The following is a 144,179-nucleotide window of genomic DNA, read 5'->3' as shown; positions in this document are numbered from 1 at the left end:
AATGACTCACTGACCCCAATAACCACTTAGTTTTCTTAATTAAAAAATAATCTTCAAAATGCCATGAATCTAAATTTGCTTTACTTTTTTGAAACCCCATAATCACTGTTACATACAGGTCGCCAAAAAGTATGGAAGCAGTTGAATATCGCGAGAGCAAGAAAGTATTTGTACTCTATCCTCTGAAATATTATTCAAATATCCATTGACATTTGTTTTGGAGACAAAAAGCCAACTTAATTTTTATTAAATAACACGTCTTTTTTTATTTGCAATTGAAGGCAAAAAAAGTTAAAATATGTAGTACAATTTGGATTTTTTTTTTGTTTTATTTCAATTAAATGTGTCATTTTTACAACTATTATTAACTTTTATTTGATTTTTTTATCAACGCACAAATGGTAAATAACTTAAGATAGATAAAGACAACACTTCCTGCGTCAAATAAATTTCACTTTGTCCAAATTGTATTATTTTAATGTTTTTTTTTTTTTCAATTTTTAGTGCAAATAAAGAAAGGCATGTATTACATTACTGAATGTAGAAAAAAATGTTTTTTTCCAAAAATACTAAATTTAGCTCATCATGCCATTAAAAAAAATCGAGTTGCCCTTGTATCTCCAAAACAAATCTTGATGCAAATTTGAATATTTCAGGGAATAGAGTTTAAATACTTTTACAAATTGCAATGAGTTCTGATAAACCGCGCTCGCAATATTGAACTGCTTCCACACTTTTTAGCAACCCTGTATATGAACACAAGACATTTTAAACTAATGGTTATTATTTAAAGAACAAACAAGATATTATGAACACCATTCTCTCGACTCACAAGCTTCAATTCTGTTCATCAAAAAACATCTCACGCTTCTAACCTTTCGGGATCAATGGACTGACGTATTTATCCAATTCGTTTTGTAACTCGACCATATTTTGAAAAGTTGCGGATACTCTTTCTTTTACGTATCCCCATAAAAAATAGTCCAGTGACTATTGGGACTTGGCAGTTTGTACACTTTTATGTTTATCTACAGGCCAATTTGCTCTCAAGCACTTTTCAACTCGTTTATGACTTATAAGTACGATGTCTTCGTCTTGGATATTGCTGTGCGAATAAGTTTACAACTAATCTAGTGTTTTTACCTGACACTCCGTAGGTTTATATCGTTATGAAGGAACACCTCGGTGTTTTTGAAAGTTGAATAAAATGCTAATCAAACTGACAGTAACTTGATTCATGATATTATTGAAATTTAATTTTGAATAAAGAAATAAACGTATAATCTATGTTGAATTGCCTCTTAGAAAAAGACAATTGGGTCATTTAAGCTGAATCAGTCGGTATATCTAGTAGATTTACGATTTAAGCAATATCTTGTCGTCATATCCAGTTTTTTTTATTGTTTTAACGTTTTTCAACTGTTAAATAAAGTAGTTCTCGTTGATCCAAGCTCAAAACAACAAAACAGTCGTTTTCGAAACTTTTGATGGTTGCCTACGAACATTTTGGTTTTGTGCAAGGAAGCGAAGACCATGAAAATGGTTTATTCTGTTGAACAAGACACTTTTATTGTTATGTTTTGTTATCGCAATGGGACTTCGTAACGGAAGAGTGGTCTACTCTGTAACCGCTTGTAAGCAAGAATAGCATATCGTATACACCAAATCCTTACACTATTTATAAAAATAACGGAGCCAATCAAAAAACTCGACGTTATGTTGTCGCCCATGGAAGCAGGTGTTGACATAACTTTAAATTTCAGTAATCGACCACATAAACTAACTTATTATAACATCTGTCATTTATCACTATATCAACTTAGCACATATGCGCAAAGTAAAATTTGTGTTCTTCCCGTTACAGTAAAATGGGCTGCTTATGTGATTTTTATGGAAATGGCTCAGAATTTTGTTCATATTATCGGATCCGATATGGGGATAGTCATGGAAAAATGATTAAAATTTCAACAAAAACCATTAACGTTATCTTACCCTTTTTACCTTTTGAAAACTACGTTTCGTCTAGCAGAATTTGCTGATTGATTTGCGTTAGTTGTGTAGAAAATTTTAGAGCTATCGCGTAGAAAACAAAGTGTTGGAGGAGGTGCTCTGAGGAAGGAGTGGATGAGCGAATTCGTGGATCTGGTCGTCCTCAAAGAACGTCAGCACGCGCAGATCGTCATCTACGAATTACTTCCCTACGAGACAGACGCCTACAGCTACAGAAAGAAATGCATAAGGTTTTCTTTAACTAGAAACGACATGCCTTATGCTAAAACAAAATGCATAACAGAATCTGAGAATTCAGTTCACATAAAAACATTCCTAATGCTGACTAAGTCATTTTGGAACTACCAACAGAGCCTCTACTTTTTTAAGAACAAAATTATTGTACTGAGTTTACTCAATATAGGAAATAATGGCAAACTGTATAAAAAAGAAAATGGCACTAAGACATCGTGGAGACACCCATATTTTGGGATCATCTCCATTCGATTTCCAAAGCGGAAAGTCTGGACGCCTGGTTAACAAATTTGTTAGTCAGTTATTCCATTATCAATGTGCTGAAAACATTGCAATTGATAAGGCTGCTCTGAGATGTAAATAGTTTCTAGGATCTGACCTTGACTGGTTTAAGTGTAGCATGTTGGCCCTGAACTCTCTAGGCAAAACCCTCCCTTCTTAATGGAATTAAAAGCACTAACCATGGGGTTCTGGCTTCATCAAAGCAGGTAAAACTGTTTTAAGTACTGTGTTAAAAGTGTTAGGATTTTGACTATTTGGTCAGAATGGCTTCTTTCTTTCAAAGTGCTCTCGATACAATGATCCATATTTGATCGCTGAGTAACAGACCCTAAACATGATACATCTTGAAAACTGTTTTATACAAGATTTTATGTGTGTGCAATTTAATAATTGGGAAATTTTAGCAACTCTTATATTCTACATTTTTTTTAGCAGTAGTGAGTCTCGTGTTCACAAACTGTACATTCTTGTGTTTGTTCTGAAAGTTGCTGAGCGTGGCAAAAAGTTTTTACAATGGAATTTAGACAATGTGATGGTTTATGGTTTACTGCACCTTTGTTCATAATTTCCAATAGCTAACATTTTTGATACATCCTGTCTCTTGAAACAATAACCGCCTTAGCGAGTGAAGTAAAAATCTATGGGGCCGTAAATTAACCCAACGGCGTGCAAAAACTTTAGAATATTGATTTCGATGCAGAACACGTGAAACTTGCGTAACTGTTCATAACGTGGACGAATTGATACATCAAAGCCAAATATGAAGTTCTAAACTTATCTAAATGGCACTACTGTTCATACGCTTTAAGATTTTGAGGCTAGGTTGTTTCAAAATTGTCTTTCGGTTTTGCAGGTTCGCAAAGTGAACCATTTGGCTATAAACTAGAAAAAAAGCAAAAAGAACAAACCATTATCAGGTATATAAAAACTATGGCCGTTTGTCCAAGAAGTATTTTGATATACCTACTCCCTCTTTTTTGGTAAGGGTTCTATTATATATATAAAGACAGATTCAGGGAACTTCTGGTTCATTGTGTGCTACTCCCCATAGTGTCGAATGCTAAAAGAGTCCTGTGCCTTTGACAATACCCATGATACAATTTGTAGGGCCAGCTTGAATATCATGTGACTCCAAAATGTGGAAGATCATGTGCTCTTTTCTGATGTCAACAACTGCCGGGCAAGAATCCAAAATGTGCTCAATGGGTTTGTCTTCCTCTAATATGCTATCGGAAACCTTTTATGATCAGCCCTGATGAAAGGTTCTTGAAAATGGGGCAAATCGTACATTCTTTGAGTGTTTTTTTTTTGGACGATTTTAAGGATGGGTAGAACCGTCTCCACCTATAAAACCCCTCTCAGAGCCCTCTCTTGCTACAGCGTTGGCCCTTTTATTTCCCTTATGGCTCATGTGTCCAGGTATCCATGTGAGCATACACCACTAAACTTTCTATCCGACTGTATCATTCCCAGGCAAGCTTCGATGTGTGTCTACTAGATTGCACAGCCCTTAGTCAAGTCTGGCTGTCTGTGAAATGCAGATTCACCTCCCAGAGAAAAACCTGTGCATACATTCTGGCACACATTTACTCAAAGAAAAAATTTAATTTTTGCTTAAAAGACACTGATGTGTTTATCAAGTGATACCGAAACTTTGAAATTTGCATGGCTTGAGTATACATCGGTGTCTGATCCCTTACTGCAGACCGAACCATCCGCATAGCAGCAGATTTAGGCCCTTAGGTCACGACTTCGGTATGTTTCCTCCATTTTTCTGGTAGAGATATCAGCACTTCGTATGAGTTATCTGTCACTACAACTAGAATTTTGCTATCATCCTTCATCCTGAAGATGTTCTCGAAGTCGCCTTTTTGCACTGACCATCAGACCTGAGTATTCTCAAGAATCCTGACCTAGCAGTCTGCATAATATACTGTTCAATAGTCGACAGTTATACTGGTGTGGCAGGCTATTATCAAAGTACCTTTCCTAGCGGTATTTTATAACCTTTAAGTTCGACAACACAAATTTCTTGTGTTTGCGGAGAATCTATTTCATTATATTGTATATATATGTATTATTGGAAGTATTGTAATAGAGTCCGTCGGGATACAGGTTACTTTCATATTTTTTCAATGGGTCGTGATCTCTAGAGAACGAAAAAATAGGTCTCAGTTTGTCCATCTGACATCTGTATCCATTTTTATTAGACACGTAATCTCCGAAACTATCGGACCGGTTGGTATCAAATTTTTTATGTAGATTAGGAATATAATGTAGATGGTTAAACCCTAAGCAAACTTTGTCTAGCCATCCCCACTAACAGTGTGAAGACGTCATCTCAAAATTATTAATTATTGGCAAACAGGTATTTGGAAAAAAATTCAAATCGTATTGACAACATTTTTTGCAATTTAGTTTTAAATCTTCAGAACCGAATGTTTTGAAGTTTTGCAAACATTTTAAAGTTATCATAAACACTGTCTCTGTTAATCACCTCTAAAAAATTGACGACGTTATCTCAAAATTTTGCCGAATCCTATCGCAAATGTGGAAAATATGAGGTGTGAATACTTTTGATTTATAACTGCCTTCTATTTTTAGAATTGGTTATACAGACGGACTCAAGAAAATTAATGAATAAGTTTTATATATTATTATTTTATTGATTAAATCTGGAACTGCAAAACCAAATCTTCCGAAATTTTCCAGGCACTTTAAAGTTATCGTAAGTACGGTACACTTTTACTCAAAATATTTCTTTATCTCCCCCCAAAAAATTTATGACGTCATCTCAAAATTTCATCCAATAAATCCTATTGAAAATGAGCAAAATATGATCAGTCTATACTTGTGCGATAGATCATTGTCTTCATATTTTTAAAATTGCTTGCACAGGGTTATTAAAAAAATTAATGAATTACACCCCCCCCTCCAAATATTGTTGTTGACGAATAAATCCCATTGAAAAAATACAAAACATGATGATGAAAGTGACTTAAAAACTTAATGAGTGAGTTAATTTACTTTATGAATTACATCAGGAACTGCAAAACGGAATGTTGAAATCTTGCAGACGTTTCAAGGTTATCGAAAGCATGTAAGTATTTGTCCGACCACCCTACCCCCTTTTTTTCATAAGACAAAATAAATTTAATAAAATTAACCACTCTAATTTTTTTTTTCAAAAAATTAAGAACGAGTCATCCGACTTTCTCGAAAATGTGAGAATACGTACGATCAACATTTTGACTAAATTGACAAAGGACCTTTACTTGCTGTAGAATATAACCTCTAAATTAAGCAACACAATATTCTTTGTTTGCTAAGAATTCATTTCATTTTATTTGAGTAATTTGGCAAAATACCTTTATAAGCGGTATTTTATAAATTTCATCTTACAGTAGTAGGTTTTGGGGTAGTATGCAACTGTTTTACGAGACAAAAATTCAACATTATTAACAAGTGAAGTAAAGTGCTCACAAGTGGTATAATGTATAGTTTAGAAAATATCGTTGTACAGTAAAACCTGTCTATGCCGGAATCGCGCGGGTCCAAAATTTTTATCCGTCTTAAACAGGGTTCCGGCTTTTACAGGAAACCCGGCTATGACGGAAAGTCAACCTCTGTAAAACGGAAATCAATTTTTATTAAATTGAATACATAGGTACATATAAAAGAATTATGAGAAATAGTTGTTTTTGTTATTTGATTTTTCGGCCATTGAGATATATTTTCCATGCTTGTTCTCAACTGCAAAAGGTTGGCTAGACGCTCACCGCTTTGCCATTATTCTCTAATTTATTTTAGGAATATGTTTTATAATTTGATACACTTACGTTTTTTGCAACCGAACTTTTGCAATTTCTTTAACACTCAAATTTTGTTGCAATTGTACATTAATTAAATCGATTTTGCTGTTATTGTTATTCGTTTTTTGGGCCATTGCGAACACACATATAACCACGAGAGACGCCAGTTAAATGAGAATTGAGAACAGTGATTTCCTGTTGACAAAAAATGCACCTGGAAGTCCACGAATTGAATTGCATATTTTTCGTAGAAATCATCAATTTTTTTCTCGCTTCCGTTTTATACAGAGTTGGCTGCATGTATTTTGACACGTTGGGACTTACAAATATTTTCCGTTTCCGCGTTATGCAGTTTCCGGCTTATACGGACCAAAATACATTAAATTAGGTATTTGAAAAAACGGGACTGCGGAAAATTTCCGCGATGAGCAGTTTTCCGCCTTCTACAGAGTCCGGCATAGACAGGTTTCACTGTACCCTATAAAATTTTATTGACAATAATGAGACGGACAGTCCTAGTATGTACAACAGCAAGAGATATTTACAAGTTGTCGCGTGGCGGTAATCCCCAGATATTAGAAAGCAGAATAATGCAGGTCCGGACAGTAACGTATAACGTATACAGTGAAATCCTACGGTTACCTGATTTGTAATATTGGATAAGAGATAGGCATTTTCCTGAGAAGATGACCACCGGCTCTGCACCATAAGAGCGTGCCGCTTAAGTTGGCACCTGCGAATGCTGATATTGAGCCTTCAACATCGCTTTTACTTCGGTAACGACCGTGGTACAATATGCTGCTTTGAGTTATAGGGGGGTTGTAAAGTGATGTTGAGATTGCCCAAGGGCTTACTTGCCCCCATTTCGAGTAATACCTGAGGCTCGAATCCCAACAACGACAATTCCGGCAAAACCTCTATCGGAGGGGTATTTCGTTTTTTCCTCAAAAAATGACAATGTCACCGAATTTGCCCATTTTGATGTTTGGCAGCAAATGCTCGGCACTGTTCAGACGTACTGTAAGGGGTAGGGTAACCCTGAACACATCTGGTGGAATGACGGTCGATGATCCTAATCAACTCTTTTAACTGTTAATCGGTTCAACAGCAGTCTAATAATCCCTCGAGGACGACGAACGAGATGGTTTGAAATCTTTTATTTTACACATTTGCTAAAGAAATGTGTATAACACCTAAAAAGGAAGTTAGTATATTTACATTTTTTGCGAGGTGTGCTTTCCAGCACAAGGGCAAACGCATATATGTATATAACAATTGACAGATTGGGAACACTTTTGCTGAAGAGGATTTCGACATCGTTGTTCAGGCAATTTTGCGTGGAAACGAGTAAGCTGCACTACTACCTAGTTAAATGAAGAAGATTCTTCGGATGAAAAGACATAACACAGTTATAGTAACATTTTTCATTAATTAACTATGCTTCTCACATAATTCTTATAAAAGACACTAATGTCTCCTTAACGTCTTGATATTAGTGTCTGATATTTTGTTGCAAGTAATTAGAAACTGTTAGTTTCCGAAAACATAGTTAATTTAGATGGTGTCATTCGTTAGATTTTGTTGCACTGGATGTGATAATTAGTTAACGATTGCAGGTATGGAAGAAAAAAAAAACTATTGAAACACTAAAATTTAATCGGATGGAAATTATTAAGCTTTGCCAGAGGCTGGTCACACTGGCTACTATCAACTTTTATGCCTTTTATAACAGAAACTAATTTCAGGATAGTCTTGCTCTATATTTCGTTTACATTGTTTTGTCTCATATCTCGACTCTACATGAGTGATTTAATGGCACGTTATTCGAAAAGTAATTTGAACATAAAATTGAATAGAATCATTTTTAGTGGTTGGAGTATTGAATTTGAAAATTAATAAAATGTTTACATAAATATTTGCAAGAATATAATCTTAGTGCGCGACGTAACAAAATATTTAATAATAACACATTCACCCGCTTTTAGATTTATTTTCTCATCAACTTTACTACGTAATATCAATAACTTTCATTTTTTAATGTGTTATGCATAGTAAAAGTTCTTTGCAGCTACATAAAATACCTTGAACAACTCACAAATAACCATTTTTTTTTTAATAGTTTATCAGAATATTGTAGCGTCTATTTAGTTAAATATCACAAAACACTTTTTTCTTAGAAACTGATATATATTGCATATATTCAACATTGAAAAAAAACACAAATTTATACTTTTACGATGTTCTGTAAATAAATTATATACTTACTTCACTAATTTTAATTATATTTAGAATTCTGAAAAACGAAAAAAGTTATAGCAATTAGATTGAAAAATCCGGTCAGCGTAGGGACGCAATAAAAGAGAGTGTGCAAACAAAGTTTTTGAAAAGTTTATTCCATAGTTTATTGCTCTAACCCAAACTTTAGAAACATATATTTGTTATTTAAAGTTCTATTAGTTATAGACATATCTGTTACATTTCCATTTCCAATAAAATAGCATCAAAAATTGCATTTCTCTTGTGATGGGAAACTGTCTTGATCATATACTGTGCAATATTTCACAAGGTTTTGCGAGGTAAAATGTTGGTTTATATATGTAAGGTTACTAGTAATATTCGAAGAGCTTTCTTTTTTATCCTTTCAGATTTGTTGGGCAGGATATTTATTGAAATGGGCGATTTTGTGGCTGAAGGTGGACCGTAAGTTGCGACTGCGGCATTATATGAAGTTGAGCATGAAATTATCGTAAAATAAATTAGAAAATATGTAAGGGGAGCAAAGTGAGAGTGGCTTAAGAGTTTCGGCTCGTGCCATGCTTTCCTTATCAGTGGCTTTCAGGCCGGTGGTTCTTCCTTAAAAACTGCTTAATTGTCGTGCTCTGCCACCCTATCTTCCTTCAACTTGTGCTTATTAAATTTAGCCGAATATTAATCTTCTTTTCTTTCATTGACATGTAATCTTAATCGGCGATGTAATTGTGCGAGAAATTTTAATGCAAATTTACCCAGGGGTGAAATTTAATTTTCAGATAACGCATACATTTGAATGGATTTTCGTTCCCTTCAAATGAATTCAATATTTATTCATTAAATATTTCACTGTTCATGTAATTTTTCAACCTGTCTCCGTTAACGCCTAAATTATTTTACTAAGCCCGTTACAGCTGGAAAGGCTGAAAATGTGTCGCTTGTGATTTGTAGAGGAAGCATTTTTGCTCATTACGGTTTTTTTCATGGGACATACTAGTGTCCAACTTTTTGCAGCTGAATGCGAAAGTAAATTACGGAATGCTGAGCGATGTCCTGCGAGGACAATAGGATATTCGAAATTCCACTCGTTTGCATGCTACAGTGATGACAGATGGCTGAAGCTGTCTAAACGTCACTATTTAAAAGCTCTCTAAATTACCAGAGGTGGACGCAGTAACCTGAAAAAATTCTAAAACTTAAACATGCATATATTCCGCACCGCGGGCACTCTTCACTCACCGAAACGCGTATTATAAAATAAAAACTTATCGAACGATAGGAGTATTTTATACTATCAAATTCAATGTACTTTCCACAGAAATATTAAAAATTTTAACAATATAAAGAATAGTTCTTATACTCAAAACAAACGTAAAGACACTCGTCCACATCGTGCACGTTTCCTCTGCTTTACTCATTACGAACCGAGTTTTTTCCTGCTGCCCATTAATCACTACGAAACTTTCAGAAATGACATGTGCATGAAAATTTTTTCAGGTCAGCACTTAGCAAACATCAATTTATAATTTTTTAGTCATTCGTGTAGCGGATATTTATTTCGTGCGAGGAAATTAGAATGTTCACAATACATAACATCAAATTAGGAAAAATCTCTACGTTCTAATTCATTTCTGTCAGAACAACTGAGAAAGACTAAAAGAGAACGTGAATGAGAGTTGATGTTATACGTACAATTGTTAACTAAAATTTGCGTCTAGATAGGATTACGAATTTAAGCTATCCTAATTCAATTTTAATCAAGCCGGAAAATGAAAAACACATTTTTAATTACACCCCACTTTCACTCGAGAACAAAATTCACGGTTATTAGACACTCGCTTTGAAAAAGAGAGGTGCTCCCATTCCGTGAAATCCCACTGCGTTTTGTAGCTTAAAATGTGTATAAAAAGTGGATGAGTTGATAATAAGAAGCCACTGTCATGGCTGACGTGTTTATACTGTTACGTACTTGGAGTACTACGTTAATGGTGTGAACATCTCAGTTAACAATAACCACCGTGGATATATTGTTGGCAGCTAACTAGGCACTATAAATGTTAACATTTTTATCCTTTATACCGCGTATGAACAATAACATAGACAAAGGAAGGCTGTGATGAATACACGACAGTAAACATTAGTTCCCTATCGCGCCCTGCGACCGCTGATCATTGCCTCCTTTCAGACTAAAATTTGGTAGTTCATATGTATATACGTGTACATTGTCAAAATTACGTCAAACCTACGTGCAGTAGTTCTCTACTAGATGATTGCAAAAGACTAAGACCAATTTTTAGAAGAATACGATATTGATGGTTTAACGTGATTTAAATTCCATGGTCTCCTCGGTATGGTCACTATTTCAAACCAAAACTTGTACTTCTCCTCATACCACAACAGTCGTTGATCGATTTGGTTTACTCGTTGGTACTAATCATGAAATAAAATAATTGGGCGAAGATTGTTTAGATAGAACTTCCGTTGTCCCTAAAGTCGAGTACAGCTTTTTTTAAAACATTATAAAATTTGTCTTTACAAATGATATTTTTTTTAAGAACGCGTATAAGGTAAAATAAAGATATGTGTTTAGTGTTAAACTAAAGGCAAAGCAACATGAAATGCGTATGTTTCAAGTAAGTTTTCCTATTACAACTTTTTATGACGTCACACGTATATCTATTTCAGTAGGTACAGTGTAATACTGATAATAACACTTTTGTGTTTTCAAGTCTTCCAGCAATGGTCGGTGTTCGTCGTTTATAAAGTACAGCATTCAACATGTGTACAGTGCGGTGTCGGTCGTTTATAAAGTACAGTATTCATTCCCACCGCTAATAAATATTTCAAAAAACTTGATATCTAGGGTTAAAAATAAAGGGGTTTTTTCAAACCACAAGAAAAGAAGTGTGTTATTATTTGAAATTTAAATAAATTTTACTATACAAACCTTTGAGGTGACGGCATCAAATTGTTCATGTGGATCATCTGACAAATTTTGGTTAGTGTTTTGCCCTCAACTCGATCTTGCTAACAGACATATAAAATTTGATATAATAATCGGTCCGGTAGTTTAGCAGATTATTTGTCAAAGACGGCAGACAAGCGAAAATAGAAGCCATTCGGCGGATCGAGGCTATTAAATCACTTCCTTGGTTTACGCTCGGGAAATTAGAAATAATGATTGTATGATTGCCAAAGAACATAGTCACTTGTTGTCGATTTATGGAAACAGAAGAGAATAGATAGGGGACTAAATTATAAGGTAACATAGCCATATCAAATTCACATGGGCAGATGGCAAATGCTACGTTCGAACAAGAGGATTGGTGCTAAGAGCATTAGAAGAGTCGACATAGGCTAAATTACAAAAAAGAAGTAGGAGGTATACCTGAAGACTCGGCGAAGCTAGCTAGAATGACGAAAGTGATACGAATTTTGATTCAATTTTGTCTTATAAATAGGATGCAACAAGCGTAGATTTACGGTGTTTCCCCATTGAAACTGGGGGTCGATTCTCGAACTCGTTCGCAAAGATGCGAGTACGAATAGATGCGCATGCCAAGATGCTATTCGAAACGAAAATCCGTCTTCTTGAACAGCAGGATTCAATGCGAATAGCAACTCGATGCGCATACGAAGGCCTCTGTTCGAGTGGCGATATGGCAACAGCGGCAAAATGCAGAGGAAATTTAAATGCAATGGTTGGCAGAACTCACGCGGTGTCGGTTTGAATCTAAGAAGGACTGTTTTAATCTGTTGCCTCCAAATTTATTAAGCAGCAAAACACGTATTAGCAGGGTCGGCTCGATTTAAATTATTGCTTTAAAGTAATATTGTTTTTTTTTTAGTTTTCTTTACAGTTTGCATTCGCAAACATATTCATGTAGTGTATATTACGGCCCGTTCAATGCAAATTTAAATTAAAATAATTTGAATACTAACTAGAATACAATATTTCCAACAAAATGAAGTAATAATTCTATTAATTTGTATTTTAAGGATTATACGAGTATAAACAAAAATATAATAAACACTATCAATTAATTTTTGGCAATGTAAATAACAATAAATTCTCTTTATTGTTCAAAACTAAGAAATACGACCCAAACATGACATTTAATAATTACTCGCACATACTTGTGAATGTTTTAAAGTACTCTTAATAACTCATGATTTTTTCTTGTTAGTTTTATTAGGATTTTAAGTCCAAATAATTGAAAAACTAAAAAAAATCCAAAAAATCGAGATTTAAAAAAATAAAAAAATACGATATTTTGCAACCCTACGTATTAAATACAAATTCTCGTAATTTTTTACAATGATGTAGATACAAACTAACTGTTTTATTTTTGAGTGTGACCACTGCACCCAGCTGGTATTTGCATATTAATACTTTTATTACTGCGTGTACCACCCTAGTTCATAGAAAATTCTTAGGGTTTGGTTACACAATGTTCATGCAGGTATACTTATGCATACCATTACATTCGTATTGTACAGTAAATGATCTTTCAGAATTCATTTTAGTTTTTATTTTTGAAACAGCTGTACGTATATTTGAAATGTTCACAGAGGGTAACCAGACTCACCTAAAAATTATTGTTACAACCATAATAATAATGTGTTAATGTATCATTAGAAATTACCCAAAATATGGAAATAGTGCGCTGTTTCTTCATATCTAGCTATTAGATGTATTACACAGAAATTTGCTGTATAAATTTAAAATTTTTCAATTTGCATCACAAATCTCAAATTTACAAATGAAATTATAAAATTCCCACAATCAAATTGATGCATTACAATTTGTGTATTTTTGGAATGGCAACCCTTTCTATTAATGTATATTAACAGATACCGCGGATTAAAGATATTATATTGACGTTAACACAGAACGACCAAAACCAAACAGAGTTTTAGGTTAGCTTTCACCACTCGCAAACCAAAATGCGATCGCATCTACCCACTCGTAACTTGACGTTCGTATACGCTCGAACATTTGCGTATACCAACGTGTGCGCGCGGTTCGAGAATACCGAATCTTCAAAACCGTTCGTAAGTTGGCCACTTGCGTATGCGGAACTTATTCGAACGAGTTCGAGAATCGACCCCCTGGAGGCATCTACTACGAATTGCATATAATTGTGTTTTCTGACCTTTAGCTTTCTAATTTTGTATGCGAATTATTTGTGAAAAAACAGGGAAAAAAATGTTAGTAACGGAATACAAGACATTTGCGGTTTAGGACTCCATAGACAATAATTGTTATCCCCCAATAGTTTGAATTAATCACCGTAAATTAGGATTGAGCAATGGGTGAACTTGTACATATTCTTTTCTTTTGCGTTCTTGAAAACAATCGTAACAAGGCTAACCTTCAAGGTGATCTGATACTACAGAATATCAAGTGACAGAATAGTTATTAAAATAAATTACTAGAATCCGCATTTATAATTCAAAATCTATAGTTACATTGTGGACATTTACTAAGGTGAACTGCCAAGTGGTTTTTTGATTGTGAGTCGACTATACAGGGTTGCTAAAAGGTATGGAAGCAGTTGAATATCTCGGGGACGGTTAGTTGGATATTCTTGAAATTTGGGCTATACTTAAAAATACTCAAGCTGTATTTTCTATATTTTTTAAACTTTAAACTTCATTTGTTTTCAAGATGCAAGACTAATTTGATTTTTTTGTAATAGCACCACTAGTCAAATCGTTAATAACATTTAGACTCCTGTTCTGGAAAGAGATAAGAAACTATTGGAATCTACTCAACGCAGAGTAACCAGAATGCCATATGGGATAAATCGTCCGCAATACTTGGATAGACTAGCCACCATGTACCTATCTTCACTCTCTGTAAGAAGAAGAAGAGAAGATATTATTAAAACTTTTCAGGCTTTAAGAACTGCAAATTCTCCTATTAGGCACCTATTTTCACTCAATCCTGATGCATCTGATGCTAGAACTGGAGGACATATTTTCAAGCTTCAAAATGAGAATTTCAAAACCCGGAATAGACACCATTTTTTGTCAAATAGAGTTTTTGATCCTTGGAACTCACTACCGGACTATGTAGTTTTAAGTAATTCTGTACTGTCATTTAAAATTAACTGCGACCATTACTGCACTGAATAACTTTATATTGTTACTTTTATTATAGTTTTGTAAATAATAGGCTGCGCGGGCATAACAGGTTTAACCTCCGCCTGAACGCATTTATTTAATAATAATAATAAATCTTGATGATGGTAAGCTATGGCAACAATCAGCAAGACTGAAGTAGAAGCACTTTTTAATGAAACTTATCTCAATCGAGAAAAAGTCTCTAGGTGGACGGTTTCAAAAACATTGCAGAGATTTAACGAAACTGGTAATGTTAGATTGAAATCATCAAAGAACCGAAAGACCAAAAAATATTACAAATGACGAGAACTCTTTCAATATCATGTTAGATGTAACTGAAAATCCAAAAACTTCAGTACAGCAATCGGCATTAAACCACAACGTGAGAAAGGCTCAGTTCAAAAAATAATCAAATGGGAAAAATATCATCCATACAAAATTCATTTATCTATTACAAGAATTGAGTGAGGATGACTTTGACCGCAGAATCAAATTTTGCGAAATAATAGCAGACAGACTAGATCGGGATGACAACTTCATAAATCAATTATTATTTTCTGATGAGTCTACTTTTTGTTTCAACAGGCATGTTAATCGCCATAAGTCATAACTGTAGATGCTGGCCCAATGCATTTATTTGTCTTCTTTTTTTTTGCCAATTTGTACATCATGCGTCAATAGTGAATGGGTATTTAATAAAATAACGATCACTAGTTAAATTAATAATTTTTTCCGGAAATCGTCATTGAAACAGCATTTCCTTGCGACATTAGGCGCAGGAAAATTGGATTTCCCTGACTAGTACTGTAAAAACTACAAAAATGACGCAAAATAATTAGTTATTTAAACAAGAAAAATTTATTCAAAATTTCGTAAATTACACTATTTACAGATATTAACATTAATTGTAGAATTCGATATATTTGCAATGTTAATTCCAGACAGAGATTTATGATCAAGTTTAACCTTTTTATCAAAAATTTCAGTCGAGATTTCGGTGCAACAGATTTCAGATGAATCACTACTTGTAGAGGGACACGTCTCGATATTAGTGAAGGGTCTTTTTTTCGGACCAGCTTGTATTTTATTAGCTATATCTAATTTATTTTCGATGGACTCTTCTATGTATCCTTCTGCTACTGAACTGCTTTGCCATCCTCCATGCCTTTTTAAGTTGGTAATATCTCCTCCTGCGTCTACTAGTAAAGTCGCGGAACTGCGCCGCATACAATGTCCTGTGTATTCCAGAGGTGTTGGTAGACCAAGGTAGGAAGCAATTTGAGAAGGAAATTTACCAAATGAATGCAAGCCCACTGGTTGGACCGTACATTTCCCTTTCTTGTAATTTAAAAATAAGCGCTTGTGTGGAGTACTAGGCGGACGTAATTCCAAATAACGTCTGTATGTAGCAAGATTTCTTTCATCAACAACTACAAAGCGTCGAGGTTTTTTTGTTTTAGAATCAGGAATGTGTACTATTAGCACGTTATTTTGATCTTCAATGTCGCCAACTAACATCTTTGATAATTCGTCGCATCGACAGGCTCCAGACACCCCAAAAATAAGCGCCACCTGAAATTACCAAATTTAATAAAACTTAAATATGTAATCATTGTAATAACCTACTTTCATTAATAAAAATTCCTTGTCGGGAGCTTCAAGCAGAAATTTATCTATCTGGTCCCGAGACAAACATTTCGATTTTTTTGGTTGGTAACCAGTCGATTTTCGTTTTAGGTAAGCAGTTACCTTACAAAACTTGCTGATATCCAAATTTTCCTTCAACAAAAGCACGGCTTTCAACATAGAGTAAGTGCTCCAGAGGCTTGAAGCCTTATAAGAACTTGATTTTTCCGCAAAATAAGCCAGAAATACGTCTTCCGTTAGCGAAGTAACATTTTTAAGCCTGCGCCAATCTTCAAAGATTTGGAACTGCTTTTCATACCGCTCCTTAGATTTCGACGGTAACAATTCTTCTGTAGCAGCAGCGGCTGCTTTGCTTAGGTCAAAAGGAACATCCTCACCAGTGTTTTCGCTTGTATTCATAATTAATTAATGAAATAAACACACAGCTCTGACGTACGCACAAAATTTTATCATTGTTTTGTTTGTAACCATCGTTTTCAAGAAATTGACAAACTAGATTTTTGCGCAATTAATTAAAAAACTTGTTGGAAAATCTCGATTTTTAGCGATTTATTGCGATTTCCGTAAAAATTTAATACAAAACTCGTCAGTAAAATGTCTTATTTGACTCGGAGCTTTAAAATACTCGGCACAAAGTGCCTCGTATTTCAACATAGCTCCTCTTCAGTAATGAGACATTTTCCTGACTTTTATGTAAATAACTATTTTTGTACGACCATTGCTTTTTCAATCATTTACCGTACAGATTTCCATAGCAGTAAGTTCAGTTTACGGGTTGCTACGACTAACAACCAAGAGGCGAACGGTAAGCAAATTACTTACTGTTCAGCTGAACGGTAAGTAATCACGCATTCAAGATTTTTTTTATTTTAAATTCCATGCTTGTTCGACTTCGATATTTTCGCTTTCAGAATCACTCATGATTGATATTTTAAGCAAATAAATCACTCACTAATAGTCGCGGAAAGAAAATTAACTCGAAATCAAGCCAGATCAAATCTAAATCGACAGCGGTCAAAATGGAAACTGATTTTTAAAATTGTTGTTTATATTAATCGAAACCATAGTAACAAATTTTAAATTAAAAAAAAGACCTTGTTGATGTTTAATATAAATTCTTTCAATTTATGAATTTGATAAAAAGACGCAAATCTTTTGATGGTCGTACAAAAAATTGTATAAGCATCACGAACGTTAAGGGGGTTTACTGGTCTCAGACAAATTGGAGACGTCGCTTCGCTCCGTCTCCAAACTTTTGTCTTCGACCAGTAAACACCCCTTGCCGTTCTTAATACTTAATATACTATAAAGTAGTTTTGCGAAATTTTTCAGGGTGGCCGGTTTTTTTTTGCCGGTCAGTGTATATTAAGTGCATCACAGTATTTTAATTTAATTAATTTTGCGCATCAATAACTCGAATGCTTGTTGCATTGAAACCTGAACAAGTGTTTTATTACGAGTGCAGTTTTCTTAAGCAACAAGCCTGAGACACTATTATTGTTCAAAATTATTGGTTTAATTCTGATGCACGCAATATATTTAGGTTATTGCACGAACAAACATACTGAATAATAATATACGTCATAAGTCCGGTAACTCAAATTTTACAACACAAATAAAATGTTTCGGGACGAGGCGAACAAGGCTTGAATTTCGAAACGAGTACTGTGAAAAGAGTTACCGGACGGATATCGTATGGCGTTTTATTTTATATCATGACCAATTCATTGATTTTTTTCAAATTGTCACTTTAATATTTATCTGACACTTCAAAAAAATTAAATAAATAAATCTAACTACTTGCTGGAAATATTGAATGTGTGGAAAAAAAATTGTTAGCAACGGTTGTTTGACAATGTTTCTTGTTTTATGATAATGAATTTTCACTATAAAAATGCATTTCGAAAACATTCCGAAAGAAATTTTAGAAAAGTCTAAAGAAGCGAGTGCTGTGTTGGAATAGGCGGCGATTGCTGGCGGGAAGAATTGCATAATACGTCATTGGACGATATTCAAGAAACTGAGTCCCAGTTAGTAATCACTGTTTTGCTATAATTAATTACTCCAAAAATATGTTTCACTATGGCCAAAAAATTTAAATAACAGAATGTTGTTTTTGGGGCACAGAAATCGCAAATGTATAGCACAAAGGGTAGGAATTCATTCAATTGGAGCAATGCCAAAGAAAATTGCTGAGTTTCTTGGCCTACCAAATGCTGAAGGATATGTTGACCATTCATTTTGAAGGTCTTCAGCTACTCTCCTCCCCAATGCTGGTGCTGATTTGAGAGAGTAAAAAGGCGTGGAGGGTGGAAAACTTCTTCTGTGGCAGAGAAATTTATACAAGATTCTTTGGAAGGGGAGGAAAAAGTTGCCAGGATGGTCCAGGGAGGGGAATAGTATATTATTTCATAAGCAGCAAAAGTGAAACTTTTTGTGGCGAGTCTGTAGGTTTGATGGCTGACCGAAGGGATGCCGGCAAATACAGCTACAGAAAGCTACAAAAAGTCACTTTTCTCCAAATAAAGTATACTATTTTTCTTCAAACGTCTGCAATTAAATTATAGAAGTACATCGTTCAATTTATTGATTATTTTTCATTTAAAGAGAAATATTTGCGACTGAATGATTTAGTATGAGTGGGTTAGATGTACAGCATATCTCAACCGACGTTGCAAAAGCCGCTGCAGCAGCCACAGAAAATCTTGGGCCCCAAAACCCGGGAAATTATACCAAATTGCTTGTAAACGATTTCACTTCGAGTAGTGCGTACGTCTCTTTTACAGTGATTAACTTCGATGTGCTTTGGATACTGTTGCTATGGTTTCACTTTTTCTGACGCCTGTAGCGGCAGAAAAAGTCTTTGTTTGCCGTTGTTAAGGAGCGGCTGAAATGTCAAACTTTAAGTTCATTTGTTGAGTTACAAAATGTCATGTTTTTTGACGTTTGAAGAAAAAAAATGTGTCTTTTATTCTTCCTTATTGCGTTGTTATAACTAGAAACACTTGACTGGACTTGTCCGGTAATCTGCTTTACCAGTGGCGTAACAATCAAACTGCGGGCCTGTGTTCTACAACACTGTGGGGCCCCTAATGAACAGCCAAATAAAAATATTTAAAACTACGAGTATAATGAGTAAAGTATGAGTAGATTGCAGTTAGGGCTTACGTTTTATTAAAATCATTCTACCTTTAACACTGAATTAAAAAAACAAAATACAATAACTACCTGAATACATATAATTAAATATATACTTATAATCTTATAAATCTTATACAGGGTGCCGCATCCAAGACTGGATATAGGGAATTAACATGGTAATTGGTTTTTATTTTATGATATCTCCCCTTTAAAGCTATTATTGAGTGATGCATTTATGGTGGTCGAAGAGGGCTATTGGCCAGTATTTTTTTCAAATCGTTGCATTGCGCTCGTTCACTGTAAAATGGTTTTAAAAATCGTATTTTGAAATTCGCGCTCGATCCGATTTGTCGCTAAATGTTCCGTCGCACTGTCGAAGTTCGGCGATCGCGTCTTTGGAATAACCATGCAAAATCCAAATGTCAAAATGAAATTAGAAATTATTCTCAGAAATCAACGAACTACTCAAACTGAATTATTTTATCCAGTGTGATGATTATTGCAGGACAAATTAAGCGGAATAAATGCACAATTTGATCCATTCATTCGTCATAGTGCGCGACCCCGTCAAACGAGCCATCTCGAATTACACTCAGACAGTATCCAAAAAGCCCGAGATGAAGACTTCGAGCAGCTGGTCTTCCTCAAAACCCCATCGGCAGGATTGTGGCATGTCCTGGAAGCCCTCAAGCTAGGAATGTACTCGCGCTGCCTCACTCAGTAATCACTGAACGACTCAAATTGAATTATTTTATCCAATATGACGATTATTGTAGGTCAATTTAAACGGAATAAATGCACAAGCTGCACAAAATATTTTATTAGGTTATGTTGCTGGTGCTGGTCGAGTCTTTATTACTAAAATCTCATTAAAATGCCATGTTCTACTGCGATTAGATGAAAAAGCGAGGGCCCGCTTTTCTTATTGTGTGATGATAAGATTTACCATTCAAAACAGCTGGCGCTTTTGAAGAGAACCTTTTAATGAACCATTTAGATAACTACAAATAACAAAACTTTACAATTGTTGATGAATGAAGTAATGAAATCTTGTACAAATCTGGAGAAGTATTACACTATTTTCAAGAATTGCTCAAAAAGACTGCTCTCAGCAGCTGTACAATAAGTAAGCCGACCTTCAAAACGTCTACGCGTGTTGATCAGCATTTGCGTTGCAATTTGAAGACAGTATTTGCTGGACTGCTTGTTTCAGCGCGTCTCTGTTTGTATAGCTGGAATTCTTTGAATACAGATGATCGTGAAAAAATCTCAAAAGAAAAAATTCCCAGCGATTTAGATCCGGCGAATGCACAGACCAAAAAAACTTTCCATTCCAACATTGCGGGAAAATACTGGTTGAAATAAACAACATTTATGCGAGCTATATGGCTGGAGATTTGGTCCTGGATGTAAAAGACCTGCTGCAGATGCCGCACCCTTCGAGTCCCAGGAAGTATTTGCTGAGCTAGCATATTGTCCTACTTCTGAGCATTCAATCTAGATTCGATGAAAAAAGGTGCAATGACATGATGTCCTAGAAGCCCCAGTCATACACTGACAGTTGCACGCCATTGATAACGATAGTCATGGACCACGTGAGGGTTGTGTTATGCTCAAATTTGATCGTTCTGACGATTATAACTTCCGTTAAGACCAAATGAACATTCGTCAGTAAAACAAATGTTCCTCAAAAACTCTCCATCAGCCTGGATTCTCTTAAGCATTCCCTCGTAAAACTCCCTACGTGAGAAGTAGTCCTCAGGCTTCAATTTTTTGTCATGATACTTTTTGAAACTCGCCTATCCCATCTCTTTAAGATCCCTAGAAAACGTTGTGCCCACCTGATTTTATTTACTTTTTATCACCTTTGAAAATAAATGTAACTTTGTTTTGTGGAATATTATTTTTATTTTTGTTGTTGTTAACACAATAAACAAATAAAACAGTAACACAAAAGCTTCTGAACCCAAAACACATTCGTAATAGAGAAAAATACTTTAAAATGTTGATGCGTCAATGTTCTACATTTCTCTCTCAAAAATTTCTTGTAACGAACATGCTTCCATGTGGCAAAAATTCCATCCCTGCTTAACGAATGTAAAACCAATTGACTTCCAATCTTTAGTGATTCGAAAAAAAAAGTGTGAAATTTTTCCATATTACCTACTAATTAAATTAACCGTTGAAGAACAAGCAGGTCCTCGCTTTTTCATCTAATCGCAGTAGAACATAGCATAACCTAACAAAATATTTTGTGCAGTTTCTGCATTTATTCCGTTTAAACTAACCTACAATAATCATCACACTGGATAAAATAATTCAGTTTGAGTTGTTCGTTGATTTCTGAGAATAATTTCTAATTTCACTTTGACATTTGAATTTTGCATGGTTATTCCAAAGACGCGATCGCCGAACTTCGACAGCGCGACGGAACATTTCGTGACAAATCGGATCGGGCGCGAATTTCAAAATACGATTTTTAAAACCTTTTTACAGTAAACGAGCGCGATGTACCGATTTGAAAAAAATACTGGCCGATAGCCCTCTTCGACCTCCACAAAGGCATCACTCAATAATAGCTTTAAAGTGATCTGGGGAGATATTATAAAATAAAAACCAATTCCCATGTTAAATCCCTATATCCAGACTTGGATGCGGCACCCTGTAAATATTATTTAACTAATACAATTTGTCTATTATTTCACCTTATTTTTTTAACAGAGTACGGCCCTTGCCATTGTGCAGGGATTTCAGTCATTATCTGCCATAAAATTTTATGTGGGTGTATCTGGAATGAAATTTGTATACAGTTATACATATTAGAAACTAGCCGACCCGGCAAACGTTGTTTTGGCATTTCTAGTGAATATTTTGGTAGTTAAATAAAAAATTAAATTAAAATAAATATATGTAAATATAATTAAATTAAATTATAAATTATACATAAAAATTTATCGTACGACAATGATTATATTCAATAACCATCTTGCAATCCTATTGCGCATCTGTGGATGAAAGCAAAGATACTCATATCGTTATTAAAAATGGGGGTTGGTGGTGGAAGGGTGAAAATTTAGGGTTATATGTATTTTTTGATGCCAAATCTTAAAAAAATAAAAATAAAAATTTTGTCCAAAAAATTAAAAATAATGGTAGGGGTATAAAAAATAGTTTACGACCTATTCTCAGACCTACCGAAGATACACAAAAAATTTCATAAATATCGGTCAAGCCGTTTCGGAGGAGTTTGGTTACAAACACTGTGACACTAGAATTTTATATTTGATTATTTTAGAACAAATTTCATTACCATAAAAAAGGTTATACTGAGTCGACCTTAAAGGAAAGACATATGCTGTCGCGGATTTTTTTTAGAACTTTTAGAAGGGAACAATTCTATCATACATGATTTTTACGTAACTTTAACCATTTAAGCAACGTGAGCAACGGAAGATATCAAGGGAGGAATAATTTTTCCGTTTTTCCGATATTTTTCATTGCTGCTCCTCTCCTATTGATCGTAGCGTGATGTTATATAGCCTAAAACGTTCCACGATAAATGGACTATCCAATACAAAAAGATTTTTTGAATTCGAACTAGTAGTTTCTGAGATTAGCGCATTCAAACAAACAAACTCTTCAGTTTTATAATATAAGTAAGTGTTGAAGTATAGAAGTCTAAATAAAAATGCCCATTTTTTTTTATCTCAAAATTGTTTTCTTCTTGCTTTCCAATGGGCACAAGTTGATACAAAATTTGACACATCTAAGCTTTTGGCAATTTGATTTCCAATGGAGAGATTCAGTGAAGATAATCTGCATTGGCCCATTGTGTTTCTTAAAAAATTTGTAGCCCTTTTTAATATCGAAAAGATCTTTCCGCTGAAGCCACCGAAAGAGGTATTATAAAAGAAGTGAAACATGCTGTGATAATTGCAGTGAAACTAGTGCAGGTACTAGGTACTCATTCTGTAATAATTTCGCAGTCTAGTTTTCTCTACTAGTTGTAACATACATCAGATATATTTTATTCCTCCAAAAAGTACCACAAGTACAAAATTAAAATAGTTTTGAAAATACGAAAGTTTTCATAAAACAACTGAAACTTAATTTTTTTTCACGTCTTATTACAACATGAAGTTCCACTGTAGATCTGAGGGCAAAATTTAAGTATTTTGTTATCCCGCACCATAAATTAGTCATACTTTTGTCGGATAAACATTGGTAATTTACTACATGGGGTGTTAGATTTGCGACAATGGGATTGCGACACTGCGACAGGTGTATTAGAAACAGATAGATGCTGCTGCATTTTCGACCGCCGGTGCCGGTCGCTAAAACCCGAGTTATTTCGGGATGTAATTTGGGCAATAATATAAAAAAATCTACTAAAAAAAAATGTTCGTGTCACCAGACCGGGCCCCTTGCAGGAGCGCAGTCAAAATCGACACAGTATGAAATGAAATAATTTACTATAGCAAAGCGGCGCAAACAAGGGTAGTGATAATTGCATAGTGTACAATTATCACCTAATTTTATACTTATTGATTGAATTTAGAAATACTGATACGGTCGATTGGTCAGTTGACATCATGTGACATGTGAGTGCAATAATCGTTATAATTATAAATATGACAAGTGTACTGTTTTAATTAATCAATACGTGTGATGCATATGTATCTATAGAATAGATGATCCATTAATTTGTAGTGTACGTTTTTACTTTCAGTTGGATTACTATAATAAATACGACATTGTTAAAAGTTAAGTAAAAAGAACAATTCAGAAAACTCGACAAAACTAAAATCTTCTAAAGCTTTATTAACAAGCGAAAAATAATTTGGCTAGTTACTGCAAGTTCAGGCCGAATTAAAATCTTAGTTAGCATACAAAGTGTGAAATGCCACGATAACAGCTCAAATTCTCCACTGTTAAGATGGAACCGGAAGGAGCTGATAGTTGTGTAACCCGCGGGAGTCCCCTATAATTGTGCAGCTTTCCATCAGATAGCGCTGATTACCCATCTATTTGCTTAACTGTTGATTACGACCTCCTCGAGGTCGGGTTTACTCTCCTAGATACTAAACTCGGCAACAACTTGACGTGTTTATGGTAAACACAGCAGAATCCTCCAAATTTACACTTACTAGCAACAATCTACAACTTGAATACCGAACTATTTAGGGTCATTACGTCATTTTGAAACCCAGATTGGAATTAACGAAGTGCCATCTGCCGGCGATAATCGCATTTAAAAGAGAGGTGAACTGCTATTTGAAATTGACGAACATGATGCGTTAAAAGCCATTTATGCTTTTTTTAAGTTGGGGTTTATCGGAGGCGGCTTTGTACGCAGTCATGTGTCATGTTACCAGGGTAGTGACTCGGCCTCCCTTGATCATAACTACAGTTCGTTGAGTTTCGCCATTTCTCTATACACTGAAAACTACTTAGCGATTTTTAGGACGGTGATACAACGGCTTTAAAATCCACCAATGAAAATTGTTTTATGAGTGCATATAAATTGGAACGGATATTTTGGATTACACGTGGAAGTCATATATTGACGATATAATGCAGCTTTCATACAGGGAAGCTAATAGCATAATTATTCAGTAATCCTAATGGCGAACATTTGGTAAATGAAAATGACTCAAGCACGAATTTAACAAGTGAATAGTCTGTTATTAATCTTTCCAGGTAACCGAATAATGCAATATCAGAGCAATTAATATTTCAACCACAGAGGAGCTTCTACTATTATTCTGCGCAACTGTGCTTACCTATTTATTTTGTTTCACTTCACTTCAGTGGTGAAGGTTAGAATCTATAAATTATTATTAGTCTTTGGTACGGTTGCTTACACTAGATACTTATCTGTTAATAATGACTTCGAAGGTGTTAAGACTTCATGAAAAATAAAAATTCGAAAACAAAAAAAAAGTGGTAGAGAAGAAATACTCATTTGTCATTCTTGACATATTTTTGTAGTACTTTTGAGTAACAACGAAATTTCTAGATTTTTCTGATTTCATGTTTAAATGGCTTTTGATGTTTTTTTGTATAATACTTACAAAAATATTAAATTCATCTTTTCGCCTATCGGGCATCTGGAGTCTTACTGTTGCAGATTTTATTACACAGATAATTTTCGCATCTAATGAATCATTTTCTATTGTGAATATATCCCCCCCCCCCAAAAATATTAGCTTAAAATTTTATTTAAATGAACTTACAAGAAACACTGTGGTTAGTTCAACAAAAAAATCTTGATTTTTTTTATAGTGCAAACAAATGATTTATACGTAAGTACAAAGAAAAATATATCTATTGTCAAATTTACAATTATATAAGACTCTGCATACCACTTTTAAAATACAAAGACAGATATTACCACTGAACTCTTAAATCTAGAAATCTGATGTGCATATGTTACAGCTAATATCCAAAATCTGTTATTATGCATAATAACTAGACATTTTAGGAATTATGCGTAATAACTAAACTTGTCAGTTATTATGCATAATAACCGGAAAGATTAGGAATTATGCGTAATAACTGAAAGCTACCCACCCTGTCTCGCTTTCCCCTACATATCATACATATGTACAGTTAATTTCAAAAAGAAAAAAACGGGACAAATTACAGTAACATAAACATCCCATTGCTTTTGATTGATCTATGACAACCTGATTTGCTCATCTTGTCCGGTTTTTTGTGAAATCAGGTGGACATGTTAGGCAATATGCTTAATGACTAATGTTTCAGGTATTATTCATAATTCCTGTTCCTCTGTTAGTTATTATCAATATTACCTAAACGTTTCCGTTATTATGCATTATAACTGACAAATTTAGTTATTATGCATAATTAGTTATATACAGGGTTTGTATAAATGATTATAGGGTCGAAGTAGGTCATGGATGTGTGTCGCCAATCACCTTTTGCGAATGTAACTAAATGCCCAAGGATTTACGACAGATACCAGACCCATTTGTATAACTGGTTGCCTAAATTGTTCATTACAATAAAAAGAAAGAAATTTATTGTGGTTAAACGTCACAGTAAATGTTGAAAAATGTTCACCATTTTGTTCACTCTCTTTTTAATTTCAAAATCTTCGATAACATCCTTTTGTCAATGCTTTGGACCCATTGTTCAATTTCATGTTGCAACAGGAACTCCTGACTACTGAGACAATCTTGTCAAAGATGACTGTGGATTCTGAGTCATTTCAAATTCACAACGCCTTCCTCAGATACTGAAGGGAGAAGATTTGTTGAGATTGCCAGTTCGAACAGATCTGTTGGTTATATCTCCTCTAATGTAAGCCTCTAACGATGTTTCTTGAATCAGGTATTTGGCCAGATATTCTTGCTTACAAGCTGTTACAGAATGCACCCACTATCCGGTTACGAATGTCCTATTAATAAGAGATAATAATGATGGCATCTTATTCAACAGAATAAACCATTTTCACGCTCTTCGCTTCCTAGCATAAAAACAAAATTTTCGTACGCAGGCACCAAGAGTTTTGAAAACGACTGTTTTGTTGTTTTGAGATTGTATCGACGAGAATTACTGTGTGAAAAACGATGACTTTAACTGACAGGTTAGGTTAGAATCATTTATAAAAGCCCTGTATACAGGGTTAGTCACGAGAGAATTATTTCTGAAAATTATTTTTACGCAACCCAAAATACTAATACCTTGTACCACTAGATACTGTATGAATTTAAAATGAAATGCTCAATCCATGATTGCTTTGACTTTGGCAGTGGTGAGACAATGGTTCTTTTAAATTTAGTAAAATTCCAGAAAATAACTACGTTGTGATTAATAGCGTATTAATTATACAGAATGAGTCACTAAGCACGCGTTCATTAGTATCTCAGTAATTATTATTTATTAGAGATATAAAACAAGTTATACGGTTTCTTGAGTAGTAGATACGCATTGAAATTATTTTCAACTGTATACAGAGTGTTCTATTTCTAACACATGATCTATAACGTAGTTCTTTTAAACAGAATAGAACTTCTTCTTAGATTTCACAACCACTGCTAATTCCTATGCGACGTTGCCACATTATTTCAATTTTCTTGAATTTATCTAAATAAAGCTACGCGATTTGTTGTAGTGCCAATAAAATTGATTCCTAATATACCTACAGAGTCTTCATAAAGAGATATTACAATTTTCAAAATTAAAATAACAAGATTGCAGATTTTTCAAATAGGACTCCCTACTTTTTATTATTACGTCTATCTGCCTCTGTGTTTAGTCTCTTTCGTTAGATATCTTGTTACGTGTCTTAAAAAAGCGAAAAACTCGGAGTCTATCAACTTCAGACGTAGAAAACAACCAATAACAAGTATAGTACGTAAAAACCCCCAACAAAAAAATAACCCTTAAAAAGTCTCAATTTGGTTAAGAGAACTGATTTATCCATCACTGCGTTGAGAGTTAATATAATGAAATCTCTCAGCTGAGATACCTCCAACTTCAGCTAATTCGCACACCTTCATTCATGTATGGGTCAAAACTCTCTTATGAACTTCGTCAATGATTTCTAGCATGGCAGCAGCTTTTGGTGCTCCAGAATGTGATACGTCTTCAGTGGATGTTCTCCCGCGCTTGAATTTATTAACTCAAAGGCGAATAGCTTGGATTTCTTTCGCAGTTTTCCCTTCCAAAATTAAGAACTGAATTACACTACGAATCGCAATTTTCCCCTCTTTTAAATAAAAATCAACAGTATTCAATTAAATACTAAACAAAGAATTACTGTCAGAATGACTTGACATTATAGAAAATGTAATGTATGGGAAGCGCACTTGAAGCCTACATATGCAGTTACTGTTTTTTCTTCTTTCGCTCTCCAAGACGATGCGAACCGATTTATTCATCAAATCACCCTCGTATGAGCCTTCTCGATTGAACCGTCTTTGAAACAAAAGAAACCGTATTGAAATCGGTTCACCCGTTCGGGAGCTACGGTACAACAGAAAAACATACAAACATCAGCTGATGTTCTCGAAATGATTGAAGTGTTTGTCTCAAACATAGCTAAGAACCATACCAATCGAATCAGCTTTTAAACAAAAAAAGCCGCATTGAAATGGGTTGACCCGTGTGGGGGCTACGGTGCCACAGACAGGCACACACACAGACAATGGGGTCAAACTCTTTTTCAGTTCTGGGTTAAAAGAGAAAGAAAATTTGAAAAATAATCTACGGTTGTTAAACTTAAGAACTTAATCGCAACGTCTAAAAATAGATAGTGCATTCTATTTAGAAAGCAGAACACTTTGTAGTTGAAAATACTTATAATGTATGCTACACAAACAACACTATAACTTTAGTTTATAACTTTTTCAGTAGTTCTAATACTTAATGAAATGTCGTAGAACGCGTATTTAGTGACTCGTCCTGTAGATAAGAATTAACGTACAATTTTTCTCCAGTAATAATGTGATCATGGCAAAATTATCCCGCCATTAGGTTCATTCAGAGGCAGAATTCAATTAAATCCAGCTCCCTATCACATTTTTTCAAACTAGGGAAACGATGTTCTTTGGCAATCAAAGTGTTCATTTTCCAGTAATCTTGAGAGAATATTAACAGCATTTACGTGAGGTCTAAAACGTTAATGAAGTAAATCTACGAATATATCAGTATAAAAGTTCAGTATAATTTGACCAAACGTAAATTAAGTAGTTTCTTATAGTCCCAGGCTTATCTAGTGTAATTTAAAATGATGGTAACAGTTATAGTTAATAAATATTGTTTATCTTCGAACTAAATATCTTATACAAATATAACAAAAATTTGAAAGAAATATCATTATACAGTGTTATTTTAAATAGGCTGTAATATGTGATTAATAACCAGTACGTATGTATTATTTGTATTTAAGTATATTTCTAAACGACAATCGGATGACAAATACGAAATGTTTGTGAAGTAAAGATTTTAGCAAATATTTACAGGAGAATTCCTCCAGAGATGAGGTTTTTTTCGGAAGCGAAAAAATGTCTGTAAAAGTATTTTTATTAACTCATACTAAAAATTAGTTCAAGGTTATTTAGGCAACATTTACTGGGCTCCTGAAGTAAGGTACACACAACATACTTAGTTCTTTCGAACAAAAGTTATAAAATATGATTTTGAGAATTTTATTTTTTTACGACTACCCCTATGAGTTAATATAAAGATATGTACAATGTGTTAAAATATAGATAAATCATATTATGCATATGTTTCAGGTACATTTTTCCATTACAAACTTTTGTGATGACGTCATCGATATTTCAGCAAGAACACTTGTATCAATTTAGATAAATGCAGTGTACCTAATACTAATAATATTAACAGTAATGTATTTAAATATTTCAAACAAATAGGGTGAGTGTTTCTTGATTTGATCAATGAAATAGATTGCCTCATGCATTAATATTTTTGCGTCACCTGTATAAGCAATTCTAAAAATATGAATGCATATACCATAAAATACAGATACATTGTATTTTGCACATTTTAGATACAATCTAACCGCCAAAATTTTGAGATGACGATATGATATCAATTTTGAGGAAGTGGGAATAAACGGATATTTTTTCTCAACGTTAAATTGTAAAATGTTTGTTATACAATTTTGATTTTTTCCAAAAATTTGTATATCTCAGGCAAAATATCAAGACGGATTCATAAACCACAAATGGAGTATATTATTTTGTAAAATGTATATAATATTTACTAGCGAAAATTTTGAGGTGACGTCATCACATTATTGGTGGAGATTTTTAGACAAATTTTGATTATTTTTTTACCATTTACACGGTAGTCCTAAAATATATATAAAATTTGATAATAATCAATCCCGTAGTTTCGAAAACCACAGACAGACAACAAGCGAGAGGCAGACAGCCCCGTAGCTAGAAAACTTATTCAGGGGGGGCAAGTTTGTCGACAGAGGGGGCTTCATGTAAATATATATATTTTAATAATACTACTTTATTTTTTCTCAATTTTTACATTTTGAAATAACATTAAAATAATTGTAAACGTCGATTTTTTACGCTATTAAATTTTCGTAAAAACCTGTCGAAGTTCAAAGAATTGGTAAGGTACTTTTCAAAAGCCAGAAAAACCAAGTTTGCCAATCTTTGATGCGTCATTGAACGCGCCGGACGATTTATTCCGGTTAAAACAGAAAATATAGATTCACAAACAGCTGTACTGCATCCAAAAATTTGTGCAGTGGCCAATAACACTAGGTACCAACCAATTTGTTTGAGTTTATTGTTAGATATTAGAAAAGGGCGACCCTGTAGGTTTGCCATGACAACAAACAAGAACACATGAATAATTGTAAAAAAAGTAATGAGCTCTCGTTTTTTTGTATTCTGTATTTTTGCGTTGTATTTCCTAAAGTTCATTAAAGCTTCTACGAGCACGTACCTCTTGACTCCTTTTGAGTTGTGGACGGGCAAGAAGCCCAACGTTAGCTATTTTAAGACTTTTGGTTGTCGTGTTTTATGTCATCAGAAGAAACCAAATCAAGATAAGTTCCGACCAAGATGTAAGGAAGGCGTTTTCGGCGGATATTCAGAAGAAGTCAAGGGATTTAGAGTATGGTTCCCAGAAGAGAGAAGAGTATACATAGCTCGAGACGTAAAATTTATAGAGAAAATAGATTTAAAGTTGAATGATGACTGTGAAGATCTCGTTCTTCAAGATCTGGAAGAAGGAGACATCATACCTCCAACTTTCACGATTGACGTTCCCATAGATCCTATGATCGAAGACAATCGACAAGAAATCCAAGATAGCGACCAGAGATCAACAAGTGAAGAAGAGGGTTCCGAGAATGAACATTTCGATCAAGAAGAGGCGGCATCAACTAGACGTGGTCCAGGCCGTCCGCGAATCGAAAAAATTGGCTTGAAGGTAAGACCTCGAAAACGATACAACCTCAGAACCGAAGAAACCACGTTGGCAAGCGAAGCACCAGTATTTGGTTTTCTTTCTGAAATTCCATTAGATCAAGCGTTGAACGGTGCCGATGCGAACGAATGGTTTGAAGCTATCTGCCAAGAAGTAGAAAGCATTGTTAAAAATGATACTTGGAATATGGTACAGTACCCCAATGGAGAAGAGATCATCGGGAATCGCATAATTTTGAGAAATAAATACAAAGCTAATGGTATGCTAGATAAAAGAAAAGCCAGATTAGTGGCACAAGGTTTCAACTAGAAGCCAGGTGTATATTTTAATGAGACGTTTGCTCCTGTAGCTAGAATGAGCTCTATACGTCTGCTCGTATCCTTGGCAGCAATTCACGACATGAAGATTGAACAGCTCGATGTAGCGAATGCTTACCTGAATGGTACCCTCGAAGAGAAGGTCTTCATGAGACCTCCAACCAATCTAGCTAATATTCTTGAGTCTATCATACAGAAACGAGGCCGATCGAGTGTAGTCGGCGAGAAAGCCGCAAGAATGTTGGAAGACTTTAGGGATGGCAAGCAAATTTGTCACCTAGAAAAGTCCCTGTATAGCCTACGCCAGTCCGGTAGAAGCTAGCATATGATGCTGGACAAGGTATTGCGAAAACTTGGTGCGATTCCAACCAACGCCGATCCGTGCATATATTGTGTTGGACGAGGGGAAGATGCAACGATGGTTGTTATTTATGTCCATGACATACTGATAATGTCAAGAGATTCTAATAGAATCAAGCAATTTCGAGAAAAATTGTGCAAGGAGCTCGAAGTGAAGAAACTCGGTAATGTTGGCTATTGTTTGGGAGTCGAGTTTGAAGTTGAGAAGTAAAAGATAACTATGCACCAGAGGTTACATCTTAGACCCCCTCAAACGTTTCGGCATGGAGAATTGCAAGGCGATATCAACTCCCATGGATCCGCAGACAAAACTCGTCAAACCAACGACCGCTGAAGAAGTGAAGAATTTCCCGTATCGCGAATTGATAGGTGGCTTGACATATTTGGCCATCACGACTAGACCTGACATCAGCCACGCAGTGAGTTCCTTGGGACATTTCAATAACTGTCATGGCAAGGTCCATTGGACAGCAGCGAAGCGAGTGCTTCGATATCTGAGGGGTACTCCGAATATTGTCTTGTGTACACAAACTGCCCCGATCCTGTAAGAGACTACGCAGATGCCGACTGGGCAAACTGTGCTATTGACAGACAATCGTATACTGGATACGTCTTCATGTTAGCAGAGGGACCCATTCCATGGGACTCCAGGAAACAAAAAACTGTGGCATTATCATCTACAGAGGCTGAATACATAGCATTAACAGAAGCAGCCAAGGAAGTCACTTTCATCCAGAAGTTCCTGCTGGAGTTAGGGTTCGCACAGTTGTCACAAATGGTGCTATTCAGTGACAACCAAGGCGCATTGAGACTGGCTCAATATCCGGTCTATCATGCGAGGAGTAAGCACATCGACCTTAGACATCACTACATCAGAGAAGTGGTGAAGAATGACTCATTAACTATGCAACATGTCCCTTCGGAAGATATGATTGGTGACATCTTCATCAAGTATCTAGCAAGTATAAAGCATGGTTCCTTCACGGAGCGGCTAGATCTAGCACAACCCCGGGTCGAGGGATAACAAACAAGAACACATGAATAATTGTAAAAAAAAGTAATGAGCTGTCGTTTTTTTGTATTCTGTATTTTTGCGTTGTATTTCCTAAAGTTCATTAAAGCTTCTACGAGCACGTACCTCTTTATTCGTAATATTTATTTTTTTGCATGTTTAGTAGTAGGCTATGGAATAAAATGTAACATGGCAGTTGTTTTTTTTATACGGTCAACATTAACGTTAGGGTGATATTGCCAAATAATATACCCTGTAAGAAAATAAAGGGCGGGTGGGTGGGGCTAGTAAATATGCTTCAGCAATCGGCATTATATTGAAATTTTATTACTAAATTGAAATTTTTAATGTGTAAGTCTTCCAGGGGGGGCAACCACAACTGCTAGGGGGGGCTCAGCCCCATCTTGCCCCCCCCGTAGCTACGGGGCTGGAGGCAGACAAAAACAGGAGCCCTATTTTGCCATATTCGAGGAGTCGTGAAACATCGAGAAAACATTAAAGTGGCCCATCGGTGTGTCTCGTCTGTCGTCTGTCTTCTGCCGTTATAGTAACATTACAAAATTTTACTGTGGAACTGTAAAACCGAATATTGTGAAAACTTGCAAGCGTTTTAAAGTTATCGTAAGCATGGTAAATCGTTAATCAAAATTTGTCCGTTTATTCTGCCCAAAAAATTGTAATCTGAAAATTTTGTCCAATAAATCTCGCTTAAAATGTGGTTCTTAGAATAGCTTACACAGGATGGTCAAAAAAAATAATAAGTAGAGCAATCTATTTTATTGATCTCAATCAAGAACGGCTCACCTCATTTTTCAGAAAATTTGGGAATATATTACTATTAATTACTATTATCAGACTGTACCTCTGCCAATTGATGTGTGTCCTTATAAAAATTTTAATAACGTCAGCAGAAAATTTTGTAAAGGAAACATGCACTTAAAACATATATGCTTCTTTATTTTTACTTTAACACTACATACATGCCCTGATTTTATCTTATAGGGGTTATCATAAAAAAATAAAATTCGCAAAAGCAAATTTTATAAAAATGAATATGTTGTTCACGCGCGAGAAACCAATTTTATGAAGACATGTCACTACTTTTATGTTTATTAAGAGATAGTTTAATTCCATAATTATTCAAACAATAATCGGTGGGGTAGTTTCGGAGATTATCTGCCTAATAAAAATCGGCAAAGGAAACCGCAGACAGAAGGTAGGTAGACGGACAGGAGCAGGAAACCTATTTTTTCGTACTCTAGGAATCATCAAATATCAGAAAAACATGAAAGTAACCATTCGTCTGATCGACCTTATTTCAATACTTCCTCCGCTTGTATTCGGGAAGTATTCTTGTATTCTTGTATTCAGTTCAAGTACTTCTTCAAAGCCTCCGAGTCTAGCAGAAACACTTTCATGCTGTATTTTTTTTTTCTGAAATTACTTTTTAAAAAATTTAAAGTAGACGTCTTCATAGCACGTTCTGTAAAGGTGCGTCGCTTACGCAACGAATAAACAAAGAATTGTAAATTTTTAGGAATGGTGTTTATGGCAATTTTGTTGTTTTTCTGAAATCGAAATTCTTGCTATTTTTTGTTTCTCTTCTAAGTATGGAAAATAAAACTATATATTATAAAACAACGATTCCCATCATTTATTTATAAAGCAAAAATGCCAAGACACTTCGAACATCAAACTGAGTGTTCACATGAACCACTTTCTAGACGATGTAAGAAATAAAATCTTTGTACGATGTAATAAGGTCAGACAAATGTGTCCCGTGTGCCTTATGGCGATTTTTCAAATATTTTTTTGTCAACTTATAAAAAGTTCCCTACTGATTTTAAAACATGAAAATTTCGTCATATGCAAGTCCGAAGTTGAATCTATCATTTGCATAACCAAAATTTACAGCGCTTTGTCATGCATTTAGAGCTGGTTGTCGATTCAAAAGTTTGTCCCATTTCTAGATCCTTCTTTAACATTTTTGCATCATTTAGGGGTATAGAGTCAAAACTTGTATACGTTGAAATAAGCATGCAGCGTTCTGTAACGATCACTAGACAGAAAAGTATTTTGCTGTCAAGAAATGAACAAAAAAAATAAATTACTCTCTTACGTTTCAAATGCATTTTTATTCTATTAGGAACAGGTTTCAGTCGTTCAGCTTTATTCTTTTAATTATAAAGTAAAACCTGAAAACATTTGTGTTTGTGCATTATTAATTTAAGTAGGAATTAAATCCACGTTATAATTACGGACGTTTACATTAAAGGTGATTTTTAAAGTTTTAACGTATACTTAAATAGAATGCTAGAAATTTAAATTTTCTTTATTAAAGCATTAGTTCAAAACAGTTGGCTACTAACATCATTATTCCGTCCAGCCACCCAGCGATATTTTCTATCACCACTACTTTGCGAATTGATTTCCGTTTTAGAAAATGACTGCTCGTTAAAATGGAAATTCACAGTACATTTATACCTATTGATTACATTCTAGACTGTTATCAGGAGCGCATAAAGGATTGACTTGCATTTTAGTAAGCGATCTGTTGAACACGGTTTCGGTTCCGGTCGAATCCTGAATTCGGAAATAGCAAGATTAATTCTGTTACAAAACGAACACTACATCTTGACAAACCTATAACTCTCTTGTTCGAACGGATTCGGCCATAAATGATATACTTTATTATCAGGAGCTCTTATTAATTTCATTGTAAAATATACACTCGCCACAAAAATTATCGCACCACCAGTTCTAGCGAACCAGACTAGTTACGTCGCTACAATAGTTATACATTATACATATTAGGGACAAATGTATACAAAACAATATTTTATGTGATTTCGACCGATATGTTTCTTGTTGTACATATATTCAAATTAGAAATATACAAAATTTTGAGGGTGGTCCGATAATAATTTTTGTGGAGAATATATTTACCTATATGTTTACGTTTGCTAAAAACTATATCAGTTTTATAGTCAATCTACCCCTTCGTTGAAAACAGTATAGAGATTTTTGTGTAATACGTTTGTTTGTTTATACGAGGGTCAATCTTCATACTTCAATTTTTTATTGCATCTGCAGAATATTCTCCAGTGAGGTTTAAGCACCACTAAGATCTTTTACACCAACTACGAAAGCGTTAATAGTGTCCATTACAATTCTTTCTTAACTTGCGCTCAGAAACTAAAAGATTGGTCTAAGGTTATTTCGACAGAACTTCCCTCACCTCTGAAGTACAGTTCAACATATATAGCTTCTTAGAGATATTATAAAATTTGATTTCGTGAATTTTATTTTTTTATAATAACCCCTATAAATTAAGATAAAGATGTGTATACTGTTACACTATAGGTAAAAAATCCGGACGGACGGCAGACAGACGGACAGACAGACGGACAGATGGACAGGTAGACAAACTGAAACGGGAGACCTGTTTCTTCATACTCTAGGGGTCATGAAAAGTCGAGAAAACGTAAAAATAGAGAGTCGGTCGACGGACTCGATTACAATACTTCCTTCGCTTACGTTGAGAAGTAAAAATCATGCAGTTATTATCCAAATTAAATCTTATAGTTTTTCGAAAAAGCTGACTTACTGTACGTCAGGGAAGTTCTGTCTAAATAACCTTAAACAATTCTTTTTAACTTATAGGGCTATCATGAAAAAAATAAAATTCCTAAATTAGATTCTATAATTTTTCGAAGAATCCGTATTTGTTTGCCTGTACTTCAGGGAGAGAGAGGATCCACAGGTATAAAGGCATATTGTTTTGTAAAATCTAAATACATACATATGATTTACAAAATTTTGAAGTGACGTTATCAAATTATTGAGGGAAAGGACAAACAAATTGTGATTAACGTTCAGCTATCTACAACCGTTTTAAACTCCACCCAAAATTCCAGATCAGTGAATCCAATAGTTTCGGAGATTACGTATCCAATAAAATCGCCAACAGACAGTAAACTCTCAGGCAATAGACAGGCGGCAGTTTTATTTTTAAAATTAGCTAACAGAATGAAATTATCAAAATAGAATTAAATTTTAACAACAAGATCAACTTAAAATCGAGTCTTACAAATTAAAAAGGTCTCTTTTTGATTACCTAAAACATTAAAGAAGAGAATCTTCTCAAAAGCATCAACACATTAAATAAGTTGACAATTGGCTGTCAACTAACAAGTGCTGATTAAACAATACATTTTACAATAATTACATACACACTGCCACTCATAATTCATCAATAGAAATAGCCTGGTGCGGACGTTATTATCTGGGTTAATGTGAAGTCACTTGTGTCAACAGGACTGAAAATGCACCCCGCATTGCGGAGCGGCACGTTTCGTCTGCTAGGTTGTTCTATGTCGAGGTTGTCCATAGATGTGGAGTTGCGGTCAGCATCCGCTGAATGTTGAGTTGCAATCGGCTTCGTCAGCGACTGATCGTTTGGCTGAAAATTGCGGTTCGCGTCACAGCTGCCTGTAATGAGCCTCCAACCATGCGTGAGGATTATTCAAAATTCGTAATTTGTCACATGTGGCGAGCAATTTAACTCAACGTGTAACCACAAAGCAAACACGGTCTGCTTGTTTCAAAGATGCGGAAAATTGCGGATGCACTTTTTACGTGACGTTGCTGCGAAAGACGAAACAGCTTAATTCTTGAACCGCCTGGGGTGTGTGAAGGTGTGCCATGCTTTTAGTTACTAAACTTAATTTTTAGCCGTAAGTAAAAAGTACAGAGGTGGCCACCTATTGATGTAAAAACAGACATGATCCATAACGCATAAATTTGTTTATACACAACTTTATTTCGTCTTTTCTTTCACTGTTTTGTCACAGAAAATAATTTTAGCAAATACCAAGTTATAAGTCTTGGTTATTTAAAAATATAGTCAAGGACATTATGTCTCCAGCTTTTGTTTTTTTTTGCATGTTATTTCAGAAATGAATTTTGATAGCTTGTCACATCAACTGTTGTGAATTAATAACCTTTAAAACTGTGTTAGGTAGGCATCGACATGACGATTGTTCACGGCATACGGACAAAACAATACAACAGAACGCATACCTCTCGACCAGATTTTTAAATTAACACCCGTTAAAACAGAAATATATCAGCTTTGATACAATAAACATAACGCGAATATGTTTTACAATTCCATAAAAAGATATTATGGAGTTTCTGAGAAAAATAATAAATTATAACGAGTAACTCGAAAAAATAAAACGATTTTATAGGTCAGATAGTACTATAGTCTTCACCAGTTCTATTGAAACACCACTTGTTAATCGTAAATTTGGCAACGTCCATATTTAGACAATTTTCTAACTAAAATCCGTTGTCAATCAACCGAAATCTGTTACCAATTGCTAAATTTTAAACAAAATCACCAGGTGGTGTTTTAGTAGAAATGGCAAACACAATATATCTAGTTTATATGAAATGACGTAACCAATTTTCCAAAGGAGACGCTGCATTATTCCAAAATAAATATTATTGGTTTAAAATTTATTATTATTATCTTTAATAGTTTAGTTAATTTGTAAAACATATTGTGAAATTAAGGACAACTTTACAGGCTAATTTCAAGTTGGATCTGCAATATAACAAGTCGTCGTTGCCATAGAAGATGCGATGACAGTTGTTGCGATTCGCTATCGCTACTACTGTCATCGCATCTTCCATGGCAACGGGACTTGCGGTATCGCAAATCCAACTCGAAATTTGCCCGTCCCATAAGTTATTATTAGGAATTTAATAGTTCCCGTGTGACTGACTAACAGAGACACTGCAAAATATGTGTCGACGGGTTTCGCCAACCATGTTGGCATTATCGAGACAAAACTAAACTTTCATCGGTTTGGTCAAAATCTTGTAGCGATACAAGTGCAATAATGAATTATATATATTATATACGAACTATATGCAACTGAAAGAAATTTCTTTGTCAACCTGGCTTGTTAAAAGGTGAATAGCATATTTGGTATGGTATTAAACTCTAAACAAGAACACTTAGGTAGTATTACCATGCAAATAAGATGCATCATTCTTTAAGTTAGCCTTTTATTCTGCGTACCTTCCTGATACAAGAATGACCACCAGGAACGTGGTCGAGGGATATTGTTTAAATCCTAAATTTAAACAACTATTTACAATTTCTATTTCCTGTTTCTGTAACCATGTAACAAGGTCAAAATCGATCGAAGCCAAGAACGTGGAATCATCGTCACTGCAAGCACTAGAACTACGTAACGCTGACCACCGCAGCAGCATTTAATGTAATCACTAGTTTAGAACCACGTATATCTTGTAAATTATATGTAGTCTTGTATAAATTAATTAAGTTGTTTTGAATAAATCAGTATTTTTAAGCTTTATTGGCTTTTTACTCATTCCGCAATTCCACCACAGAATTGTACACGTGTACTTCTGAGTTGCTGGAGCAATAAAAGTTACAGCTGAACACTTCGTCAGTTGTGATCATCCGCCATTTGCGATAAAAAGATTGCAATCTACTCGTGTCAGTGGTACTTATAATTTTCAACTGGCTTTATTTCCTTAAACTTATAGTAATAACAAGCTAGGCAACCCTCAATTCACATGCGTTATGTGCAAGACATAACACCTCTTTCCTCTTACCTTTTACATCACTACAAATCGGCATGCATGTGATCTAATTAATTATTCATTGGAACATGTTAAGTTAGTATAGTATAGTATATCACAGCAGTATACGTGGGGTTTTGAAAAATTAAAAATTCAAATACACAATGAAATACACTTATTAACTTCCGAGATGATCCTCAGTGTACAATAGTTTCTTTTAGCAAAAGGTGAAAGGTTACCATTTCGTTGCAATTATTATTTTAAAATTAATTAAATTAGATTAAAAATATACAGGAGTATTTTTTTTATAAATCAGGCTTGGCTTTTTCATTCACTGCATGTAAGAATTTCAGTTTCTTCGTAGAATCTAATCCGTATAAAAATGTAAACAAAAATTTTGTTCATGCAATTTTTTGTTTTCATAATTTTTACAGAATAATAAGTTACCAAAGTAACGAAATTTTGTATTGCTATAATTACACTCATATAACTCTGACATCATCAAACAAAAAATATTCTATGTTTTTAGAGTGTAATTCCTGTAAAAATTAAATCGACTCTTTCCAGAAATACATATATCAAATTTTAATCTTCACATTCATCACTACTTATTTCATCACTTATTGTATTACACACAACAAATAGACATATTTTCTCATATCGTAGTATTTCTTCTAGGGTCTTCGTCTAAATATTTATATGAAACTACCTTATTTCGTGTTAGGAATTCCGAAAACATTTCAATCATTTCCGAATTTCATTACTTGCAAGTGATGATGGTTGTCACCAACAACTATCTACTACACACGGTAAAAATCATTTCCTTAATGGACAACAAATTTGTCGCACATAAAACTCTCATGTTAGATAACTGATAATGACCCAAATGTAGTCGTATTTTCCAGTTTACACTTTTTTCCTTTCCTTTTTATCGCGGGACATTTCCGTGCCGTTTACTTTGGGAATTATATTGACGTTAATTCCAGTAAATTTATGCTAGCAACTTTGTGAATAATACGAATATATGAGAGCAAACCAACCCCAATCATCACGACAACGTAATTTTACTCACGAGATATTTCCTTAAAAAAATATCTATTAGGGAAAATCGCAACCTTGCAAAGCGGGAAAGGAAAGAACCGCAAAAGCAGACAGGCGATAACAGAGGCTTCCAACGTAGCAGAGGGAGACCTAAAAAAACCTATTATAGGATGATGAGCCTTCTTCATTACCCCTCAATATCGGTACCGAGACTTGATTAAAACTATAAGATAGCAGGTTTGCAGGTCGTAAGGGCACGGAAAAACACCTTTCTATTGTTTGCACTATGTAAAATCTACATGGGACTTAATTAGCTTGGACAAGAAGATCAACAAAGACAACACTTCGCTCTACTTAGTAATAAAAAGTGGAAGACACGTTAATAATATGTGTATCAAATATTTTAAACAGTCGTATTTTGGGTTGCTTAAAAGGTGTTTTACAGGTTGCATATCTTCGCGCTAACTACTAATTAAATGTAATAAGAAGTCCTTCCTTATGGCCACCACAAACTTAAGCTCCTGTTTCCCCAATGAAAGATAACAAACTTTACTACCATAACACCTAAACTGTGAAAATGAAACATCAGCACAACTGTGTAATAAAGCTGAGGAACAAAAACGGCGATAGATTGTGCCTAGTTTGTATTTCCAGCAAATTACAAATCAGTAAATAATACGAATTTACTCTCAGAGTGTGCATTTTGACATGCAAGGTACAAGTGCGTGCTGAATTTATCCGCCAAAATAATGTGGCTGTATCTATACGTTTGTGTTGTTTCGACATCCTACAAGTAGTAAATGACACATTAACCGTTAGTTTCATGAGTTATCCAATGTTATAAAATTAAGAAATATACCGACGTGTGCCTGTAGTAACTAACAATAATAGTCCAGTCAAATTAGCAATCAACCTCGGAATGAGAGATAATAAGCTGAATTTTCGTGTATACCTTCATTTTAGCATTCTAAAAGTTGTCTCAAAAGTTTCATAAAATCTCGTGTCTGCGTCGTAAGTTATTCAAGGTCAAAGGTCAAGAAAAACAGTTTTTTGCGATTATCTCGGTTTTTATTGCTCCAATGATGTTAACATTTATTATCATAATTGTAGAGCACAAAATTTGGGACAAATTTTATTTGAAACATTTTTTCATGCGCTCAATCGTTTTTGAGATAGAGGGCAGTGAGCGCGCAGCGCCCATCCTTCCGTACTGTAATGCAATCAACCGTGAATATCTGTGAATACTACCTTGAATTTTGAAAAATTTGTATTATTTATCAATTAATACATTGCATTTAATAACATTTTACATATTTTCAATACATGCATTTAATGATAATGATACTTACCTACTTTGTGGAATTAAATACTCTTTAAATGAAATACTTATTGTAGGTACATATATCTTAATTTATTGAAAGTAGATTTTAAGTAGAAAAATAAGTAAGTACTTTATCTTTCAAATGTGTAAGTTTTTATATATTAGATAGTATATTATACTTGTTATATTATTATATATCTAAAAGTTATATTCATTTTTTCAAAGTAAATTTTAAGGAAGTAAAACGAGTTAATGTATTTTAATTTTATCTTTGTTCAGTACCTGTACGTTTCTTACGATTGAAATTGAATTGCAGTGAAAATCTACAAATCTTTAATAATTTAAAGAACAAAAGTATTAATTTTCTTCTTCTTCACCGTCATCTTCTGGACGTTCGGGAATTTCTGTTTCATGGTCATCATCTTCGGTGCCCTGAATCGTTGTTTCCAGATCTTCCAGTTATAATCATGATAGAAAAATAAGTATTTAAAACCTTACACATTTCAAAGATATAAATAAATTGAGATATAAAATAAATATTTCATTAAATGCGTTTTTAATTACACAAAGTAGGTAAGTATTATTCAATGAATATGTTGAAAATATGTAAAATGTTTAAATACAATGTATTAATTGATAAATAATACAAATTTTTCAAAATTCAAGGTAGTATTCACAGATATTCACGGTTGATTGCATTACAGTACATATGGATGGGCGCTGCGCGCTCACTGCCCTCTATCTCAAAAACGATTGAGCGCATGAAAAAATGTTTCAAATAAAATTTGTCCCAAATTTTGTGCTCTACAATTATGATGATAGATGTTAACATCATTGGAGCAATAGAAACGGAGATAATTGCAAAAAACTGTTTTTCTTCACCTTTGACCTTGAATAACTTACGACGTAGACACGAGATTTTATGAGACTTTTGAGACAACTTTTAAAACGTCAAAATTAAGGTATATACAAAAATTCAGCTTATTATCTCTCATTCCGAGATTGATCCCTTTTTTATCCTAAAATGACTGGACTATAATGCATATTTTGTCTAAATGCTGACATTGTAGCGATCTTGATATCGTAAAGTATGTATATAATCACTCATCAGTTCATCACAAACGTATCAAAAGGATGCAAATTTGCATGATCTCAAAATGACAACACTCCTTATAGAGATGCGCTGCGTTGGTTGCATATCCGGCATATTCTTACGTTTATGTAAATTGTGAAACTTGAATGATAGCTACCTGAAAAAAACTATTTCAAATAATTAATTAAAACTAACTAATTTTACCTTTTTTACACCAAATTTTTTTGGAGTAAGTCGTTAAATTACATAACACGCTTGTAGTAATATTAAACTAAGTATATTAGAGCAGGTACGAAGCCATTATTTTTCCACGATCAGAAATAACCACTAATCAGTTTCTTTGGGTACAAAATCAATTCAGAAGTGACACATTTGGTCCCTGTAAAAATAATACTTTAAAAAATTCCCTAGGGAGTTTTACTTTTCATACACAAAAAAATTAACAAGCTACGCTTAATTAATTTTTATTTACATTAATATCAACTGTACCATTTTTATAAGCGTTGAATTGAATATTTCAAGGAATTTCACAAGTGTGACATTTTCATTTCATTAGATACATTTACGCTTCGTTCGGAATTGAGTACACCTTGGAACACTATTCGCAATACTTGTTTTGTTTTCAATCGAATTTTCTTCATAGCTTTTGGCCACTGCCGTGTTTGGTCAAGCCCCATGGCGTTTAATAGCAGTAATATTTGCGCCTCAGTCTGCTAATTCTAATAGGGTTGCCGATGATTTCCGTATAGGTAGGTATGAATTGAGTAAATCTACGTGTCCGTTTAGTTTTCTATTAACAAAAATGTTATGGACATCTTCGTTTTTGTATTAGGAATTGTTACTAAGTATTAGAGACAATATCATATACTTACACCCGCGATTATGAAAAATAGAACAATCTATAAAGAAAAATAATGTGTTAAAATTCGTCAGGATTGTGAAATTCAATTTCTTATTAAAAAAATGTCAATGTGGTTACTTGGCGAATTGCTTTAATTTTTGCACTATGTATGCTTTGGATTTTCTCTTCCAAAATGCCAGTAGTTTTAGATATTTAGTTATCCTATGTACCTATATTGTCAGCCACCAGAATGGAGGATTTCACCATTAATGTCCGTAACGCTGAGGGCTTGCAGGTACCTACGCCTTTGATGTCTCAACGAAATAAGTTAGCAATACATGATTCGTGTAGATTTGCGTTTTCTTTTGCTTGCACCACTCTTTGAACCAACTGTAAGCTTTGTCATATAATACTCTGAATTTCGCAGATAGTAAGTTGAGAGTGTTGCACAGTAGGACGAAACCGAAAATACGTGGCAAAAATTATTAACAACATTAATGTCCGTTTCTCTGCATAATATTGTCTGCACTAGACATCCAAATCTCTGAGGGATTGTGGAATCAAATATTGCAGGTTTAATAGCTATTTATACCGGGTGGTGTCTGGAAAATGGCGGATTAACTCTCCACTACACTCTTAACAATCAACTGGTGAGTCTGGGAAAAATAGTAAAAAAAATCCTTCTCACATTTTGGTGGAGTTATAATGATTTTAAAATTGGTTCTTTTGCTACGTTTAACAACTAAACAACTCATTCATTATCACAATAACTAGTAATAAAACTTTTAGTTAATATTTTTCTCGTCCATGACCATGTTTAATTATAATTACCATTTCAGTTAGAATGCACAAAGATATGGCTGTGTTGTTTTTGTACTAATTTGATAAAATTCCATTTGACAACAATGTTTGCCTGATATAAAGCGAAGGTGGATTTCAGTCACCATCGTTATTAAGAAACCAGAGAAAGTAAACCGAAGGTATTCACGCATTAGGTGTGTGCTCTGTTGCCAATTTTATTTTCATAAAATTACGTTTTTTTCGTAGTCTACATCATAAAGAATTTTTTTATTATTTTTTTGGGACTCCTGATTTTTTTGTCAAGTGTAATTAAAGGTCGTCTCTTTAAATTTTATTTGGCACAGATTTCTAATTTATAGACGAAATGTGTTGAAATGTTTTTTTCAAATCTTGAATACACCGATGTCGTTTTAACCTACGGTGAGGCTCAGAGAAACGGCGCTCGCGCCCAAAGAATTTTTTCAGAAAGCCTCCCAAATCATCGTCTGCCAAATGTGCGCACTTTTAAGAACGTTGCAGCTTCTTCGACAGTACGGATCTTTTAAACTTGCAGCTCAGGATCGGGGTAGGTTACGTAGTAATAGAATTGCTAATATTGAAGAGGCTGTTTTGGAGAGTGGCGAAGCTCGACCGGGCACTAGCACGCGTCACTATTCAGTGTGATGTATCGGAGAGTAGCATTTGGAGGATATTCAAGGAACAACTCTATCCCTTTCAGGACCAGAAAATTCAGTTATTAAAACCAACAGACTTACCACCTAGGCAAAACTTTTGTGAGTGGGTTAATAGAAAAATAAACGAACACGCAAATTTTGTATCTCTGTACCGTCAACTGATGACGCCGGATACACGAGGGAAGGTGTAATCAACCCACATTTGGTTCGATGAAATTCCGTAGGCCATTAGGGACCAGCACTTTCAATTTCTCTCTAAATGTTTGTCATGTTGACATTATTAGAAAAATACATATCCTAGTAACTGTTTTTGACCATAAATCATTAATTATAATAATTATTATTAGTGTCCATGGGTGGCTGAGGATCCATGGGCGGGTAACCTTAATTAGGATAAAATTTTAACAATTGTTAACTTAATAATTGAAAAGTTTCTGACAAAACCCTATTAAAAAAAGTTGTTGATTTTGATGAGCTCTATAACTGATTAAAATTAATGTATTTAGTTCTGAGGCACCCTGTATATTTGTAACTTTTGTTACATGCATGTCTTTAAAGTCCTGTTAATAATAGTTTTTATCTAAAGGGATTTGTTTCTTTACTAACAAATTTATGCAAACTACATCCATTTCGTACTAAAAGTTGCTACAAATTGTTAAATTGTATGTGTTTGCCCAACCGCTCAAACCCAATATATTCAGTAGTTTATATCTTCTATATTTAACAATAAAGATCAGAACTGCATTAATGAACACGAGTTTCATATTATTGTATATCAAACCCACAACAGTAACACAATGGACGCTGAAACAAAAAGAAAACAAACTCGTATTCAAGGGGGTTTATTTATTGGAATACAATTCTAAAAATAACCAATTTGTGGAAACCAGTACCAAATAATCCACTACGTTATCTTCCATGTTATAAAGAAAAATTATATTTGTTGTTTTAATAAATATAATAAACTCAGCTGGAACACTCTCATCAATATGTCATAACCGGAATTTAGTTCGAGATGAGTTCCGCCTCCGTCAGCTGAAACGAAAGTAATAAGCAACAAATATTTACAATTCCGGATATCGCCTAGTTGCACCGAATAAGGCGGCGGCAAGAAAAACTGTAAGAAGTTGTTTGAATTGAAGCAGACTGCGATAATCTCGGTGATTCCCGGAGGAATAGCAAGCACTGCAGCATTGCTGGATCCGGGCACTATCACGTATGCAGCATCCGAGTGAAATATACCCCCTTAAATCCCGCATTTACATCGTACTACTAACGTGTCGCTTGTTATGTTCATCCCTCTGTGATCCTGGTAGGCGCAGGTTAGGAAAAATGTCCCCAGATTTGTACCTGCAGAGGGACATTTGATGCGGCTTTTGTCAACGGAGATAAGCTTGTAAATTTTAAGAGCTGATAATCTCGCCGAACGATTTACTGCGTCATTGCAGCCATTAAATAAATGAAAACGAGAGGCGCCGAGGATTTGGAATAAAGGGACGCGTCTAGAGAATAAAAAAAGGATTCGGGACAAAATCGACTGAAATGTTTATGAAATTCTGGAACAATTTAGGAATCAGTAACGCTACACGGTTCGTTCGATTTGCAACGAGCCAAACGGGGTTGTTCACCTTTTCATAGACAGTATTTCTTTCCAACCTGTTGACCTAACCTTTAGCTCACATTTCACGTACCTAGGAGACTAATTATCACCAAATTTCGGAACACAGGATGGCCTCCCTAAACACACATTAGATGTAGCCATTAACATTAACGACGATATTTTAAGCTTTGTGTCATCAAGTTCCACCAAAACCCCGTTAGTGAAGTACGTTAAAAAATATATTTCCGTTACCTTTCAGTCTCGTTGAAGAAACTTCTGTTAGAAAAAAATAATAAAATGAAAAACGTCTGAACAAGCTATATATGTCGCCCCTCCCAAATCTTTATTTAACACTTAAAATTAATTCAGATTTGATTGTAACCTCCATTTCTTAATTTAAAATCTTTCTAAGTAAGTAGATATATTCTAAATAAAAAAATGTGCAGTAGATTACTAGTCAGCATATTTCACGCGGATTTGTGTTTCAAGTACAAATGGTTACTTCCAGAATTGCAGCGACGAAATAAATGTCATAAAATTTCACTTAAATAAGGTAAAAAGTATAAAACAATTAATTTCATTCAACAAGTTTAGTCTATAACACGCTAGTATGGAGTACACAGTTCTAACTCTTATGAGCTTCGCTCATGGCTAGATTCTTTGACTCGTGAAAGATTAATGAAACTCTACGATTATTACGATATCATTTCACAGTTGCAGTTGCAGAAAACTTAATACATAATAAAAAAATCTCACTCTTACCCCCAATGTGTTACAGTGCCAACAGCACACAAGAAAGGGTGTTTTTAATATGATAATCCAACATAAGGGCCAATTCTGAATCTAATATGTTAAAATCTAAAGGCTGTTAAAAAATAAACAGCCAATCAAATTTACGAATTTAACTCATTACTATGGAAGTTTGTAATTTAATAGGTTTGATTTAGAATTGCCCCTATTTACGGATATTTTTTCTTACGGCGCGGCGACTAACAAGAACTCAAAATTTAAGTTCTGAAGAATTGGAAAAAATCTTATTATCATTATCTTATTACTGTATATTAATTAATATTACATACTCTAAAGTTATTTAATACATGAGCTGAACAAAATAGTAGAACCGAAATGATTCATAGACCAGGCAGATTTTTGAAAGAATTTTTTAACTAAAACCTTAGCGTGTATTGTCATATAGAGATTTACCACTATTGGACAGCCGAGACAAATTTCTAGCTGAAAATCTAAAAATGAGTTCCTTGTTACCTAGTTAGAAGAGTCGAACGAGGTCCACGACGTCCTCAGCGAATTTTCAGCACTGAAGAAGAGGTCTTGACCAACGATTTAATGTGTCTCAGTGGACCTTTTGGAGAACACTGCGAGAACAGTTATTTATTTCCATACCACGTTCAGCGTGTACAAACTCTATTTCCCACTAATTATCAACCCCATTTTGCATTTTGTAGTTGGTTTCTACGACAGGTAAATTAGAATCCCAACTTTCCTCGTATTATTTTGGCATCAAACGAGGCAGGATTTACGCGTTGAGGATATTTTAATTATCACAACGTTCACGTTTGGGCAGATTTATAGGAATTTTTGAACTATCGCCGAGGTTAACGGGTGCCGTTTATTGGAGATTTTTAAGAAGAAATTTGCAGGATTTGTTGGAAGAAGTACCGCTTCCTATTCGGGAAAGTATGTGGTTTCGACGTGATGGGGCGCCACCTCATTTTAGCTGTATGGTATGGCAATTTTTAAATGTTCAATTCCCTGAAAGGTGGATCGGATGAGGTGGGGTTCAGCATTGGCCTGGCCGATGTCCCGATTTGAATCCACTTGATTTTTTCTTTTGGCGGCCACATGAAGTCGTTGGTTTATGCCTTAGACAACGAATCCATGAAGTCACCAATATTATTCGTGTGGCTCCAGAAATGCTCCAACGAGTACAGGAGCAATGGAACCATCTTGCCAATGCTTATGTCAGAATGAATTGAATTGAAAGCAAAAATTTCTAGTTTAGAAGGGCAAGTGGTAAATTACAAAAATAAGGACGATGTATAAAACAGAACTATAAAAGGGATTTTCAACGAAAACCAAATTCAAAATTTAAGAGTTAAACCTAAACTGCCCAAACGCTGGAACAATAAAACAATAGAAGAAGACATTAAAACAAAATTTGTCTGTGGAACGTCAGGACACAACTATATCTTCTGAATATAAATTTTCTGTTACCTTCAAGTAGAACCCTATGCCGTAAAATTCAGCACATACCAGGAATTTTACATGAAATTGTTACCTATTTAACAATCAAAATTCAAAATTTTAATGATTAGGAAAGAGATTATTGTTTATTTTTAGGCGAAGTAGCAATCAATCCAGGTAAAGAATACTATCCACGTTCCTCATTACTGTTGGGAAAAACATTAACAAATGTAAATGAAGTCGCTACCCATGTTTTGTTTTTTATATTAGGATGTGTAAGCTTACGATGGAAGCAAATCGTATGTTATCATTTTACTGGGAATTCCACACACGGAGACGCATTATCTAGAATTGCAAAAGAAATTAGAATCTAAAGTACAAAAACGCAGTTCCAAAATTCAATAGTTAACCCAAATGACGAAAGTAGGAATGTTTATTTTGCTGCTGACGCTCCACATGTATATAAAAATGTTCAATGCAACCGGATGTATTTTTCGGCCATTTAATTGTTTGTGGAACATTTCTTAATTATTTCGAGTTACAGAAATTCGATGACCCTGCTTGCTTTTGTAATTTTTTTCATTGTTATTTTAATTAAAAGAAACAACAAATTTTAACTTGTAAGTTTTATTTAACATAGAGGCACATGCATCTATATATTTCTATTGAAATTATTCTATATATCAGAGCAAATATTCATGATGGAAATGTGAGGACGTTGTAAAAACACTGTTTATTATAGAGTAGTAGAGAGAGAAGCTACTAAACATGCTTCAAATTTCTTACCACTGTACGACAGTACTTAGGTACAGAAGGGTGTTCAAAGTTGACTGCAAATTGTGACAATCTCATAAAGTGTAAATCAGTATGATTAGGTATTCCGTATTTTTTTGTTTTACCAGAGATCCCGGTTGCAACTTGTAAGAAGTACTTAACCGCATAACACTTCTTAATAATAATAATAATAATAATATTATTAATAATAATAATAATAATAATAAGCTGTTTTGTTAGGAACATGTCATATTGTTCGTAAGTTTCTTGAACAGTCTGATCATGTCAGTCAGATTAGATTAGCACCAGTAGGTCAGAGTAGTGTAGGTCACTTTTCATGTGATGCGCGGATAAATGGTCGGTAGTTACGCTGGACTTTTGGGGATGGGGTGAGATTAGAGAATAATAGCAGACTAATTTGTATGCTGTAATTCTAGAATCTCTAAAGTTGTTCTGTTAATCTAATCAATGCATATCATTACTTGGTCTTAGTACCCGTAATGATAGAAGTCTTGCCTGAATGCCGGTCATTTCCGGGTCAGTGGTGGGTCTTAAAAATAATAATGTTTATTGCCCAACAGATACAATCCAATTACTGGACAATATTAACTTAACTAGTAGCAAAATAAAATAAAATAAACAACGTAAAATAAAAATGTAAATAAGATTATATTCGTTCCCAAACTAAATTATTATCATACCCACAATTAGAAGCTATCCCTATTATAAACTAAATAAACGAACACATTACAGTTTACTTGGGAGAAAAAAAATATCATCATACAGTTTATCAGCATTACTGCACATATGAACTAACGGTGCCTTTCTTAGCAAATTCGTTCTAGAAATTGGTTGATGAAACGTGGCCATGTAGCGAGACGCAACACGTGGTACATGAAAATTGACTCTTTCCAACAATTCAGGACAATCTATCTTGCCACTTATCAATCTGGATATGAAACGAGCACTATGCTCTTCACGTCGATTCTTTAAACTAACAAATCCATGTTTCTGAAGGAGGTAATTGTAGTCTATGTTTCTTTGAGGATAAAATCCATCAATTTTATACGAAAGATACTTCAAGAAGCGACGCTGTACCTTTTCAACAGCAAGATTATGTATCACATAGCAAGGATACCAGACAACAGAGGCATATTCCATCTTGCTTACCACATACGCAAAATACAGACTTTTTAACAGAAGAGGATCTTGAAAAGTTTTTGATACCCGAAATATAAATCCAAGCATTTTAGATGCTGAGGTGGATATGTTACTGATGTGCTCCACAAATGAAAGGCGCGAATCAAAAAGAACACCAAGATCCTTTACCTCATTCTTCTTGCAAAGAATCCGACCGTTGATGGTATAGTCTGATTTTACCACATTTACTTTCCTACTGAATGTCATTACATAACACTTATCTGCATTTAATAACAACTCGGACTTGTTGCACCAATCTACTAATGTATCAAGGTTCCTTTGGAAGGTTTTAACATCATCACTGTTTGAAATGGGACAGTATAACTTCAAATCGTCACTTCTTCTTAAATATGTACAAGGTACTGTCGAAAATTTCAAAGAAACTATTTGGAACACTACGCTACTGTTTGAAAAAGTAACTTAACCTATAAATTTCTTTTGAAGTTTTTGAAACTAAATCACTAAATTAGATAAAGGCAGCAACCACTATAGTTATTTCATAACTGACCGTCATGTAACAAAGATAGAGACAGAAAATGTCCGTGTCACAACTCTTTTCCAAAATATATCTAGGGACACTACATTTGAGGATTTGATATAGGTATAACTATGGTATAACCGTTGAGTGGCGCCAATGTTGGGAAATCTGGCTTTTTTCCGAAATCAGAAAACAAGGAAATTTAGTAAAAATGAGCGGGCCGGTTAATAACTTAAGGGGGAAATAGCAACATGTATTGTTGTTGCATTGTATTTGCAGTTTCGATAGCGATTTGCAAATTATCGGAGTTTCCAGAATCTCCCCCTAATATAACAGGTCGTGATTAAGGGTACTGTTTTTTTTTTTTCGAAAACCTGTTCTGCATCTTTGAAACAGTTTTTCCGAAAATCATTCAAAGATAAAAAAAATCTTAAAATAACCCAAGGAATAAAACTCCGATTTTTGGCCGCATGTTTAGTAATTTTCTCTATGTATTATATTATTATTTTTATTATTATTATATTATATTTATTGTTACAACCCAAAACGGTAGCTGTATAGCCCCTAGAAAACACAGTATTTATAGAGCTATAGGTAGTTAGTTGCCAGCAGGCTCGTGGAGAAGCAGTGGGTTCTGACTGCGGGGCGTGAGGTGGCTTTAGATTAGGGGAACAACACAAATAAGATTACACAACCGATTTGGTTATAGTGACGTCACACTGGGCGCCACCAGGTTTTTATTAAAATTAAGGAAGATAATTTATAGTAAAAAAAATGGGAAAAAGATAATAGGTTTTTTATAATCCTATTATTAAAGTATTTAAATAAATAAATTAGTGAAATAAAATAAATGAGCAAACTAAGCTAAAAAAAGTAAACTAAGCAAAATAGTCGAATACAAAATAAGCGAAAGCAACGAAAGAAAAGAAATATTTCGGCGTAGAAAATCTACATTTTTATATTTCACAACTTGATGAAAAAAAAATCTTTATGAGACCTCTGTATAAAAATTTGTACTGGTTTAATTGTAAAATAGTTTAAAAAGACGCCTTTAAAATAAAAACATTACTATGCTTAATATGTGAACCTACTTTGTGTATTACCCATTTTCTCCAAAGCGAATCCTTTAATTCTCCTGAAATATCAGTAAGCAAATGGATTTGGAGGCAAATGAAATTATGTACAAATAACTTTACCGCTTCTTTTAACTTTAATACATACGCAGTATATCTGAGCATTCATTTTTAAGGTGACTTCCCTTAATAATGTGTTGTGATTTTTATTCACATTTGAAACCAGTGACGACAATAAGCTAAATGTGGGTGACTGATTCAGTTACAGATTCTTGTAATACTAATTTAAATTACTACAAATTTTCTTATTTGTATATCAAAGAGGAGGCTGCCTGTTTTTACATCGAATTAATCTTTGACCTCGTATATTTGATTAAAGGGACGCTTTATGAATGCTGAATGTGTTCGGGTCCAGACATGATCTTTACCGAACCTACGGCAAACGGTTCAAACCAATCAACAGGGATCTCTAAATTTGGATGCCCTAAGAAACTCGTCCCGGATCTTATTCCGTATTTATTACAAGCAAACAGAATTTTGCTACATCAAGTAAAAACGTTCGGAAATCCGATTACTTCAAAGTGCATTCAAGTGAATACTCGTGTTTGAAAAGTGTACGTAAATGGGATATCGCTCCACTGGAAAATGATTTATTTATGGATATAAATTTACTTAATAATAAAATATAACAGACGATATAATAAAATTTAACGGAAATAGTACAAAATCTTCTTAATGGAATCCTCTTAAGTTTTTTCTTTCCGTTTTCTGTCTTTCTGTTTTCCCCTCTGTGAATTTTTCAGGATCTTGGCCGCAGATTCACCTGTGGCAATTTTAGCTGCGGATGTATCTATGCTATCTCCTGCTTGATCTCCCATCGTTTCAAATGCTGTGTCTGATAAATTGAGGGACAGATGAGATTGTTTTAATGGCACCTCTATCACTTTAATCTCTTCTGGAGGAATCCTATCTTTTACTATTTGCCCCACATTAAGATGTACTGCTTTTTTCTCATTTTCCTCGTCGCATAATTTTTTATCATATTGTCTTTTATGGGCAGCTCTATCTTGCCTCTCTTCTTTATCCTGTGAGATATAAAAGAAATGTAACGAACGGTAAGAGCCTTTTTCATTATCGCATCGTAACGGCCGCGTTAAACTAAATATAAAGATCACAGTTTACGGAATACAAAACAGTTTTTAACATTTAAACGACCTCGGCTAATAAAAACAATAATAACTACCGCATCAATAAAAAGATCGCTCGTACAGCGTATTTTACATAATACTTATATTTGAGAACATCATAATCTTAGTTGTAACACGTTCGATTTCACCAGAAATAAAGGAAACTTTTGTTTTTCATTAGAATTATTCTTACGAAATCCATATCAGTCATATCACATTAGAATCTTTTTGAGAAAATATTGTTTGAAAACTCTATTCCTCTGTACCTCTCTCAATCATTGTTCACAAATAAAAATCGAACTACTTAACAACACAAGGTAAAATAGAAAAGATATTTTATTCTTGTCAAGTTTACATGACAACAGTGAGACTTTCATTGTTGAAGAAAAATTGTAAATTTCATGATACTAAATTTAGAAAGAATTTAAAAACAAATGTTACCTTCAACTTCAGTAAGACTAGAAATGCCACAACCAAGTTTAAATTTTTCCAAATATATCTACTTTTGCAAATTCTCATCGGTTAATTTGTTTAGTACACTGATACTTAGTACTTTTTAAATTATTAATTCCGTCACGTATTTGGTCTTAATTTTACCTATTTCCTCCTTTAGTTTGAACAATTAATTGAATGCAGAATTATAAGATAGCAAAATATTAAACAATCAAAACGGCGAACTTACCACATCCCTGGAGTATCTCCCAGTAAAATAAATTTGTTTCCACACATCCTCCATCATGTCATCAGGTAAGCCATCTGTGTATCTTTTACTTTTACACTTCTTATGCGAATTACATAATTCCCTAGTTCCCGGTTTGGATTCAGTGCACTCTTTATCCTCTACTAGGATGTCATCGGCCCCAGGATGAGGATTCTGCTTCACACACTCCACTTCTCTCATTCGGACGCCAGCTTTAAACTTACACGCATGGCATTTTCCCCATTTCCCGACTTTCCATCTATACAAAATTCAATTATTTAAGTACTATTTTTACCGTATCACAACATCTTTTACTTAGTTTTACACGGTTTCCAGTTGCAACCTACCACCAACATGTCGTGTTCTGGTAGAGATTCACAGAAAGAATCGCTAACAATTCCAGTTTTTTTTTCCACACAATTCCATTTGGCAATGCGATTGCCTCCACCGCAATTAACTGTACAGGTTTCCCAGTCATTTTGCTCCCAATGATACGATGGTGTGTAAGAGGTGTCCAAAGAAGGTTCAGCATATTTGTAACGGTAACCCGGATTGTCCGGGCCGTAGAAAACTACCTGACGAAGAAATTATTTTAGTAAACCTGCTTGTTACCTAACATTGCTTTCAAAATTTGTTTATATTGTCAACACATACTCGTAAGTTATGACACCGACTTTAAAAAAAATCTTCTAAAATGTCTTCTAAAAAATTGTTTGGTTTAGTGCCTTGTCTTTAATTCAGTTATTGAAAAATGAAATATGATAATAATATATATTTACGTGAAAAAAAAAAAAATATAACAACATTTTGGGAAAACATCGATGTGAATAAGATGTAAATGAAAAATAGACAGATAATTTCCGAAACTAACGTATCGATTGTCGGCAAATTTTATATGTATGTATGCAAGAATACCGCGTAGATGGTAAAACGCTAACCAACATTTGTCTGATCATGGGCACTGACAACAGGATGACGTCATCTCCAAAATTTACAGCAGTAAAGTTGTAATAGTTACAACTGATTGCAGTGGAAAGACTAGAAAGAGTAAATTAGTGAACGTCATTTCCTTATTTAGTGTAAGTAAAATAGAAAAATGGTAACAAAAAGTAATCTTTACTTAAAATCTTCCCTTCGAAAATGCATGAGGGAAGGGGTTAACGGCAGGACGTAATCATAACTAGTATAGTTCGTTACATGATCAGAAAACTGGTCTAAAATTATGCTGCCCCTAAACTACAGTGTAACAAATCTCGTTTCTTTGAAAAATTGTAAAATTTGATTTTCTGATTTTTACTTCCTGAGCGTAAGCTTTATCGCTGCATTCATAATTTATATATAGATTGGCTTATACAGAAAAAAATAATTAATGAATTTGTAAAATGTCAGGTATGCTAGACGAATTTGACGTGGTTAGTTAGTTATTAAGTGATTTCATGAATTAATCTCATTAAAAAATTGGTTATCTGCTTTATAAAAATGTCCGGTTGTAAAAGTAATAGTGTAAAGGGTATAAGATTATTTTGTTTAACAAGTGGTGAGAAAAGTATATAAATATATAAAAAAATACTTTATATATAATATTTAATATCTCACCGTCATGTTCTCCAATGCCAAATCCGCATTATTTATTAATCAAATTAATTTTTCATAAATTCACGGTTGTAAATGTAAATAAGAAATAACTATGCATGGAAAAACGATGGCAATCAATTTTTATGATATGATACACCCCGTGCCGATGAAAATGTAAATATCTAACAAAAATTGATCCTTAATTACATTTGATGCAATCTGAATTTTAACTGACGGTTTCTGAAATAGAATTAGTTAATCCGAATTTCAGTGGATGCTTTCTGAAATAGAACTAATTAATCTGAATTACAATTTATATAATCGAAAGTCAACTTCATCTTTTCTAAAATATATACAATTGGAAATGGTGTAGAGCACAATTTCAAGTTGGGTTGTAATGTTTTTAAATTGAATAGCATTGAAAGTTGCAATATTTTAAAGTTGGCGGGTAATTTTGCCCGAAAATGGCGGATGTTTGCGGTAGTTTCTATATGTAGGGACTTTACAGCCCTGCACAACAGAATTAGAAAGGGAGAGAAAAGGCACCCAAGGGAATCACTCAGTTAGTTCTCAACTTTGCCTCAGTAATTATTCCAAACCCTTTTGCCAGCCTTGGCGAATTGTTGCCAATTGGGCTACTTTTAAATTTGTTTGGCGACCAAAATTTTAAAGTTGGCTAGTGGCGATTTTTTGGCGACTTTTATAGTATATTAAGTATTAAGAACGGTAAGGGGTGTTTACTGATCGAAGGCAAAAGTTTGGAGACGGAGCGAAGCGACGTCTCCAATTTGTCTGAGACCAGTAAACCCCCTTAACGTTCGTGATGCTTATACTATTTTTTGTACGACCATCAAAAGATTTGCGTCTTTTTATCAAATTCATAAATTGAAAGAATTTATATCAAACATCGTTTTTTAATTTAAAATTTGTTACTATGGTTTCGATTAATATAAACAACAATTTTAAAAATCAGTTTCCATTTTGACCGCTGTCGATTAGATTTGATCTGGCTTGATTTCAAGTTAATTTTCTTTCCGCGACTATTAGTGAGTGATTTATTTGCTTAAAATATCAATCATGAGTGATTCGGAAAGCGAAAATGTCGAAGTCGAACACGCATGGAATTTAAAATAAAAAAAATCTTGAATGCATGATTACTTACCGTTCAGCTGAACAGTAAGTAATTTACTTACCGTTCGCCTCTTAGTTGTTAGTCGTAGCAACCCGTAAACTGAACTTACTGCTATGGAAACCTATACGGTAAATGATTCAAAAAGCAATGGTCGTACAAAAAAGATCTTTACAAGCGATTAACCATTATTTACAGTTTCTGCTCTGTCACTTGGTTACGTCGCCTGCTGTACATAATCATAATCAGCTAATGCAATTTGATTCGATTTTCGTCGCATTTATTCGGATACTTTCGGCACAATAGCCACTCGTATTGGTCGAACGTAAGCACCGCAAGAAACTTGCATCGGCTACGAACCCGCTTCCGGATGCGGAGTTGTTATAAATGCATGTTAGCAAAACCTGATGCCGAACTTTCTCCCGTTGCCCGTTTGCGTATGCGGAATAGCTATAAATCCAGCTTTAGTATTTCAGAGGCGAAAACGTATACTGCAGAACATAACGTTTTAAAACAGCTTGCCAAAATTAAAAGAATTCCACTATACATATAAAATTTTAGAACAACGGGTTCAGTAAAAAAAAAATTGTGAACATTTTTCTTATTCAAATTTAGGTGTATACTTATAGACTTTAGAAAATAAAGCTGGCTAATTTCTCAAGGCACATTTTATTTATTCTTTTTGCAAACTTTACAAAATTCAGTGTCAAAACGAGCAAATATGCACTGCTAAGCGATCACCCTCGTAGTGGATATTTTAAAATTTAACCACAAAACTGAAAATTCGTGTTTTGTCTTTCTTTCATATCTGACTCTGATACAGAGATATAATTTATTAATAGTGGAACACAGTGGCGGTTCGTGGAGTTTTCTCAAATTTGAAAAGCACTACTTTTTATATCTTTCATTATCTGAATAATTTTTTTTGTCATGCCCACGAAAAGAACACTCGTGCGTTGATAGATAAATAAACTTTTGCATCGATTAGTCTTTTCAAAATTGCCCTATTTTCACCAACTTTCTCGTTATAGTTCTCAATATCCCTCTTATGAGCGGAATCAAAAATAGTAGATGTGATTTTTCATGCCTTTCTATAGCTCTTGACAAATTTTGTAAATTATTATAGCCTGTTTTATCCCAAACGGAAGATTCATCACTTGTGAATAATATACAATTCCAACAGTATAATTTGTTTCTTAAAACCGAAGCCGTTAACTATTTAGTTTTATTATCATTGCGCGGAAACTTATCGTACGGCAGCAATCCCCCAGTTGAAGTAAGGTGTGTTTTACGGCGAGTAGCGGGGACGCTTTGATCTGGTCCACAAGGTCGTAGCCAGTGCGTCTCTAGGAGTGTTAACAGCTAGTAAAAAAACTATTGCTATATTACTATATTACTTCAAATAATAATACTCGGTGCCCTTATTAATTTTTCAACCACAAGACCACAGATCTGTGATCTTGAAATGTTCTATTATGTTAATATAGTCCAAAAGAAAAATATATTTGTAATTAAAGTACTGACGCGGCAGCACTGGCTGGAGCGTCTGAGATATTATTCCGCCCGTTGTTTATTATAATGATTTTCATTAAATGCTCTGTTTTGCTTTCTACCTGTCATTACCATTAATGGGAGTGGTGGTGGTGGTCTCCCCTTTTGTTTTATACCTATCTTTTTATCACAATCAAGCTACTAAATTAATTTTTTAATAGCTAATTTACGTATCTGCACATGAGACTCAATTATTTTCGTTGCTCATTCTCGTTAAGTATAAGTAATATTAATATGCCGATAATACCAACTGTTTTTAACGATCAGAAATAAAATGCAAATAAATGATACAAAAAACACCTTAGACTTTGCGTAGGTACTACGTAAAACCTAAACACCACTCACCACTGAATAGGCAGCACGCGAAACCACCTCAATGTTTTTCCTATTTACACCCGATGGCTCCAATTAATAAGAAAGAGATAAAAATATCCGTGCGACTTGATCTGAAAAGAGATGAACAAGCCGGAAGCTAGCGGCCTGAAGCGGCACCCCGATCAACGTTTTAGCCAATGCAGTACTGAATGACGATGCGTCAAGGTCTACGGTCTCAATAGCAAGATGCATTCTCGGCGGAGGCTAGCTTCTACCGCTGAAGCCAAACGCGGAGTCACAGCATAGATATCAATCAGTAGAGACGGCTCGCCGTTTTTCGTGACCCGTTTTCGTGGGTAGTCGTTCGCATTATGACCGAATGAGGGCGCCCAACTGACGTCTAAAATATTTGAAATTTGGCAGTTTTGTTACAATATTTTTGCCAGTTTTGCTTGTTTAAGACTGCTTTTCCGGTAGAATTGTACAAATAGTATAAAAATGTAATTTTCACAATAAAATGTAAAATCTTTGTGCGCTTTATTCTCTCCCTCGTGTTTGGAATTCTTGGAAAAGATAGTAAACATAACACATTTTTTCTTTAAAAAGTCGTCGCAAACGAACAACAACCGGTGGTTATGAATAAAATAAAAACTGTAACAAATCATCGTGTTTATAAATTAAATATGGACTTTTCTTTTTTCTTATTGCGATTCACGATTATACGATTTGAGCAAACTAGACAGTTTGCAATAAATTGCGTACACGAATCAATTTTTGAAATTGTAAATGAAGTGATACTTTTTAAATTGGGTGGCGACATCTAGGAATAGTTTAGGCAACGACCACCGATGACGGCTTAAAATTCGGGTCAGAAAGAACAAAGGCGCCGACACGAGCTGTCTCTACTGATTGTTTTCTATGCTGTGGCGGAGTGGTGTGAATTATGATTGTAAGGGCGCAAATATAATTTTTTTTTCGACATTTTAACCTGATATATGATGAAAGTAAATTAAATCAAACAAAATATCCTGAAAAGTGACAAATGTCTACAAAAATACAAATTCTTTCATCGAAAAAATTAGAGGAAGCTCAGCTCCAAAAAACAGAGGAGGCTCAGCCTCCCCTGCCTCCTCTGAGGAGCCGCCACTGGTGGAACATGTGAAGAAGGTAAACTTAGCAAAGCTGAAACAATGCGAAGAAAATTGTACGTTGTGGGCATGCGGTAACATAATCTCATCAAAATTCAAAATTTTGTCCATCAGTTTACTTATTTGTAATCCGTAACGTCATGTAAAAGATGTGCGTATTTATATGATTACACTGGGCGCTAACGGCTTATTAGTTTATTTAATTTGAAATGAGGTTATATGTAGGTTCAAATTTTTATACTTATTTCCTAAGAAGGCATCAGTTTGGAATTTGCAATTGTGGGATTTCAATGAAACATACAATTGAATGAAAATGTGTTACTAGTAAAAGGCGATTTTGAATGTCTTTCTCTAATTCTACTGACACGAAAAATAATACGTGGTATCTTGTACTGTGGTAAGCGACATGTATATAGTTTTTTTGCTAAATTATGGATTGATTTCTTAATACAATCTCGTTAATAAAAAAAAACTTCACCATATCGGAACACAAAGCTCATTTTTACTCCAGAACTCAGATGTTAAAGAATTCCCAAAAGAGATGTGACAAATTTTGTCCATTACTAACAATCACATCACTATAGAATCAGAATTGAAGGAATCATCAAGTGCCTTTATAATGTTCGGTGCTGCAAGTGAACAAATAAACAACACTTCTGTCACCTCACTGAAAATGAACTGTTTAAACATACTCGTAGATTTTACAGTTTCATTAATTTAAATATGTATAGGAGTAAAAAATCGCGAACAGTAAGTTCACAACAAATTCGAGATTTTTTGAAAAATGCTTCTGATAGCAAATATTTATTTATGAAAGTATGTACTGCAATTTTTAGTTACATTTACTTCACGTAATATTTTAGATAGTTTGTGTTATTGCTTTAAATGGCGCCTGCCGGAAGCAAGAATTGAAAAATATGAAAATTGATAACTAGAGGGAATTTACTCATCATTAAAATTTCCGATTCTAAAACCAAAACACAATGCTCTTTCGTAGTGTCCAATACCTTATACCCGATGTGCAAAAAATATATGAATCTTTGCCCCTCTAGCCAGAACTCTAAAAATTTATTTTTTTTCTAAACTATAGAAATGAACAATGTACAAAGCAGTACGTTGGAATAAATAAGTTTGGTACAATTCCAAAAGAAATTGTTCTGCATTTAAGTCTACCCAACGCAAGCAAATACACCGGACATTGTTTCAGGCGGTCGTCAGCCACTATTCTTGTAGACGTGGGTGGTGATCTGTTAACACTAAAACGTCATCTGATGTAGCTGAAGGCTACGTCGATATATCAATTCAGAACAAGACTGCGACAGCAAATATTACAAGTGCAATAAATAACAACCATTCAATGTCGGAAAATAAAAATAAAACAATAACAAATTCGGTATTAAAATGTACTTGTATGGTCAACACAGTGTTATATTTGTCCACCTCCAATAACTTTAATAACGAGGCATCTACGTCACACTATAATCACTAATCAGACAAACTATTCAACACATAGTGATGAAACTAAAATAAATGTACCTACTCTAACTTCTCATAATAGCACTGTAACTATAAACAACTATACACTACCATGAATTTTAAATGTTCTGTTCTATTAATGGTTTGTTATATTTTCTGTGACATAAATCTGTTTAAAGCTAAAAAAAAGTTTAGTCGTAGAAAGAGAACTCGAGTGGTAAACCCATTACACACTTTTTCGAATTACGCCACTCGCTATCGCTCGTGGCTCAACCTTCGCAAAACGTTTGTAATGGGCGCCTGACCACTTTTATTATGTAATATACTATTACATGTCTTTTCGACTTCACTGTATTTACATGAACATATTTCTTTTCTGTGTCAGATCTTTACTCATTGTGCTTTTTTACGCCTAGGTTTGTGTTCGTATTGTACAACTATTACCATATGAATTATTAAATAAATTTTAACACCCAATCAATCTATCTGCATCGTTCTAGTGAAGGCGGTGACGATACTCTGCAGGCAATTAAGCAAATAAGCGAGGAATATCCGGATTAGTGGTGGCAAAGGATGCGATGTGGGTGCTAAGTAGCTTTGGAAATAAATTATGTATGAACTTTTCATGAACACGTGGGGACGTCGCCGCTCACATGCTACACATACATCGAGGAAGATCGTATGTAAAGCCCCCTGGATGAACGATTTCTTGCTGCACCAGATAATTCTGCAGGCGCGATCTTAATTATCGTATATCAGCACACCGCAATATAAAGATTTAGTGGTGGATTAGCGGCGCGGCTGTGGCCAGGATAGTGGCATTGTTGCGGAATTGTTGAAAGTTCTGGTTAACTAGATGGATATGTGCTTTATCTCGATAACGGTTTTGCTTGCGAGAGTCGATATGAGAAAATAATTAAATATCGTACCACTGAACAAAAAATCGTAAAATATTAATCCTGTACCTTACATACAACCATTACAACCATATTCGAAAAACAATTATTCCTCGAAAAGAGGTTATCGATTTTTTTCTATTTTAAAAACACTGATCCACAGAGCTGAACAAGTTCTTAAGTCGTTTTGGGAAAGCAAGCCGTTCTTCTCATAACCGTTTTACTTTGTAGTAGGCGACAATAAAGACAGAAAGACAGCTTGCTCTTGCAAGACCATCTTAAAACTGCTCTCACACACGTGAAAAATCGTGTAAACATACCTATACGTACATATACATATACAAGCATAAGATATGCGCTCTCTATTAACAATTGACGTTTGAAACAAATTCAAAACATAACGGGACAATTTCTGTAACGTTTTAGATTAATCATAATGTTAGTAAAATCTTTAATTCTGCATGGATCTTGTTTCGCGTGTGTTTCTTAATGAGTACACGTCTGTCTGCCTAATTAAGTACCTATCTCTTATAGTTTGTGTGCAAAACTTCTATTTCACTCACTAATTATTGCAATAGTTGGATAATGGAAAAATACTTGAGGCATTATACTGTATTTGATATCTACTTTAGAAATTTTTCTTACACTGGGTAGTATCCTTTTCCTTTCGTTAAATCATTCATTATCTAAAATTTTGATTAGAATCAGTGACATAAAACCATATAAGCATCTATCAGACAAATAGAAAAAAATTAACGGACGCCTCTAAATATTAATTAAAGGAAAAGAATACAGACCATTGACTTTAAAAACTTTAGAATGAGAGTAGCGAAGAAAAAAGCACTGGTACCGCGCTTTCGACTAGGGTCATAAATGACTTTTCGAGCTCCTCCGAGAAACTGCTTGTTTCAGTGGCACGCAGGAAAGCATTTGCTGTGTACTGGGAATAAAATAAAAATAATTTAATAAGATGGAATATAAAAGCAGTAGCAATAAAATTTACTTGAGGTTTTTATGTTGCTAGAAATATTTTTGTTTTTATACCATAATTACACAAATAGTAAGATATGTATTTTACTCCATATAAATACATTTTAAGCCAAACGGCACCGCCCCCGATCCTCTGTTGATGCCTGCCCGCTCCTAATGTGGTACGGAAAGGGTTATAAATGGCTCTTGCATGGAACTCTTTTGTCGGCATTTCTTCAACATTGGTTAAATGAGACATGCTTCCTCCTGTGATTCTACATCCATGGCTATACTGGATTTATAGTCCTTCGTTAATTTAGGATTTTGACCACTATTTTCATAAAATGATGTTTGAAGCAAAGTTAAATATCGTTTTTAATTGGGAACAACGTTATCGTAAATATGAAATAGGTAAAAAAACTAGTAGAAATTTATTTCGCTTCTTTGAAAAATTATAAAATTATATTTTACACAATGCGTGAGAAAAAGAGAAAAAAACAAAAGGCCCAACTTGGAATCAAACGCAGGACCTCTGGTCCCCGCTCCCAACTCTTTTCGGCTACACCACGGTCGGAGTGTCTTAGGCTCACGGTAAACTGATATTATATTGTGCATTATGTTTTTGCGAAAGTTTGAACGGTTAGAGAAAAAATTGAAAGCGGATTCATCCACCACACATAGGAGTATATTGTTATGTAACAATTAAATCGAATAAACTTAGAATTCTTTGAAATGACGTCATCAGATTGTTGATCATAGCAAACTTTTGGTTAGCATTTAACCATCTACATTCCTAATATACACACAAAATTTGACAACCATCGGTCCAGCAGATTCGGAGAATACATGTCTAATAAAAATGGATACAGAAACCAAACAGACACGGAAACGGGAGAATACTTTTTCCGTACTGTAGGGGTTACGAAACGTCCAGAAAATATAAAAGTGGCCATTCATTCGATGGACTCGCTTACTATACTTCCTTAGCTTACGCTCGGGAAGTAAAAAAGTTAAGAAAAAATTATGGCACCCTCTATTTAGTTACATAGAATAAAACTGAAACATGTTAAAATCGGTGAGACTACCTTTAATAGCAACATTCATTGCATTTGTGAAACACATCAGTTTTTTTTAAGTATCAGCAACCGAGCAACATAAACGTTTTATAAACGCTAATGAATACAACAGGTTCTGTTCAAGAAAGCAGTTAACATAGACAACACTAAAATCAGAACTGATGTATTATAAGAGGTACAAATACAGCGGTTAGATATGCTGCACTTAGAAGTAATTACTACAAATGAATTATTTTATGTAGTAAGGATATACAGTATAAAAGCAATAATTCTAGCGCCCCCATACAAATTTAAAAATATAAATATGTACTTACTCGTTTGAACATTTTAAAAAATATATAGGTTCAGTTACGGTCTGCGCCCCTTTCGGCGCTGCATTGCGAGGTGCGGGGGTGCTATTTACGCCACTGATTGCAGTTCTTAATGTACCTACTGATGTTAAAGTTATTAGTAGAAGTGGCTACTACAAAATATAACCCAAGAAAATGTTCTAGGATGTAAATTAAAACTTGACAATTACGTTTATCTTTAACTAATTGTACGTATGTACGATCTATAACTCCACTAAGCAGTTTATTAGTTAACAATATACCTCTGCAGTTCAACCTAATAATACTAAGAGGGTAAATCGCTATAAACAACAAAGCAATCTTTGAAAATCCCTAAACGACATAAAAAGCAAATATTGGCGGGGTCAGAAAAACCTGGACGTCATAGTCTAAGAGCCAGTGGCCGGCTACCTGTATGTAATTGACCAGACCTCGAATTTTGTACAGAGAGTCTTCTCGATCCAACATACAAGGACTGAGGACTCACTAAGCCCAGCGCGGCTGGCGTAGCTGAAGCTCAGGTACGCCAGGTATCAAAAAATGACTAATTTTAAATGCATTTGACCATGTCTGCCATTTGGAAATTTTAAGATATATATTTATTTTTATTAAAAAATAACCATGGCAGACCATTATCACGCGTCTAACATCGTGGCAGACAATTTTGAAAGTGCAAAAAATATAAAATTTTCAAACTAATTTTGACCAAGTCTGCCGTTAATATATTTTGTTGATTGTAGTCTTAAAATATTATATTTATCACGGCAGACGTTTTTATTGAGTACATATACACTTCAGAAATCTTAACTACTACCCGAGCAGATATATAAAAATGACGCATTATATCTTACATTTATTTCATCTGCTTGAAATTAAATTTATTGTTGTTTTTAAAAATTGATATTTGATTGTATAATATCATTAACAGTTCGATAAGAATGACAGTTTCGAAAGTTCAAATGTATCAGTTGATTACCGACAAATGATACCAGTTCATCAGTACACCAATGTATAATAAAGAAATCAATGACAGCTTCTTTAAATTTCGTATTTTTTATCTCCTTTGTAAAATCTGATGGTCGTACCTAGTCAGGCCCAGAAAATGTGAAATCAATTAACGATGCGTCATGTCGTAGACTTCTTTCATTGTCTTTTATAGATGGATGCAAATATTGGTCGAAAATTACGTCGATTCTTCGTGCTGGATATTTTGTTATCATCTGCAAAAAATTTTTGGAAATATTTTCTAATGTTTTTGGTACTTCTTTCATAAAATGAAGAATGAAAAACGCATCAATTAAAAATACATCTGTATTGTGAGGTGGTTCCTGATCAATATTTGGTTCCAGACATTTAGCAAGTACAGATTTGACAGTTTTACAAATACTCCCATTTAAATGACATAAAGCTAGAGGTACAGGAGTTATCGGATACGATATGTGAATTCCTACAGAAATATCAATTTTTAAAAACAACAATGAATTTAATTTCAAGCAGATGAAATAAATGTAAGATATAATGCGTCATTTTTATATATCTGCTCGGCTAGTAGTTAAGATTTTGTTATCTGCTGAAGTGTATTATAGGTACTCAATAAAAACGTCTGCCGTGATAAATATAACATTTTAAGACTACAATCAACAAAATATATTAATGGCAGACTTGGTCAAAATTAGTTTGAAAATTTTATATTTTTTTGCACTTTCAAAATTGTCTGACACGATGTTAGACGCGTGATAATGGTCTGCCATGGTTATTTTTTAATCAAAATAAACATATATTTTAAAATTTCCAAATGGCAGACATGGTCAAATGCATTTAAAATTTGTCATTTTTTGATACCTGGCGTACCTGAGCTCCAGCTACGCCAGCCGCGCTGGGCTTAGTGAGTCCTCAGTCCTTGTATGTTGGATCGAGGAGACTCTCTGTACAAAATTCAAGGTCTGGTCAATTACATACAGGTAGCCGACCACTGGCTCTTAGACTATCATGGTCGTCCCACTGTCACAAAGTCTAAATTACACTTTCGATACCTTAAAGCACTTTTACTCACCTGTTTATTGTCAAACGGGCATAAGGGGAATTGTAACTTTTTTTTAGTTTTAGTTAGGGCCGGTTTATCAATGCTCAGTTAAAAGTGTCTGTTAAGTAACTGTCAGATAAGGGTAACTAGCAGTTAACGGAGGTAAAGTGTTTATCAATGCACGATGTTTCTTCCAGTTTCGTAGCTCGAAGTTTAGCTGTTACTCTCTTAAGTTGGTAACGCTCACCCCACTGGAAATGAGTTGTGATTGGTCAGTTCAAAACTACCCCGACCTTGAAAGTTCCATCAGATTCGATCCGCATTCGGTATTCAACGATTGTATATCGCGTTTCACGTGATCAATCATGAAAAAGCAAAATTTAGCATTAGAAAAAAAGTATTGGAAATTAAAAAGGAAACAAGTAGGTACACCTATAAATAAATACAGAGAGATCGAAAAAGAAATTAGTCAAAGTTGGCCATGCACGAAAAGGCGTTTGTCTTAGGGCCGGTTGCATAAACGCAAATCAAATTTAATCTCTGATTAAGAACAATTGTAACTATGATAATAACAATCGTTACTATGGAGTTAATCAGAGATTAACTTTGATTTGCGTTTATGCAACCGGCCCTTAGTTTAAAATATTTTTTTATTAATCGTCACGTTGACAAAAGTAATTTGCACTGTTATCAAACGAAATTAAAGCTTTTTTGTTATTAGAATCTTCAGAAATGGGATAAATTTTAGACAAAATTGGGAAACGGTGATTTTAATTCATTCTTATGTGTTTTAAAAGTAGGCGTCATAATTCTAATTTTAAACTGTCAATTTGACATTTAATAAAAAAAATTAAATTACCCTACCACCGTGATTACGACAAACGGCTTGTCGTGCATGGCCTACTTCGATTAATTTCTTTTTCGATCTCGCGGTATTATTAGATAGGTTTTTAATTTTTGGTACCTACATTAGACCTGGAAAATAATCAGCTAATAATACGTGTTTTTCTCATCTTTTCTCTGTCAATTTGTTGCACAACATAAGTCCTCATCAAAATATTGTTAAATTCATAACAGATTTATTTGGATTTGTTAGGTTATGTTGTCACTAACTGGTGGATAACGTTTTAACTGACAGTTTGAACTGTCAGTTAATTTATCAGGCACTTTGACCACCAGTTTTGAGCTAGCGGGTAATGATAAACAGGTTAACTCACAGACAAGCTTTAACTGCCAGTTACTTTAACTTAACTGCGCATTGATAAACCGGCCCTTAGTCTTGTAAACTTCAAACGTCAAAGTAACAATAAAGCATATATTACATCAAAATTTTCAAAATGACAGAAAAATGACGTTTAAGATGTTCTGGCCCCGACCGCATTTGCTTTTTATACTGTTTAAGGATTTCCAAAGATTGTATTTCTAAAAGTAGATATTTCATTTAGAGACCGCAATATTTTAATTTTGTTGTGAGTTAAAGATTTATTTATACGGGCAAGCCGAACTATCTAACCTCTGAGGTAAAATATCTGTTACGCATTATGTATAAGTAAAAGCTAATCATTTCAAATTATCATTGCAAATATGTATTATTATTAAAATAGGCCACAAAAAAAGGCGTCTTATTCAATGTTGCATCTAAGTTACGGACAATACAGAGATTCCCCAGAGTTTGGTAATTTGCAATTTTTAAATTTCACACGTAAACCACCAAAATATTCTGATAACGTTATTAAAAAGTGACGAATCCCCGTTCGAAGCCTGTTTACCGTCGTTAGTTGTATTATGAATAACAGGAATGAAAATCACAGGTTTTTTACAAACCAATGTCTGTCGCTTATCAAGTTATCATTATCAACGCGTAAACTAATTTAGTTAGCTGAAGGTTAAACAATTCAATGCAAATCTGTCAAAATCAAATTCAAAAGTTTGCATTCTATTATATTGGCGGTATGCAACGAATGGTCAAAGCTCCCTGATTAAAAAAACTGGCCGAAAGTTGTTTCGACAGAACTTCCCGTCCTTCTGAAGTACGATGAAACATATCCAGCATTTTCGAGTTGAAATTTTTCTTTACACAGTTTTGTGATGACGTCATCAACATTTTTGCAAGTACGTGTACAACTTGGATTGGTGTAGTGTAATCCTAAAAATAACAGTATTGTACTTCCAAATTATTCTGGGACAATGGAGTGAGCCGTTCCTGAATTAATCAATTGACCCTTTTCCTGTAAGATCGTAAAACTTCCGTAGTGACTTTTCGTGCGCACGCTTCTTCAAAACCACGTTGGAAATAGTATCCGGCACTCCGGCAACAGAGCAAAGGTCTGTGACGACAAACCGCTTTGACAGAATGCAACCGGAAACACATGCTTAACCAGTCGCTCATTGGTTAATTTTAATTTGGCGCTCCAAAAATCTGATTTCGCCTGCGCGATGTTGTCTCACTCTGTATCACTGGAATTTATATAATCTCTACTCACTTTGCTTACAGGAAAAGGGTCAATAAAATAAATTGACCCATTCATTAATTTGTTGAGACACCCTGTATAAGCAAATCTAAAAAATTTGAATGCAATGATAAATCACAAGTATTGACCCTTTTCCTGTAAGATCGTAAAACTTCCATCGTGACTTTCCGTGCGCACGCATCTGTGACCACAGTATAGACAACAGTCAGTATGGACAACTCGTGTCGGCGCCTTTGATCTTTTTGACCCGAATTTTAAGCCGTCATCGGTGGTCGTTGTCCAAAATATTTCTAGACGTCGCCACCCAATTTAAAAAGGATCACAAACGCTTCATTTTAAAATTGATTCGTGTACACAATTTACTACACTTTGTGCAAATGAATTTTTGGAAAAGACTAGTACACTATAGTGTAAAAACAATAACATTTTATAACTAGTTGATCTTAGAAACCACACAGTCTATTATAATAAATAATTAATTAAGCGCCCTATAACAGGGATGCCATGTTGAAATTTAGATGTGGCCCGCTTCTCTGATTACGATTTTACGTTTCATTAATTTCTTTTTCATGATGGCTGTAAATGGTTGTAAAATTCAACGTTATTAGAAAATGCTAATAAATATATGTACATTTAATTTTTTTACAAAAAAAAAAAATAAACAGTAAACAATGGTCCTATGAAAACGTGAACAAAGCTTTTTAAAATGTCTCTGTGAAAATTACACTTAACTGCAATAATTACATCGGAAGATCAGCCTTAAATCATCAAAACCAATGCAACTAAACTGCCAAATTTCAAATATTTCACAATTCACATTAACGTCACTAGATAACAAAAGTACCGCAGTTCAATGTCCCAATGTGTAAGAAAGAGAAGTACCTTGCGTTGCGCGCCCTCCTACGGTCACAAGACAAACGACCACCCATGAAAACGGGTCAGTAATAACAGCGAGTTGTCTCTACTGATTGATATCTATACTGTGCTGTGACAACAAACCGCTTTGACAGAATACAACCGGCTACACATGAGTAATCTGTCGCTCATTGGTTAATTTTAACTTGGCGCTCCAAAAATCTGACTTCGCCTGCGCGATGTTGTCTCACTCTGTATCATTGGAATTTATATAATGTCTACTCACTCTGCTTACAGGAAAAGGGTCAATAGGCTCATCATATTTTACACATTTAAGAATATATTCAGCAATATTTTAAGGTGACGTCATCAATTTTTTAGGGGGGGCTAGACTAGGAAATACATTTTGATCAAACATTTATCATGCTTATCACAACCTGAAAACATCTGCAAGATTTTAAAGCATTCGATTTTACAGATTCAAAATTAAATTGCAAAATGTTGTTTTGTAATTTTTATTTTTTTTCCAAAAATCTGGACGTTTCCGGTAAAAACTTAACACGCCGTCATAAACTGCATGTGTAGGATAAGGTATTTTATTTTATACAATTTAAAACGTATTTACTATGTACAATTTTGAAGTGACGTCATGAAATTTTTGGGAGGGGATGGTTAGACAAATTTTGGTTATCGTTTTACCATCCACATTCGATTACAATACTTCCTTCGCTTACGCTCGGGAAGTAAAAAAATAAATGTCAACTTGTTTGAATTACCGTCATAAAACAAATTATAAAAATGTGTACAATCACAGATGTATACATTTTTATAGAGATCTTTATACAACACAAAATAAACTCGGAACTTCCTTCTCTACAAAAACAAGTGTGTATTTTTAGCTTAACATTGGATACAATGCACTGATTTGTGGTTTTTAAAAATGAACATAGGGATTGAGTCCATAGTTTGTCCATAACAAATTAAATTAATAAAAATGATTTTTAAATCATTTAAAAATAATTTTAAAAAAATCTTGTGGGCAATGCTTTCTGTTCATTTGAGGAGTTCCACTATTAGCTTTTCCATTTGACTCATTTCTGAGGTATTATTAGTATTATTACTGTAATTAGTGTGTGGAATGTTACACTTATAATTTCTTTTTAAATTAAAAGTATTGCATTACCATAAATTATTAATATTAAAAATTATTAATAGTATTATTATTTGAAGACCCATCATTGTCCCGAAAATGACAGCAATCGGGCAAGACTTGTATCATTACGGGTACCAAAACCAAGTATTGATTAGAGTATTAAAAACTTTCGAGATCCTAGAATTAAGTACTTATTGGCGCATCATTTGAAAAGTGACCTACACTACTCTGACCTACTAGTGCTAACCTTTTCTGATTGACATAATCAGTCTGTTCGAGAAACAAACAAACAATACGACCTGTGCCTAAGAAAACAACCTTTTGACAATTACTGAATCATCTAATTGGAAAGATTTCAAATTCTCAACTAAACAACTATTTGGAATTACACCTACATTGAAACTTCCTGAAGATCTGAAGATTTAGTACTACCTACATTTATATCGATAAATAAATGTAGATATTTTGAAATTTTGGTGTGATATATATTTGATTGTGTTGTGGGTGTGGTAGGAACAGCCATGTCAATAAAAATGGCTTCATTAGTATGTTTCTTTACAAGTATGATATCTGATCTGTACCTGTAATGTTTTTGTTTATAAGTATTGTGCGATCCCAGTAGAATTTGCTTATATTCGGTGTTTTTAAGGACTGCTGCAGATATGTAATAGGGTGTCGTATCTTGGATTTCTCAACACTAAACCTCATTCCAGTGTTATCGGAAAACTGTTCTGTTAGATGTACGATATTAGTTTTGTTAACTGATTCTTCATATTAACGTATTATTATTATATAAATGGTTTGAAAATCAACGCTTACTCTGATGCAACAAATAATTAGCACTATAATAGTTTTCCAGGAATTACTATCAATTTTCTTCCAAAAGAAATGGTATATATTTCTATAATCACATTTATCTTACGTTTTGGGATGCGGGTATCAAATTGCTTAATTCTGTTCATTTGATTTTTATGTCTATATCGATTTTTATTAGACAGATAATATCCCATTGTCGACAAATCTTATATGTCTGTTAGGAATCTTATTTTTATGTAGATGATTAATATTATGATTATTATTAAATTATTATGCAATAAGAATGGAGCAGAGGCAAAGCCTGTGATGCTCTCCTAATACAATTTGTGTGAAAATAAAAATCATATACAAGTACCTAGATACATTACAAAATTAAATATACAAAGCAAAATTAATTACTAATGAACTAAAAAAAAATGACAATTACCATCAAAACAAAATTAATTACATTTAGGTTACACTATGTCTAAACCAACTTTATGTATTGAGTCTAATCTGTTCTTATAACTGTTAATAGAGGGAGCAGATATCACTTCTAGAGGCAATGAGTTCCAGGAATGGAAGATTTTATTTGTAAAGAAGAATTGACGTTGTTTGGTCCTGAACCTTTCTTTCGCCAGTTTTAAGAGGTGTCCACGTAGTCGGTTATCTTGATTTAACACAAAAAAATGTTGCGTCTTCTGGTCAAAGAAACCACTTAGAGCTTTATAGGCGAAAATCAGATCTCCACGGAGACGACGTTGATTCAAAGTTGGGAGATGTAATAATTTAAGTCGTTCCTGATAATAATTACGAATGGATGGTTACATTAGACAATTAGCGAAATTACGTTCCGTACAACGTATTTTACGTTAACGTACATAATCGCCAATAAAGACACCGCATTTTCTATGTTTCCATAGATATAACAGTTTTTTCTACGTTTTGCGTGCTGTACGTTCTATGGAACGTGGTTTCGCTAATTGTCTATTATTCTTGTAGCTCTACGCTAAACTGTTTCAATTATTAGTTTGTTATCTCTTATAAGCATCGGTGACCAGATCCCGGCAGCGTGTTCGAGCAGTGGACGAATATATGATTTAAACCGGAATGGGACTATTTGGCGCGACCGACTTGGCGCGGCCAACTTGGCGCGGCCAACTTGGCGCGGCCAACTTGGCGCGGCCGACTTGGCGCGAGCCATTTTGGCGCAAAGCCAACTTGACGCAAGGACACTTTGGCGCAAGCCATCTTGGCGCGAGCCATCTTGGCGCGAGTACGTCGGTATATAATATAAACAATATTTATTGTTTGTACTGTGGTTGGCACCCTGTTATTTATGCTAAGTGTAGGCAACCAAATACACAGTTTCATTCGCACAAATTCCAATAACTAAATGATCCACAGAGCAAGAAGTTCCACGTTTAGGAGTATGTTCATAATGGGGTGCAGGGCGCGAAGCGCCCGTGTGTCCATTAAAAAGTCGACATTACCCCTCCACGCGTTGGAGACTATAAAAATTAGGTTATGCTAACAACGGGTGCAATTTTTATATATTTATATCTATTTTTCCTGGTGCGAGTTCATTCGCGCCAAGATGGCCCGCGCCAAGTTGGCTTGCGCCAAAGTGTTCCTGCCCCAAGTTGGCTTTGCGACAAAATGTCTCCCGTTAAGTCGGCCGCGCCGAATTGTCCTAGATCGGATTTAAACAGATAACAGAAAGACTGGAAATCTAGGTTGCGAAAAGCCTTGGAGAACAGGAAAATTGATCTGTTAGTTCGCTTCACTATCTCACCGACATGTTGAGACCAGGATAGGGAAGGTGTGATGGTGATACCAAGATCAGAGTGGTATTCAACAACTTTTAACTGTTGGTTGGCAATGTTAAGCGTGAGTAAAGGATTGTTGGTTCCTAAGTGCATTAAGACATATTTATCCAGATTTAATGGGATTAGCCAATTTTGATATCATTCTTTCACAGAGTGCAGATCCAATTGTAGGGAGTTGTGATCAGTTAGCGGATTGGCATAGATTTTGTAATAATCAGCATAGTGATCCGATCTAATCTGCAAGCTAAGATCAGCAATATAGGACGAAAATAACGCGGGGCCTAAAACTGATCCTTGCGGAACTCCTGAGCACACGCAACGCTGAGTAGAAACACAAGAGCGTACGGAAAAAGTTCTACCGGTTAAAAACGCAACGATCCATTTTAATAAACGACTTCGGATTATTCTAATTCATAGAATAATCTATGGTCCGGGACGCGATCGAAAGCTTTAGCAAAGTCCAAGTAGATAATGTCAACAGGACTGCCTTCATCAAGGGATAAGGACCACTGATTAAAACACTGAAGAAGACAGGTCACTTTGATTTGTGAGGTAAAAATCCATGTTGGGTAGAGGGTATAACGTTATTTTCCAGTAAAAAATTTAACAAATATTTCACAATTATTCTTTCCATAATTTTTACGCACACAGAGGTCAAGCTGATGGGACTATAATTGGCTGCTTCTGTTTTTTTTCCTTTCTTAAAGATTACTGTGACATGAGCAATAGATGAGGCACTAAATTCAAATAATGAACTACATGTACAAAGCAGTGAATAGAGTGGCAATACATTTCTCTCCAAAGAAGTATATATATTTTGTAATCATTGTTGAATAACTTTTTGCACTAAATTTTGGTCATATGAGCAAACAAGAACACTGTTTTGAAGATAAAATTCAATAATCGGTGCAATAATCTTTATCGCGGAACGACGTGGAGTCGCCTAGTGTCAATTCGCTTAAGAATCATGTCGACTCTTTTTTCTCCAAATACTTATTTTTCTTAGTTATAGTACTGGTTTTGTAATTTTTATATATTTTTTTCCATTGCCGTTTTTTCGTTAAGTTATACAGTTTATAGTACCGAGGTCCTCACTGTATCTTTATTACTTAATAATAATAATATAAATAATTCTTTATAGTGTATGTACCTACTCATATTTTTACATAAACAATATCTAACGACTATATGTTTATTATTTTAATTGTATAATGCTGGTTGTTCTATATGTATAAGATTTCACATGGAGCGTTGTTGTGAGAAGGGTTCAAAGTATCGAAAACACAAAGATCTAACAAACATTGTAAAATATTTCATATAAATGACATAATTTGATGGATATCTGATCTATATTAATTTGAACGTTTATGCCAAAGAAACTTGTTATGTTATTGAAATAGGTAAACCAAAATTCATAAAAAAAATGTGAGTATTAAATAATGGTCTGGTTATTATGAGAGTACTGTAAACCATTTTCTAATGAATCTTAAGCATCTTAAATATCATATTCAATGAAGAACTCTGAGTTTAATTCTTCATAGTTTAAAACTTGAAAATATTCACCTATATGTTTTGAAATGGAGAAAAAAAATCCAAGTAGACAACCAAAACTCACAATTCAACCTAGCGATAACGAAAAAGTGAAGAATATTTGAATTCAAAAATGTAAAGGAATTTAATGTTGTTATCACTTACGAAAAAAACTAAATCCTCAGTCAGTGGGCCATGTATGACAAGCTTTTCCTTCTTTGGTTCCGGATGACTATAAACACCCTCGATTTCTCCAAACTTTTTGTCACCATTAAGCTCTTCTCGACTGCAAGTATTACAAATTTGAGCCAGGTGACTTGTATTATTTCATGAACTTACTGGTTGCCGTTCAAAAAAAATCTGCTTCCGCTGACATCACTAATAGCAATTGTATTCATGGATGGCGCCAACTCTTCAATAAGGACGTTCCTGCTACCCACAGGTATAGTAGCTACTTTGACGTAATCTAAATATTGTCATAACACAATAGTCAGTGAAATAATTTAAGGCAGGTTTAAAATTATTTATAAAAACCTTTATTTCAAAATAGTTACATACCTCTTCCCCGTTCATTATAGACTTTTTCTACAACTTTGCATTGAGTACCATCACCATTACAAACCCCACAAATATCTTCAACAGCATTAGAATCAATCTCCCCGTCACAGCCTACTTTCTGTAATAATAAGAATGCACCAAAGAGATAATTAAGAAAATACTAACCTTGCAGACTCCAGAAATACACATGTTTTTTGTGCCAGGTTTACATCGTGTTCCGTCTTTGGTTCTAGGTTCTAATTTAGCAAAAGTACGTTCTTGGTTAATACAGTACAAAACACAAGGTTCATCTAGAAATAAAGAATATTAAATAGTGTTTCATTGTTATGAGCGCAATAATCCAAAGTTAAACAACTAACAACCACTGGCGATTCGTGATTGTAAGTTAAGCTGGACACACAATTAAAATTATTTATATTTATATGTTATATTTGCTCATCATATTATAGAATTACCTTCAAAAACTAAAGAATTTCTTAAATTCTTAAAGAATTTTCAAGTCTATTAGCTGCTGTATGAGTCTATTATCTACTTATCATGTCTTATTGCTATTAGTATACTATCTTTGATGATTCGCATTATTTAGTTTCTCGAAAGTTTATTATTAATGTTACAGTATTCAAACCGATTACTGTGAATCCGAAGTAAATTCTTGGTTGTTTTAACTCTGGAAAGTTTTCGAACATCAGTTGGTTAAATTAGAAAATTAATTGAAATAATGTTTTTAATGTCGAGATAGTAGTTAACGCCCTCAGGGCCGGTTTATCAATGCTCAGTTAAAAGTGTCTGTTAAGTAACTGTCAGATAAGGGTAACTAGCAGTTAACGGAGGTGAAGTGTTTATCAATGCACGATGTTTCTTCCAGTTGCGTAGCTCGAAGTTTAGCTGTTACTCTCTTAAGTTGGTAACGCTCACACCACTGGAAATGAGTTGTGATTGGTCAGTTCAAAACTATCCCGACCTTGAAAGTTCCATCAGATTCGATCCGCATTCGGTATTCAACGATTGTATATCGCGTTTCACGTGATCAATCATGAAAAACCAAAATTTCGCATTAGAAAAAAAGTTTTGGAAATTAAAAATGAAACAAGTAGGTACACCTATAAATAAATACAGAGAGATCGAAAAAGAAATTAGTCAAAGTTGGCCATGCACGAAAAGGCGTTTGTCTTATTTTAAAATAATTTTTTATTAATCGTCACGTTGACAAAAATAATTTGCACTGTTATCAAACGAAATTAAAGCTTTTTTGTTATTAGAATCTTCAGAAATGCGATAAATTTTAGACAAAATTGGAAAACGGTGATTTTAATTCATTCTTATGTGTTTTAAAAGTAGGCGTCATAATTCTAATTTTAAACTGTCAATTTGACATTTAATAAAAAAAATTAAATTACCCTACCACCGTGATTACGACAAACGGCTTGTTGTGCATGGCCTACTTAGATTAATTTCTTTTTCGATCTCGCGGTATTATTAGATAGGTTTTTAATTTTTGGTACCTACATTAGACCTGGAAAATAATCAGCTAATAATAAGTGTTTTTCTCATCTTTTCTGTGTCAATTTGTTGCACAACATAAGTCCTCATCAAAATATTGTTAAATTCATAACAGATTTATTTGGATTTGTTAGGTTATGTTGCCACTAACTGGTGGATAACGCTTTAACTCACAGTTTGAACGGTCAGTTAATTTATCAGGCACTTTGACCACCAGTTTTGAGCTAGCGGGTAATGATAGACAGATTAACTCACAGACAAGCTTTAACTGCCAGTTACTTTAACTTAACTGCGCATTGATAAACCGGCCCTGAGTCTATCTTTATTTGTTAAAAAGGTTTTTATTCTTTTCCATGTAGGAAAACACCTTTAATTTTTCAGAATTGTTATAGGAAGATGTAGTAAGCTTTTAAAAGTTTTACTGATTCAGGGAACATGCTATTTTTAACCTTTGTTAATTTTTTATTCACTGTTTCAAACTTTTAATGCAAGAATAGAAGGGCGAGCAAAAGATGTATGTAGTGGTAATTCAGTTTAAATTGTCACATATACATATTATTATCCAAGTGTCGCCTTTTAGACCAAGTTGGTCCTTCTTCAATCTTAAAATCTTCATCAGTTAAGGCGCGCTTTGACTCTTGTGAGGCGTGCAATAGGTTTTCAAAATGTAAGTAATACCCATTATTAACAGACCTATTGAAATTTAACCTGACTTTTCCACAACTTTCACTACATAACACAAGGGCAGTTTTATTAAAAATTAGCTTATCATAATTTTTTCATTTTTATGAAATTTTTGCAAAACGTGTCTTTAAAAACTACTCCTCTAATAGGTATCTCAATTATTTGTGAAAATTTCATAACGCGCTTTTTGACCACGATTTTCAACTTACAAAACTCTAAAAATTACAAGAGAAATATTTTCGACTTTTTGTGTCGTAAAAACTGCAGTGTACTGGTGGGTTTAGCATTCTATCAGATTGCCCGCTTTCTTCACAGACTTCAAAAGGCTTGCATCTAACAAATTACCCAATATCACCTCCTATACAGGGTATTTTTGAAATAGATGGAAACTTTTTTTAAGGTAATTGGTCATGACGTAGAGAATTTATGCATCAAATATTGATCTAATAAAAATCCTTTAGTTTTCGAGATAAAATTGATTGAAAATCTGTTAAAATTTGCGTGTGCGCTACTGATTCCAAAAATGTTAAAGGTAAATTTGATCACTATAGTAATTTAAAGTAGGTAAAATTGTTGCTTGTTAACATGACAATACATTCATTAGCCCATCATTTTTTGACGTTTTTTCAATTTTTTGGAAGAACAAAATGAATTTTTCTAATTCTGAAATGACTGACATGGTTCTGATGTATGGACAAGCCTTAAGAAACTCCTTGGAAGCTCGACTTTTAGACCAAGAAGCATTTTCCGAACGAAGATTGCCAAATCATAAAACATTTGCTAACGTTGTTCAGCGTCTACGAGGAAATGGGAAATTTCAACCTCGTTTTAGTGATCGTGGTCGTGAAAGGACAGAACGGACACTTGATGCCGAAGAAGAAATTTTGAATGTCGTTGAAAACGATCCAGGTATAAGCATTAGACGATTGTCTTACCGAGTGGGAGTTTCACCTTTTGTGGTGTGGGGAACTCCACATGAACAAGGCAACAATCATTGATTAGACGTGCGGAAGCGTGTATACGAAATGGTGGTGGACATTTTGAAAACTTGCTCTAGTTGCATACGTTACGTTTTGTTTCATTTTATGGTTGATTAAATTATGATTTTGAAGTTTTAATTGTCAGTTCATTAATTATTGTCATTGTTTATTTGTTGCTAGCAATAAATTAATAGCAACAGTAGTTACACCTCGGCAGTTTTCAGTTACTAGGTTTCACATTTTTTCGTGAAACCATTATTTATCAGTGGAGGAATGAATGTTTGGATAGGGGTTAAATTTTCCTTTCAAAATTTTACTAAAACAACAAACGTTCATTTGACTTCTTAGGTTCCCTATATTCACCAGATTTTTTGTTTCCATGTATTTCAATAACACCCTGTATTATAGACTGGAGCATATGGAATTCCTCAGGACGCGGAAAAACCCATGAGCCGCAGGCAGTGGCGAAGCTTTACTAGTACTTACTGCTTAAGGATGGTGGTTGTTCCTACAACGATGCCTTAGGTCTTAAGGCGGGAAAGGCGGAAGCCACGAGAAGCTCAGGAGAATTTCATGACAGATAAGCTATCCTAAGTTTGACATATATGAAGCATTTTATCAACGGCCCACTTGTGTCAAGTCTTCCATAACTGCCTGCAGTGCTTATTCTTTCAATAATTGGATTCTGCATTTCGTTTTTAATATACACTTCGCCGCAAAATTAACGCATAAGTTGCAAAGATTAACAATTTGGAAGAATTTTTTTTCTATGTATTGTGAGTAAGATATAAATTAAACATCCTATGCAGTAATTACGAAAAATAACTTTTATTTGAAATTGAAACAAAGAAAACTAACTCCGGAACAAAACTTAATACCTGTTTATCTGTAAAACGACAGTCACGACCATATTTTCCATTCAGTCATGGGTGGTGCCACCTCTGGCCTTGATAACGGCTGGACCTCTTGGTCAGATGTTTACAATGTCTATTCAAATTTCGTTTTGGTCACAATTATCCCAAAGTTCTACCAACCTGTTTCCTACTTATTTTAGTGTTTGGTGCAGATGTGAAGCTCTTAAATGCCTTCCTGAGAAGTCCCACACATGTTCTCTCGGATTTAAGTCCGAACTCTTTGCAGGCCCTACCATAGTTGTAATATTGACCTCTTCAATGTAGTCGCAGACAGTTCCAGCCATATGCGGACGAGCATTACCGTGCATAAGAAGAAATTGTTCGCCTATAAATGGGGCATAAGGTACAACATGTGGTTCCAATAGCCTTGTAACGTATGCATTAAATGCTCATCCAGTTGTAACAACAAGTTCTGTACGCGCCTCCAATGATATGACATCCCAGACAATCAGGGATCTTCCACAAGGTCTCTCACTTGGGCGTCTGTACACCTTTACTCGACGATTATACTATTGTTCACCAGAAAAAATCTGGATTCATCGCTCAATAAAACACGACTCCAAGAGGCGATGTCCCAATCAACTGTTCTCTAGCAAAATCGAGTCAGCCCCTTCGACATGCAGGTGTCAGAAACGGTCCTCTTCTAAAAACTGAGTTTGTAAGGTGGTGATTGAAACGAATTTCGTTTTGAGCACTTGTAATCGTAAAAAACGGTCTTGATTGGCTGTTCTTGCTCTTCTACGGCTTGTTCTGGTTCTCGACTATCTTCCTGTCTCTCTGTGCCGGTTTAGTATACGGAAAACCGTGGAGGTTTACTCCTAGGCGCGGGGCTACAAATGTTTGACTTTGTCCCTCACCACCAAGGGTAACCGCTGCTATCGCGTTATGTTCTGAGATTTACACTCTCTGATGGTTTATTTTGTAAAGTTATTCAGAATCAATTTCAATGAACCATAAACATCGCGAAAAATACATGAACGTTTTCCGGTTTGGAACCGTGTTAATTGAGTTTTTGGGCTCAACGTTTCACACACTTTCGTAAGTGGCATCTTCAGGAGCAGGGTTAAGAACAAGGCAAAAGAGCACGGTAACTCAGTATGTCAACTCTACTGTATTGATTCCGACCGTGGAAGCCTCCAAAATTATAGCGAAAAATTATCGAATGTTTAGCCAATTAAACTGTAGAGAATACGATAATAGTTATTTTTGTATGACCATTGCTTTTTTGATCATTTACCGTACAGGTTTCCATAGCAGTAAGTTCAGTTTATGGGTTGCTACGACTAACAACCAAGAGGAGAACGGTAAGCAAATTACTTACTGTTCAGCTGAACGGTAAGTAATCACGCATTCAAGATTTTTTTTATTTTAAATTCCATGCTTCTTCGACTTTGATATTTTCGCTTTCAGAATCACTCATGATTGATATTTTAAGCAAATAAATCACTCACTAATAGTCGCGGAAAGAAAATTAACTCGAAATCAAGCCAGATCAAATCTAAATCGACAGCGGTCAAAATGGAAACTCATTTTTAAAATTGTTGTTTATATTAATCGAAACCATAGTAACAAATTTTAAATTAAAAAAAAAGACCTCGTTGATGTTTGATATAAATTCTTTCAATTTATGAATTTGATAAAAAGACGCAAATCTTTTGATGATCGTACAAAAAATAGTATAAGCATTACGAACGTTAAGGGGGTTTACTGGTCTCAGACAAATTGGAGACGTCGCTTCGCTCCGTCTCCAAACTTTTGTCTTCGACCAGTAAACACCCCTTACCGTTCTTAATACTTAATATACTATTTTGTTACAAGAACCTAAAACATTTTTTTTGGGACGAATTTTGCTGTTTTCGCAAACAACATGTTTTTGTTAATGCTCCCAAAAGCACCTCAACACATCTCTTAATACGACTAACGTGACCAAACCAAATATTTCTCGAAAATACACAACATTCATTTCAAAAACACTTAAAACCCTGGTCACCAAATTTTTTGAAAGTTACAAATTATGCGTTAATTTTGCGGCGAAGTATACATATTTGCAAAGAACACTCTTGTAAACAATGCAGTAGTGTGGAAATGATAAGACACTGCTAAATTCCTTACAGCTCTCTGGCAAAATAAGTAAAGTTAAGTGCTGCGTTGACAATTACAGTATTGGACAACTAATGTTTAACCTCGTTGTACTTATTAGTTGTAGTTAGCGGACTTTAGATTATATAGGCTTCTTATATAAGAAGGAAAAGTTATTAATGAACCATAGTTAGTGAAAGTTGTGAGTTGCCTAGTGTCAGATGTAAAATAAAACAGAATAAATCCTTGTAAGAACTACTTAACTTCCTTCACAAAAAGTACACCGAGTAACACCCAGCAGGGTAATCGCTAAGGCTAATTGAAATTATTACTAGACACAGGTGGATCTTTGTTTACAATTTTTAGGGGTAGTTTGACGAGAGACGAATGGGTAGATGCAAGTACAAAAATAAAAACTGCCGGGATGGCAGGTAGTCTTTGACCAGAACTCTTGTTCGGAGTCTGCCTTGGGCGTCTATTTACTTCCACCAATTTTTATGGGCGCTTAACTAAAGACGCTTGTAAATTTGCCGCAGTCGAGAGGGCTGGGAGAGGGTTTGTCAAGATGAACCGTAATGAAAATTTCACTGCGATCGGTATTACTCAAAATTAGTGAAAGTCAATAGATGCCTGAGGCAGCCTTCGCACAAGAGTTCTGGTTAAAGTATATTACTTATACGGTAGGAACCGCTAGCACTGGCACTAGGGTACGTATAAGGAAGTGATGACGCGCAAGTTTTATAACGAATGATTGTGAGTGTGAAACGGATGCAATAATAAGAGCACATTTCTTAACTAAACATGGAGCTATACGAGCCCTAACAACTAAATATTGGGACAACAAAAAATTTTTATAAAAAAATCACCAAACTTTTTAACAAAAATGTAATTTATTTTAGATAATTAAAATTTTAAAATTACTTGGTTTTGCAAAACTGTTAATGTTTACAGCACAACAAAAACTGATTTCTAACTCAAACAGTGACATAAAACTCTAAAACAACGTAACATTTTGTGACACATAAATATTGGGACACAGCAAATTCAGTACCTGGTCATATCTCCTTTTGCCTTAATAACTGCAGGAATTCTTGCCATCATACTTTCAACTAATTTTCTGCAATACATAGGAGTTGTTACGGTATGCTATACTCGCTAAATTTCCTGTTGAAGATTGGCAATCGCTTGTCATGGATGATTTCCTAAATATTTTTTTATTTCACGCCATACCGTCTATACAAGATTAGGATCTGGGGTATTCGATGGTCAGGGCAAACATTTATATTATTATTCTTTGTAATAAGTGTTGTAGGTGTGTAACTTGAAGCATCATCCTGTTGAAAAATATAAATATCAACAGGATAGACTGCTTCAGTAGTTGTTAATATTTTTTTACAAAGGCTCTTGACATTTGTTTGAATTTGTAATTTCCCTTCCATGAACGTTGTTAACTGGTCTTTAAATTCCGTTAATAGACATGCACCCCCAAACCATTTTTCCGCTTGCAAACTTGACTGATTGTTTAAGATAATCAATATTAAAATTCCTTTTTTATTTCAATAACTCTTTTTCGACTATTATCTCACCCATACATCAAATTTGGACTCAGCGTTATATATTACTTTTCTCCAATTTTTATTTTGGTCATATTAACCAATTTTTCTTATGGGCAGTTTTTAATTGTGGTTTTACTTTAGCCTAACATAATATAAATAAATAATAAAGTCAATCAAAGATCGCTTTATTTAAGATTTACAACGTAAAAACCAAGGCCTGATTTGTGTATCCATTCGTGACAATATTGTCTTGAAACATTTAGTTGGTTATCGCTATTCCAGCAAGTAGTAATTTCTCTTGAAGTACTCCGTCGTCCAATTTTATAAATTTTCATCAGTTGTCGTTGATCATGCGGCTTCACAAGTGGTGGCCTACCGGCAATTTTACCTTTTATTCCCATGGTACCTCTGTCTGCGTAATATTTTACGATGTTTACCATCGACGACTAAGCTATTTAGAACAAATCTTCACTTTTCCTTATCGATTTTCCCATGCAGTACTGCGAAATTATTATTTTCAGAAATTTTACTAAAACTAGCCCACCACTAACTATTTTCTTCTAAGTGAAACCAACACTAGTATGAAATGCTACGATCCCTATAATAATGGCACCATTTACCAGCTACTACGTTTGTATTTCGATGGTATACTTAGCAAATTTTCTCGGGTGTCCCAACATTTAAATGTCAGCAAAAATGGCACATTTTTTATTTAGGTGACAATTTTTGCGCTCTAAGAAAATTTATTAATTTGCAAAATACCTGACTCTGTGCCAAAATAGATGCCCATGCCAAATTTGCATTTAGTCCAAACGAATTGAATGATATCAAAAATATGTACCGGATTTTTTTGAGAAATTGTCTGTGTCCCAATATTTAGTTGTTAGGGCTCGTATATGATCGACTACGAGAATTGTTTGTTTTATTTCAATAAAGGAACATGAAGAATATGTGTAACTTTAGATTTTAAATTCAAAAAAATTACTGATATTCCCGCTAACTGTGAAAGAATACAATATTTAAAACTTAATGCTAGGAAGAATGCTGATATTGCTAGAAGAAATTTGTAAAGGAGTTTCTGTTGTGAGTGCTGTGGTGAAACCAAGAAGATCGAAGGAATTAGAAATCATATGTGGTTTATTATCATCGGAAGAGAAAACACGAATTGAAAAGTTTTATGCGAAATATGCTAATGTGTTTTAACTAGAAAACGTGCCGTGCACTGTTAAAAATGTCTATAGACAAGCGACAAAAATTAAAAGCCGACGTATATTAAGCTCTATCCGTTGCTGTATTCTCAAAAAAGAGAAATACGCAGTAAGTTGAAAACATTTTAAAGCAAGGATTGATTGAAAAGGTCACCCCCACTTCTGATCGTACCGAAAAAAGTTGATTCCTCGGGTAATAAAAAATGGCGTGTTGTTATTGATCAATCATAGGTAGCTTAATAAAATAATCGAACATGGCAGATTTCCGTTAGTATGCATTGAAGAGATACTGGACGCTTTGTCGAATGCAATTTATTTCACTCATTTGGATTTGTATCATGCATATTAACAAGTTGATTTGGATCCAGATTTGAGGCAGTGTACTGCTTTTACAACAAATCGAGGGCAATTTCAAATGACTAGGTTATCTTGGTCTGGCAGATTTATCTGCTCGCAGAGAATACCTTAAAATGTATTTCATGTATAAAATATTACACAATATGTAAGACCTTCCAGATATAATTATCTCATACTTAATAAATAATATCATCTTTAATGGTCCCCAGTATGCTCTCAGAAAGATTTCTTTGTTTTAAGTTAATAGTGCAACATCAAACTATGCATGTTCCCTTTATATGATCATTTAATAATAAATATAATTAACAATGCATTACAGACTGTATACAATTTTATGAACTGCGAAAAGTTGCGTGGACATAATGAAACTAAATTCAGATAAAATGCTGGATTATTTAGCAGGCAAACATACCAGTTTGGGAATTGATTGACTTTTTACATCTCTGTTGTTAAGGAACATTTGGATAATTCAAAATTTTGTAAAAACTATTCAGACTGACATTCAGCACGTTGTTTGCACATTAAAAATGAAGTGAAAAAGACTACTTACCTAATCAAGTAAATGAAGAATCGCTATTTCATGTCAGGTTCAAATGTACATCAGACTGACGAAGGAATATCTTAAATTACAGAACCGTAGTGCCGAAGGATTAAGTACCGTAATTATGGAATAGAAGAATTTGCAGAGTTGAAACAACAAGGAATGGATTTCAAAGTTATATAAACGTTTTAAGAACTGGTTTGAATGGTGTAACCCTAATAACAAATAATTTTTTCAAAGAACTTATAAGTATAGCATTAAACACATCCGCCAATAAATTTGAAGATTCTTTAAAAACACCGGGTCTTTAAGGCAATGTAACACTACAAATAAATATAAATTTTATGATCCACTTTAACTGTGTGCCATCTCTTAACTTATTACACTCACAAACTGCCATTGTGTTTGAGCAGTTGATGCACGAAATTCAATGCCTCAGAAGAGAAGCTGCTGAAATAAACTATTTTCATATATCTGATTGGGGCAGAGAAAATGAACAATTACCCAACTACAACCGGATCACCATGGTATAAACACACATTTATTAGATAACTTTGACCCCTCAACCAACTGTTGATACAGTTATCGATCCCATTGAAGAACAAAAAATCGGTACGGATAATAAAGTTCAAAAGAAATTAAGCATCAAATAGAAAAAAAAAGCATAATCGGCAAAGACGACAACGGGGATGAGGATACTACTGATAAATCTAATGATGATGTTATTAAGTAGTGTTAACTCGTATCCAACGTCATCTCTCGTTATACTGTTGCCTGGAGTACCTTAATCCCTGACCTTAGCCTCAGTCCAAACTAATAAGAACAACGATTGTAAAATTTGCAAAAATTTTAGTTGTTCCTTTTAAGTTACAAGTTGAAAACCCAAGCAAATAGATACATACATGAAAATACATATCAGAGAAAGTAGACTTTAAAAAACTGTGTAAAATCATAAAAGCCGCATTTATGTATAGAGGTACAGATGACTTTCTAAAACTTGATTCAAATAAATATAACCTTTTATTATTCTATAATAATAACAACTTACTGCTTTTAGTATTGCACAGCCTACAAAATTATGGAACTACATGAATATCAACATTGTTTAAATTATTAAAACAATGTTACCGCATTATGAAATAAGCATAATTAGAGTCAAACAGATTTTGCCGGATCGGAGTTAATGTTGTGCCTAAATGGACAAAGATGACTGCGGACCGGAGTTAAGGTGAAATACAATGAAATATATGCAGCATTTCGGAAAAACTATAAAATTTGATTTTTTTTTTAAGAGAACCTTTATAAGTTGAAATAAACATATGTAAATATGTAATGTTAAAGTAAATGTAAAAAAACGTGTCACGCGTATGTGTCAAATGAGTTTTTACAAAATCTTCTGATGACGTCTTCAACATTTTTGCAAGGACACGTAGGTATATCAACTTGGATTGGTGCAGGTTAAGACTAATAATAACAGTATTGTATTCGCAATTTTCGAGAAAATGGAGTGAGCCGTTCTTGATTTGAAATAAATTAATTGATTCATTATTTTTTTTAAACCAACTGCATAAGCAAATTTAAAAAATATGAATCGAATGATAAATTACAAGTATAAGGTGATAATACTTCGTATAATTCAAAGAGGATTTATTCGACAAAATTTTGAGGTGACGTCATACATTTTTTGAAGGGGATAAGCAAATATAGTTTGATTAAAAATTTACCATGTTTATGATAAGTGATAACTTTAAAAGATCTGTAAGATTTGAAAGCATTCGGTTTTGAAATTTCAAAATTAAACTGAAAAATGTTGTATACTTTTGATTTTTTTCCAAAAATTTGGACGTTTCGGGTAAAAACTCAACACGGATTCATAAACTACACGTGCAGGACTATGTAATTTGATACAATTTGAATTTTTAAGGTGACATCATCACATTGTTGGGGAGGATTAGACAGTTTGGTAGGTGTTTTACTTTCTACATGATATTCATAATACACATAGGTAGAAAATATGACAAAAATCGGTCTAACAGTTTCAAACATAATCTCTCTAAGAAAAATCGTTACAGACGGCGCACAGACAGATCGAAACAGGAGACCCATTTTTTCGTATTCAAAGGGATATGATCCATCGAGAAAATATGATAGCAGCCAGTCGCCCAACTGACTTGATTACAATAGTTCCTTAGCTTACATTCAGGAAGTAAAAATCCATAAAAATAATACAACAGCAAAGTGTATAAACCGTCATGTAACAAATTGCCTGGGAAATCATTTGACATTGCTAAATTGTTGCTGGCATTAGTCTGTTGAATGATCTTAATAATGTAATTGGCCACTTCAGGGTGGAGAAATAGTCTAAGAGCTAGCGACCAATTTACTTTATATGTATATTTCAGTAGGTTGGTACTCATGAAAATTGGCAAATGAAATCTTGAAACTTGTGCAGGCATTTATATTTAGGGGAAGAGGGCCCAAAGCGGGCACCATAAGGAAAAATATTTAAAAAAGTAGTTTATGGATAATCTAGATCCTTTAAATTTTTATATTATAATGCTTGATTTAACCCTTTTCAATGATGCATAACTAAAATTGAAGAAAGTTTATTAAAAAATAAGTTAGAAGCAGATAACTAAATCTTTACAACTGCCCGCTTTGCCCTACGGGGAGGCCTAAAGCGGGCATTCAGCTAGGGCAAACCAGGCAATGGTTAAGGTTGGCGTCTGGCTCGGTTTCGCTCTATACTAAATACATTGAAAACATTGTCGGGGTTTCCGGAATTGCATTTTAGAAATACTGAAGTCTGCAACCAAACCAGAAGTTAAGTAAGCTCATTTTAATAGATTTTGACTTTTCGAGAGTTATTTACCTCAGTCATGGATTTTTTTAGGATTATAAATGGTATCAAAAGAAAGCTGACACTTTTCCCCAGAGGACCTTCTATCTCAAAATGCAAACCTCTTCAGCACTTCGTCAAAAAATGCATCAATGTGCCGATTAAAGTGTGATGTAAAAGTTGCTCAACTTTATAATTTTTTTTTTTGTAAAAACTGTAGACTAGATATGAATATAAATATGAAGGTCCCCTGGATTGACGTTTGGTAATTCGAAATATAATTTTTTTAAAGCGATATATCTCGTATTTTTCTTTTTGGTTTTTTCACTTCTTAGACTTCGTTTTATCTTCAGCAAGTTCTTCTTTTATAATTTGTTTCACAGACTCCACATTGCCTTTGTTCTTCTTTTCGAAACAACTATAGATATTTAGTAAATACACTAGAAGGACAAACCGGACAAGTGCCCGCTTTGCCCTGCCCGCTTTGCCCATTTCGACAATTAAAATTGCAAACAACATCTAAACTCAAACTGATGCGACAAGTGACAGTTAACTGCTACCTTATATTAGCCGAATAAACACAAATTGATTAACGAATTTCATTCTTAGCTTAAAAATCACAAACATAGAAAAAACAGATGTGACACACTTTGCAATATTTTTCAAAATCATGTGAAAATTATTTATTTATTACAGCACATAATTGGGTACTCTCAGGAGGACCGGGCGACTGATGTGAAGTATGCGGGGGGGGATGCACTATGTCCGCGCGGTTAGGGCGCACCATCTTTTGAAACGCCAAAACTAAAGAGAGTGCCCGATTTAGGCTCTACGCCCGCTTTAGGCCCCCTTCCCCTATTCATCAGATCAATGAACTGAAGAAATGGCTGATTAACTGTCCGTACGTTCTTAGCAAACAACTGGTGAGTTTGGCGAAAATAGTAAAAAAATCCTTATCACATTTAATGGAGTTATGATTACCATTTCAGTTAGAATGTACAAAGATATGGTTGTGTTGTTTTTGTAATAATTTGTCAAAGTTTTCAAAAACCTATGTTAAAATGTTCGCAGTTACTGCCCATTCACAATGGACATAAGGCATAACAAGTACATAAAGCTTACATAAATACATAAAGTTGAAACGATGGAAAACGTGTACCCCTGTTCACAGTGGACGAACGTAATTCTTATGCTTATGAACGTTTTATATAATCCTTGTGTGCGTACACAAAGTTGAAACAAGTTCAACTTTGTGCACGAATTATGTCAAAATTATGTTAAAATCTAGGGACTTTTGAATGCTGCTATTGAATTCCCTTTGACATTTGGCACTTGGCACTTCACACCTTTGATTATATTATATAAATTATAATCAAAGCTTCACACTGCGAGTCTGTTCTGTACTGCGAGTTGTCAAGTTCGAATATCGTATGAAATTGTAGGTTAGATATTTTGATTGACTCAGTTTGAGGTTAGCCGTTTCTATGTTTAGCCAGGAGTTATTCCGTTCTGCATTTGCGCAGTTTAACAATTCTTACAGAGTTCAATCTGTCCACTGTGAACGTAGATAAGCATAAGCCAGACACAAACCAAAAACGTAAATTATGTTATGCGCTCGTTCTTATGTCTTATGTCCATTGTGAATGGGCAGTTAATGAATACCCGTATGTTTATATGTACCTGGTTTTTGATGGATGCGAAGTTGAATGGCACTGCTGCTGCACGAGTTTATACTGAGTGTTATCGGGTAAGAAGGTATTCCACAGTAAATGTAAGTAGGAAACTGGACGCAAGATTGAAGGAAACATGCAGCTTGCTTCCTATTGGAATATAATTCCATAATCGAGGTCGTTTTAGGACCACACGTACTCCACAGTTAAAGGAGGATGTCTTGCATCTTGTGGTTGATGATCGGACAAGAAATGATCGGGATATTGGCAAAGTTGGGAGTGTATCGAACCACAATAATTAAAATTACAGAAGTAAGAGGCTTCATCTGTATCATTAAAACAGGGTACAACCCTTACTTCCCGGAGGTTACAATCTCCATTCAAAATTTTGGTTATGCTTTCATGGGATTTTCTTTTGTTGGTTTTGTTTTTGTTTATAATTTAAGTTTTTCGTTCGTTTATTTATTAATGAAAAATAACACCTTGTTTTATTAATAATAATGCACAACGATTAATGACTACTGGTTGTTATCCTTATTTTAGTGTTCTAAAAAAATAAAAGACTGATTTCAGTCACCAACGTTCCTAAGAAATCAGAAAGTAAGCCGAAGTAAATATTCACGCCTTAAGTATGTGTAGTATTGCCAATTTTACTTTTATAAAATTACCTACGTTTTTTCGTAAACAATATCATAAAGGATTTTTTTTAATTATTTTTTTGGAATTCCCGAAACCCCCTACGTAACATATTGAAGAGTTAATGCGCCATTTTCCAGATACCCGATAATAATCAACTTTTTGTTATCCATTTAAAGATTTAGCAGAGTGGAAATGTTCTGGCAATATTTTTCTACAGAACAAATAGTCATCGTTACATGACAGACCTGTTAGTGTATATAAGTACATTGTAACCCTTGAGAATTAGGGGTTGCGTTTTCCGATACGTAACCTTATCAGTTGCCAGAATGGGCATTCCTTTTTCAGTAGATACACAAGATTTCATGCCTACGTAACCCCGATCCTGAGCTGCAAGTTTAAAAGATCCGTACTCTCGAAGATGTTGCAACGTTCTTAAAAGTGCGCACATTTGGCAGACGACGATTTTGGAGGCTTTCTGAAAAAATTCTTTGGGCGCGAGCGCCGTTTCCCCGAGACTCACCGTAGGTTAGAACGACATCGGTGTATTCAAGATTTGAAAAAACTATTTCAACACATTTCGCCCATAAATTAGAAATCTGTGCCAAACAAACTTTAAAGAGACGACGTTTAATAACATACTCTTGACATAAAAATGATTGCCTGTGTCAAAACAGTTGCTAGGGTACCTTCTTTATTGTTGTAGTGTTGTTATTATTTAAGTTATTATTTAAGGTGAACATAGACGGCTCGTGAATATATGGGTGGGAAAATTCTAAATTCGACTTGAGTTTTCGAAAAAATGCTATATAAAAAAGTTGTTCCGTTTCACAAGTTCTATCACTGGTTAAAATTAATGTACTTATTTCTGAGACACCCTGTATATAATATGTTGCTTGCTTGTGACTTTTTTCCTGAAACTGTTCATTCTATTTCTCTGGAAAACATTTGATCTTCCATTACTTACTTTACACTATTTATTGGCAGCTTCACAAGCAATAATTGCAAAAAGTACATGATAATATTATAAAAATGTTAACCGACTGCGTCCATCTTCTTAATTTTTAAGTTTCCTTGAAACGTTTTAAGGCATGTTATATCAACGCAAAAATGCTCTGTTTTAAAAACTTGCACTCCATGCATACGTAGAAAATGAATTATTACAATGGTGCAGATAAAATGGAGTGCTGTAAAATTGTGAAAGCATTTTATTAAATAAATTAGTCTCAAGTGTTGTATCACTGAAGGAATAAAAGTATTGTATTTAACTCATCTAAAAAACCAACTACACTTTACCTATTTGGAAAGAGAAGATGGTGCTCTTTTCGCAAAATTAAAGGTGAATTAACACTAAAACATTATTATTAAGACCCACCACTGACCCGGAAATGACCGGCATTCAGGCAAGACTTCTATCATTACGGGTACTAAGACCAAGTAATGATATGCATTGATTATTATTATTTTACGATTTTTGTGTTGATTTACTATTTCAAATTTCAGACATACCTTTTCAGTTAATGGAGAATAGGGTGAAATAGGTAAACTGACACGCCGCTATAAATTTTTTAAATATTAATTCAAACCAGTTATACATCATTGAAAAAATAAAAAAATGTATTTAGCCTAGTTATAAAATACAATCCAGTAAGTTTGAAAACAAAGGTTTCATGTTATTGTCGAAAAAACCAAATGTGATGTAACGCTTATCACATACCTATAGTTGGATTCATGTATCTTTTTCATGGGCGCCCATAGAAACCATTCTCAGGGGGGGCCACCCTGAAATTTTTGTAATCTACTCTATTCTTGTATATACAAATAATATAATGATACAAATCTTTACTGTTACAAATATATATTTTAATCATCAACTGCATTAATCAAATCCACTCGCAAATAACCCTATAAAAACATTATTCTTATTATTAACAAAACAGTGTAAAATATTAAAATTAAAAAGTTATAAAAATATTAAATTAATCAAAAATTTTTTGATACTTGGAAAAAACTAACATGCTCTTTTAGCAAATCTTCCATAAAAATACAACTGTCAAGGTTTTTTATTTTTACAAAATCCTGCCAATTTTGGATTTCGTCTGTTAAATTGTCAGTGGAGTAAAATTCGCCCAACCCTTTAAAGCAACTTGGTTTTAAGTTATGTATATTCTTTCGATGTAAAGAAAATAATGAGTATAGTGACAGTTTTGTTTCGGAAAATCGTGTTGTTAGGGAAAGAATTAAATGATCCAGGTATGGAATAAAAGTGCCTATTTTAAAATAATTTTCTATGCTATCTGTGTTGTGGTTCGTACCCCCACTGGTGAAACAGTTCTGGAGCAACCAAAATTTCCACTCGACGTCGATGGCTACTCCGAAAAACCGCCATCAGTAGTAATAAATAACACCACTATATAGTGCACATTGTTACGTTATTACCGCTACCATGATCAGCCTTGTCACTTATTTTATAGTTCTTATTAGCTGAAGTATCATCAGTATTTGTAATTTTTCTCTTGAAGAAATTTCGAATATCTATATTTCTCTGTTTCTAAATAAAATATTAAATTTAAAATTTAAACAGACATTTAATTTAATTTAATCAAGAGTACTTACTCTCGAATTTTGAAATAAAGAAATAATAATAATTATAGCCAATAAAACGCCGGTTCAACAACTGTTCGTCTTTAAACGTCACTTCACCACATATAAAAAGTGAAAACGGAATGGATATAAGCAATAAAGTGTTTGCTCTTGTAATAACTGTAAAAAGCAAATAATGAAACAACCCATTATTCAGTACCGGTTAAAAACGATAGATTTATGATGTTTCCAGGCAAATCTGGGCCGAACAAAGGGTTTCAAAACCAGATGGTCTAAGTTTGTCACATTTCTGTGTTTGTGTGGCAATAAAACTGAAAGTGTAGGGCATCTTGTACCTACTCTTACAAATGTGCTGAATTTTAAATTTGACAAATAAAAAGGAAATTGACGTAGAATCTCAGGGGGGGCCATGGCCCCCCCTGCCCCCCCCCTATGGGCGCCCATGATCTTTTTACACACGCGACCAAAAGCTAACGTCCGAACTAATAACTGTTACTTTGTAGTAATTAGTCAAAAAGATGACAATGTTCATAACGTCAACATGACACAAATGTATAGGTTCAGGCAGGTCTTTTGGTTTCGGTGCTTTCCGATTGGGCCGTGATTTTGTTGGACTGGGAAGCACGCCGAGTCTTTCTTTTAATCTTTGAAACCGTTCGGCGAGTAACACTTAGAACATCTGCAACTCGCTAAAAATTTGAGCGAAATTATTAACCATGAACCTTCAAGTGGTTTTTACTTACTTGTTCTGTACCATTTAATGAGATTAGAGGACCACCGTTTTCCTTCTCAAGAGCAAAATACTCTATAAAGTTGGACACGATGTTCTGGGCACGGGAACTCAAATGTTTGCCCTCCATGTTGTAGACCAAACATGAACAAGAACTAAGATAACAAAACATAAAAAATAGGACAACGAAACAAGAATTCTAACAACCAACGAACTTTACGAAGAACTGAATAGAAAACTTGAATAGAACTACGAAAAACTGCGATTAACCACTCTAAGTAAAACCAAAAATGACAGTGACGTTTGATGAAAAATCAATGAATTATTAACAGTCACTAGATTGACTACATCAGTGCCTGTCGCACTATGTGGACGCATTTATTACGTATTTTATCTTTTTCTAATTCAAGGAACTTTGTGGAAGAGAATAACTGACGTAGAGCGTAATTTGGCCTAATTTCGGTAGACATACTATTTGTCTGGCTTTTCGTTTTTGTAATCCTTAAAACAAAGATTCTTATGGTAGGTGCTGTCTGAGCTTGTATGACACTTCGGTCACGTGTGTCAAAAGATACATGAATCCAACTAAATATATTCATTTTAAGGTTTGGTGTGTTAATCATTCAAAAGTTCAGTATTCTTTCTTCGGAATAATTTAGATATCTGCATTCTGGATGAGTTGAATTGGGACATTCAATACATATATCTGACTTCTTTTACTTATAGTATGTTACATTTGATCGCATGAACTCGTGCAGGAAAGTTTAAAATTCTATATTTTTAGAAATAAGACAAGTAGGACGACAGAAACGTTTAAATTCTCTTCAGACATGAGTTCCTAAAATGAATGCATATAAAAGAAATTATGTAGGGGAAACTACTTATTTTTAACTGTTTATGCAATGCAAGTTGCGATGTGGTACTCAAGGAAAAAGAATATTTTGCGAGACTTAGTAATAGTGCGCCAAATATCGACCAAGTTTAGAAAAATGTCACAACTTTATTGTTACTCTGCTACGTTTTCGAGGATTCCAAGCTTTATTTACTTTTGCCGTTTAGCATCCGTTTTACGAACAGTTCCTATCTGGAAGATGTAAAATAAATCAGATTAGTCGCGCAAAAGTTTATGTTTCTGTTTTAAACAGTTTCCTTGTAACAGCGAAGCGCTTGTGGGTAAGAAACACAAATTTATAGATTTCCTCAAAGCTACAAGTGCACACCGCAGATTGTACGCAATTATAGTTTATTTATTACTCTTATAAAACAAGTAATTACATCACACGAAAGTATACAGTTCCACAATTTGCTTTCCTCCTTACACGTAACGTCATTAAAAAGAAGAATTTGCATGCAACATCAGCTTCTTTTTCCTAGAAGGTTTATTATAATGAGTTGTGGCAAGTCTTTAACAACAGACTTAAAAGCTTTTGCTTTATGAGCAATAATTTCCAGCTAACTGCATTGAATATTATGTTTTCGTAGCGGGCAGCTCACGGCCTTTCTTAAATTACACTTTGTGTTATCACAGTCGTACCTTTAAAGTGTCGGCTGTAGAAAAGTCGCTTTTAATGCAGGATTAAGTGCATGCCTACGACCGAATTTAAATTCAACAACGACGCCGTTTTGCTTAACAGTTGCATTAAAGAACAGCGCTGAAGCTTTGTGTAAACCTCGACACGCAGTCCTGAAAAATAAAAAGCTCAGATCGTTACAGAACGTCACACATATCGGCTTTAGCGTCGATTTATTGTTTTCGTTGATGCGTTGGTTTTATTTTATAATTTCAGCACACGCTTTGTGTGATCGAAAACCGTAAAATCAAGAGCGAAATAATGGCGATGTTATCCGAAATATGTCTTCCTTCCTAATACTTGGATTATAGGGGTTCGGGCCCTAAATTAACATGCGTTTTGGTGTACCTGGTTATTAATATTGTGAGGGATTGCTTCACGTGCCTAACATAAAATGGACTCGACGATTTCGGCGAGAATTTCATCTTGTGTTTATTGCATTCTATACAAACATTCTTCACAATTACTTAACTATTTTGAACTTTCGCCATAAATAGCTATATTCACAAAAATTAGACACAAAAATGAAAATTTAGTTGACAATCAAGGTATGTTGAAAGTTAATTATGCTAATTAAAATGTCTTAGAGAAAACAATTGTAAGGGTGAAAGTCTTGGAAACCATTTGAGACGGATATAATTTGTTTATAAGCCGCAATCTATTTCATAAGTTATAACCACAGCCATAAATATAAAATAAAAACAATACCATGTTCTTTCAAAATAAAACAATTAGTTTACCAGAGGGACAATTCCATACAAGTCGCATCCCTTATTGCACTTAAAGCTTCATGGTTACATTCAAGACAAGCATTTCATTTCTATGTTTATTCCACTTTTAACCCGAAAATATTTTCGTAACGGGTAAAACACGTCCGACAGAGAACTTCATTGCTCGGAATCTCTTCAGAATTATTTTTGACCCCAAAGAAAAACAAAAATAATGTAAAATACATACCTTCCTTAAAGTGTGACTTCCACTGGTATACTTTTCCATTGAATGGTTTCTCATTATGTTCTTTACATTGTACTTCTCTAAAGGATGGAGAGCCCGTAGGACAAGGCTAGATTTTCAACTGATATCGTTCACAAGATCGATTGCAACATGATGAAAGTTACTCACGTCCAAGTTACAGATTTTGACTTTTTTTCGTTCTCCTGTACAATAGCGACCTCTGTGTTGAGGTACGGGATTGTCACATTCTCTAGTGGCAATTTGTACACCGCCACCGCAGCTCCTGGAACATTCTGAGAAGGTACCCCAATCGCCCCATCCTCCATTGACAGCTTCGGGACGCTGACCCATTGGGATGCATTCTTTTCTGTAACACCACTAAAGAGATCTATTGAGATAAATGTTAAACACAAGAGTAAAACCGCGACATAATACACGCATAATGCTTCAATTTGTGTGAGAATATGGGCGGAATATACACCGACCGACAAAAAAAACCGGTCACCGTGAAATGTTTTCCTAAACCACTTTAAATATGATATTTTAACTAGTGATTGTATTTATTTGTCTCTTTTTTTAGCTAATTTGTACATCCTTTGTCAACAGTGAATGGTTCTTTAACTAATATAACAATCAGTAGTTAAATTAATAATTTTTATCAGCAAATTTTGACGACATATGATGTTTCAAATATTTAAACTGTATATCCACATATTTGAAAATCGTCTTCTTTGCTTTCTCAAACGCCCGTATTACTAACGTCTTAAACGCTTAAACTGCTGTGCAGTGTATGTGTAGTTACTTTCTATTTATAGAAACAATTTTTTTTCACTTATTTTCAATTTCATAATACACCATCTATAGTATATACCAGGATATTTTTATTAACTCTGAACATATGACATGAAGAATGGCCTTAATCCCTATGTTTAGTTGTAAAAAACACACATCAATGCATTGAAAGAAAGCAACCAATGTTACTACATCCAGCCTCCTTCATTAAAAAAAAACAAAGTGTGAACTGGTTTGAAATATTGTGATAAAATATTTTACAAAAATATAAATAATATTTAGCTCAATGCATCTAGTATAAATACCACACATGAAATAGAACAAATTATGTTTTAACTCAAGAAAACAAGTTAAATATCGTATGCTATGCATAGTAACTAATGTCTTCATTAACATAATTCCATCTACTTTGAAATTTCTTGTTCCACAAAATCATTGATATGTATTTTTTAAAAGTGAATAAAGTACTTGTCTGTGTGTCATTAGAATTTGTACCTGCATCGCTGCATCTAATTGTTTTTTTTTTATAGTTTTATAGTTCTTAATTTTTGATGCCATAAATTGTCCTTATTAACAACGAATGCAAACAGAACATATTCCAATTGTTGACCCTAAACCCTCATTTGTATTAATACTATGTTGCAAAATGTTAACTAATGTTTTTTTGAATTATCGGTTCACTATAAAATTAAATTCTAAACTAAGGTTGGGTTTCATTTCTCTTCATATGTTGTTAAAAAAATTTCTACGACATTCAACACCTACTAACGTAATATGTTAAATATATAAATGATGCAGCTACCATAATTACTTTATGTTATTAATTCCAGAAATAAAATTTCGTTAACTTCCAAATACTTTTGTTAGTACATATGTTCCTGCATAAAAGAAAAAAAAAACGACTCCACCGCAAAAATTGAAACAATAAGTAACAAATTACATAAGAAACATTACATTAGGGCAACCGGTCTGTGCAATGGAAACCGTTACTGGATATTTAGTAATTGAGTATAGACTGATCCTGTGGTCATCTAAAATCAATACGCGTGATGTTATCATCAATTTCAACACCCCGTTCTAGTTGTAATTTGGTTTCATCTCACTTATATCTGGTCAGTCACCCTTTAATAGTCTCTCTTTCTCCACCACTTTCGCTCCGAGTATTTTGGTCAAATAAGTAATCACCGACCTTGTTTTCTCCGCATTTAGTTCCATCAGCGGCTGGTTCTTCCTTGGTCTGGCACTTGTCGGGCGATGTTTCGCAAAGCAGTATCTCACAGATATTCTCCTGACCAAATCCACACAGGGTTGCGTTGGGCATAAAGATCCCACACTGCTGTTCGGCATCGTAGACAACTCCTGGCAAGACATCCCGGTCTTTGTAGAGAGATATTTCCGGCTCGTCGTTGAGGCAATCTCCCAAACCGTTCCTGAAAACAAAGACACCGTCCTGAAGGGAGCGAATTCTCATTCTTACCTTCGATCCAAAAAAAGAAACATTCCTGAACAGCGTTCCATAATGACAGAGCGCAAACGAATTACTTTACTTAATTTGTGCCGTACTAATTCAAAGTTTAAAAAATTGCAGTTATCCACACGGAATATTAAATATTTGGCATTTAAAATATGCATAACTTGTTAAAATAAAGTCTTCAACATTTTACTGAAAGTAAATGTATTGATTCTAACTTGTAGTATGTTGCGCCGAACACTAAATCTTCTTTTAAATAAATGCATACTAGTAATTTACACAACTAATTCTGGAAAGCCTGATTCCGGTATTTGTTGTGTAGAAATAGAATATATGTATTTTATAACGAATAAATTTTTAAAATTAAAATATTAAATGAGAGTTATACAGTGCATCTTTTTTAAAAGTTGCCATAGGGATTCCTATGTTAAATTTTAAACCTCATGTTAACTTTTGTTAGGGTGATAACTGATAACCCAGAGATGAGTTTTGCGGAGAAAATAGCCTTGGGGTTCTACTTTAATTTTCACTACCACTTTTTGCAGTAATTTGTTAATTTGTGCCTTAAAAAATAAAAATTATTTTGATTAAAAAAGTTTGGTACATCATATACGGTTTTGACTTATCATTTTAACTTGTCGTTTTTGACAGCATAATCTTGATTTAATCATTAAATACCTTTATTGCAGTTTTTAGAAAAGAAACAGAATGATGGAATTCAAACATAAATGAAGATAATAAAAGATAATTTCACTGAAACTGCGTTTTTAATGTCCACGATCGGAAAAACCTGTGTTTATAAACCTGCCATAAAACTTTTAAAATTCTAAAGTTGCGTTGAAACGGAAAGTAAAAAGCACGAGTGTAGGAAATTTGACCTCCTGGTGAATGCGCGAAATTCACTAAAAAGGCATGAAAATCTGACAATATACAGGCTGTCCCAGAATTCGCGTCATTCCCGTGAATGACATGTTCCCTGTCCCGAACTGTGCCGTAATTCGCAAAAAGGATTGTCCAGGCTTTAACCGTGTGAGAACTGGAAGGCGATTAAGTTGACCAATAGAGAGGCTGCTTTTATATCCGAACGTTTCTATGTTCAAAGTTACCTATGCCAAGAACAAAAAATCGGGTAATACTAAAGTTGAATGATTTTTTCCGAATCCCCCTCCGTCAACAAAAGGAAATAGAAGTGTGGTTATAAATTTAATCATTTTGACAATTGTTTGTCATAAACTGTCACGAAGTTCATCACTGACATGAAGAGACGCTTCTGCGCCAAAGATGACTGATTAATGTACACAGAGACATCAACGTTTACTTTAAGGCAAGTAGCATGGGACAGAAGTTATTTCTGCTGCCATTCTAGTTAAATTGTGTTTAACTGGGCTGTACATGTCATAAGAGAAGCTGTTTCATTTCATCGTAGGCAAATAATACATTTATTACTATTCTACATAGTGTAGATACCGAAGAGCAAGTATTAGAAGTCATTTTCTTAGAGCCTCGTGAATAATCGTCGGCACCCAGACCAACATGTGTTTCACCGATTGTTACATCGAGCAAGAGAAGATGGATCTTTTCAACCTAGTCGGAAAGGTCGTGCTGGGGCTCCACGGAATGTACGTGTAGGTGCTGAAGAGTAAGTGTTAGAAAACATGGAAGCGGATCCTAGGAGAAGTGTCCTCTACGTAGCGCAAATGAGTGGATGCTCAAGATCGACCACTCATCGTATCCTTCAAGAGAGAATACTGCATCCTTACGATTACACGAGAGTGCAGCATCTGCGACCAACCGACTACCCGCGACGAGTACATTTTGCTCAATGGTTTTTGCGACAAAATGAACTAAACCCTGATTTTTCACGGCGCATTCTTTTCACCGACGAATGTTCATTTTCCCGAGAAGGAATGTTTAATGCACACAATTGGCATTTCTGGGTACACGAAAATCCAATCTCACTAGGGTGAGAGCGTATCAGGAGCGATTTACTATTAATCTATGGTCTGGAATCATTGGTACTACTGTGGTAAAAATTTTAATGCATCTGATAAAATTTCACTAAAGTCCGTTTCTGTTTTTTAGGTGGGGCCGTTTGTGTTACCTAATCGCCTTAATGGGGAGGCATATGCTAATTTTCTACGACTAGAGCTTCCGGCGTTGTTGGAAGACGTTCCTTTGAATGTACGGCGGAATATGTGGTTTCAGCACAACGGCGCTCCTCCACATAATTCGATACTTGCACGGCGAACATTGAAAAGAGTATATCCTCATAGGTGGATTGGGCGTGGCAGTACTAACATCTGGCCTCCTAGATCTCCAGACCTTTCTCCTTTGGACTGTTTTTTTGGAATCAAATTAAAAATTACGTATATAGAGGACCCCTAGATACGTTAGTAGAACTGGAAGAGAGACTGCACGAAGCCTACGCTACAGTTACTCCTGAGATGTTAAATAATATACAACACAACATAATTCGACGAGCTAGAACTTGCATTGAAGTTAATGGTGATCATTTTGAGCACATTGTTTAATAACGTTACAGTACAACGATTCCAGCCCATAGATTAATAGTATTGCTCTTGATATGCTCTCACGTTAGCGAAATGTGGATTTTCGTTTGCCCAGAAGTGCCAATTGTGGGCATTAAATATTCCTTTTCGGGAAAATGAACATTCGTCGGCGAAAAGAATGTGCCGTGAAAAATCAGGATTTAGTTCATTTTGTCGCAGTAACCATTTAGCAACATGCACTCGTCGCGCAGTCGGCTCGTCGCAGATGCTGCACTTTCGTCAATAGTAAGGATGCAGATTTTTGTCTGTAAGGATACGATGCATGATCGATCTTGAGCATCCATTCATTTGTGCCACTTGTTCTTCACAGTCTACGCGTATAATCAGTGGAACCCCAGCACGGCCTTTCCGAATAGGCTGAAAAGATCCATCTTCTTTTGCTGGATGCAACAAACGACGAAACACATGCTGGTCAAGGAGCCGATGATTGGGGAAAAGACCTGTATATTCGCGCACAGCAGTGGCTGCATAGCGTTTACATTCTCCATAAATTAACATCAGTTCCAAATATTGTTTATACTAATATGAATAAGACATCAATGACTTAGTGGTATTGGTACTGATTTGTTGTATGTAGTTTGTATTGTTCTTAAAAAAAAATGCAACTAAACGATTTTTGTTATAATTTTTATTCGTATCTTTTCAATCTCTAGAAAGTACTCGCAACTTTAAAGAAACTGTTTTAAATCATCATGTGCAACATCAATCTTATTCTTGAATAAGTCTCAGTTTTCAGTATCTGCCTCACATGATTGACACCACAGCAGATACCTATGATCTTAATACATCAGAGAACTGGAGTCTCGTCTCTTTTTTCGTTGCTTAGATTAGGTATCAGCAACAAAGCTGTTCAGTAAAAATTGATAGTGTTTATTGAAAATCATAAGCACCGATTAATCAAAAGCGATATTTATGTTTTAGTACACTTAATAACGTTCTTTGAATGGACATGTGGTACTCTTTTTTAGAAATAACGATAAACTTAATATCAGGGATATGATGCATAGTGAGTTCTGAAAATGTACTAATTTTCTTTAAAAAGAACAACACATTATTCACGGGGCTCTAAGAAAATGACTTCTAATAGCTGCTCTTCGGTATCTACACTATGTAGAATAGTAATAAATGTATTATTTGCCTACGATGAAATGAAACAGCTTCTCTTATGACATGTACAGCCCAGTTAAACACAATTTAACTAGAATGGCAGCAGAAATAACTTCTGTCCCATGCTACTTGCCTTAAAGTAAACGTTGATGTCTCTGTGTACATTAATCAGTCATCTTTGGCGCAGAAGCGTCTCTTCATGTCAGTGATGAACTTCGTGACAGTTTATGACAAACAATTGTCAAAATGATTAAATTTATAACCACACTTCTGTTTCCTTTTGTTGACGGAGGGGGATTCGGAAAAAAATCATTCAACTTTAGTATTACCCGATTTTTTGTTCTTGGCATAGGTAACTTTGAACATAGAAACGTTCGGATATAAAAGCAGCCTCTCTATTGGTCAACTTAATCGCCTTCCAGTTCTCACACGGTTAAAGCCTGGACAATCCTTTTTGCGAATTACGGCACAGTTCGGGACAGGGAACATGTCATTCACGGGAATGGCGCGAATTCTGGGACACCCTGTATATCACATATCACATTCACTTCCAATAAAGAATTTGATGCTATGCAGTAATCGAGTTTTCCTGTGACATATTTTTACATGAAATCAAAAATTCAGTTGTGTTCGTTGCTGCAACGATTTATCATTATTAATATTAAGTTTGTCAACAAGTATATGTACTCAACTATAGACCATTGTATGAACTCTTGTTACAACCAATATCCAGTGTCATTGCTTTTGTCTTTAGAAAAGGATTAAACTGGTGTTCGCCAACTATAAAAGACAAACATTTACAGTTACTGTCCAGGTGTCAATAAATAACGTACGTTTCATTGCATGCAAATATGTTAACTAACTTATGTACTTACTAATAATTTTTTATAGGTCAAAATTTTGTTCTAGCTGTTTCCAATGTCTTACGTCTTTTGCCATTAGAAGAACGCATTTTTAAAAAATCTTGAAGGTGACTTGTATATTTAGCTCACTTCGATTATTTATTACTTACTAAGCGCAAGCGAAGGAAGTATTGTAATCGAGTCCGTCGGCCGACCCTCTACTTTTACGTTTTCTCGACCTTTCATGACTCAAGAGTACGAAGAAATAGGTCTCCCGTTTCCATCTGCCGTCCCGGATTTTTATTTGTAACACTTGCAAACCATCGCGTTTATTAGAGGCAACCGACGCATTTTTCTGATGGGAACTTTTCCAGAAAACGAAGATGTCATTTCTGTTGAATAATGGTTTATTACTCCGTCCAATTTTACTACCCAAAATTCCGAAATTACCCCGCAATATCCATCCGTACCCAAGTTCCCAAAAATCCCCATAGACCGGGCACGTTTTCGGTTTGATGCACTTTATACAATGGGCCCCAGCAATAACGTGGAATCCCATCGTTTAGAGTTGTAAAATTGAAACGTTGTTGATCGAAGCCATTAAGCACCAGATATGTCAGTCTTTGACGCGGAACTTATTCGTAGAGATAGATGGTTTTCCTTGATTGTAGATTTGATAATTGTGAATAGTAATAGGGTTTTTTGAGAAAAGAGCTTTAGTTTCGGCCGGACAGATTGTCTCGCTTCCGGATTTGTAGAGGCGTGTTTTGCATTGCCGCCTCGAGCATGGGCCGAAGAAATCGGCCAGCAAATTCCGAAGTGGGCATTCACGATTGCGCCGAACAACATACTTCCAAGCTTGGCTGGACCTAGTCATGGTCTTTATCTTGACAGTGTTGAGTTTCCAGAAACGGTCGTTTGCGCGAAACTGAAAAAATTAAAATGTACTAAGTCGCCTGGTCCAGATGAAATTAATGCCTCGCTTTTGCTAAACTGTGCTGACTCAGTTGCCCAACCTTTAAGTCGTCTGATGGAGCAGTCCTTCTCCCAGGGAACTCTACCGAGTGACTGGAGGATAGCCATAGTTCGCCCTATATTTAAAAAAGGGGACAAGTTCTGTTCAACAAATTATCGTCCTGTTAGTTTGACTTCGTTAGTTGTTAAGATAGTGGAATCAATAATTTATGAATCCATCCTAAAATTTGTTACTGAACATCAACTTGTACCAATGGAGCAGCATGGTTTCCTCCCGGGAAAATCCATCATATCCAATCTTCTTTGTTGTCTTTCTGACTGGACAAAAGAACTTGACTTGGGAAACTCGGTTGATGTCATCTACTTGGATTTCTCTAAAGCTTTTGATCGTGTGCCTAAGCGTCATTTGTTGTTTAAGCTCCAGCATTTAGGTATTAGGGGAAATCTTTACCAGTGGATTGACGCTTTCTTATCGGAACGGACATTCAGAGTGAGGGTCGGTGGTGCGTTAAGTAACTGTGTGCAAGTTTTAAGTGGTGTGCCGCAGGGATCCGTTCTTGGGCCGTTACTGTTCATAGTTTATACAGCCGATTTGAAATTTAGGTTGAGGTCCTCATTTGCTATGTACGCAGATGATGTTAAATTGTATAACTTAAGTAATAGCTGGATGGCATTGACTCAAGACCTTCTGGAAGTGTGCAAATGGAGCTCGGAATGGTTACTTCCACTTAATATTGCAAAATGTAGAGTTCTTTACATTGGGAACGCCAATCCCCAACATACCTATTTGATAGACGGTGTAGATATGTGTAAATCTGATTCCCACGTCGACTTAGGGGTACTTGTCACGTCCACTCTTTCTTGGTCTGAACATGTCTTGAGTACTATCAGAAAGGCGAACAAAATGGTGTATTTGTTGGGGAGAGCATTGGCGAGAAGTCATATATCTGTCATTAGCAAGCTCTATAAGAGTTATGTCAGGCCAGTTCTTGAGTTTGCCAATTACATCTGGTCTCCGATTCTTCAACGGGATATAGAGCTATTAGAATCTGTGCAAAGAAGGGCCACAAGAATTCCATTTGGTAGAATTCGGCCGCAGTATGCTGACAGACTTGTAATGATGGGTCTTCCAACGCTTTCCAATCGGCGTAAGAGAGGTGACCTAATTTTAACTTTTCGGGCGCTTAAAGATCCGCAATCACCCATCAGTCATTTGTTTCCCCTGAATACACTTAGTAGAACTAGAGGGCATTGTTTTAAACTAGTGAAGGATAAATTCCGCTCCACAGTGAGGCAACATTTTATTTCCAATAGAGTTTTCGAGACGTGGAATGCCTTACCAGCCAGTATTGTTGAAGCTGATACAGTGACAAATTTTAAAATTAAATTTGATAATTATAATGGATAAAATTAATTGGATTCGTTTGTTAGTTAGGTAGTTAGGTAGCGCGGGCATAACAGGCTAGGCCTCTGCCCGAACGCAAAACTAATAATAATAATAATAATAATAATAATAATTTTTATTAGGGTTCGAGTAGTAGTTGTATTTAAGAATATCAGGAATATCATGTAGATGGTAAAACGCTAACCAAAATTTTTCTAATCATCTCCACCAATAATGTGATGACGTACTTCAAAATTGTACATACTAAATGGATTTTAAATTGTATACAATAACATAGTCCTACACATGTAGGTTATGACACCGTGTTGAGTTTTTACCAGAAACGTCCAGGTTTTTGGAAAAAAAAAATCAAAATTATAAAACAACATTTTGCAATTTATTTTTGAAACTTCAGAACCGAATGCTTTGAACCCTTCCAGATGTTTTAAAGTTATGATAAGTCTGATAAATTCTTAATCAAAATATGTTTGCTTATCCCCTCCAAAAAATTGATCGATTCAAAACATCAGCTCAAAATTTTGCCGAATAGATCCTATCCAAAATATGATGAGTCTATACCTGTGATTTATCATTCCATTTATATTTTTTGGATTTACTTATACAACCGAACTAAAAAAATCAATGAATGCTGTTAAACAGAAACTGCAAATCCGAATGCTTTCAAATTTTGGAGATGTTTTAAAGTTATCATAGGCATGGTAAATGTTTGATCAAAATGTCCCTCCTAACAAATTGATGACGTCACCTCGAAATATGAAAATTATTGGAAGCATGGTAAATTGTTAATCAAAATATATCTGTTTATTCCCCTCAAAAAAATTGATGACGTCATCTCAAACTTTTTACAAAAAAAAATCTACCCAAAATGTACAAAACATAATAAGTTTTCACTTATGATCTATCACTGCATTCATATTTTTAGATTTGCTCAAACAGGTGGTTCAAAAAAATTAATGAATGAGCTATTATTTTTAGTATTACACTGGAGCAATCCAAGTTGATACACGTGTCCCTCCAAAAATGTTGATTACGTCATTACAAAATTGTGTAAAGAAAAAACTCAACTCGAAAATACTGGATATGTAACATTGTACTTCAGGTGAGAGGGAAGTTCTGCGAAACAACTTTCGACCAATTTTTTTTTTTAAGAAAAACAAAATTTGTATATTTCCGTTTTTATGATGTGTTCTTTTTTCTGATGATACGAAATTTTCGGACAATGGTATAATTAATAAACATAACTGTCACTATTACGGCCAAAACAACTCGCACTGATTAGAGAAGGTCACAATCAGACAATTTATGCTACAATTTTTTTTATGTGGGACATTGGAAGACAACATTATTGGCTCTTATATTTTTTGAGCGGCTCGGTGCGTCTCTCCCCCCGACACCCAATGGGTTAAAGAGGGTAACGGATTATACAGGGTGTCTCAGAAATAAGTACATTAATTTTAACCAGTAACAGAACTCGTGAAAGGGAACAACTTTTTTATCTAGCATTTTTTCGAAAACTCAAGTCGAATTTCGAATTTTCCCACCCATATATTCACGAGCCGTCTATGTTCACCTTAAATAATAACTTAAATAATAGCAACACTACAACAATGAAGAAGGTACCGTAGCAACCGTTTTGACACTGACAATTATTTTTATGTCAGTGTTATTAAACGTTGTCTCTCTAAAATTTGTTTGGCACAGATTTCTAATTTATAGACGAAATGTGTTGAAATGGCTTCGTTTTCAAATATGGAATGCACCGATATCGTTTTAACGTACGGTAAAGCTCGGAGAAACGGCACTCGCCCCCAACGAATTTTTTCAGAAAACCTCCCAAATCGTCGTCTGCTAAATGTGCGCAGTTTTAAGAACGTTGCAGCATTTTCGAGACTACGGATCTTTTAAACCTGGATCTCAGGATCGGGGTAAGTTACGTTGTAATAGACTTGCTAATATTGAAGAGGCTGTTTTGAAGAGTGGTGAAGTTCGACCGGGCACTAGCACGTATCACTGTCTAGTGTGATGTATCGGAAAGTAGTATTTGGAGGATACTCAGGGAACAAATGTACCCCTTTCAGGACCGGAAAGTTCAGTTATTGAAACTAACAGACTTACCACGTAGGCAAAACTTTTGTGAGTGGGTTAATAGAAAAATAAACGAACAAGCAAATTTTGTATCTCTTATACCATCAACTGATGAGGTCGGTTACACGAGGGAAGGTGTTCAACATCCACATTTGGGCCGATGAAATTCCGTACGCCATTAGGGAGCAGGATTTCCAATTTCTCTCTAAATGTTTGTCACATTGACAAGATTAGGAAAATCCGTATCCTAGTAACTGTTTTTGACCATAAATTATTAATTATAATAATTATTAGTGTCCATGGGTGACTAAGGATCCATGGGCGGGTAACCTTAATTGGGGTATAACTTTAACAATTTTTAACTTGATAATTAAAAAGTTCTTGACAAAACTCTACTAAAAAAAGTTGTTGAGTTCAATGAGCTCTATAACTGATTAAAATTAATGTACTTATTTCTGAGACACCCTGTATATAATATATATATATTTTTTGGGTAAATTTAAATGGAAATTTGATTTAAATTTTCTTTGCTTTAGGTTACCCGCACTGTTGGAAAATATTAACTTGGAAATCCGTCAAAATGTATGGTTCCAACTGGACAGTGCTCCTCCCTATTTCACAGAGTTGTGCGAAATTATCTTGTCGAATTTTTTTCTAATAAATGGATAGGGAGATGTTCAATTAATTCTTGCCCTCGAAGAAGATGTGGTATGACATTCCTAGATTTCTTTCTTTGGGGCAAGGTGAATTAAATGATCTACGGTACTCTACATAATTATTGACCATTTACAAGAAAAAATTACATACACGATTAGAGCCATTACCTCTGTCGGATTGGCGCATGTGAGAGAAACGCCTTATCCTACTACGTGGCTGATGACCGAGAATTGCTAGCCGTTTATCCCGCAGTCAAACATTTTAAGCACATGGTGGAGGTGCGGTGTTTCACTATCTATACAGACCACAAGCCGATCACGTACGCCTTTCAGAAGAAGAATACCGAGTCCTCGTCCCGCCAAATACGACACTTGGACTTCATCAGTCAATTCACGACTGACATTCACCACATTGCAGGGACCGAAAATGTTGTCGCAGATGTTCTATCCCGTATCGAGGCCCTGTAGACCTTGATCGATTTCCAGGCTCTGGCGGCAACATAACAGCAGGATGAGGAACTCGAAAGATTTCGGACAGGGAAAACAGGCGTTCAGCTCAAACTGGGACGAACCCCAGGCTGCGACGTATCGGTACTCTGCGACATCTCCACGTGAACAGGTCGTCTTTTCGTCACCGAGTCGTTTCGCCGAGCTGCATTCAAGTCGATCCATCGTCTGTCCCATCCAGGCGTTAAAGCCACCGTAAAACTGGTGACACAACGTTACGTCTGGCTGTCAGTCAAAGCAGATTGTCGAGAGTGGACCAGCAATTGCGTGCAGTGCCAACCTTCAAAGATCTCACGCCACGTCTCTTCGTCCGTCTATACGTTCTCGCCACCATCGGCCCGGTTTGAGCACGCTTGGACATAGTAATTATGCCACTCTCAGAGGGTTGTCGTCACTGCCTTACCATGGTAAATCGGTACACCCGCTGGCCAGAAGCCGTATCAACTAGCGATCAGGAAGCAGCAACCGTGACACGAGCCTTCTACGATACATGGATCGCACGATTCGGCACCCCGCTACGAGTAACCACCACCAAGGTAGACAATTCGTGTCGGACCTATTTAAACAATTAAATTGTTTATTATGAACCACTCATTTGAGGACTATAGTCTACCACCCCTCAGCCAACGGAATGGTTGAACGCCTACACCGACAGCTAAAAGCGGCAATCAACCTCTCCACCTTCCCGATGAATTCCTTGGCATTCCACGCGACGACAACAGCGCAGACAACAGCACCGCAAGCTTCGTCAAAGAGTTACGTCAACACGTGCGTAACTTGAAACCGTGTGATGGAACGCAACACGGAACAAAGAAAACCTTCGTTTTCAAAGATCTCGCTACCTCCGAACAAGTTTTTGTACGCCACGACGGGTCCAAGCAGCCGTTTCAACAGCCATACGACGTTCCGTACAGAGTCGTAAAGCGATTGGCGAAAACATTCGTCGTCAACATAAAAGCTCGAGATGTCACTGTTTCCATAGATCGGCTCAAACCCGTGTATGTACTGCATGACGAGACGCATACGTGATGGTTTGGCCGCGACACTACGAGGACCACGCCCACAACAGACGAACCAGTGCCCTTCGCAGATCAACCGCACGACAACGACGAGGTGCCAGCTTCCACAGCAGCGAGAACCACTAGGTCAGGAAGACGGGTACGCTTCCCTGAGCGTCTGCAAAGCGGTTTTTCATGAAAAACACTAGCCGGGAGGTACTGTAGGAAGAACGGTTCTCCCAAAAACACGTGATATGCCTGAACGCATTTATAATTTATGTAAATCTCTGTACAAATGTAAATACGTCCTATCTATTATCTACCTACCCTACGCTTCTACTTTCTCTTCCAGTTTCTAGAATTTACTAAAATCTTTCTTTACCGGCTTCCACCTCTCCAAAACCCAACCTACCAGTCGACAATTCAAACACCACCTGCTTCTTCCTTGAGCTCTCAAACCGTAAGCATCTAATAAAAATCTGAAAATCGTAACCTTCGCTATTTCTCAAAATCACCAACGATACCCACATTTACTCCTAGAAGAAATCTATAGAAAACGTACTTGAAGTCTAAATATGCAGTTACTGCTTTTTCTTCTTTCGCCCTCGAAGACGATGTGAACTGATTTATTCAACAAACCACTTTTGTGAGGGCCTTCCCGATTGAACCAGCTTTTAAACAAAAGAAACCGCATTCAACTCGGTGCAACAGGGAGATACAGAGAGATCAGCTGATGTCTTGAAATAATTGAAGTGATTATCGTCAAACATAGCTAAACACCATCCTGAGTGAACCAACTGTCAATTAAAATATACTCCATAGAAATCGGTTCATCCGTTTGGAGGATACGGTGCCACAGACAAATCTACAGACAGAAAAAGACTTCAAAGTTAAAAGTGGTTCAAGTGATTAAACTGATTACCATCAAACATAGCCAAGAACCATCCTTATCGAAACAGCTTTCAAACAAGAAAAGCCGTATTGAAATTGGTTCATCCGCTACGGTGCCAGAGACAGACACATACACAGAGAAAAAAGGGTCAAATTATAACATCCCTCTTTTTCAGTCGAGGGTTAGCAATGAAACATGATTTTTTTCTTTCAATTTCAAGTTTTTGTCAAGCGTTAAGATTAGTACTTATGTTTAGTGCTCTAATTGTAATTATGATAATATGCACCATAGCGGTGAAAATGTATTTTGGGTTGTGTTTAAAATTATTCAGGCTCTTTATTTTTATTAGTGAATCACTCTATATGTGTCTAGTAGAGTCGATGACAGCCAAACAAAGGCAACAGATAATAGACCATAGACGACAGGCCGGTAACACACTCGACAACAGACTGAGACGGGAGAGCAGCACTTTCATAGTCTGCAAGTCTACAAGTTGCAAAACAGAAAAAACGTGAAGTTACACATTCGTCAATATGATCCTGTTACAATACTTCTATCGGGAAATTAATAAATGCGTTCATGCATAATTTTCAGTTCAACTCAAATTATTTATGTGATTGTAGGTAACTGTAATACCATTACTAAAACTCATCAAGAAAGAACAAAAGTTTCCGTTAAAAGTTGCACCTACGGCATTAAAATTATTATTATTACTTTTCCAAATATAAGACGCCCAGAAAAAGGTATTTTTCCACATTTACGTAAATGCGTAATATTAAGAAAAGATGAACACACGAAATAACTTGACAATAACTTTTAAACGCATGAAACGATTGCTTGAGAAAGTATAATTATTACGAATCCTATAACGCTTACGACTATTTGAACTGACTGTAAACTTTTATCTTGAGTGGCAAACAATCAATTTTAAACAATTTAAAGCAACTGCTGGTGAAACTCTGCTATAAAAATATCGTGAAGCGCAACTCACTAATAATTAAAATTAAGCTCGAGTAATTCCAATCTGAATTGCTCCCATGTTTGTACATTTAATCTTAAATTCGACTATGGTGAGAAGAGCTCGAGGAAATGGGACTTACCCTCAAACAAGCTGTGTAAATTGGATCAGAACAGGCTTAAAACAACTTCGGTTGAAATCGCTGTTTTAAATCCGAGGGGAATGATCCTTTATCCACTGCAGTGAAGTATTTAATATTTTTTAAACCCATCACTGAGTGAAAGAACCGTAATTTATTTAATGCGATGTTTCCTTTCGTAGCAATGATTGATGTGAACAATTCAACGCTTATACTTTGTGTTTAATTTCTAAATTGCAATAGAAACATGAAGGACATGATGAACTTTATATACCCAGTCAAATTCAACGAGTTTAAATGCGGTATTATACAACAACACCTTTAAGGTTTCCAATTTACACATAGACGCGATAACTTTAATTTAATAGGAGCGTCGGCATCACTGAAAATTAACACTAGGATGGTATTTCCGAAATTTAATTAATTCGTGTAAAGACTAAACCCTATTGAGCCACGAAGCTTAAAAAAGCTCATCAAACAGCCACTATGCAAAGGATAGGTCCACTTTATTTGGGAAGTCTCTAAATTTGAGCAAACAGATTTTAATTACAAAACTAAAAAAAAAAACAGCAGAAATTTGTTATTGGGCTATTAAAGATAATTTACTTGGTGTTTGAAACTCCTGTAAATTTTAGACTTCTAAAAACCGCTTGTTTTAAACTGATTCTGCATTAGCTATTCTACACAACAACAAAAATTGGTCCAAGGTTATTTCGAAAGACTTCCCTCGTCCCTGAAGTCCAACAAATCTTGCTTCTTTAAAAATTTTACGTTTTTGTAATAATCTACACAGAATAAACAGTATACATAGACAATACTAGTCACAGTGTAAGAAAAAAAAAAGAACGGGCCATCTTGGGGATCGAACGCGCGAAGGTTTTTACTTTGCAAATCCGACATCGTTCGAGTATTTGCAAGCCCCAGTGCTGGTACGTAATTCTCCGGCGCCACAGAGCTCCTTCGCCGGCGTTGCTCGTAAAAGATTATTATAGCCTGTTAATTTTTTTGGAAAAATATGTATGCCTAAGGGAAAAGTCAAAGCGGATTCATACAATACAAGTGTAAAGCAGGTTCAAAATTTTGTGACCCTCTAGTTTATGGAGTTTATGGTACATATAAAACCAAACTTTGGAGAGGGAGTGTTCGGCTCAGACTACCATCTGTCCAGAAACAATTGTTTCTTTTCATTAACCGCTTCACATTTTCAGGACGGTGTTGCGCTTGATCGATTTATCCTAGTTATACCGACTGCTTCTACACCTCCGCAGGCCATAAGATCTTAAATCTAGTTTAGGAGTATATTATTGTATAACACTTAAATAATTTTTATGTAGAAACTTTTGAGATGATGTCATTAAATTGTTGGTGAGGACAATTATCCAAATTTTTATTAGCATTTTACATCTACATGATATTCTCAATGTACATACAAAATTTGACAACAATCGATCCAGTACTTTTAGAGAATACCTGTCTAATTCAAATCGACACAGACGACAGATAGACGGAAAGGATAGACTAGTTTCTTCGTACTCTAGGGGTCATGTGACGTCGAGAAAACATGAAAGTATCCAGTCGCTCGATAGAAGCTAATAAGAAGATTTCCTTCACTTACACTCAGAAGGTAATAAATAAGAAGTTTAAACTAAAATATATGTTAATCTTTTTAATGACTTCTACAAAACATACTTAGAACGATCGAATACGAAACTGTTACTCATTCATCAATTACTATATTTTTCTATAATCAAACTGTTAATTCTGCATATAAATATAATGACAATATAAATCATGGTCATAATCCCCCATAAAAATGGCAATAATGAATAATAACATTATTAATAATAATAGCGATGTCGTCAGTATCATCAATACATAATCATTATTTGGTATCCGTCATCTTACAAAGAGGTATCTAAATGTCATATCATTTCAGAATCAGCCTTCACTATTAATAACAACAAAACAAAACTGAAACAACAGTGTCTACGAAGATTGAGATTAGTTCGTAAGACAGAATTAAACAAGAATCTAATGAAAGCAGTCAACTCAGCAATCACAGAACACATCATCCACACTCAGAAAATTTACACATCAAACAAATATTCGACCTGAGGAAATATTTCCACATTCCACAGAACAGTTCGTCTTCGCCCTAACACGAGAAAACCTGAAGTATACATTATTAAATTTGATGAACCTTCTAGAAATGAACCTCATTAATGGACTTGAATAAAATGCAAGGTAAGTTCTTACGAAAGTCACAGCAAAAAAATATTGATATGCTTTATCTAAACAGTGTGTATATTGTTTAAAATTAGTCTTAATGACGCAGTATAGGTACCATTTTCGTAAACAGACGTACCCTGATTTGAAGATTGAAAATTTCAAGAAATAATGCTTTTAAAAGTGAGAAACTGTGTAACAATCAATTTAACCAAATGGATAAAAATGTGCGAAACTATAGTTTTTAAAGTCTAGTGTATATTTATGTACAATAATCCTATTTGTAATATATCTTATATATGTCATATATTTTTCTCATTATCCTACTGCCCTGCTACCAATAATCCAGTCTTTTGTTTTGCATTTAGAATTTTACTTTACTTTTATGTTTTACATAACTTTTGAGATGCTTAGTAGTTCGTGGCTGTTATTTGCTTTCTTTAAAGTTATAGGAAATGTGATATAATAGTTTAATAATTAGTTAGAAAAAAGCCAAGCTGAGTTTACGAGAAAAGTCCAAAGGTAATCTAAGTGTGACTTCAATACTCCCCATCAAAGTATTCAGGACATCGTAATCTCAGTTAAAAGCAACAGTCTACTGATTATGCTAGGCGTTGTTCATCACTATTTCGAATATAAATTGAATCATTTTTTGCAAAAACATACCAGAAATAACAGTTTTACGAACATCTGGAGGCTTTTCCTTGTAAACTTTTTCGCGTATACTTTTTGTAAATATAAATCAAAATTAAAAGTTGCAAGTTAGCGACATATTATTTGATTAGCACATTTTCTCGAAGGTCCCATATTTCAGTTGTCAAACTGTTTCATCTAGCTAACGCATTTATTTTCGTTTAACATAAATTGGAGGTTGTTGCAAAAACACTAGTGTTCAAGAAATATTTTCCGAAATATTGTTTGTTCGGCATAAATTAGTATTAGCGTTTAGATAAAGTAATTAAGCTCACTTAATTTTATCTGTAGATAATGAAGCTACTTTTGGTATTTAAAATTAAACAATATATTTCGAAACTGGACTGATATTATTATAATACGTTTATTGACTAACCAAAGAAATGATGGATTGCGTGGGGAAAGCAACGAAAATATAGATAATTTAGTTGTGTTCAAAATATTTTAATCAACAAAGAAACAGGTCCATGCCATCAGTCTAAATATACCTTTAAAACTGTTTGATCTTAAAAACATGTTCTATCTGCAAAGTAAATCAAGCTAAATTGATGTCATCTATGGATGTTACGTCACACATATGTCAGGTTTATTAAATTGTTCGATTTCTGAACCTGTCGACTTATTTTATTATTTATTTAACAAACCGACATACACAGTCTAAATCGTGTGTAATTTTAACATATTCTGTTATTGCGCATCCTTGTAGGTAACCAAATTCCATGGCAAGCATTTCCAGTCTAAGGATAGGTCAAGGCATTCGCGTCGATAAAAATGACGTACGAGAACGTAAAAAATGCAATAATCTAGAAAAGTATAGACATTCTTACTCAAACAAAGCGGTCATGAAACCTCTGCTGCAAGTGGACCATCTAGTGGTGTACAAGTGCACGTAAGGGGCCATTACGAAAAAAGATTCGTCTTTATCCTGAGCTGGACAAGTCGACTCTCCCTCCTTATCGTGTGCGCAGCCCATCCTGCCAACAGAGAAAAAGCATATTCCTTTGAAATAAATCAAAATATTCAGTAAGATATCGAAAATCGATGCGTCGATTTCCGTTTTTTGGCTAAAAGCGGTTGATGAAAGGACGGATAGATGATGAGAGCACCTTTCAGCACGTGAATACGTACACGTGTCCCATTTCATGGGCGACGACGATTCCCAGGACGAGTCCTCCGTCTTCGTTGATGGCGCAACACTCCTTCGAGTCGCAGGCGCTGGCCACGTACGCCAGACCCATGAGACCGCAGTTTGACAGATTGTCCGCACATATATCGTACCTAATAACAATAAAGGAAAACTTTACTAGCGCGTCTGCTTTCTCGCCTGGTGTTAAAGAGCGGTAGTAGCGTGACAAAACTCGAAAACGGCAAACGAAAAGAAATTATTTAGCACATCTTACTGCTACTAAACGCAGGTGATATATTATGAATTTCACTCGAAATGTGTATGTCATTACGCGCACTCCTTTATTTGCGGTTTAATGATTCACCCCTAATTTCCACTTTACGTTTAGTGGTTGCCCTAAAACCAAGTTTATACTGATATACTTTATTGATAGCACCAGAACTGTTCCGCAAAATTCTGAAAATACATACCAATTTAGTTAAATTGTTCATATCAAAACTAAACTTATTCCAACAAAAAATTCATAACCACAATCAAAAAGTTGAGTATCATATTTTTATTAAAAAGTACTCCCTGAAATCATGATTTGTATTTCAGTAGTATTTCTTACTTTTAAGACTGCTTGGACAAGTAAAAGTATACATGACAATGAATTTTATCAAGTATTGCAGAAACATAAAAATTCTAGGAGCTTGACGTGTTAATTTTGTTAGTTAGTTTAATCTTAATTTATACATAGCGCAATTAGTATTGTTTTCATGAAAAATTTGATGACATCAACTCAAAACTTGTTAAAATCATTGTTATTGCCAATAAATTCTGGCATACAAGGAGTAAGTATTTATTTAAGCAAGTAACTACCTTGATGATAGCAGAAATCTGATAACAAACGGCAGGGTCATGTATTTTCATCAATACTTTCCACAACCATACACAATTTCTTCGTCATCTTGTATAATTATATTAGTTTTATGTCAAACGAAATTGCTGTTCAGATGGTGAAAGAATTTTAACTCACGAATGATAGCGTTTAATCTTAATACAGGGCTTTCATAAATGATTCTAAGGGCGTAGTTGGCCATGGATTTCAAAAATGCCGCTTTGCTGAAATTGTCTCATTTGACAGTTCTCACTTGTCATTTGTAACCTGTCACTTAAAATCATCGCTTTTATTGTTCTACCACTTTCCAAGTGTGATTTACAGTAATTCTCGTTGATCCAAGTTTAAAACAACAAAATAGCCTTTCTCAAGGCTCTTGGTGCTTGCGTGCGAAAACTTTGTGCTCGAAGCGAAGACCGTGAAAATGGTTTATTCGGTTGAACAAAACACTTTCATCGTTATGTCTTATTATCGCAATGGGACATTCGTAGACGGAGCGTAGCTGTATTCTGTAGCCGCTTGTAAGCAAGAATATCTGGCCAATTACCCTGATTTGGAAATTCAAGAAACATCATTAGAGGCTCACATTAGAGATGTCATCAACAGATTTGTTCGCACTGGCAATGTCAACAAAGGGAAATCTTCTGGGAGACCTGCAGTATCTGAGGAAGTTGTTGATGATTTGAGAGAAAGACTCGAGCAGAATCCCCAAACATCTTTGACAAGATTATCTCAACAGTCAGGAGTTCCCGTAACCACATGTCACAAAGTAGTGAAAAAACGATTGCATATGCATCCTTACAAAGTAACTACTGTGCAACAACTTTTACCAATAGATCCTCCACGCCGCGTAGAATATTGCAATTAGTTTCAGAATACTTTTCATGATGACGGGTTACTGGACGTTACATTTTTTAGTGATGAAGCATGGTTTCATTTATCTGGCTATGTCAATTCGCAAAATTTTAGAATTTGGTCCGCCGAAAATCCACATGTTTTTGTAGAGACGCCTCTTCATCCTTTAAAAATTGGAGTATGGTTGGCAGTTTCTCGTAGACGAATATATGGACCTATTTTCTTTCATGATACTATGACTGGAGAGAGGTATAGGCAACAGATTTTGGAACCATTTATTCAACAACTTGATGACGAAGAGCTGCAGTTAGGGTACTTTCAATAGGACGGCGCGACTGCACACACTGCACGTGCTACATTGGAATATTTACAACAACATTATGACGATCGTGTAATAAGTTTAGGAGTGCAGCATGCATTTCCACCATGTTCCCCAGATCTTACGCCATTGGACTTTTCAATATTTGGATATTTGAAAGACAAAGTGTTTCAACGGCAAATGAATAACTTGGCAGAGTTGCAACATGAAATTGAACGATGGGTTCAAAGCATTGATGGAAGGATGTTACAGAACATTTTTGAAAGTAAGAAAAAGAGAGTGAATATGTGCCTTGAACTAAATGGTGAACATTTTCAACATTTACTGTGATGTTTAACCACAATAAATTTGTTTGTTTATTCCATTATGAATTATTTTTATTTTTAACAACAAATTGACTATCAAGAATGTTGGAGTTCCGCGCATGAGGGTAACAAATTACGCCCGCGTAATTTCAAATGTTCAAATTCTATGTGGGTGACCTAATTTTGCATTGAAACGAATCTGTACACAAAAAAAAAACAACAAAAATCAAAAACTAGTCTTTAAAATTAGCAACGAAAGTATATTTTGAAGCTTGATACTTAAAATGAAATCACACTACGTTCTAAATACCTATTTATTATGTACAATAAAATTTTTGATAGAACTGAATGAAATCTCAAATCGTAAAAACTCTGATTATCCGTGTCCGTTCACCCATCTGGTGGTCCTTGATTTTACTCTACGATGAGGGTTTAGAAGCTACCCAGCAGTCAAAGTTATATTTGGATTTTTATCTTTTACGTTTATATATTTTCGTTGAATATGTACTTTTGTGGCGGGAAGTGAAATATTAATTTTGTAATATACATACTATTGTTTTGTGGCTAATTAAAGAATTTCGTGTAATTTTTATGAAAAGGACAATGGACAGATAAATTTCTATTATTTTATTAAGTAAAAACAAGCACTAGACATGACAAAACATATTTCAGTATGAGCATCCAAAAGTTTGAAGTGTTAACAAAATGTGCTTATTGTGTGAAATAATTTCAAGTACAAATCGACATCTAAGATATTTTCACGGCGACAATTTCAAAAATATTAAAAACTAGCAGAATAATTTGTCCGCTATGCTTTGAAAACTTTCAGCGTTTTCACTTATTAACGAATCATTTCAACATCGTTTATAACATTGAGTTGGAAGTAAAGGATCTACAATTTAAGAAAACGGAAGATTTTTTTTACACGAAAAGCAGATTTAGAGTTAAAAACTAATTCTTTTATATGACGAATTATTATTTTCTACTATGAATGTCAGAAGTAATCTAGCAAATTCTGTTAGTAAATGTAATATACGAGCTCCTAAAATTAGTGGCAGTATCAAAATGCAAGGAGTCTGTCCTTCACGAATTACAGCTCACTTTGATCATTCTTCCTCAGTGGTACTTGTTCAGTTTATTGCTATTCATGTTGTTCATCACAATGATCTTCGCTGTCAACCCCTGACTACAAAAGAAACGGCATATCTAGTTGAACAAATTCGCACTGGTGTAACACACGAAAAAATAATTGAAACTGTTAAAAATCTAGAACTCAGTTCATGTACCAGATTTAATCTTCTGACTATGAAAGACATTCCCCACATTGCAGAAAAAATAATATATCTGGTAAATGAAGTAAGGAAAATCTTGTTGTGCATCAGAACATGAAAAATTGCACAAAAATGACTGCATTAGCTTTCATGTACAGTGGGCTGGAGTATATGTTAAAAAAATATGGCGCCAAAATCATTTGTGTAGATGGCACACATGGGACAAACCTCTATGACATTGAATTGACCACAAGTCCATGTGTTAGATGATAAAAATATTGATTATCCAGTAACATTTATTCTGTCCAACTGAAAGGACACCAACATATAAGAGGTTCTGGTTGGTGAAATAAAATCATTAATATCGGTTTTGGTACCCAATTATTTCATGACAGATGATAGTTACAGCTACATATTGGAATGCCTGGAACAATAAATCAGATTCTTACAAAATTAGATTATGTATTAAAAGAAACAGATGAAAATAAATTTATAAGACTGAAGCAAGAGCTGATTAAATTTTTGGTAAAAAGTAAATTTGTAAATTATTTAAACACTTACTACTTTCAAAATAAAGAGCGCATGAAGTCATGGGCCCAGTGTTATCAAAAGAACGCAGGCATTAACACCAACATGCACGCCAAATCTTTGCACAGATCTTTGAAATACAAATATTTTGGTGGTAAACCAATAGAGGGCTGGAAACATATTTAGACACTTTGAAGAAACTACTGAAGGATACATCTTAGTCAAGAATTTCATCTACTTTATGACTTACAGCTATTCACCATGACCTTTTGGTCAGTAAGTCCCATAAACTTGCCACCCAGATAAGTTTTGATAATGTAGCTAAAGAATCTGCTGTAAAACATTTAATGCACTCACAAACCAAAACTAACTTTCATGAAGTAGAACTGATGGATAGGAAATGTAGTTATCAGACATTAAAATGCGTTGTTTGTCAAATTTGTATACACCATTAAAGATACTCTTGCTCTGAGTTCTTAATCAAAAATCATCTTTCTAAGCATATGCATCTGGTGTCCATGTATATAAAGGCATATTTAACCACCAAAGGCCCTTGGTCCCACTGGTCATCAATGCGCCTTCAACTTCTGAAAAACAGTTTGAAAATGAACTACATTTGCGCTTATCTAACTCCGTAACATCGCGCAGAACACGCGCTTCTCGATTTCGCACAAACTGTTTGTGCAAAGCTCTTCTACAGCATCTTTTGATCTTCAAATGTTATGCAAATGCTTCCTTTTGCCACAAAAATTTGTTAAATTTCTCATTCGTGCATTCTTTAATTGCAGCATTGCAGCCGTTGCTAACATAACCTAACTTTTTGAAAGGACACACGGGCGCTTCGCCTCCTGCACTTCATTACAAATATACTCCTAAACGTGGAACTTCTTTTTCCGTGGATGATTTAGTTATTGGAATTTGTGCGTGTGTATATCAACAGCCAACCAAAAATTTCACTTGTTATCGCCAGTATCGCCTTGTTATGTTAGTCACATGTGTATTGACGCATGCGTTTTTGATATTTAATCATGAAGCATTTAGGCAACCAGTTATACAGATGCATGTGGTGCTTGTCGTGCCCAAGGACACATTTAGTAAAATACACATAAAGCGAAAGGCGGCACACATCCATAACCTACTGCGACCCTATAATCATTTATGAAAACCCTGTAGAAGGCACTTTTGTGCAGTGCTTTTGTACATACACACAACTTGATTATTCCTAACTGACCAACAGCCATCAGCTAAAATATTCTTTTCTTACAGTCGGTGGATTTAATACAGAGAAAACAATTTTATTGTATCTATTTAGAATTTGTTATGCAGTATTTTTAAAAGTAAGGAAAACATGACTATGCTTGTAGGATCTCATTCACATTTTGTAAATGATGATTCATTCAACAAAGAGCATTTCATCACATATTTGTTGAGCTCTTTCTGTAACATATAACAAAATCTTTAAAATTCAGTGATGGTATACATCTGTTAAAACATTATAATACGACATATCACATCTCTCATTATCTATGAAAATTAGTTAGATCTGAGTGTGTATTTTACAGTCCTTGTGTGTTTTGCAGAGTTGGCCGTTCCGGCATTGAATATATCACTGAACACGATAATTAGAACTGTTGTCCTAACAAATTAAAAATTTTGTTTATTTACACAGTGTTTCATGATTCATCTCTTCCTGTCGGTAAAGAGAACCCATATACAAACTCTTCCAAAAATGTGAAAACAGTTAAACATGCAAATATTACAAACAATTTATCGCAACTCCTTGAAATATGGAGAATATGAGAATTAATATTAATATGCGTAATCTAGTTTTTTGAAATCTTTTTGTTGATATGTTACTGTTTTACTCTGTAGATCTTATTCATATTGTCGAAGTAAACAGAAGAGTGGGTAAAATATGTATCTACTGATTTTGAAGTAAATAAATTAAAACTTCAACAAAAATTATGGTTTCGTCAACAAAATACAGATCAGAAAATATTATTTGGTCAAATATTTTATTCACATTGATGGATAGAATAGAATCGAAATGCTAACGAAAAGTGAAATTCCTATATTTTGTTCTTATTCTTGGCGTAAACAGCCACTTAAACGAAATAGATTACTAAAATTAATAAAACAATATACTCCTTTATAAAAGCTAGTTGTCTATGTTTGGAACGTAACACTGACAGCTACTTGTGTAACTGTTTATAAGAACAAGACTGTAAGAATTAATCTAAAGGACGCTGAGATGTTGACCTATAAAAATTACGTGCAATGTGTAACATTAGCATGAATAACATTTTTATGCATAAAATATTAAATTAAACACAACTTTACAAGGTTATTTTCAAGAATATGTTACATTTAATTTGAAATCATAATCATTTTACTAAAGGCAGAAATAATCCGAGATCACTAAAGATATAATTTTTAAAGCGCAAGCATGAAATTTCACTTCCATAAGGATCCTAATGGGTGTTCAATTCAAGAAGTCATTAGCAAAAATCAAGGCCAACTTGATGACTTTTTCACCTTAGCACCCGATATTTTGTTAACAATAATCTTTTTAGACGTTTCGACATAATTTTTACAGAATTATACCTACCCGAAATTTTATGTATTTGTAGGTAAAATTTGAGAAGTAAATCTTAAAATTTATATCTGGGCATAATCTGCCATTATTCCACTATTATGTATCCATATTTTTAACCAGACGCATACCGTTTATCATAAGAAAAATAAAATTTTCTTATTCTTTTCCCCTAATAAATTAATGACGTCATCACAATTTTTTTTAAGAATATTTCACTTAAAACTTGTTGCCTACTTTGATTTTAACGTATAGGGGTTTTCAGGAAAAAATTCGCCGAATCAAGTTATTAACGACTTAAACTTTTGATAAACTAACTAGAACACTAAAGCGCTAAAACTAACATCAACTAACACTGTTTTAGTGCTTACAGAACACTAATATTCATTTCCTCCAAGAAACTAAATGACAACATCTTAAAGACTTATTAAATATGTAGACGTTTATTAGAAACATTCTTTCGAGGTTTTAGTGTGTTTTTTGTTGTGTTAATAATGCTTTAGATTTTATGATTATCCAAAAATAATGAACAGATCAACCGATCATTTTTTTTGTTTTTGGTCATGACGACGTTTGCCTTACCTACACTACAATTAAAATGATTATGCTTACAAAAAAATTAATAAATATGTTTGTCATGAAAAAGACTAACAATACGTACATACAGAACTAATTGTGCTTCAAGTCAAGGACAGGGGCTGAATTATTTAAATAAGTTTAGACCAGTTTTTTAACGGATGTAGGTACATATGATTATATTTTTCACATATTTATTCCGAAACAACTGCAATATAAAAACTAATGCACGAAAAACTTCTAAAATAAATTCGTAATACGTAAGTGGAAGTTATGGAATACTGTCCATGTAGTGCAAAAGCTTCCTATCATCTACGTTATTCTTTAAAGTCATTATGCTTTATATTATTTATTTACTCTAAACTAACATATAAACAAAAATACACGTTCAAACATTTTAATAGCTCAGTTCGTGCAATATGAAAAACGTACCACCGCAGTCACATTGAGCGGAATGCCGGCAAAGACGAAGCAAACGTGATTCCTTGGGTCGTTACAACATAATAAAAAAGCATGTGCCTCGATCTTGTGACACTTATTGCGGACCATCTCAGGGACCACTCCGGACGTAATTGGACGCGCTATGACAAGCCTTAATTGAAACAGGGAACTTCCAATATGACACTAATAACGAATTAAGGAGACTTTCTGCCGTCTCAACTTACAGTCAATGTGAATTGGGGCGAAGTGGTTGAAGGATTTTTTGTACATATATACAAAAATTTATAAATAATGTTTTTTCTCAGTATCAGTGCACATTTAACTTTACAGTCTACATAAACTTTAGTTTTAAAGTTACTAATACAAGCGTTAAAAATTCATGAGGTTAGATAAACCAACAAGGCAAGAAGTAAAATCTCAGAAGTTATTAAAAGTAATAAGTTGTTTATGTACAATAACCTATTTAGTACGGTTCTAAATTGTCAAGCGTACAGTAGGGGTTAACTTTATTGAAAACGGATATAGACATCAAGCTTGTAGTAAGATCACAAAGTTAATTAAAAATATATGGGCGAAGCCAAGATAGTTCCATTGAGATAAACAGTTAACTATAAAATACTGGATGGAAAAAAATATGTTTCTTTTAATTTTTAATAAAAACTTATCTATTTGGTGCTCCAAATGCGTAATCAATTTTTTACTCATCTTTAAAACATTTGGAATATGGTGATTTACAAGTTTCAGTAAGTTAAAATGACCACGCTTGGGTGAAAAAGTAGGTATTAGCCAATCTCCAACTTCAACATTAGATTATTTTATAAATAACTATTTTATGGGCGTTTAGTATATGTACTTACATCATTTAATTTTCGTGTTAGCTAATTGTCATCATTGGTGTTCTGACTAGACATTGTGGGCTGTTTTAGTTACTTATTCTCGAATTCTTTAATTTATATTTTAAGAGCAAAAGTTCTTTCGTTGAGCTTTGTGTTATTATTCGTGATTATACAAACTAAGCTTGAATTTTTTTAAACGCAATACAGATCAGTAATGTTTTCAATTTTTGGGTAATTACTAATTACTAACATTGAAATCAGGTTCATTTTAGAGACAGTGTTGCAATAGTTACTCTATTGTATTGATCGATACTATAATGTTTCAGACTCAACAGGCAAAACGCAGTCTTAAACATTCTATAATTTTTCTCGAAATTTAATGTAGTAATCGCATGCTTAGCTATGTACATGCATGTAGCGATGTGCACTCACCCTGCTGATCGATATTTTAATTTTAGATCAAATCAAACCCACTTCCTGATGTACAAGACTCTTACCTTGTCAGTAACACCGCAATATCATGATGGTTAGGGTTGGAAATATCTTTCGGATTGATTTTCTGCTGCCACTTACAAAAACTCGCCAGCGTGTCTTCAGCATTAGGGTTTATGACGAGGTCAATTTCCTCCTCTTCTTTGTCAAGATACAGAATCCTCACGACTACCACGTCCATCATGTTTCCACTGGTGTGATCGTGATAAAAATCAGCTACCTGGCGAATTATGAAAGAAAGATAAGATTTAAAACTCAAACCTCTTTTCTTGATTACAATCTATGGGCTTGCTCACATATCTAGTTTAAGTTAGACAATTTATTTCTAAAATATACATGTAATATTTCTGCGAGCACTTAATTATTTCCACCAATATAATGGCTATTAATAATATTTTATCTAGATTGAAGGCGTTTGCACGGGAAAATATTTAAATAAGTAGGCAATAAATCCTATCTAGGTAATCAGATCCTGGTTTTATATTCTACTTCGCGTACTAATTTTCCAAGCGATCTGAATAAACAACAACTATGATCGCCACACGCGAATTGTTATTTTCGTAGTAACAATAAGTAGATTAAAATCAAATTTCCTACATCTGAGCTCATATTTTACGTGCACATGCCACCAAATTTGAACAATTTTTCTTTCGCATATATTTACTCTAAAGTAAACAAAGATAATATATAACAAATGAAGTGCGCTCGAAAATAAGTCGAGAAATTATTCATTTGTTTACAACATAAGAGTGTCACAAACCTAAATATTTTTTAAATAAAATCAATTAACCCACTCTGGAAAATGCAATGTTTCCATGAATAATCTATCAAGAAAACTAAAACAATGTATTTTACATATTTTCAACTTTCTTATGGTGCCTTGATAATTAAAAAAATAATAATAAAATTCCATGTTAGCAAAAATTATTTCTTCTTTCTCATGGACTCTGTTATATTTTACATATTGACAACAGCCACTGTGCTTACTACAAATTATATCGTGTTATTATTTGCAGATAATAATAGTAATTTCTTGTTTTATATTATTGTTTGACAACAAACCAATTTCCACACTTTTCAGCTTGTTGTCAATAAAATTTGCTCTTGTAAAAACTATAAAAAGTTTGTATTAACTGTAGAGATTGAAAGTAAAACACAAATAGGCAGTGTATTAACTATAACTTTCCCAGCGTAAGTAGCTCCTAGAATATGGAGAAGTATGTATCCCATTTCAGTCTACCTGGCTTCTATTGATATTGTTTGGACACATTATCCGAAACTAGATTTAAAAAAAAAAACAAAATTTTACAACAATATTTTACCATTTAACTTGGAAACTGCAGATAAAACAACTTATTTTACTTATTGATCAAAAACAGGTTACTACATTTTTCTGAAATTATGGAAAAAACTGCAATTGTTAAAACTGCTTTGAAACAGTGCCTAGCATAATTCTTTATTTTTAATTTAATGATCTACATACCATTGTTTTATTTTAACTTGAAAACTAAACAATTAATTTTTGTAGTAGTGATGCACTGTAATGCCTTACTTTCTCAACAAGTAAAAATCTGCGAAACCGAATGCTTTGAAATCTTGCAGATGTTTTAAAGTTATCATAAGCGCAGTAATTTTTTAGTATATTTGTTTATCTCCCCCAAAAAAATGACGAGGTCACCATCAGATTTAGCCGAAAGAAAAAGATGAGTCTATACTAACTTGTGATTTATCATTGTATTAATATTTTTTAGAATCGCTAATACAGAGTAACTCAAAAAATGTATGAATGAGTCAATTTATTTTATTGATTAAATCAGAAATGACTCATTCTATTTTCTCCGAAATTTTGAAATGCAATACTGTTATTATTAGTATTACATTGTGCGTCTCCACAAACTGATATGGTGTCCTTGCGAAAATGTTGAAGACGTCATCACAAATTTTTTAAAGCAAAAACTCATTTGAAACTGTGCCTAGCTTGCTTCTTGACATTTACTTTCACATTACACACAGTGGCCACCAAAGTAAAGTAGGACACCTCTTGAAAGGATTTTGTTAATAAATTTAGTTGTGTAAACCGGACTCTATTGAATAGGTATGCATTAACAATGACATTTAAACGTCAACACAAATTTGAAAGTAATAACGCTAGGGAAAGAAGTGTATCGTACTTTATTTTGGTCGCCACTGAACATACCTTTATATAAACTTATAGGGGTTCTTATAAAAATAAAATGTGCAAACCAATTTTATATTTTTTTGAAAAAACTGGGTATGTTTTATTGAACTTCAGGAGCGAGGGAAGTTCTATCGAAAGAAAAGTTTTTATACAGTTTGTTATGAAAGTAGCCACGATTAAAAATATAATGAAGGCAACTAATAGAAGTAGTAATTTGAAATTATTTTGGCTGTAACTTCCTATTTAGGAAAAATAAAGTACTCTGAAACGGACCAGTTATAAATTTTGTTTTAAATATGCTGAAACTTAAGAATCAAGAGACATCGTAAAACAATACTCCTTAATTATTGTCATGACTGACAGTGAATTTTATGTTAGTGGCGTAGTGTCATAGATTTAGCTGCACAATGCCTATTACTTTTATGAACCAAGAATGTGCACCTAGTTTATGGTGAGGTGCGACAAAAGTGTAGAACGTTACACAGGAACGTATTAAATGTGCAAGATTGTGTGAATTAGGCACGGTGCAACAAAATAAATATGATTTAAGACAAAATCTTTACCGAAATGACGTTCAAACAAATCTTGAAGTTAATTGACGACAACCCCCATTTACTTTTAAGTCAAACGAACACATCTTATAAAACTGTAGTCTTGTTATATTTATTTAAGTTAAATTATATTTTGGGAGAAAATAAGTGAGAAAAATTCATTATTATACGAAGATAAAGCTCTGCATAATCGTACACCAATTTTACTTTTACTTTTAGAGTATACGCTACAGAAACATTTCAGTAAGGCAACTTTGATGGAAGTCTAATTCCAAGTCCTCTTAACGTTTCGCAACTTGTAGTCCGCAAACGTCAGTTTTCATGCTTCCGTCCGTTTATCGTTTGTAGTCTGTCTCCTGTCGTCAGTCTGTTGGTTATTTTCTACTAGGACATGTACTAAGATTATCGCTTATGTAGTGACAGTACTAATCAAAATTTATTTCCTCATCGACACCAGAAATTTAATTACATAATCTAAAAATTGTACGATGTAAATCTTATATTGTAACATGCTATTTAATCTTTAATTAAGTACATATGTCTAAGTTTACGCATACCGAGTGTTGTAAAAAATTGGTCTAAAGAGTTTAGACAGTACTTCCCTCGCTGTCGGAAACCTGACGACTGCATGCCTATTATGTTTTTTTCGCAGTACATTTCAAAGCATTCGGTTTTGCAGTTCCTGAGTAAACCAATAAAATAAATTTACGCATTCATTTTTTTTTTTGAGTCACCCGGTATATGCAAATTCAAAAAATATAAATGGAATGATAGACTCATCATATTTTGTATATTCTAGATAGGATTTATTCCGCAAACTTTGGAGCTGACGTCATCAGTTTTTTGGAGAAGATAACCAAATATATTTTGACTAAAAATTTATTATGCTCTTTATAACCTTAAAACATCTGGAACATTTCAAAACATTCGGGTTAGCAGATTCAAAATTAAATTGCAAAATGTTGTTTTATAATTTTGATTTTTTTTTCCAAAAATCTGGACGTTTCGGGTAAAAACACAATTCGGAATCGTAAACTACATGTGTAGGACTATGTTATTTTATACAATTTAAAACTCATTTACTATGTACAATTTTGAAGTCACGTCATCGAATTAGTGGTAGGGATGATTAGATAAATTTTGGTTAGCGTTTTACCATCTACATGATATTCCTAATATAAGTACAAAATTTCACAACAATCGGTCCAGTACTTTCGGAGATTATCTGTCTAATAAAAATCCGGGACGGCAGACAGACGGACAGACGGACAGACGGACAGACGGACAGACAGATAGACGGACAGACAGACGGAAATGGGAGACCTATTTCTTCGTTTTCTAGGGGTCATGAAAAATCGAGAAAACGTAAAAGTAGAGAGTCGGCCGACGGACTCGATTACAATACTTCCTTTGCTTACGCTCGGGAAGTAAAAATAAAATCTTTTTACATTTTGTCTGAGAATCTACGAGACAAACTTTTTAGAAATTTTGGTAGCACAGTAACGTTGATGTACTCATTGTAGACCTTCGAACAGACTTTATTTGTGTTACCATCTACAAAAAATACTTTAAAAACACTTTACTTTAAAAACCGGCAATTATCATTTCAGGAATTCTGGAAATTTTCGGTCTTATAAAATCGCTAACAAACATACGTACAATACACAACAGATAGACAAACATTTTTCTTTTCTACAAGCTGTGAAACGTTGAGAAAATATGAACTTCGACATTCGTCAAAGATGACTGTAAATTATACATATCATAATGCTTCCTTAGCTTACACTCGGAATAAAAAAATAATGTATGTTTATATTTTCAAAGGGTGTGCCACGGAAGTATTGCAATAGTATACTTTGATGTTTCCTTGACGTTTCATTACCCCTAGAGTATGAAATGGTAGGTTTCTTGTTGATATTTTTCGTCTGTCGTCGATTTTTACTAGACAAATAATGTACGAAACTGCCGCACTGACTGTTGTAGAACTTAATGTGTATTTTAGGAATATCATATAGGTGGTTAAACGGTAACCAAAATTTGTCTGACATTAATATCGTTTGATACCATCACCACAAAATTTTGCATATAAATGCTATTTAAATTTTAAAATATAACTTACTTCTGTACTTGGTATTTTATGAATCCGCGTAATTTTTTTTTCGTAAAAGAAATTAAAATTCTATAACGTTTTATAACAATACATGTAAGAGTTAAATATAATCGAATAGCTCAGATGGTGAGAGCGTCATTTTTGGTTACCTGTGTGGATTTCAGTGTTATAAAATTGTTTGAACTCTATGATTCCTTGAAGCAAAGTGAAATAAGCTTATGCAGCAAGTTATGTTATATTGGCAATATAATTCAATAATAAAGTAATCAGTTAGGTTTCTTTTATAAACATTAGGGTGATTCAAAAAAAAAAAATGATTTTTTTTTTCGTGCAAAGAGGTTCAAAAGTTTCTTTTCAACGTAAAAAAATACCAGTTAAAATTTGAGCTCTTAATATTAATATTAAGACCGTCCGCATCGCGTTTTTCTATTTCCCATAAGAATAACATGGGAAAATTTTTGTTTGCACCTTCTGATTTTTATTGCTAGCCCGTCGTGTGTCGTGAAAAAAATTCAATCACATATTTTTATAGAGAATTGAACGCTCTACAAAAAGTGTCTCCTATGATTGTGCGAGAAACCTGATAGTTGAAGAGTTATTTTAGGCTAAAGTTAAATTTATCCAAATTTTGACGTTTTTGATGCATTACAATAAATTTGATGGTCTTATTGGAATAAATCACCACAAAAATTGATACACATTTTAAATTTAGTTTTTTAAACAGTAATTGTTTATAATTTTATGCTATAATAAGGCCAGTAAAACTCTTTCCGAACATTTTCAGCATCAGTGGTTTAAAAAATCATAGTCAGGTTTCTCGCAAAATCATAGGAGACACTTTTTGTAGAGCGTTCAATTCTCTATAAAAGTATGTGATTGAATTTTTTTCACGACACACGACGGGCTAGCAATAAAAATCAGAAGGTGCAAACAAAAATTTTCCCATGTTATTCTTATGGGAAATAGAAAAACGCGATGCGGACGGTCTTAATATTAATATTAAGAGCTCAACTTTTAACTGGTATTTTTTTACGTTGAAAAGAAACTTTTGAACCTCTTTGACACGAAAAAAAAAAATTATTTTTTTTTTTGAATCACCCTAATAAACATACACTACTAGGCATGTGATAAATTCATCACGTCGTTATGTAACTGATCTGTATCTATTATTTTTTTATTCTTTCGCTTCAGTTTTTATAAAAAACTGTAATTACGACTCCCTCCAACAATAACTCGCTTTTCTATTGTAGAATGCCGGAAGGTCCTTAAATTTAGTATTTCATAATAATCTACTTAAATCTCTTCATTCCATTATGACAGTTTAAAACGACAGTCCAAAGAATGAGATTAGTTCAACGCTTAGTCAGCTTTCTTAAATTGGTTTCTTAATACCCGGCCTCCGTAAAATCTTTGCTTTCCTCTACTTTCAATAAACATGCTTTTCTTTTACTTGGAGAACAATTATTAAGCTGTCGCTATAAAAGGTGTTGAAATAAATAATTTCTCGCGATAATTGTTCAGTGGTTTAATGCTACCCTGTCTGATCAATACATCAAATTCTTATCCTGCCAGGTAACAAGCGCTAAAGAATTGCTTCATTACAGAGCTTTCAGAATATTGATTAGTGGGGTTCAAAACATATTTCAAAACAAGTCAGCTGCTGTTTCCAAGAATTTACGTTTGATATAATAGTGCGTGATTCTTTGATGTTAATTACAAGTCGTCAAAAAGGTGAATCTTTATCATGAAATAAACAACAAAATTAACACATCTGTTACCAATTTTAATATGCACAATATATTTTTTTCAACATTATAATCAGACATACACATTTCGACTGACACGAAGATTTCCACTTGGGAATACCCATTAACAACATCTTCCACGACTTTTTGATTCGCTAATTAATTGCCTCATTTTAAATACATACATGAGGCACAATTTTTCTTGCAGACACCTTAATTGCATCAGATAGAATAATTAAACCGCCAGACATCGATTAGTTGCAATAACTCCATCAAGCAAATAACAAAAAAAGCAAACCTAATTGCACACGATGAAGGACAGGATTTTTACCAATAATTAATTCAAGTCTCATTTTACTCTCTTTAGCTACGCGGCGGTCTGCTATTTCGAATACTTTAATGCGATAACGATCCATAAAATTATGATTGAAACGACGTAATGTCTTGGGGCAGTAATTGCGAAAATAACTTAATCACAAAGCAAAATTCAATAGTGCAACCTGCCTATTTCATTATGAGTAAACTCGTTTAAATGCAATAAACAAATATGTGTATCAACGTAGAAATCGATTTTGCATGTAGCGAATCAATTTCAATCATAAAGCTGTTGGAAAAATAAACAACATGCTTTCAAAGGATTCTATAGAAAAAAATTGTTTGATCAAAACCGAGATAAGAACTCTAATGACCATTAAACAAAAATGTTTGTTAAAATTCGATTTGATCCAGGCTTTTGAGTAGAATGTGTAAAATAAAATATGAATGATAAATATTCAATTAATTATACCACTACATCAGATTTATAAAAGGTGGAACGCAAATATTTAATTAATGAACAACATACTGTGAAATAATCTTTAGTCACGTGTACACTCATATGTTTTCCGTGCATACCACTTATTTGAAAAGCCAATCTCCGGTTGAATAATGTTCGTTAATTAGTGAGGTCTAACTAATTAATACCCGTTTTTGATATTCCTAGTAAGACTAGGTAAAAGCAATATAGCGACTTTTTTAGGATTCGGTCTCTAATCATTTTCGTGCAATTGGAATTCCGGAAATTACACAGGTGTTATTGCTTCTCACACCGCAGATAATGCATGCATCAATTGTTTAAAAATATGGTTCTCTCACATAGTCTACTTTTGTTAACATTGTGAGAAAAATAATAAGTAAACAAAAAATAAATACCTTCAACATTACATCATGCAGTCTGATGTAGATTTAACAATTTATTTATAATGCAACAAATGCAAGAAAATAGTGCTGCACGTAAATACTCGTATATTACAAATATAAGTACACTAACTTTAATTTGTAAACACAAATTAAATAATCAAATTACTTAAAAACGGAGAAATATACATCAAAAATAAAAAATATTTCAAATACAGTGGACGCCGCTTAATGTGATCACTTTGGGACTCAGACAAATTGATCACACTAACCGACTGATAACAATAAGCGAAAACCACCATCAGAGACAGGAAAACTTGAAACAAATCAAAATCATGAACAAGAGAGTGTTCATTATGCTGGTAAATGAAGGTACATAAACATTAGAATTTATTTTTAATTTTGGTTATCATTCTGAGAAAGAAACTCTTGATTTCCTTTGGTTATTTTAGAAAAAACGGGCTGAAAATTTTTTTTCTCTGATAAGCTGAGATCTCGTCGTTTTGACGTGCTCATTTTTACATAAGTACTACTCAAATTTAAAACAGGAAAAATTCGTTCATTCAAAAGACGAAAACGCGCTGATTACTAAAGTCTGTCACTGATTGTGGCTCTATAAAGTGAGTAGTATAAGCGAATGTATTTTTTGAGAGCAATAAAAGTTCATTAAAAACAATAGTACATTCAATCGTCTCGTTTCTTCAAAAAAGCTTGTATAAGAATTGGGAGATTGATCACAATAAGCGAAATATTGATCACAATAAACGGAAAAACTGTAATGCATTGGTATTGCGTGGGACCGTTCCAAGCCATTTTGATCACACTAAGCGGTTGATAACATTAACCGTGATCATATTAAGCGGCGTCTACTGTAATTACAAAAATTCTAAATTTTAAAAATCATAATATTGTCAAAAAAAAGAAAAAAGGAAACTCCAAATTCAAAATTAAAGTTACATGTTCACATATGTATCCAGTTAAAACTACTTAGCTTAGCTTATCTTGGTAAATTTTTATTACATAATTTTAATCCTCTACAAGTAATAATTTTAAACTCATTTAGACCCGGTTTACAGAAGCTCAATTATACATATGTTCGATTGCGATTAATTTATTACACGGCACTAAAGTACCACATGACTACTCTACGCCAATCAGACGTACTAAACCCTTCGTTAAATCTGTGATTGGCTATATCGCAGTTGTGTAAACTGGCCTTAAATCTTTTAATCTTGGTATATATAGGTACATAACAGTAAACTATTTTTCGCAGCTATCTAGGTAATACGTAATAAGTTTTTCTCAGTGCTCTAACAAAAATCATGCTAGAAAGTTGGCGTTGGATTTTTATCTCCCAATTGTGAATAACAGACGATGAGAAAGACAGCTTGCTCGTGCAGCGCCAGCTCGAGGATATATTTTATTGATCGCGTCTTACTTTTGTTGAATTATAAACAGAAGACCAATATTTCAAATTATTAACCAATACATTTTCAGTCTTTACTGTTTTTCACTTTAATTACTAATTAGTAGTCGGCGCGAATTGTCAAAAATCTAATAAATGTTTGAAGCAAAATATTCACAATCTTCTAGACCTTATTTATAATGGTTATAAATTTGACACTATAACGAACAATCACTGACTACAGAAAACATCGTCTACAATCGTTCTACGAGACACTGCACAAAAATACCTAAAAATACATTTTGCTGTAAAAATATTATTAATATTATTTATGTAACCCGATGTGTTAAGTGACAGACTGATTATTCAACTTCTGCCTCTTGTGAGAATCTGTTGCATAGGGATAATAATCCACTACAAATACACTAATCATAATACTCTACATTGTTTGTATAGACTTAAATAATCACATACTTTCATTTTTAGTACAAAAATTTAAGACTGAATGCGCTATAATATCTAGGTAAAGGTATCATTTTCATTTCTAAAAGCTAAGTTTTTTTTAATCATGAAGTTAAAATTTCAGTCAGAATTAAATAAAAAAAAGAAATTAATAAATATGTTCTACCATTGTAACTGACAACAATAATGCCTTTACCATACAATAGTCATATATATCAGACTAAATCGAATCATGATTAATAAAGATTTCCTTCGTTACGTGGCATAATTGGTCCGTTATGTCCGTTATCAGATCGTTTAACAGCAATAATTCTAGATCGTTATCCGGAAATATAATACCTGAAGAACCTACCATATTCATAATTGTCAGTACATAAGTTTCTTGATCGATGTTCTTGTGGAACTCGAGGAATTTCTTGTCGCACACAACCATCGTCTCTAAGTATCTATGAAGGCTCTCCGATCCTCTCTTTTCTACATAGCCACCTTGTCGGTATTTTTCTAAAAACCTCTTCTTCCACGCCTCCTCCCAATTGGTGGAAGTTCCACATCTGTTCGTCTGAATTTCATCTTCTCGCGGATATCTTTCGTATATAACGTGAAGGTGTTGACCGTTTCCGTTCGGAACGTGTTCTTGTACGGGCTCGATGAAATATCGTCTTCCGTCAACCGTAATGTAACCTGCCTAGAAAATAGTGATTAATACTTCCAGCTAGAAAAAGGCGTTCTTTCAACTACGAGGAATCAGTTCTTGTTAGCCCGGAACCGCTCGAAAAACGGTAGGGATAAGAGCGAGCAGCATATAAATTTTAAGTTGTCGATTCTTTGTTTTTCTGCTTCGTTGTCATCGTTATTTATCACACGAAAGAATCTAAAACCAATGTATTTCCTCGACAACAATTAAGTTTCACTTAACAGATTGTTATTGGGCAGTTACTCAGTTTTTTTTTTCTAATGTTCTAGGGTAAAATCGGAACTGAAGACATTTCAGAGAAGATTTTCGTACAAAACTAACCTTCTTAACAATTATTTTGTTAGCATTAGTCTGTATTCTCGCTTTATTTATCATTTTTAGTTATTGTCAATTAACGCTTTAATCGACGTCCATTTAAATTTCAGTGAAATAATAAAGATTTTCCGACATACTTGTAGATTTTATATTTGATAAGTAAACTATCTTTCAAAACACCAGAGATGCCGCTTGCATTTTTTATTACATATTAAAATAGGTATTTATCAAAAAAATCGATCTATAATTGAAAAAACTAAAAATGTATTGTTCATGTTTTTACAGTGCGTCCTTGTCTATAGTATGTCAGTCCATAAATAATATAATTTATACTTAGAGAAAATTTGCTGCTGTTACGCTTTACCTTCCTTTTACTTAGAAGCAACACAGAGAAAAATAGTTTCACAAATCTGTAACTATTTACTTTAAAACAAAACTTATACGTGTGTGGGAGGCATAGATTCACGTTTTTTCCGTAAATACGGAACTTTGAGTATAAAAATACAAATTTCATATCCCTAACTATCTCGTATCTGTAGTTTACTAAACTTTTGTATGAGTAATTTTTGAAACTGCAATACTTAAAGCCGAGGAACTGGTACAGAAAATGTTGGATGAAGACGTTATAGAGGAATCAAATAGTCCATGGTCTTCGCCGGTAGCGCTAGTCACCAAAAAAGATAGGTCGACGAAATTCTACGTAGACTACAGGAAACTAAACGATTTAACCAAGAATGGACTGCAGCTTAGCTTAGAAAAGATCAAGAGGACTTGGATATCAAGCCGTTGCTGAAATGAAAAGAATATGGGGTAGAACTGTGGGTTGCTCGGAAATATCAGACGCGTCACTTTCATTCAAAGCGCTGTGGGCGCAGTGGGGATCCCTGCGTATCGAGAACGGATTGCTTAAGCGAGCTTAAGAAACATACCACCATGCAGTTGGTGGTTACGACCACCAGAAGTATTTCGAGAGATGCACAATGGGGGTTCTGCTGCTCATTTTGGAATGAATAAGACGCTTTCTAAAATTAGAAAAAGACGTCGACAGCTGCTGCAAGAAATGTGCGACCTGTGCGGCGCAACAACATATTTTTGCTTTATTTTTATTTTTGGGTTACGAATCTACCTTGTTTTTGTTTATTTTTATTATTTTTATTATTATATTTATTTGTTGGTTATTCTGTCTTCTTCTTTAGACAGATTATACGTACACCCATTAGCCCAGCGATGGTGCTGTGCACTAGCATTGCCGATGGGAGGTTCCAATGTTCAATGCCGGTGGGACGCAGCTTTTTACTTTCCGAGCCTAAGCGAAGGAAGTATTGTGACCGAGTCGGTGCAGAGGCTGTGGGAGTGTTATTTACGCCACTGGTTTTTACTTTTTATTGCAAAATCAATTTTTTTTAATTTTTCAAAAAACCTAAAATCGTCCAATTAAATTCATTCAATTCAGTGTTAAGTTTTGTAAACATTAAAGTACTTTCTGGACCAAATGAATAAATTGTCACTTTCTTGTCGCATTTGAAGTTTGAAATCAGTGGCGTCTATAAGCGGAAGAAAGAAAAATGCAATTTAATAAAAAAAAAGAAAATAAATCTACAATAAATGTTCAAAATGACCATCGTATTCTTCAATATAGACATGTAAACGCCGGCGCCGTAATAAAGATGCTTTTATTGTTTGGATATAATAAAGATTTTATATAACCCCAGAAATAAAAATCTAGTGAATCAGGGTGGCCAATTCATCGGCCCTCCTATAATAATCCATTGTTGAATATGTTCATTATTTAAATAATTAATCAGATTATGGTGGAAATGTGATGGGACACCGTCTTGTATGTATCGTAAATCATTTCTGATGGTCAAAGGCAAAACGTGTAAAAGTGTTTAACATCCATCCGAAGAGAAAAATTTAGTTCATCAATAAAAAGGATATCTTCAATAAAATGTTCACCTTCCTCATGTCTATGCAAAAGCCATCTACTGAAGTTAATTATGCGCTCATAATCCTCTGGTCGTAAAGCTTAGGCGCGAGTGTAATGATATGGATGTAAGTTTTCGTGGTGTAGTAGGTCTATTCAGTTTACGTTGAGGTAGCAGTCCACGACTAATTGCAGGAATGCTTAAATTTGGATCTTCGTTTACCATGTCCAATACCAATTCATTTCTTTTTACAGTATTCGCATCTGAATTCCATCCAGTACCCAAACAATTAGGTTCAAAACGTCCAAAATGACACAATATTCTGTAAATTTTCGCGAAAAAACTCGTAGCCAGTATTCATCTACCCAAAAATAATTCCCTGTACCCCCGAGCCGCAGCCCGACTATTTTTACCAACCTAGCCTTAAATTAAATGCATATCAGCATTTTCGATTAATAAAAAAGGCTGGTATTTTTTGTTTCATGGTATTAGAAAGAATTTTGGATGTGCGAACTAACTACGCTAATTGTATGTATAAAATAATAATAATACCTTAAATCTTAGTTTGACGTTAGTCAAAAATATTTTCGAACCAGACGAGGTTAAAAATCATGCCTTCCAGCTTTTAAACGGTTAAAGAAGAATCCAAAAATACTTTTAAATAATTAATTCTGGTGCTTGTCTTTAGCATAACTTTGACTATGGCGGTAACATTACCTAACAACCTGCATAAGGAACAAGTCAGAAATTCCGTCATCCATTAATTTGTTTACTGTAAAAAAGTTGAATATACATATAAGACAATGTAATAACTAACAGTAATTATTTGATGATAATATGCATGAATAAATGATCGGTAATCAAGCGAGACTAGTGGAGATGAGAGGTGATTAAAACATGATCACAAATCAATCTAGAATCGCGAACATGCATCATTTCAATTTGTCAACAATCTCATCAATGCTCATTATAGTTTGCCTGAATGCCGGGAGTTTTATTTTATAGAAGGAAGTTTGGTGCTTAAAGCCTTTCCATATTGCAGCGATAACAATTTAAGAAAAATAATAATCTAGAAAGACGAGAAAAATTGTCCACAACCCTACAAGACAGCAAGTGAACAACTAAATAACATAGGGGGAGATTCTCGAAACTCGGGCCTTGCAAGGATCTGCAAATTCAAAACCATAGCAACATGTATTGTTGTTGCATTGTATTTGCAGTTTCGATAGCGATTTGCAACTTATCGGAGTTTCCAGAATCTCCCCCTTACTATTTTAGTAAAATACCCGAATATTACAAACATAACTGTATGCCCACGTATACAGATTTAAATAATCCTTCTAGAAGCATAGATGGAATACTGAAGAAAAAAAAATGTGTCTACTGAAGAATTTAACAGTTATTACTCTGAGTAAAATGTAAAAATTAAAAAATCAAATATATTCGATGACTACCTACCTGCTAAGCGAACTGACTTAATAAACATTTCCTTACAAACAAAATTACAATTATTGCTACTTCACGTTACAGTAATCAATCATTTTTTATGTTTTGACGCTTAAATAGTCATAACAACATTGCAGTTGCAAAGCCTATTACGAAGTGCGTGGTGTCCCTGAAAATAAAAATCATATTTCTACCTTCTCCTAATAATGTACTCTGAACTAGTTATTGCACATCATGACGACAATGAACTAGTGGCACATCTTACACGTGGCACTAATACATTTATTAATTTATTCTTATCAAAATGTTGACATACAAAAAATTATTAAAATTTTTTTATCGCAAAATAACTCGTTTCATGAAGGTAGCTTAATGCAAATAATTTTGTAAATTCTTTTTAAATTTGCTAAGGTTTAAATTTTTGTACAAAATTGTCATACAGTAATGCTTCCGCATTTTAACAAAAATGTATTTATAATCAGTAATTATAATATTAATTGTAATCATAATAATAATTGGGTACTACCTATTACCTTATTAGTTGTTATAACATAATTTTTAACATTTAAGCGTTTATTGCAACATTTAAACTAATGTAACGTCACGTTTGTAATTAGCACATAATTAAATTTTACTAAGAAACAAATGATAAATCAAAACATACCAAACCATCGCATGTTGATAAGGCCACTTTGGATCCTTCCTCTCCTTTTATTTCTCCCGTATAATGACACATTTTCTCCTGATTCAACTTTGCCAATTTTCGGTCTTGCACCCGAGATCTAGGTCTCCGCTTTTCAAAAACGGCATCCGGGGACATTAAACGATGGTTAGGCCAAAGCTGAGCATGATACTTGCGCCCTTTAAAAAGTAAAGCATAGTGGACCATCTCAGGATCATCCAGGGACCTCTTCATTCTCTCCTTATAGAAATTTTGCTTGTAGAAACTAGGAATTTCGAAGGATGAAAATGCGCCATGACTGAACACTTTAAAAGGGACAGATAGTCGAAAATTCCCAATGTCCCTAGTATATCGACCTTAAAAACAAAAAACTCACGCATAAATGATTAAAAATTTAGATAAATACGCAATTAAACAAAATATTGTAATGGCTTGATTACTTATACATTCATTTGGGCGGCGGCATGTTTTCAAGACAGGAGAACGGCTAATTTATTTATCGCGTAGTGATTAGAGCAATAATAAGTGGTAATTTCCGGGAATGTTGGTGGAAACTTGCTTTTCATTGGCTGCACGCTTGGCAGACATAAGTTTATACACACTCGCTTAGCAAATCAAAGTGAAAAGTTGTTTGAACGACAATGATTGTCACCTATACAAGTTTGTACTGCGCCGCAAGATAAATTCTCATTAAATGCATTTAAAAGATGCCTACCATGTCGATAATCATGGACGCCGCACCAAAGATATGCAAATATAATTTGTATACATTAAATAAAGACATGAAGAACTAAATTTGAAAGGCGGAGCAACCATTTTTCCTTGCATCCTAAACTACGTATTCGAAAATCAAAAATTTCTTAGTCAACACTTCGGTCTACTAATTTTTTTGTATTTTCATTGACAGGCTTTTCCAAATTACAGTTAAAATATTTTTATATTATGTATAAGATTTTTTTATAGCAAGCGTTGGTCAATTACGTAAAAACTTGTACATGTCTTTTTTGGGTTGGTTAAGAAATTTATGACTCAAAAATTACATTTAGAAAATTTATCAATAAAATGGATTTTCTGTAAGACTTTATGGTCTTACTATAACTATTTTATGGGATTACATGTACAGGCGTGACACATATATAAGTAGATCGGTGTGGACTTCCATGAAATATTTAGAATAAGAAACAAACAGTGATGCAAATTTTAGAATTAGATAATCGAAGATCATTTAGAATTTGGTAGACAGAAATCACAGTATGCGACTACTGCTATTACCGCTCCGCTTTTATGCAACAAGAAAGTTTTATTTGTTGTGATGATTTATTAAAACAAAAGTAGGACTAGGAACGTCATTAAGACTGTCTCAACTGCACCTTCTTAAAATAAATGCTGAAGATCATTAACTGGTTAATTATTTTTCACGAATATTAAAATATATGTAGATAATATTCCTTCAAGAGTTCGTAAGCACAAGTACCTACTGTGTTAACTTCGAATGACAATTAAGATTATATTTTGATATACATAATCAAAATATATAATGGGTGCAAAAATTAAAGCAATAGATAAATTATCTGGCACATAGATTATTTGTTATCTGTCGGCTACTTCTTCTTCCCAAACGCGTTTCTACCATTTAACCTTCGGATAACTGGTAACCGAGAGACATATATAATTATCTATGTATTCATACATTGGCCCTCAATGACACTAAACTACCTACTTTTATTGTCAGAACTGCCTCAAAGTCATAAATCATAAAACTCATTTATTAAAAACGACAAAAATATAGTTTTTCTTCAAACGTCAGAAAAACGGACCTTTGGATACCACAATACACATAGTAAAAGACGCATTTCAATGCCATGTCTATAAAAATATTTTTTCTGACGGCGTCCGAAAAAGTAACTTTTTCTGCTGCCTTTGTTTCTGCTATCAATAATCGAGACTATCACGCGTACCTGGTAAATGCTGACAGTCATGTTAATTAGACGCATGAAGAAATGTATTTGAATCGTTTATTAAGGTAAATATAGAGCCTATTATACTTTTTAATCCATTTATTACAACTATTAAAAAGTGAAGTTACGCTGTCAAATTATTTTCCAAGGTTGGCAACGCCTTGAATTGAAATTGCAACGGGTTTCCTTGGATTACATGAATCTAGAATCATTATTTTCCGATAGATGTGTGGGTATGATAAATCCTTATTCCTTTACGTATATTTTTATTTAAATTTTGTAAAGGTAAAAGCACATACGCCGTATGGTAGAATTGATTTCAAACAGTGTTCCTGATCGTTGGGTTGTGCGGTGGTAATGGCAGTGAGGTTATGTAAAAAGAAATGTGTTGCATTCGTTTGATGAAAAAATAGCATGTTTTATTCGGAAAAAAATTACTTTTCGTGGCTCATCTCTAATTGCCGGCCTTGCGCGTGCGGCCATAGATTAATATAAATGCGACATGGAGGCTGATTTTGCAAAACCACCCTTATTGACATTGGAGTCCTCAACCGCCAAAGGCAAGCGCCAAATTTAAATAGTCGATGCCAATAAAAACCTTGCTTCATTATAATTGTAATTCGTGTGACCCGAATGAAAGTGAAGGAAACAGTAAACAGCTTGTAATACTCTGGTAAATCTAGTGTCAATTTGTCGAAAATAAAACGCGTCGTTAAAAGTATTATGACATTTCTTCTAGTTACTTTTATTCAGATTTTTTTCAGATTCGCCATGAAAAGTCTCATTTTTGCTCCTAATAAAACAATACACTATTTCTCTGAATTTTAACATTTGAAAATTAAGTTAATAATACAATGAATAATTCTAATGTCACTATCATTTTAAATTTATGACATTTCAAGCTTTCTTTTAGCAACTCACCAATATTACAAACACTTATTTCGCGATATATCGAGTATATTGAATACAGTATCAAACGTTTGCGCGAAACATATCACACACATTTTGTGAGCGTGTGAATATACCTTATGTTTTAAATTTGCAAAGAAAGCCAATCGAAGCTTTCGAGAAAACCTGCTTGTAGCAGAAAAATGTATCATGCAGTTTTTATACATATTACACATATTTAGCGAGAACGTCTTAGAGGTGTATCAACCATAATGAACCATTTAGAAATAATTATACTGCAAGAGTAGAAACAAATTAACCTCTTACTAGCACCGTCTGATTTTAAGCACGAATAAATTAAATTTTAGGTAAAATTTTAGGGGTAGCCTTTCAATTTTAAAAAACGGTCCGTTAAGCGGCTGAGAAAATTATGCAAATTGGTGACAATTTGATGGTATGTTTGTAAAAAATATTAAAAACGTGGGCACTTACCATCAAGAGTAGGTATGCAAATAACTACAGCAGTCTTACGATGCAAACTGAGTAAGGAAATAATCACTAAAATTATAAAATAAAGATGTAAAAACATTCCCGCATATTATCGTTTTGACAGAACGTGATAAAAGTCAGTCGTTTGCGTCTTGACATTTTCCATCTAGATGGTTTTTTATAATTTAATTAAGAACAGATTGTTATCGCGTCTCACAATCAGATTACATTATACATTTTGGTTTATGGGGGACGCTCAGAATCTTAATTAATTTATAGTGCAGCTTAAACGAAAATGTCAACACCGGTTTTGCCCAACCGCAAGTTTAGTAAATTAATTTTTCGTTATTTTTGGGAACACATTAA

At 34.3% G+C, this 144,179-nt stretch overlaps 2 protein-coding genes and 1 long non-coding RNA gene across 8 annotated transcripts; all 3 read right to left on the bottom strand.

The window, feature by feature from the left end:
• Positions 1 to 15,552: 15,552 nt before the first annotated feature.
• Positions 15,553 to 16,805, bottom strand: LOC135127413 (uncharacterized). The gene is made up of 2 exons (XM_064053852.1): positions 16,344 to 16,805; positions 15,553 to 16,289 (listed from the first exon to the last, which is right to left on the bottom strand). Exons 1-2 carry the CDS (start codon positions 16,761 to 16,763, stop codon positions 15,600 to 15,602), a joined length of 1,110 nt encoding a protein of 369 aa, XP_063909922.1. The 5' UTR covers positions 16,764 to 16,805; the 3' UTR covers positions 15,553 to 15,599.
• A 36,686-nt stretch (positions 16,806 to 53,491) lies between these two features.
• On the bottom strand, positions 53,492 to 143,922 carry LOC135126678 (A disintegrin and metalloproteinase with thrombospondin motifs 12-like). 5 transcript variants are annotated; one of them, XM_064052741.1, is made up of 16 exons: positions 143,817 to 143,922; positions 140,461 to 140,834; positions 135,769 to 136,101; positions 125,794 to 126,008; positions 116,695 to 116,844; positions 116,394 to 116,540; positions 99,232 to 99,472; positions 97,419 to 97,628; positions 97,254 to 97,359; positions 76,593 to 76,717; positions 76,428 to 76,545; positions 76,209 to 76,335; positions 76,035 to 76,155; positions 55,065 to 55,324; positions 54,732 to 55,008; positions 53,492 to 53,947 (listed from the first exon to the last, which is right to left on the bottom strand). In XM_064052741.1, exons 1-16 carry the CDS (start codon positions 143,911 to 143,913, stop codon positions 53,609 to 53,611), a joined length of 3,240 nt encoding a protein of 1,079 aa, XP_063908811.1. In that variant the 5' UTR covers positions 143,914 to 143,922; the 3' UTR covers positions 53,492 to 53,608. The 5 variants fall into 5 exon arrangements, with proteins under 5 accessions (XP_063908811.1, XP_063908812.1, XP_063908814.1 ...); XM_064052742.1 differs by lacking the exon at positions 143,817 to 143,922 and having other exon boundaries at positions 135,769 to 136,097; positions 140,461 to 140,556; XM_064052744.1 differs by lacking the exon at positions 53,492 to 53,947 and having other exon boundaries at positions 54,880 to 55,008; positions 55,097 to 55,324.
• LOC135127412 (uncharacterized) lies at positions 120,261 to 121,345 on the bottom strand. Of its 2 annotated transcripts, none has more exons than XR_010280219.1 (3): positions 121,101 to 121,345; positions 120,884 to 121,053; positions 120,261 to 120,746 (listed from the first exon to the last, which is right to left on the bottom strand). It is a non-coding gene; the product is annotated as an uncharacterized LOC135127412 (long non-coding RNA). The 2 variants fall into 2 exon arrangements; XR_010280220.1 differs by having other exon boundaries at positions 120,884 to 121,020.
• Positions 143,923 to 144,179: the final 257 nt, after the last annotated feature.

The sequence above is a fragment of the Zophobas morio genome, unplaced genomic scaffold (genome assembly GCF_036711695.1).
Source record: "Zophobas morio isolate AGI-343-1 ecotype UQ-CSIRO unplaced genomic scaffold, CSIRO_AGI_Zmor_V1 ptg000011l, whole genome shotgun sequence".
NCBI classification, from domain to species: Eukaryota; Metazoa; Arthropoda; class Insecta; order Coleoptera; family Tenebrionidae; genus Zophobas; species Zophobas morio.
Note: the sequence above shows the minus strand (reverse complement) of the source record. Positions and strands in the feature narration are given on the sequence as shown.

Excerpts from the sequence above, each read along its gene's own strand:
- LOC135127413 (XM_064053852.1), bottom strand. The coding sequence starts at position 16,763 with ATGAATACAAGCGAAAACACTGGTGAGGATGTTCCTTTTGACCTAAGC. Across the intron at positions 16,290-16,343 it reads AGGAATTTTTATTAATGAAA|GTGGCGCTTATTTTTGGGGT; the intron begins GTAGGTTATTAC and ends TGGTAATTTCAG.
- LOC135126678 (XM_064052741.1), bottom strand. The coding sequence starts at position 143,913 with ATGTTTTTACATCTTTATTTTATAATTTTAGTGATTATTTCCTTACTC. Across the intron at positions 116,845-125,793 it reads ATTGCGGTGTTACTGACAAG|GTACGATATATGTGCGGACA; the intron begins GTAAGAGTCTTG and ends TATTGTTATTAG. Across the intron at positions 55,325-76,034 it reads CTGAGGATTTAGTTTTTTTC|GTAGTTTTCTACGGCCCGGA; the intron begins GTAAGTGATAAC and ends TTTCTTCGTCAG.